General features: G+C 38.1%; 6 protein-coding genes across 9 annotated transcripts; 3 read left to right on the top strand and 3 right to left on the bottom strand.

Moving 5' to 3' along the window:
• Positions 1–7772: 7772 nt before the first annotated feature.
• On the bottom strand, positions 7773–9795 carry hoxc12a (homeobox C12a). The gene is made up of 2 exons (XM_046868991.1): positions 9016–9795; positions 7773–8461 (listed from the first exon to the last, which is right to left on the bottom strand). The coding sequence occupies exons 1-2, from the start codon at positions 9599–9601 to the stop codon at positions 8223–8225; spliced, it is 825 nt and encodes a 274-aa protein (XP_046724947.1). The 5' UTR covers positions 9602–9795; the 3' UTR covers positions 7773–8222.
• Positions 9796–14867: 5072 nt separating this feature from the next.
• Positions 14868–18287, bottom strand: hoxc13a (homeobox C13a). The gene is made up of 2 exons (XM_046869812.1): positions 17570–18287; positions 14868–16082 (listed from the first exon to the last, which is right to left on the bottom strand). Exons 1-2 carry the CDS (start codon positions 18231–18233, stop codon positions 15826–15828), a joined length of 921 nt encoding a protein of 306 aa, XP_046725768.1. The 5' UTR covers positions 18234–18287; the 3' UTR covers positions 14868–15825.
• Positions 18288–60415: 42128 nt separating this feature from the next.
• calcoco1a (calcium binding and coiled-coil domain 1a) lies at positions 60416–70494 on the top strand. 3 transcript variants are annotated; one of them, XM_046869446.1, is made up of 15 exons: positions 60416–60613; positions 62063–62212; positions 62295–62397; positions 63498–63700; positions 63880–64071; positions 64195–64340; positions 64845–64914; positions 65862–66017; positions 66406–66660; positions 67372–67497; positions 67633–67728; positions 68362–68449; positions 68681–68925; positions 69313–69404; positions 70145–70494. In XM_046869446.1, exons 2-15 carry the CDS (start codon positions 62081–62083, stop codon positions 70170–70172), a joined length of 1932 nt encoding a protein of 643 aa, XP_046725402.1. In that variant the 5' UTR covers positions 60416–60613; positions 62063–62080; the 3' UTR covers positions 70173–70494. The 3 variants fall into 3 exon arrangements, with proteins under 3 accessions (XP_046725402.1, XP_046725401.1, XP_046725400.1); XM_046869445.1 differs by having other exon boundaries at positions 60423–60613; positions 62068–62212; positions 64192–64340; XM_046869444.1 differs by having other exon boundaries at positions 60423–60613; positions 64192–64340.
• Positions 70495–79440: 8946 nt separating this feature from the next.
• rarga (retinoic acid receptor gamma a) lies at positions 79441–114598 on the bottom strand. 2 transcript variants are annotated; one of them, XM_046869448.1, is made up of 9 exons: positions 113981–114598; positions 104815–105092; positions 84658–84806; positions 84198–84339; positions 83110–83273; positions 82654–82830; positions 82357–82561; positions 81883–82041; positions 79441–81694 (listed from the first exon to the last, which is right to left on the bottom strand). In XM_046869448.1, exons 2-9 carry the CDS (start codon positions 104969–104971, stop codon positions 81324–81326), a joined length of 1524 nt encoding a protein of 507 aa, XP_046725404.1. In that variant the 5' UTR covers positions 104972–105092; positions 113981–114598; the 3' UTR covers positions 79441–81323. The 2 variants fall into 2 exon arrangements, with proteins under 2 accessions (XP_046725404.1, XP_046725405.1); XM_046869449.1 differs by lacking the exons at positions 104815–105092; positions 113981–114598 and adding an exon at positions 94983–95515.
• A 7177-nt stretch (positions 114599–121775) lies between these two features.
• nr1d4a (nuclear receptor subfamily 1, group D, member 4a) lies at positions 121776–137739 on the top strand. The gene is made up of 8 exons (XM_046869447.1): positions 121776–122652; positions 130876–131181; positions 131292–131380; positions 131481–131625; positions 134329–134906; positions 135284–135469; positions 135643–135853; positions 136355–137739. Exons 1-8 carry the CDS (start codon positions 122637–122639, stop codon positions 136549–136551), a joined length of 1728 nt encoding a protein of 575 aa, XP_046725403.1. The 5' UTR covers positions 121776–122636; the 3' UTR covers positions 136552–137739.
• Positions 137740–140441: 2702 nt separating this feature from the next.
• mfsd5 (major facilitator superfamily domain containing 5) lies at positions 140442–142787 on the top strand. The gene is made up of 2 exons (XM_046869844.1): positions 140442–140571; positions 140966–142787. The coding sequence occupies exon 2, from the start codon at positions 141074–141076 to the stop codon at positions 142517–142519; it is 1446 nt and encodes a 481-aa protein (XP_046725800.1). The 5' UTR covers positions 140442–140571; positions 140966–141073; the 3' UTR covers positions 142520–142787.
• The last annotated feature ends 1392 nt before the right edge of the window (positions 142788–144179 follow it).

Genomic DNA, 144179 nt, shown 5'->3' with positions numbered 1-144179 from the left:
CTTTTGATACATGTGATACATTTTGAAATTAAAGCGAAAAAGATAATAAAAAAATGAGAAAAAAAGATGATTGTGTTTTCTTTTCTTTCTCCTGCACTCCACACTATTGTCTATTAAGAGAAACAATTGTTTTAATTCAGCTCTTTTACAGGTTCTATTACTGGAATTTGGCTGCACGTGTTTTATATTGGTTTTTTCGGTGTCTTAGTTACACAATAAAATCTTTTTTTTTTTTTTTTTGTAGAACATAAGAATCATATTAGGGTAGCATTCAAGTTCTTTACAGATATAACCAATAGACATTTATATGAATAGAAGAACTGCATAAAATCCTTTGAATTGAACATTAAATAATAATAGTAATAGTCCAGATGTCTGGTAAATTATTACTTGTTGAAATTTTGCCTATTCTAAAAATCAGCTAAGGATTTAATTAAAACATTCACATATTAAAAAGCATTATATGGTTCTACCTGGGATTCTTTAATTACAACACGTTATGAAATATTGATCCTCAGCAGAGAGCAAAGTAAGTGCAATTTTTAAGCTATATGGATCATTATACATCAAAAATCTGATGCTTAAAGCCTCGCATATGCTCATGAACATGTAAATAACGATTTTGAATAATGCAAGAAAAAAAGAGAAATATAAAACATGCAAAACACAATACAAATTGAATTATAATGTCTCAAATTGAAGATGCTTGAATTGGTCTCAATATCCTTTACATTTTTTTTTTTGTTTTTTTTGTTTTTTTGTTTCTTAAACTAGGGTAATTAATGTTTGTACATTAATTGTAAATAAGTAATAAAGTAAACTGGTAAATGTGTTTTATGATACACTTTGTATAGTCACGAAGGTAACTAGCAACCTATTAATACCGCACGAGGCTAATATACAGTATATAAGTGCAATCCTTTAATATCACTTTCAGTTTTTAAAACAGCAGTTTGGAAAAATACAAAATGTGTTACTTTGTCAGTCATACGAAGCAAAGCAAAGTAAGTCCAAAATTTCAAGCATCGTCTTGTAGAGTAACCTATAGACAGTTTCAATGTTTTTCTTTTTGAAAGGTATGAGTTTAGTGCCTCTTTTCTAAAAGGCAAAGGGTGGTCTTGCAACACACCCGCATCCAAGTGCAAAGAAGCCAGACAGCTATCCAGACGCAGCACTTGAATTTGACCACTAGAATTCTTTATACTGCTACCATTAAAAACTGCAATATGCAAAAAAAGAAGGCATTTTTAATTATTTAAAAAATACAATAAACTAATACGTCACTAAAGAAGTTTTTAAATGCATCGAAACAAGTATTAGATTTTTTTCCCTCAAATTATGCAAACACGAATAAATAAGTTATTTGCAAAACCTTTGACGTTTCTTCAGTTTTCTTTTCTTCATCACAATTATCTTCTCTCTCTCTCTCTTTTTTTCCAGAAAATGTAACTGTATTGAGTTTGAGAAAAACATAAGGATGACATTATCAGCAAAAAGCTTATAATGGTAGAAGTAAAACAAAAAATTAAGGTAATCAAATAAACAAAGCAAAACTAGTAATTCATAAATAGCTGAAAGCAGATTTTTTGGGTTTTCCGTGTTAAGCAAAAAAAACAGTGTCTTTGTAATCTTAAGATATTTATGTAGGATTGTCACTCATTTTGTTTATAATTTAAAAATAGCAAATAAAACTGAAACTGAACAAAAAATCTTGATATACAACGATTAGTAAAAGCTGATGATATATATATAAAAAAATCAAAAGTAAAGTTTTAAACATGCTGTATCTGTCTGTACTAGAGGAACTTATCCTCGAATTTCTCTTTTATTTTTAGGAAAATAGATAAAAAGATCATATGCGTAAGCCACTCGAATATTGCGTCGTGCATCACTTGTTTGCGCAACTGGCAACACAAGTCTTGCAAAGCAAAAACCAATTATGTACATGTTTAAAATGTTGCTATGCTTTACATTATCTTATATTGTTTCCCTCTCGCAGTAGGACCCAGAAGTTCAAACAAAGACTCAGCTGTTTCCCCACCAAAGCAGTCACCATTTCTTCGCAAATGGTCAGCCCCTGCTGGAGATTTGGCAATTGTGGACACTGTGTACAATTTAAATTGAACAAACTGCGTGCCCATGAAAAGGTCCTTTAAAGTCTTCAGAGCGACCGAGGACAGAGGTGTTGTAAAGGTTTGCCATCCCCTGCTTTAAACCATCGCTATTACGCGCCACAGGTTTTACGGCTGTCTGTGGATTCTAAGCAATGTCACCCTCTTTCCATAATTCCAACGATACAATGTGATGCTAATCTAAATATATAAAAAATTCCTAAAAAATTTCCTGTATACATTACATATATACACACACACAGACCCATGTATACAGCTTTAAATGTGTAAACACTGACCCATGTATACTCCAAGTAATTAAGCACTGCCTTAAGTTTTGAGTTGTTGGAAAACAAAACTAAAATAGGAAGCAGTGTTAGATATTATTGTCCCCTCATGGCCTAGATAAATTTAATTGGATGTAAGTCGGGCTGTTAAACTCTATTGCATGAGCTGTGAACACGATTAAGGTACAGGGAAATTGCTCCTTTTTATTTTTATTTATTTGGTGGGGTTCTTTTAACTGAAGTACCGGAGCGTTCACGGAGCAATATAAAGCACACACACACACACACACACACACACACACACACACACACACGCGCGCGCGCATATGTTTTTGCCAAACCAGGGATAGGTGCTACGCGAAAAACAAGTAAAAAACCTCTGCAAATAATCATATCATCGATGCGTGAAAGTGGGGATTAGCTGACTGACTGAGATTAGTTTTGGTTGAAGCATTTTGAGTTGATTCACTCGATATTATAGCGGTGTGTGTTTTGTTGGAACCGTGAAGGCTGTGTTGTGTATTTAAAAATAAATATAAAAGAAATACAAAAGAAACGTTTTGACGTTTAACAACTAGAAAAAGAAATAAAAAAGAAAGAATGCTGATTTGGCGTATTACTGAGGTTTTCTATAAATTAAAGATTTTGATTACAAATATTTTTGTTCCTTGCTTAAAGTTATTTCTATTTTTTAACGTGATGAAATGGGTTCATTCGCTTAAGTTGTTTTTTTTTTTGCGCGTATGACATTTTGTTGTTGTATGATTTTCTTACATTGTGTAACTCGTTGTTTGACTTTTGAACATTAAATGTTTAATGGTTTCCCGGTTGTACTTTTTTTGGAGGAGGTGGTGTCTCCAAGAGTCTATACAGAACCCTTCAACAGAAATATTTCCTATCAGAAATAAATTCTATAATCCTGTTTTGTAAGCTTTAATTATCCAATGATACTTTAAAGAACCAGTGAAAAAAAAATACTGTAAGATCTCAATAATGTTCACATTTAATTCTGCAATGTTTGCTGGAACATATTGTTTTATATTCTGTTATTATTTATAATAATACAGAGAATATAGTATTATTATTATTTTTATATAATAAATTTTATTATTATTATTATTATTATTATTATTATTATTATTATTATTATTGTTGTTGTTGTTGTTGTTGTTGTTGTTGTTGTTGCTGCTGCTGCTAATTAGCTGTTGCGCTAATATAACGGTTATACACCTCAGATTATATCCTCAGATGTTTTGGAAAAAAATGACTATGAATTTCAATGTTCACTTTTGTTTCCCTTGCATTTTTTTGTGCATTTATCAAAAAAAAAAAAAAAAAAAAAAAAAAAGTATTATGCTGGATATGTTGTTCTCTGCAAGTCGTATTACGGATGGTTAGGTATATGAAAAATAAAATATGCCAGATAAACATAAATACTAAAAAAAATTTTATTTATATTTGACACAGTGTACACCTTTTAGTTTTCTTTTACAGGCCAGTTTTTTGAAATCGCAGATAAAACATCTGCGAAAACAGTGGTGTTGAAATGAGAAACAGTTATTGGTTAATGCACGCTTTATATGGTGAAGTGTGTATACTGGAAAAGTGTCACTGCACATTCTTGTTAGTCTTAGAATGCGAATGTCAGACCAATAAACAGAGTCAGACATTTAAAATATATGAAGAAAAGCTTATGATATGTGTGTAATTATATCAGTGATTATATGCAAATAACATTTTGCATTTTTTTCAGAACATAGCAACTGTGCATGACTACATTTTAACTTGAGTTGTGAACTGTGCTGGGTGCTTGAAATCCATGTAAGGTGCACACTAACTTGACCTTCAATTTGCTCTTTGCTCCCGCCCACCAAAACGGGCCTAAGACAGAGGGGGGTGGTATCGAGACTCATCCTCTTCCTGAATTCTTACCCTGGCTGTTTTGTTTTGCACCACGGACATAAAAGTATACGAAGCTAAAGGCTACAGGAGAAAACGTATATTCATTTTACCATCAATAATTTGCTACTCAATTTAACTAGCATTTAAATCATATTCTTATTACATAACTGCAATTCTACAATCTAAGTGGTTTTGCAATGTTGGATTGTCCGAAAAGTTCTGGGAGCGGAGAAGTGAAAAACGACGTGTAAAGCTCCTGAAGCATCAGATCAAACGCACAGGGACTGAAGAAAAAAAAACACTAATTCATGCAAAATTATTAAATCACACGGTGGTGATAAGGTGAAGAAGTGCAGACGCAAATTGAATTTGTTCACTGATTTATTTACCGATTAGTTCAACGATTCATCCTATGATAAAATCATATGTTTGTTACTAAAAAAAAAAGTGAAATAACTTGTTTGATTTTTTTTAAGGTTTCTGTACAGTTTCTACTTGAGTGCTGACATGCTCCACCTTTTAAATAAAGTAGCTTTACGTCATCTGACGTTGTTTACAGGACTAAAAGTTTTCACACAGATATTATATTCGGTATAATTCTAATGTCTTGAACTTATTAAAAACTGTGAAGTTTAAGAAAAATAATTATTAAGCCAAAAATGAAACAAGAGGACAACAACAACAACAACAATAATAATTATTATTATAACAAAAATAAAATTTGAAATAATAATAATAATAATAATAGTAATAATAACAACAACAACAACAACAACAATAATAATAATAATAATAATAATAATAATAATAATAATAATAATAATAATAATGCTTTTGTTTTCATACTATACTTTACTTGCTAATAGAGAAAAAATATTATCATAAAGAAATAAAAATAGTCCCAAATGTATTGCAAATAGGTTCATAACTTTTTTGTATAAATGTGTCACAATTTCTCTTGAAATAACTTTCTCACGTAACATAGGTTCCTTCCTATCGTCGCCCTTTTTTTTCTTTCAGCAAAGAAGATTTTATTTGATGCAGGGGGTGTGAGGGGGCGATTTGGGATTGCTTAGACCACATGACAACACAAGTTCTGAGTGAAGGGCACGGTCTGAGCCGCTGAGACAAACCCCCATAAACAAACTGAACCAGGCTCAAAGTCAAAAACGCCGCAGCGCATAAAGTGTGGTTGTATAGACTGAAGCATTTGCTTTTAAAAGGAAGCAGCCATGTGTCTGATTGACAGCGACGTCAACAATAATACCTCCAACTTAAGACCACTTTTTGTTTATTACTATGGCTGATTGTTAACAAATATCGTATTCGCGTGATCCAAAAATAATACAATTTTGGTTGACGGTTTAAAAATATGATTTGTAAGAAAATGAAAAAAAAAATCAAATGCCAACGATAGCTGGTATATTTCAGTTCTTCAGGAATTCAAAAGTAGTGGTGGTCCCTATCCGACGCGCCTAAAGTGGCTAAAATTCGGCTCCAGAAATGTAAACGGACTTTGCATAAAACTGGCGGATTCCGCAGTTGGGCCTAAAGTTCAACGAGCGAGTCTCCCCTATAGGTGTAAATATTTACTTGGTGTGACAAAGTACCAAAATTCGAGACCTAGACCTTTTGCACCTACTAACAGAAAGACCATTACTCATGCCACGGACTCTTAGTAAAAAAAGTCTGATTTCGGCATAAATTAGATCAAACACAAAACCGGGTTAATTAAAAATACATTTTAGGTGTCAAATCAGGTGCATGTCAGTTCATTCGATCTAAATATGAACTATATATCTGAAGCACTGAAATAAACTTCACTCTTAGAACTTGCGTGGAATGGTGTTTGACCATACTGTAGAAGAGCAGGAAGATGTTGAAATGGAAATGCATTACAGAGAACTTTATAGACTTTATTTAACAGAAATCTGGAGCTACACATACAATAATACATTCAAGAACTCGCAGCGTTAAATACAGGACAGTTTTAAACTTGAAGATAAACGCGACATGAAAAAATATATAATTGGAAAAAAAATGTAAAGTAGCGGTAAATATGTAATAACAGGTTCCACAGATTCACGAAAAAAAATCAATGAATAAAATGGTCTACAAAAATATGAGTTCCATAACAACCCGAAAAAAGGAAAAGGTAGCACCGATAAAGAAGTGGCTTATTATTATTATTATTATTATTATTATTATTATTATTATTATTATTATTATCTTTTAGGGTTTTTTTTTTTTTTTAGAATGATAAATTCTAAAAAAAAATTTATAATACAAGCGTGGTTTAAGTTGAAATATCATAATACGATTCCAAACCACTTCTTTTTTTTTTCATAAGATTAAGACATTCCTTTTCTCTGTAAATAAAGTGTCTCTAAAATAATGCATGCTCAACACTGAAACGTAAAAGCCGCTAACTTGAACCATAAATAACATGCGATATATATATATATATATATATATATATATATATATATATATATATATATATATATATATATATATATGTTTGCATTCACACACACGGACACACACACACACACACACACACACACACACACACACACACACACACACACACATATATATATATATATATATATATATATATATATATATATATATATATATATATATATATTGCATAATATCAATCTTGATATTAAACAATATCTTCTAATAAAGGGATGCTTTAGCTTATAAGAAATTAGCAATAATTATTTAGCATCGTGGCATACGTTCTTAATACATCAGGTTCTTTAACTTTACCGTTAAAAAAAAAAGGTATCTATAGTAACTGACAGTAAATCATGCACTTCCTTCCCAAAAGCATTTTTTTGAGACTTAATTAATCCGGCCTAATTATTTCTTAACTTGAATCAAGGGACATGCAATTATGAAAGAAATTATTTTCCGTGCCAAGATTGTAACACAACCTTTTTTTTTCATGAAGATTATAAATAATCGTATCGATAGTAACAAGGTGTTACCAATCACACAGACATACCAACACAGTTATACCAGTCTTAACACCAGTCTTGACCATACTTTGATTTCAGGTCGTGACAACAACAAGGCATCGATCACCTGACACAATATATTCCAGCTGCGGTATGGTTTTCCCTCAGAGTCCTTCAGATCTGATGAACAGTTAGATGGCTGAATGTGTGCCCATGACCATGAACGTGCCTTAGAACACGTGGCGAGAGATATGGTTTTCATGATTTTTCCATCCCACGCTGTTTTGAGGCTTCTTTCCCTTCCTGGTTGAAGGTTAGCATTAAAGATTACCCACTGAAATAGTAAAGCTCGTGAAAATATTAAGAATTTATGCAATGCGATGATTATTAAGAACAACAATCGTAAGCATTCTTCATTTAGGACCTCGCTACTTATTTCTTTCTATGAAACAAGTAGATGTTTTATAATTTGACGAATAAATAGCTGACACTATCAAAAGTTCATCTTACAAAGCATGTTTTAATGGTCAGTTAATACATACATATACGTTCGCTTTGCTTGAATATCTCACAGCTTAACTTTAAGTAAATATTTGATATAACTTGCATTATATTGCAGTTCGATGTGGAGAGGGAAAGTGGTCAAGGGCACGTCTTCAAATGACGCAAGTTTATATACATTATTTTCTCTACACAACACCAGAAACACTGCATTCACTTTAATACATATATTACAATAGAAATTGGGATATCAACAGATTTTTTTTTTCTTGCTAACATTTGGTCGCGTGTCCCTGAAATGATTTCTGCTTCCTTATGCATTTTGCTATTGCGTGCAAATGCATAAATGTTGAACCATTCAAATAAAGACTATTGAAAAGAATACTGCGTTGTGTTGTTAATATTACCCACAGTGGTTGATTGGTATGGTGCTACTTTGAAACGACTGCTTAAAAAAAGGTCAAGGCCTGTTCCCTCAGCAAAAGTCTCTTCTTCTTCATTCTTCGATTCTGAAACCAGATTTTAACCTGTTGGTCACTGAGGTTGAGCCGATCTGACAACTCCCTACGCCGTTGTCGAGTGATGAATTCGTTTAGCATGAACTCGCCCTCCAGCTCGGCCAGTTGTAGTTTAGAATAGGGTTTTCGTTTCTTGCGAGTCCGGGTGTGCATCGGATACCACGGGGCACCTAGAGGGGGCAGAACACAAATTGAGAGAATGTAATAAACGCCCACCCCTAAATAAAGTACGAACCCAATGACTAAACACTATCCCAATATTATTCATACAAGCAATTTTTTTTAGACGAATAAAGATTTTCGCTCTCAAAATATTGCTACAAGCGTACCTGTGGGATGAAGCTGAGGCATGCAGATTCTAGTGGCAATGCGTAAAATAAAAGTTATTTTTAAAAGTAAAATGAAATATTTATCTGCTGTACAAACCGTCTTTTGGTTCACAGCTTAGCTTAGTGCCATAGACATTTTATGACGTTGCATTTACTACTGTATATGTAAATAAATGAACGCTATAGTGGTGGTGAACTTGGAGCATTTTAGGGCAACCCCTAGCGGCGCTTATCCACCTCGCAAGTATGCTGCAGAAAAAAAAAAAAAAAAGAAAAAAAAATCAAAGCATTTGACAGCTTATTGACAAGTAGACTCCCCTACAAAAGTTTGTCATGGTAAAAACTTTGCTGAAATGATTTACTTTTACACTTTGCATCCTCATGTGACCACCCACCTCCTCCTGCTGAGATATTGCTCGTGTGATTTGCCGAAGATATCAGGGTCTGTGTATCGTTTATCGAGCTTTTTCCTCCATCGTTGAGCACCGAGGAGCTGGAATCTGATTCGAGAGACTGACAGGACGACGGGTTTGGGGTCAGATGTTCGGTGCCATAGTCATACTTGGTGAAGGTATTACTGTTGCCCATCCCATTGTGCACCCCGTGATCTGATACTGATGTCTCCCTTGTTCTCTCTTCTCGCTTTAAGCTGACTGTGCCCTCCGAGCAAGCCTCTCTGTTTCCGCCGTTGCCGCCATAATAACATTTCTCCTCCTGGCGGGCTGTTTCAGCACAAGATCGGTTGAAAGACGGATTAATGGACAGAGGGCTGCCGAAATAGGATTGAGGATATCCATTGCACGACTCCGATGGATTCCACGGGAGGGAGCACACATTGTCCCTTCTTGGGTACGAGAGAGACGGTAGCCCCGCCAGTTGTCCTCCTGAGGCTCTAAAATTCGGGAAGTAAAACGTATCGCCAGTGTGGATGTTTACCAAAGGTCCCACAAACCCTGGATTAAGAAGATTATGCTCGCCCATTTCCGCGGGCCTGACCAACAGCTTCTAGTTTATTGCAATCTGACATTTAACGTAGTTAAACCTGGAGATGCACCTGATTGGTCATCTCCACGTCACGTGGCAGAGCATACTCGAACTCCAGAAGGTACCACCCACTTGGTCTATTTTAGACAAAACAAAACATTAACTTCTGTGTTACGGGTCTTTATATGCTTTTTAAAAATGTTATAAAATTTCGTATTAAAATGTAAAACCCTTGTTTTTTTTTTTACTCTCTTGGGGCTGCAGGTTTCAAACACTTTCTCTGGTGGTTTTCTCCAGAAAAATAGTACCGTCCCCAACCTCGTTTAATTTCTTTATAAGATAACAAATTTATAATAATTTTTTATACAAAAAGTGTATTTTTTGGGGACGCTGTGAGTGCTGATGACATTTTGTTTCCATGAAAAACCCACGATTGAATTCCGTGTCATATAAAGCTTTGATGATCCACGTTTACAGGCTTGTTTTAGAGAAAGACTGATGCTCAGCGCTTCACTAACACTCGTATTTACTGTAAAAGGGGTCAGCAGGTTGAAACCGTTGGCTTAGTAAAATTGGATGATATTCTATAAGGTTTCTTCAAGAATGGAACCTATATTTCAAAACATATGCCCTCGCACACCTCTTACGAACAACTTGAACAGATTCCCTCTATAAATACTCGCAGCCAAACTGTGGGAAGATTATTACACATCTCGCAATTCTTTTATATGAACTTTACAAGCTAGTCGAGGGTATTTAAACGTTTCAGAAGATCCAAGCACACCACACGACCTTAACTGATCAATTATTTAAAATATTAAATAGGCCGGGATATTGATAATGCTTTGGTCCAACTTATAACAACATGGAAATTTCATAAATATATATATATCCATGCTTCACTTTGTATCAGCAAAATGATCAACTATTGAAATGTTTCAAATGCTATAAATGTGTGTGTGTGTGCACAGTGTATTGGGTGCATAATATGGTAGCTGTGTATTATACTTTTAGACTAGAGAGTCAACTTTTTTTTTTTTTTTTTTTGCATATACTAGTTATAGTCTTGTGTTTGAGCTGCACATGTGATTGTGTGAATGTGGTGCAACTTTTAGTCGCTTGTTAAAATTAGCTAAAATTCCACTAAAATGCGACCCACATTTTATTAGTAGTTTTATGTAGATTTATGTAGGATTTCAGATAACGGGACGTAACTTTTAGGTGATATATTATTTTTATGAGCTGCGATACGCTACGTGATCAGGTACAAACTAAATAATGTAAAACTTTAAACGTTCATTGGCGTTTCACAATTGTAAAGAACATACTACATAGTATAAATGCTCATTTTTTCCTCATATTCTCAGATTTCTAGATGTTTACTGCAATCGTGGAGAAAATAAAACTGCACCCCCACACACACACACACACACACACACACACATTTCTATAATTAATTGTAAATAATGTTGTACAGTTCGAAGTGGAAAACTTACATTTACCCAATTGTTATAAACGTTGAAACGAACGTTACTTGGTTTTAGTTCAAGGTCAGTGTCTAGTGCACTGCCTTCCTCGTATGGAAAGCAGTCTTCGAATGTTTTCCGACCAGACTGGGCAACAGCACGACAAAGACGGTTTATTGTCTCAAAATTTCTAAAGAGACAGATTGTCTCAGTCTTAGTCTTATCAAGTTTACCGTTTTTATCCCGACAAATGCACCTATATGTAAGTTTTTTTAAATACTTACATTTCTGTCTATATTAGTAATTTGTTAAAAAAAAACAAATCTGCATGGAAAATAAAATACATAAATGCCAAACAATGCATTTGCGTATTTATCAAACACCAATGTTTCTTTTTCTAATTCGTATTATTTGTATTGTTGTTATCATTACTTCTGCGCATATATTTGTGTCTGTGAGATTTATTTGTATAGATCAAATTAAATGATGATACAATACATGATATTGTTCAAGATAGAAATCAAATAATGTATATTTATTTCATCTAATGTAAGTATTTGTGTTCATTATGATTGTTTGACTGCCATATTTTTACCAGGAGCTGAAGATCCCTCTCTATATAAAACTACATTAATTGAACCGAACAGAAATATGAATTTGTTTTGTTTTTATCAACTAAAAAAAATAAAAAATAAAAATACCATGGCTATGAAACATTATTTACAAATGTGGTAATGTCCTGTGTTTTTTTTTCTGGCAGTAGATAATATTTCAAAATGTTAGAATCTGGTAGTCGATTATATTTCATTAATACAATTACAAGACAGTTTATTTTTATATTTTAGAACAGGTGTTGTAACTTTAAACATATATTATAAATACATAGCAGCATGTTTCCTTTCTAAATTCAGAGTTCTAAATTACTTCAGGATTAGTTAGAGACTTGTGCATTTAAAACAATGATTATAATATCTACATAAAACTACATATATTTAAACAAATCATTATTTTAAAGTGTGGAGGAAAAACATACGATTGTTTAATTAAGAAAACGAAGTATGTTAAGTACATACAACATCAAATGCAAAAACATGCATAGCTCTAATATCTAATATCATTGATTTTCCAGGTGCTCAAACGTCAGATTAAAAGTCCTTTTTGTTTATTTATTTATTTATTGTGTCTAAAAAGTGAAATGCTAACAGGTATTACAGGCATAAGAGTGCTGTAGCTCAGTGAACAGAAGGAGGCTGGATGTTACTTTCTGCACTTCCTGACATTTGCACCATGTCACCACCAGAGGATCTCAGCCCCCTTTCTCTAAACCCTTCTGCTCTTTACACGCTACATTTTTTTTTTCATTTGGTGCAAGCGCGCGCGCACGTACGCAGGAACGCGCGCGCCCCCCCCACACACACAGCGTGTAAAGTTTTTTTTGTATTTCAAGTTCACTATTTTTATATATACAATACAAGGTAATAATATATACAATAGATAATAAATGTATTATAATAAAGAATGCACAATTAAATATAACAATTCACAATACAGGGTTTAAGAATTGTATTTCGACCAGTTGTTCTTTAATGATTGACTAAAAAATATGTTAATAGTAATAATAATAATAATAATAATAATAATAATAATAATAATAATAGTAATTATTTTTTATTATTATAATTGTTGTTGTTGTTGTCCTTATTCTTCTTCTTCTTCTTCTTATTCTTCTTCTTATTATTATTATTATAAACCGTGCTCTTATGTGTATCTATTTAACAATATGTTCAGGTCCTTGTTGAAACCTTTCCATCAGTCCGACATATTATACAAAAATTCCATGCATGCAAAGATATGAAACTTTTTTTTTTTTTTTACATTAGCTATTACAAGATAGTGTGGAAAGCAAAAATACTAGCCATACCTTTTAACACGACCTTGTGGAAAACACGTTTCTCGACATTACAAACATGTCGGCAACATGTCTTTTTTTTCCTGCGTGGCCGATGGCGGTAAACCGAAGGCCCTTGGCCTCCTAAACCCTTTCGAAACAACAAATCTCTACCTGTTGTCGTGGTGAGCATAACACCAGATCTAGGAGAGAAAATACCGCCGCTGTTTGATGAATTGCACGAGGAGAGAAGCACTGAAGCCACTGAGAGCAAAGAACAGCAATTTTGAAATGTCTGCAATGCTTTGCATGGTCAGAAATGGTAAAGACATGGGATATCGGTGCTTTTTTCCTTTTTATGCATTTATGGCATGTCATTACCTCGAGTCGTCTAGACAGGGAAATAGCACCTTGTTTGCCTGCAAACGAACCAGGAGCATTCGTGTCCAGCCCCTATTTATTATTCACAAGTCTGTGATGTCAAGGTCAAATTTACTGCATAGTCAAGGTCAAGGGTAAAGATCACGTGACGAGAAATCGGCAGAGAACTCTTAGACTCAATTTAATAAAAGTAGCATTATATTGGTAAATATATTGTCAGAAAAAAAAAATGCAAAACATTTCTTTCTGCATTAAATAACAAAACTAACTTACGTGGAAATGTTGCGTGCGATCGTTTGAGTAAATAAAACGTTATTGAACATTTTTACATTCCTGTATGTATATAAACGCAAGGGAAAATATAAACTAGAAATATTTTCAGTTCATTTTTACAAGTCTATGCAAAGACATACCTGATTCCGAAAAACTCCATGTTTGTTGCGGTCCAAAGTCTTACATTATTTTTGTGCAATTTTTCTTATCTTGTAAACTTGTGGAAATGTAGATAATTGTAATGGACATATACTACAAACTTTTTACTAGATCAATTTCTAAAAGACTAAAACAGTAAGAATATACCCTGTCTAAATAAACAAAAAAATTAATATAGCATTATTTTAGGACTATCCATTTGAAATACATTCAGTAGATATTATAACAGTTACAGTGCTGGTTTTTGGGGTTATACCATGCAGGAAAATTCTACTGTCAGAGAAAGCAAAATTTAGGCCCTGGATCTTACTCGGTGCCATTTTTACAGTTTTACGCAGCTATTCGAAATGTATATAATTCAATCAGTGAACATGGAATGCTATCAAAACATTCAGTAAATTCAACTGAGTGTGTGCAGTAACATCTGGTTTCATAATGTTACTAGAGCTTTGTTTACTCAATGCTCCCAGTTAACCTGGTAGAATTAGTGCTAATGTTCCTTCTACTAAAATGTTAGTGCGCCACCTACAAACCCCTTTCGAACACTTAAAGCTAAATAGTAATAAATGTTAAAATTAAAAACCTTTTTTTGTTTAAACCTGATACATTCATGACCAGTTTCAGTTACTAAGCATATTCATAATATAAATGACCAAAAAAATATAATATTTTTTCATGGGGGATGATTGTAAATGCGCCATTTTTCCTTTTCATTTACACTAATAATATAAACACATTCACACACTCATTATATACTTTATAGATACAAGACTTGAATTACAAAGTTAGAAAATGAAACGTAATGCCTGTTGTTGTTTTTTTATGTGACCCAGTGTGGTTAAAACAACTTGTGGTTGAATCATAGATTAAGCATTACAAATATTTAATTTTTGGTTTCATTTGTTTGGTTTCCAAACATACCCCCAAACAAACTGTGTGCATTATTATATAATCAGTAGAAACTCACCGTGGTAGCTGGATGATTACGTTCTAAGTCGGAAATGTTCATTTTTTTTGCGTGGTAGTACACGATTTACAAGATCATTCATATCTAATAATTGTAAAGTACTAGATTTAATCCAATAATTTGCATTGCCATTATTTATTTAAGAAACATGACTCCATTTAGCAGGATTTAAACACCACAATACAGTTGACGTACTTCACAGAAAGAGGTACAGACTGACAGCGTGTGTAAACAGCTTCAAATGCTTTACGATATTAGTTTTTATGCATAAAACAAGAAAGGCTGTGCATTAACATGTAATACCAAATGTTTGCAATTGCGTACAATCATTCCAGTTGCAGAACAGACATAAAACTGGTAAAAAAAGGAAGATGATCTTGACACATTCTATTTTACAGCCCTGTCATTTAGCAGAACATGAATTAAATAATACAAAAAAAATTGCACTGTACAGTTAACATTAGCAGCCTAGTTTACCATCGGCATGAAAAAGTATTCCACAGTGAAACACTTGAAATCTCGAAGACTTTTTTTTGAAAATAAAGATGTGCTCCTTTCCGAAAAATGCTGCATGGTTCTGTTTGAGACATTACACATTCAGTGTTTTTTCTTTTTTTCATCTTCGGTTTGTACTCATTCAAACATCATTTTCATATACGCAATTTTAATATCAATACTTCATGCGAAAAGTCATTGTGTCTTTTTGAACTGTATTTTGCATATCAACAGATGTTCGTGTCTCTTTTTTTTTATCACTTGAACAAAACACATCACCATCAAATGTCTCTTGGAAACCCACATATTTTAAATAGTATATATTTATATATGTACATTCATAAAAAAAAAAAAGAGCAAATGATTTTTAATATGTTCACAGTTTTTAGGGCGTGGCCTATGTCCTTTAAAGCTTACAGATGAGCGATTATTATATCTTCTGCATCACATTTTTTTTGTATTAAATAAAGTAAGGTCAGACTTGGGTGGTGTGACACGGCCTCGTTTTTCTTCGTCAATGGTTTTTGAGAAGTAAATACCAAACTTTCAGAACATAATGGGACCAGCTGGAAAGCAATTCTTTGGGCACCCATTAGGTGTGCAGGTGATTGTTCGCCTTAGATTTGCTGACAAATTTCTTCTCTTTCACTCTGCGGTTCTGAAACCAAATAGTAACCTGGCGCTCCGACAGACTGGTGGTGGCAGAGATGCGTCTTCTTTTGTCTTTAGTGATGAATTTGCTGGCTGCGTACTCTTTCTCCAGTTCCTTCAGCTGGATCTTGGTGTAGGGAACGCGCTTTTTGCGTCCTCGTCGGTAACTACTAACCTCGGGTTGCAAAGGGACGACATCTGAAAAAAAAAAATGCATAAACAAATATATTTATAGGCTACTTAATTCGCACTAAAGATAAAGCTGAAAATAAAACAGCCACGAAAAAACATTTGTTTGTCCCCCTCAAATTGACGTGTTTATTCTGAGGATCTGATAAGAGTAGAAAGGCGAGGCGTGTCTTCATTAATGCAATATGTTAAATATGACATACGTTTATGTAATATAACATTGTGATATCACTGTAAGAATCCATTGGCCTTCCTGATAGTGTGGAAAGCAGTAATATTAAAACTTTAACTTCATTTTAAATATTAAACTTTATATTCAAAGATATGTTGAATTATTATAGCTTCGAATGACTACTGCAAGTCTTTCGTATAAATAAATAAAAATGAATAATGCAGGCACTTGGGAATCAGCCAAAATCTATTTTATTCATCATAGTGTTCAAATCTAGAAAGGCTAAACAGCAACGAGTTCACCTCTAGTTACCAATTCTTGACATAAATGCAATATTTTTTATTAACTACTAAAAACAAAAAAGTTAGATAAATGAATATGCCATTTTTTTATAATTCATTCACAGATATTAAAACTTTGCCCAACGATACATAAGCAAATAATAGTTTTAAAAAAGGGAAATATATTTGTTAATGTAAAAAGTGGACAGGAAAAGTAATCATAATAAATATGCTATATTATATAATATGATATTATATATTATATATTACAGATATGATCTTATTGCTAACTTGTTTTATGGATTGTGTATTTTGGGAACATCCCACAGATATCTCAAAAGCGCTTCAAACTGAAGTACTATGCACGTGCGCGTGCGTGACGCGTGCGCGCGCAATATTGCACTCTATCTTTTTCTATTCTCCTTCTTCTTCTTCTTTCTTTTTGCTTATCCCAGTTATGACTTGCAGGAGAGCTTCAACTCTGTGACAAGTCTTTTGTTTTGCCCTGCTCTCTCTTGAATTGAACAACAACGATTATAGGCTCCCTACACCACCCAGCTGGCCGTGCGTTCCTTGGACAGTCCAATGATCGCTTCGCTTGTTTGCATATCAGTGACGCGCCAATGAAAAACACTGGACCTCACCGGCAACTGTGTTCGACCGTTTCATCAGATTTCCTCTCATGCAAAAAAAGTGAAACAAATACAAGCCACTACACCAACCTAGCAACTGAAGCATGACAATGACGTGCAAATCTGCGGAGTTCCCAAAATAACATACCTCGTGTTACTGCAGGGATTTATGGACAAACTAGTAACAAGACTTTCACCCAGGAAAAAAAGATGTAGTGTAAATGTATTTAGTTCATATATTTCTTAACAACCTAGAATTTATATTATTTGAGATATAACATTTGCATTGAAATGTATTCAAATGCATTATTATGACCATTACCTACATTACTGTTATACTTTCTAATACTACACTTACTATTATTGATGCACAAAAATAAAACATTGCAATAATAAGGAAGTTAATATCACCTGGAAAAGAAGATTTCCAAAGGTGAGACGACTGTGTTTGTTCCTTTGAACAGTACACCTGCCCATCCCAGCCGTTTGACAGAGCCCAGTGCTGATAGCCCTCCATTGGAATGAGCGCGTCGTGTCGGGTCTCTGGATGTGCACTAATGCTGGGGACCACCGATACATCGAGATACCCAGGGACCGCTTGATATGAGCCGGCGAAGCTGGGGTAGAAAGCAAATTCCTTTGCCCGGCTGGAGAGCTCCTCCGTAGGCAATGCTGTTGTGGGCTCGGTGTATTTGTCTGCAGGATGATATGAGCACGGCTTCTGCTGCAAATTAACATTGTGCGAATGAGACAACCTGCATCCGTAGTATGGGTTTCCAAACGGGTAACTGTAGCCTAGAGAGGCGCTGGACGACGTCTGAGGCATGGGAACCTGTCTTCCCGCGTCAGGTGATGATATATCCGAGTACACGGTGCCCTGGTGAGTTGTGATGGTGCCCGAATGTCGCCCCAAAGCTGGGTGAGAGATTAGATCCCTGCAGTGGGTGGCAGGGCAATTCCCGCTCAATCCCTCCATAGCTTGATTTTTATTCTGACCACTTTCATTCGGGCTTTTTTCATAAACGTACATCAAGGTGTCCGGCCAGTGTGGATGCAAGACCAGAGAAGTCGTCATATCATGGGCTGCAGATGCTTTTTAAAAGTCGACTACTCCACGGCGATACCTCATTTCCAAGTACATTTTACGCACGCGCATGCGCACGTCGAACTTTGCGCGTCCGGTTCGTTAACGTGCAGGCACGTGACTCTGATAACTACTCCAAAGAGACTGACTTCGGTGGGCGGGTATAATAATCCCTTTAACATACGCTGGCTCACGTTTCACTGGCTGGTCCTAGGGTTTTCTATGGGCGCACATTGGCTGAGCCAGACCATGAAATCTATCCTTAAAGGGGAAGACTGAATTTGAGATTTAAGGAAGACCAAAACAGCATTCACGTTTTGGCCGACAAGCATGTTGAAAAGTAAGATTTTTAAACTGGAATCCCTGCGCCAACATATTTTACAATCAAGCCAAAAAAAATTTCTGGTAAAAATACTTAATAAATAGCCCGTTTTTGTTTATAATGTATATTAGATAGTATTTTTCTGTTTTAATGTTTTATAGTTTGCAATAAAACAAGAGTTTAAGTCCTTGATTTGTAAGCACTGTAAATTAATAACCGAAATATAATAATACAAAGTTTCTTGGTTATATGTTTCCAGTCGTCAGTATAGACTTGATTATTAAATTCGTGAATAAGGGAATATTTAGGGTTTCAAAAATAGGTTTCTCTTTTGCCAGGATTTTCGATTGACCTCAGAAATTCCAGAAATGTTCAGTAACTACAGATTATGTAGACCTGGTTTGTTTTTATTTGAACTACTGTATTTTTCCCCCATTTTTTAGTTTTATTCTAATTACTGGAAATAGGTTAAATGTATATAATGTATTTAGTGATCGTCATATACATAACAGATAGGCGTAAATCTGACAATATAAAAATAATTGCAAAGAATTTTAGATATATAATTCTGAACATTTGCAGGAAACTATCTCTCTCTCTCTCTCTCTCTCTCTCTCTCTCTCTCTCTCTCTCTCTCTCTCTCTCTCTCTCTCTCTTTGCGGGGATTGATGAATATGAACGGCTCTTCCAAATGGCAGTTATACGGAAGTCCAAGGTTAAGGTAAAAACAGAAGACAAACAGGGTCAATGTCTAGACGGAAGAATGAGCTACACATTCGTTTAAATGAAAACGGAATGGAAGACTGGCAGGGAAGGCAGACGAGGAATTTCCGCTCTTTAAATGCATGAAGAAGTGGTGTACATGAGCACATAACTTTAAAACACTAATATTGTCACGCTGGATTGGTTACACAGATTAACGAATTCATTTAAAATTGAATGGGATTGAATAGTAAATGTTATATCATATTATTTATAGTATATGATAGTCGTTGAATATGATGGCAAATAAAATATCTCGTACCATTCGCAAAAAAACACATGAGAACCAGTGAATCATGGATTAATGCTAAGTTTAATTTTAAATATAATGCTTAGTTATGTACTCACACTACACAACAAAATGCGTTAATATTTTGATTAAAAGAAGTTTTATAAAATCTTATTGAAAATCTAAATCTAAGAGTTTTACTAAGCTAGAGAAGACGACAAACCACCTTTAATTTACTTGCAAATCGCTGTATTAAAATTAAATATAATAAATACATGTATTTTGCTGAAATACAAAATTCACGACCTTTTTCTACTCGATAACACGATGAAATTCAGTTTCATTTAAGAGTGCTTTCTGTTTTGCTTATAGCGAATCAAATCCGTTATTTTGCTGCTAACAGTTAATTTTGTGTTTTGATTAATAATGTGTGTTTTCCTACAGTTGTTGATGTAATAATACATCAAACTATTATGACTAATAGTTTGCCACTGCTATTCCTGTGACTGCATGTCCGATAGAAATTATATTCAGGAAAAACAAAATCTAATTTGAATAAACGTCTAGTATTTAGTTGATATATTTGCATGGCTACATTTCTAACCCTAGCTTTATCTCCTCTCTCTCTCTCTCTCTCTCTCTCTCTCTCTTTCTCTGACTCGATCTTTGCTACTATTTGTGTGTGTTGGTAACAAACAGCTCTTTGTCGTTTCAGATTGTAAAATACATATCGTCCTAAACCATTTTTTATCTGATGATATTTTATTTTACTAGATAAATATTTATAGCACACATATTCTAATATGAAATGCATGAATGCACTATTTAAATCCAAAGATACATAGTTTAGGATTTGTATTTACAGATATTTAATATGTATATATGATTCACATTATTGTCTAAAAGTTGTTGTGAGATTGTGCTATATATTTGTTCAAAAATTATAACAATAGGAGACAAAAAAAACTGTAGTACATTAAAGAAAATGTGTTTATGATCATTTTGTAATTTAGGTTGTTTGTTTGTGTCTAAATTCTGCAATATAGAAAATTTCTTAATAATATGTTTAATAGTATGACACATAATTAAGAAACATGTACATTGGACACCAGTTAAACCATGATTTATTAAATGGTACAAATATAATGTAATGCTTTAAGTATGGAGAAATGGTTGCTCTTATATGGGTGTAAAAGGCTACTATCTTTGTAATTTGGTGATATAGTATTTTGGTGAATACTGGTGTAGAAGGTTAGAAAGCAGGTTAATCATAGTCAGAACAGTTATGGAATATAGAGACACACACATCATCAGTGTCTATTTGCAGTCGTATAGCACGGAATGTGGGGTAAGTTATTTCCTACAGATTTTAACAGGTTTTCGATGGTTCTTTTCATTAGTTAAAGGTTTTGAGCCTGCTAGAAGAGTGTGAAAGTCTGGCAAGGTTCTTCAATCAGCTTTTATAGGGTTCCTACCGAGGGCCATAGAATCACACGTAAGGGATTCTAAATTGTCCTTATTACGCGTAGACATCCTGAATACAAACAGTAAATGAGGAAAGAAAAAACCAAGCATGCAATAGGAAATAAACTAATATGATTTTAAAATGCTACTCTGTTCTCTACGAAATAGTCGACCCAGACACTTGTGATCTCCACATTGTTGAATGCAGGTGCTAGTAACCATGGAGGACTAAAATATCGATATTGGTGTGCAGACTGTGTGTGTATGTGTGTGTGTGTGGGTCGGTGTGTTTGTTCTGCAAGCTAGAAAGCATATTATTGCTACTTCAAACTAATCTTCTATGTGAAAGCGTGACTGCTCAGGCATTATATACATTGCACAGAATTATTTTACTACCTTTTCCACTGTTTTTCACATATTGTGATTCCAGTGTCTTCTAGGATTTGCACTTTACTTACTTACTTATTACAAAACCAGTATGGATAATATATTCTGCATATCTGTATACACAGAAAGCTTTAAACGCTTTCTGAAAAGCTCGAGCCTATAGCACTTCGATGCACAGCTACACCCCCCAAATCAACTTGAACTTGAACTAGAGTGGATAAGAATAGTTCGCTATTGTTTTACATACATATCAGCATACTTAATCTGATTTATTATCATATGTTAGGGCTCAGGGATGTGGGCGCATGATGCACCCTTAATGATGTTATAATGGAAAAATTGCCACATTATGTATATAAAGACTATTTTGATATTTAATTCAGATAATATCCGTTATCATTAGAAATCACTGCAGCAAGTAAAGAAAAAAATTGCCTGTCCACTACTGGAATAGTTTTTATACACTGTGAATTGAGATTTTGTATTATAGATGTGTGCATAATACAATATTTTATTAAAAATATATTTTAAAACAAACAATTTTATAATAGTAATTGAGTTTGTATTCATTTTCAAGTATTCCAGAATTGAATTGAGAGCATACACAGGTTTCCAACCCCGAAAAACATTGATATCCCTTATTTTAAATGTGAATGACTAAAATTTTGTGACATGTTGTACCAACTGGCACAACCTTGGAGCATGAAACAGACCTGTGTAATGCGCTCTGGGCGCACAGCCACCACACCTTTGCCTCTGCACGCACAATCCTGCAGAGGGAGGGAGGTGTGTGTGGTGTGTGGTGTGGTGCAGAGGAGAGGGGAATGGTCTCATATATGTAACTCAGATGCATTTACACCACCCTCCCCCATGTAGACTGGCAATAACGTTTACAAAATATAACGAGATTACATTGAGCACTGCAGTGTTTCCATAGCAAGGACCTGATTATGAAAATTGCAAAATGCAAGATGTTCGATGAATATACACGTGTTCAGAGTGAGAATGTGAAGATTTGGATTTGAGAAATGTGAGCTATTACCTCTCTATTAACTTGTTTATTTTATTTATTTGTTTGTGTGTTTCTTTAGAGGCAGGGGGGTGTTCTTACCTTATGAATAGAAAATAGCCATAAATATTTCATATAGACATGTTATAAGGCACATACGTGTCTACTTTGCCTGCAGTGTGTAGAATGAATTGTATGTTCACCGGAAGTGCACAACCCCCATTCACTTTCAAACGAACACGAAGCATATCGACAATCGATTCTTTATTTCCAAATTCTTTATTTGTATATTTTTACATTCCACGTTGAGCTCAATACAAATTTTGTGTGACATGTCCTGCTTATTATAATCCCTTCTGATGAACAAGTATAACATTAAACAACTAATTAATTCATAATTAGTTTCAAGAATTACCAGCTATTATGACCGACCAGCTAATGCATTTTGTAAAAAAAAAAAAAAAATTACAAACATTTTTCTTATTCTTTTACTGAATTATAATCATTGTTGTGACTGCGCGTGCACGAGCATATCAAGCAGACGAATTGTCTGTCCTACATACCGACTCGTCTAGTCGGAAGTCCAAGTTCAAGTTAAAAGAGGCTGTCAATTATTTGCCCAGACATGTTGATTGCGACGGCAGGCTTCTACTTCAGGAGGCACTTCGTCATGACTCTAGTATCCGTAAAGAGACTTTGCTATTTATGTTTCTGTATTATATATTATTGTTTCAATAATCAAATGTTTTGAAACATTTAGTTGTGATCATTTTAAAATAGTTATGAATATAAAGCTTTGTTTGATGAATCAATGTCCAATTCGATTTAATGAGTGAAATATGACAAACTTAAATGTAGAAAATATTTATATAAGTTGTGTATGAATTGTAATCACGAGTGGGCTTATGTTTATACATGTACCATGTGTAAGATTGAGCAGATTTGGCCTAAAACCTTGCACTAGGTAAACAGTACTGGAATAGAAAGTGTCTCATTAGATATAGCTTTAACTTATTTTTTTAATTATAATTTTCAGTTAAAGTATAAGTTAAAAAGTAAAACTACTTCTCCATTAAAACAGACTCGAATATAAAAAATACTTAGAATTACTTGAAAGTGAAACCAGACCTGTAGTTCATGATTTGTTGTGCTACTGCTGGGAGACACGCAGATTTTCCGAAAATAATATCATTTATTTTCTTTTAACTCTTGTGTCTTAATACGATAAAAAAAAACTATATTAATAATTTTAACCTTCTATAATTTATGATAGTGCATTATATTTCAATTTTGAAGATTAAATGATTTCAATGTTGTAGAATATTTTACCCTAAATCGGTCTACAACTGCAACTCCAAAAGGATTCAGCGAAATCACTCTGCTTGAAGGTTTCAGGATTTTTATTCATCTTTGGAATTTTTTTTTTTCCATTAAAATAAAGGCCACGTTTGTATGTCGAAATGAATTTTACTCCTGAAAAGTTCTTATGGGTGATTGTTGTCGTCGTCATCGTTGCTGAATCTTACGTGTGGATGCACATATCTGGGATATTTTACGTTTTGCTTTAATCAAATCAATATTATACAGGAATATGCTGTTGCTGGTGTTTCTTTTTTTTTTTTACATTTACTCTACACTCTTTGCAGTTTAAAAAATATTAAGATTTTCTCCGTTTTTTTACTGATACATTATCCAATGTCTTCCTTCTCAGGGAAGAAAAAGAAGGGCTGCGTATTTTACTGAACTTCATTTGCTTTTCTGTTTTTATTTCCCATGCAGAGAAAACTCAACACAATCCTGAAAGACAGGTGTCTTAACATTTGCGCGCAGTAAAGCATTGAATTAGAATTCAATATTAAATATGATGTGATTTTAAAATATTGGGCAACTAAATTTTGAACTTTAGAAAGTTACATTTTTGCATTAATGTAATAAATATTTTTGATTAAGAATTGAGAATTGTTTTACTAAATGATTTTTTTTTTCGTACAATCAATTCGAATTCATTGTGCTGCAGGGTGTTTAGACACGCTATGTTTAAGTAAATAAATCCTTAAAAAACAGTTACCAAAATTAAATTATTATTAATTAATATTACAATTAATATAATGGATAACGAATTCAATATTTAAAGCTGATCATTAGAGAGTTCGTAACGATCTATGTTTCCAATAATTGCTTATAAATGGATGCAAAGAAAGCAAGAGTTTTATTAAAACAAAGTAGTGAGTGGTTTCGGCCAGACACAGACGAAAGCTGGAGTTCAAGTTCAAAGTCTTTTCCGACAGACAAGTGGTGCAGACGCCGGAGACCCCTTTAACCCCTTAACCCAGAAAATAAATCACAATCATAATATTCAACGCTAAAAAAAAAAACCAAACAAATTTGGACAAAAATATTATTTAGAGCAGACCATTAATGTTATAAGTGAAACCTTTTGTTAATGTTTGTAATATAAACAAACAGTCAGATCCGTGATTCAGAACATTTTCAGATGCACGTATATGCCGCATTTTTGCGCACACCGACATGCCCTCATTTTAGAAACAATTACAGTAAAACCATCAGTTTTCTCAATCCAATTCTACAATAAATTGGGCGTCGTTTTATTTGATTTTCGCAGCATTATTTACGGATTTGTGATTAAGCGTTCTCATTTGATCGTTTACATCCAGTACTTTTTCCCCTAACAGAAATATGAAGTAATATGAATAAATCTCAGCACCTTCTATCAGATTTCAGGGTCTGTTCAGTAGCTGTAAATAAAATTTTCATTCGGAGATCTAAAGTTTCACGTCTATAAATGGGGTGAATTAAAACAAAAATCTGATACAGAAAGCTTCAGATAAATATAGTTTTTGGTTCATTTCCCATATATCTCAATACATGTAAAATGAAGAACTCTGAAGACTGTGGTTATTTAATATTTAACTGTCTCATGAACTATATTTAAATACATGTGTATCGAGTAAAGGGTTAAGGGTATAATATTACAGAATACCTGTATATTATTAATCCTTACTGTTAACAGATTTGCTATTATACACACGCAGCCATGTTTCATAATTCCAATAATTAACTACTGATAAATAAAGCAAAGGAAATATATATATATATATATATATATATATATATATATATATATATATATATATATATATATATATATATAAAGCTCTTAAAATCCTCATTGTTAGAAATTATTGTTAGCCAACTGCATGCGGATACATAAAACATTGAAACCTTTTCTGTAATATAAAATAAATAAAAACGATCAAACGTGTACCTTATAATTATGAGCCATTAGAATATAATCATACCGACAACTAAAGATTTCTTTACCTGATGTTAGAAATTACACCGATTTAAAAAAAATCTGATTCCACTTTTTTCTTCAATTAAAGAGCATAATATTTGGTGTTGTTTTTATAGTTGTTTTTCTCTTTCTTTTTTTTTTCTTTGATAACCAGCTGAAATATATTGTGCAAGATTGTATACCTGCTTACAAAATTACAGAGCTCTGATTTTAAATTCGCTCTTCGTATCCAAAAAGCATGGTGTGCACTCCTTTAATTAATTGTCTTAATTGCACAATTAACTCATGCGAAGGTTGTAAAGTCACTTGCATGAGCGAGATATTAAATGCATGAGGAGAATTTACATGGTTGTTGATTGAGTAATACAAAGTCTCTGAGCGCTGAATAAAGCAATTGTATTCTGTAGAACGCAAACAGTGCGCTCTGGAGATCATCAATTATTTATTCATTGCTCGCATATTTCTCATTAGAAAAGGAGCAGGGATGATTGTAATTTGGTTACCGTTTTATGTTTACAAAAAACAAACAAACAAACAATCAAACATAGGCTCTAATAAATGTATTAAAAAATGTGTCAGCAATAAAAATGCAATTCACGGCACTTTACACTTTAGCCAACATGCTCAAATTCAATTTGTTTAATTTTATTCAATTTAATGTAATTTGCTCTAACGAATATTGAAAACATTATAAACAACATATTGACCAGAATATTCTGCGATTAAAATCAATTAAATAAAAACAATGTTGACGTTTAAAATATAGTTGACTTTTAAAAATGTAAAAACCTCATGTTTATTTTCATGACGTATACATATATATACATTTTATATATATATATATATATATATATATATATATATATATATATATATATATATATATATATATATATATATATGAAAGAAAATGTAAGGTAACAACATTAAGCTAGAACACATGAACACATGTCACATCACATGTCCATCCTATTATTTTGGTCATGGGCAAATATTGCTATGCACCATTTGTTATATGCAAGGTGTATGTCCAGTTTATTGTTTGTATGTTTTACAATAGTGCAGTCAAATCTTTTGTGGATCATGTGTGGATTTGAGATTGAGAGAATAAATGCATACAAGAAAAAAAACAAGAACCTGATCAATATTCTGAAGATTTGCCAAATTTATCCAATAATTAAAATGCATTCTGTGCCAGCCATCGATTAACTGAAACGATATTAATGTTGTAAATAAGCCAATAAACAATAGTGAGCATAATCTATTATAAAACAAATTGCCATTTTGCCATTTTGGAATGATCCACTGTATCATTTTCTCAACTTTTCAATCATTTACATTATATTTCCAACCTCATTTTCATTTTGGCTGAAAATGTATTGTTTTATAGGTCATTTAGTTCTATGACCAGAGTCCAACAAAGAAAAATGTGTACAATCAAAATACGCAAACTACACAGGATTACCAGGCAAACAGTTTTTTGTTTTGTTTTGTTTTTCAGATATAAAGGTTCTGTGTTGTAATACAAACCAAAGCTGCACTATTCAAGTTTATATTTGCAAATATATAGTTCTGTGATCTTAATGTATATACCAAAACCCAATGTTTCTAATGGGAAACACAATTTAAACTTTGTATTTCAAAAATGTTATATACTCAATAAGAATCACATTTGATATATATTCCGGATAATTTCTAATACCAGCAATGAACCATTCTATAATGCATTTTGTTTTTTTGTTTATGGCTCTAATATATTATTATTGTTTACTTCATCTAATCTTTCTTATATGCTTAAACCCTTTCTATTAGTATACCACATGAACAATAAAAAAGCAATAGAAGTATAGAATTTTCTGAACTGCAGAGAAAGTTTGTTGGAAATACAGTTTCTTCTAGACCCATACCTTTTCAGATGTTAGCATATTGCTACACTGTTATATAGAATCAATCGTGTGACTGAGTTGCTTTATTTTTAGAGATACTTAGGGTGTGCATGAATGACCCATGTTGCAATAACTTCTACACTCCAAATGCAAAGATTTAATAATTCATTTGTATTCGCTGCATCACTGGGCAAGATTGATACTTTTGTTTGGCTCTGGTTCTGTAACCTACAGCACAAGTCCACGTTTGCTCATCTTGAAGGGTGTTAAACGCAGAGCTTCCCTACTGAGGATAACATTGTGAACAGGTAATTCGATTTCTAAATATCACAAGAAAGATTGTGATACTTGGGACAATTATATATTTGGAACCTAAGGGGAACTCAGGATCCAATAGGAATGCACGCTGCAGAAACAACCTGTTCTCACCGAGGTAGATACTAAAGCATGGTCAGAAAGCTTTGGTGTCTTTGCATGCATACAGAAAAGTGCCCTTGGCTTGTACTTGCTCATTCCTGCGTTGACATTTGACCTCGTTCACGCTTTTGCTTATTGTCTTCTAATGATCCGATAATCTAAGGAGTAAACTTGGAATTTACAAATCACAGGACTTAATCTAGAAAAGACTGCAATGATTTTCTACTTATTTCCTTTTCTAGTGCAAAAACTATCTGCGCAGGGCAATATTTTAATGATGATGTTTCTCGGTGTATAATCCAGAAAAAATAATGAATATGTAACAAAATTGGTCACTCCCTGTTTCGTTTTAAAATCCAACGCAACTCCAGCTTCCTGCAGAAATTCAAGGGCATTTGTAAAGTCTATCTGACTTCTAATTTTGCTCGTAAGTATGGAAACTTTGGGGACACCTTATTTTCTTGCTAGATTTCACGCATGCGCGGTGCTATAGCGGCGGTGCAGACTCGTGCGTTAACGACTTAACGCGCGAATGAAATCGCCTTGCGCGAGCCCTGCTATACAACCACGTTCATCATAACTTGTAAAGCATAATGTAAAAAGTTTGTTATTATGAATAAAGCATTTGCTTCCTTTTTGGAAGTTTCCATTTTTAAGATGAACTTATAAAGTTGATTAAAATGGGATATACCCGAATGCAAAAACAGTCTTTACATTTAAAATGACTCTCCAGTCATTTTGGGACGTCATCATTTGGATTGGTACAAATTCCAAAAAATGATCTGTTGTTTCTGTATAGCCTTGTCTCCAAAAGACTCAAGACAGAGGATAGCTAGAAGGCATCTTTTGTAACCACATAATAATTTTGCAAAAACAATTATTTTGCATTGGGAGGGTGTAAAAAATATAAAACAAAAAATACAAAATACTCAAGCTGCTAACAATATACATGTAAATGTACATAAGAGCAACATTTACATCATTATCAGCTTAATTATCTTTATCATCATCAGCAGCAGCAGCAGAAAGTCTTCGATAAGAATAAGAAAAACACGTGTTGGGGTATGGATCCAACAGCAGAATTCTCCTCACCAGCTCTGTTTGGATCTCACAACCCAGTGAGACTCTCTGTCTGCTCTACACAAGGTGTTCTAAGGGGTTGCCTGTACAATATTTAATCTGCATCCCATTTAACCTGTTGACTAAATATTTTACTCTAGATAAAAATATAAATAAATAAATACAGGGTGCATGGATCACGTGGAGCTCGCGATAAAAAAGAAATTATTAACAGTACTATCAGTAATATTAGACTTTGAAATAATTAAGCGCATAATTTGGACACGTTTGATTATATAAAAATGTAAATATTAAAAACACATGTTTAGGCTTTTTTTTTGTTAGGGCATATGCAATCCCTAAGCCGTTCCTTTTGCTTTCCAGACAGCCTTCATGGATAAACAATCCAAAAATGTAAAATGAAATTGAGGTGCAAATGTAGTGAAATGGAACTAATAAGAAAACATCATAGTCATTTATGTAACAAGATAAACATATTTGAGTATTTACTCTTTTTTTTACTTTCAATAGGGTAAATGCTCACTTTCTCCTAAATACTTTCTCACTAGCCTACTTGATTTTTTGTGTTTAATTGTAATTATTTTAAAGGGAGAGAAGATGAATCTTTCTGTCTAATGCACAGTTTGAAACAGTATTTTCATCTACACAAAATGAGGTGACTAAAAATCTTTACATTAAAAAGTCGCTGCTCATTTGTTCTTTCAGTCCACTGTATTTCCAGACTTAGTCTTTAGAAAGTTGTGAAGTGTTTTTGTGGCAAATCGATGTCAGGGACTGCAGGCTGAGGCTGGGAATAAGAGCATAAATGCGAAATTCTCCAATGGTAATCAAATAAGTTGATTATTTCACGACTGGGCAACAACTTTTCTATGTAAACTTACCTTAAGTACTTAAAGACAATCGGTCTAATGATTAATGACAAATCATATCATTAATGAGTTATTTCAAGTTGACTCAAATACAGACAGGTCTAGACTCTGTGATGATACGACAATGTTTAAGAAGAAGAAGATGAAATATATATATATACAATATATATCTATATAAAGAACACCCTGGCTTTAAAAGTCTTTCTGTTCTTAATTATATCTTTATTAGTATCTGTCATATTGATTTAAATAAGTTTTTACTTGAAAACAGAGCGTCACAAATACATTTGGTTCAGAATATTTACAGTCTCTCAGAAATAAACAATATTTAATGAGTTCAATCATCTGTATTGACGAAATTGGAACTACATTAACTTTTTTAACATGTATGAATTTTTAATTTTTTTTTAATAACTGTTTCCTGGTCAGGTTATGAGTAGAAAGGAAGCCACCATGATCACTCACACCATGATATTTGTCTTAGAAAAAAAAGATAAAACCATAGACCCTGTTGGTGTGAGGTGGCAATATTACCCACTCCACTACCATGCTACCAATTCCCATTTATGAATTAATTGTTATTCAAATTAATTTAGATTCATTAGTGGTGTTTGTGATTGGCATGGTAGGTCCTGGAATTCCGATTTCTTCAATTTTTATTTTTATAATTATTTATCATTACAACTTAATTTTTTATCTTTAAACTAAATAAGACATTATTAAATGAGTAAACACAAAACACAAATGTTTGGGGTTTTTGTTAGTTTGGAATTTGGCATAACCCACTCAAAGTTTTATATGAACCCAGTTCAAAGGTCATTTAGCATTTTAACATATATGGTCCAGATAAAATGATATACTTGGGTCATCATTGTACCATTACTCACTTGTTCCCAGGGTATTTTCACCATTTGTACAATGTACTACTTTATGATTTCTAAAATGTCCAAACTTTTATCACAATACAATTAGATTTTTAAAATAAAACAATATTTTAAAAAAGATTTCTGTGTTCCCCCATTTTTTCTGTTTGGTACCTCACTGATTTCATTTTTCACTGATTGTGTCATTTTGTTGCAAGAAGTTAATTTCTTCCTAAACAGACTTGCAATCTTAAAATTAGACCCAAATCATCCACAAAAAGATGTTCTATTAAATGTTCTTAGTTCTTAGTCTCCTTAGTCTTAGGGCTTTGAATCATGCTGCAGCAAAGAAAGATAAGCAAGATGGCCACCTTCCATACTGGCTGGGGGCAATGTAGTGCCATAGAGGGACTGGAGGCATAGTGCTCCAGTTTAATGGGTAGAAAACACCAGATTATGATGATGGTGGTCCATCTAAGACCTACATCTTTCCTACATGTTTGTGAGACTATCACATGTTGCTTTGTTTGGACACAACTTACAGTAAGATAATCAACAAGGCAATATCAGGTCAGATGGTACAATTTGTCTTACAGAATAATTCCTCTAGTGGGCCTACCCACAGTGCACGAGACAGCACGTATGCTTAGGAGATTTGTGTTACACATGTGGGAAACATTTGTCAAGGCAAAGTAGGCCAAATAGACTCACTGTCGACTGTGGTTCTTTCTGGCAGAGGTAAATAGTCCGTTTGTCCACAACTGGCTTCACTGTCTGCTGCATGCTTTTCCACTACTAGTGCTGAGTCTGTTCACATTACACTGAATTCAGGGATCAAACTGAGTTCTGCTTGTGGTCTTGAAGTGCCAACTTTTGCCAGGTTACCTGTGGATGCATGTTTGCGATCAGCATATTACCACTAATGTAGATGTACTAATGTGTACAGGATACAGCACATAAGTGCAAGTGAAATTCTGTATCCACAGAATACCAACAAACTGAGCCTACATGCATATCTACAGTATACATTGTGGTTGGGTGATGGGGGTTTTATTGAGCCAGTTTCCAAAAATAGCATTCGGTATATGTTACAAAAGCCTAAGGTATATGTTTAAGTGCCTGATGTGCTTGACTGTTATATCCGGTTACCAAATAATTCTATTGAATATGTCTGAAAGAATACATTTTATATCTGTAGCTATGTGAAAACAGCAGCAACGCTTTATCAGTATTTATCTGCAACACTTCAGAAGCTCTTAGGATTAGATCAAGACAAGTTGTAAAGGAAAAAGGTTGGGGGGGGCTCCCTGGTTACTTAGCGACTGAGGTCAAGGAATCAGGTAATGAGCTTGTGGGGGACAGGTTTTGGTTAAGCAACAGCTGTGAATAGAGAGAGGATGTGAGAAGTTGAACTGGCAGGTAATACATCATTGTTACAATCTGTATGATATAATTTTCGCCTTTAAATCTGTGTGTTTTCTTTTTAGTAGATACTGAGAGGCAGAAAGAGAGACAGGTGGAAACATCATCCAAGACACAAGACACATGTCTTCGGTTCAAACTTAGTGATTTGTATTTAATTAGATGTATAATACATTGTGGGAAATAATTATTTGATCCCCTGCTGATTTTGTGAGTTTTCCCCATTACAAAGAAATGAACAGTCTAGAATTTTTATGGTAGGTGATCAAGTGAAATAAGTATTTGATCCTTTACCAACCAGCATTCTGACTCCCACAGATCCAAATTAGTCCTGTCCCTTTAGAAAGGTACTCCTAATATCAACTTTTTTTATTGTTATGTTTATAAAAGACACCTGTCACATAATCAACCTCTTTTATTTAAACCTCTCCACCACTATGAGTAAGACCAAAGAGCTGTCAAAAGACACCAGGGACAAGATTGTAGACCCTCAAAAGGATGGAATGGGCTACAAAACCATCAGCAAGAAGCTTGGTGAGAAAGAGACCTTAAGATAATTTTCTTTTCTGGATCGGTTAAATATTCTTTCTCTCTTTCTTTAAAATAAAGCAACCACAAAAATTCTTGACTTTCTTTTTGTATAGGGGTAAATGTACAAAATCAGCAGGGGATCAAATAATTATTCCCCTCACTGTAATTATAAGAAAAACAACACCAAGCTTTTTTCATATTGCAACAGGGGCAACAGCAGCACTTCATGTCATTGCTAAGAGCAGGTCAAGGAACAATGGGTGCTCCAGATCATGCTGCCACTGACTGCTCTTCAAACTGCCACTTCTCTATCTGCAGCTGCTCAAGCTGGTCACATCATGATGCTTACAAAGATGTCATCCACAGAGAACCCAGAGGCCTTTGTGAAGGTCTTTGAATGCTAGTCCAGTATTTTAGAATTAAAGATTTTGTGATAATTGTAAGTCACTATAAATATGGGCATCTGCCATAAATGTAAATGTAAATATCTTTCTGCAGCAACTGTATGGGCAGATCACTTCTTTGCAGCTGTTGTTAAAAAATGCAGCTGGAGTAATAGAGCATAAAAAAAGATGGTGCTAGAGTAGTTCAGCCAGACCTGACACTTCTAGACCTTGGAGTCAATAGAATTCAGCTGAGAGTTAAGCAACGTAAAGACCGCTGTAGCTTTGGACATTACCCAAAGGAGCAGGATGCAAAGAGCATCTTCATTATAGTGATGTTAAACAGTTTCCTGCCAGGAACATCAGAATGGTTCCAGTGCCAATTGCCAGCATCCCTTGAGAAAATCATACAGCTGCCCAAGCAGATGTCCTTTGAAAACCAATGGCAGTTTCCACTCTCATTTATTTTAAATTGTAACCCTTTCATTTGATTTGTTTGGCGCTCCAGATACATTTTAACATCTCACAGACAAAATGCTCCACCCATGCAGCACATATACCTCCGAATTATTTTTAAGAATTATAATGATAGTAATTATGATAAATGTGATGCTAAATACTTAGCATGCCGCATAGCAAAACCTAAATAGACTAATGGAAGTGCAATATCTGAGCTTCTACTGTGGGCATGCACAGGTGTGTCTCCAATTTGCCTAGCAGGATATCCCAAACCCAATGTCGGAAAAGACATCAGCATATTCACAAATCTCACTAAAACAGAGGAAGCCACTCAATGGGTACCAAGCAGGCAAAAGCAGTTTTGGTTAGGAGCCTGTTATTTTAATTTGACTACTTTTTGTGTTATTTAGACTGAGACATTTTGCAGGCAGTGTTGTATGTCGTCCAGAAGCTCTTATGAAGAGAGAGCAAATAAAGCGCATTCTCAAAAATTTGCTTGGGCGGCATTTGTGTGGACACCCTGCAACACTATCTATAAGTAAAATCTTTTTATCTTTTGTTCTTATCAGACCCTGCTCCAGTGACTAAACTGCATAAATGATGCCAGTGTGTGGATCACTTAATTATTTAAAGGAAATCCACACAGGGATGCAGAAGGGTCTGGGTATCAGCTGCAGGCCAGATAACTCCAAAGCCTGGGTTCGGTAGTGTTAAAAATGTGTTGTCAAGCATCAGCTCTAAATGGAGAAATGTGGAGAGCAGAACTACAGGAACCTTCAAACCTTATATGTATAGAGAGAGCAAAAGATTGGCAGAGCTGACAATGACTTGAGCTTGAGCTTTAACATATTGACACAGCTCAGTGATTTGTATTCAACTAGATTTAGTTTGGATTTAATTAAAATGTAAAGAAAAACATGTCTGTACATGTCTTAAATTAACATTTATAACTTTTTTATAACATCTCTTATCCACAGTACCTTACTGAAATGTATTGTGATCTCTAATTATCTATATATTCTGGTTCACTAGGTAGAGAGGGAGGTTTTTAACATATGCACCTAATTCCTCATACCTTATTTTTAGTGTCATTTAAAGACAGCTAATAACTCAGCTGTTTGGACATCTAGGGAAAGTTCATATGCACCATCTAGATGCCAGAATAGAGCCACAAGGCATGAATGTCTTCCTTGTACCAACTGGACCCAATGATGCTGGGCAGTGTTAGAAAATTAGATGATTCATTAAGGAGTGTGTAATGAGCTGTAATAAAAATAGATGCTGGTCCATTTGTGGCTTTGTAGTCAAGCATCAGTGCTTTAAATCTGATCCAGGCAGTTACAAGAAAGCCAGTGGAGGGAGAGTAGCAATGGGGTGATGTGTAAGAAATAGACGGTATAAGCACCAAATGGCCCTTGTGAATAGGAATACTGTACACAAATCTTTGTAAATGAGAAAATTGCAATGAATATGTCAGATTGGCAATATGAGTGAAGAAATCCTTGTCCATGGTCACCCATGTCTGCATGCAGTGCAGATGATGAGCTTGGAGGGTTGTCTATAAAGATTGCATGATCCAGACATGGAAATGTACAGTTTTGCTAGGATTAACTTTCAGTTGATCAGATGTGGATCCTCCTCCATGTCCCCTGATAATCTTGTCCCTGACATCCTTTGACAGCTCTTTGGTCTTGCCCATGGTGGTGGAGAGGTTTGAATGGAAGAGGTTGATTCTGTGACATGTGTTTTTTATTCACAAAACGAGTTGATATTAGGAGTCATTTCCTAAAGGGACAAGACTAATTTGTGTCTGTGGGAGAATTTTTGCTGGTTGGTATGGGATCAAATACTTATTTCACTCAATCAAAGACAAAATAATTGATAATTTTTAGATTCTTTCTCTATCTGTTAAAATAGGCCTACCATTAGAATTCTAGACTGTTCATTTCTTTGTAAGGGGGTAAATTTACAAAATCAGCAGGGGATCAAATAATTATTTCCCCCACTGTACAATCCAGTTTGCCTGAAGATGTTGCTTTAACTAATGGTATTTTGACTTGCTTACTCTGAGGCCCTCTAGAAAGCACATAGGCATTTTCATGTTCTTTGATTGAATGGTCAGAGAGCTCACTACTCAAAGCTAGAACATGTCATCTGTATCAAACTGCACAAGCTCAAATATATTAGTGTGGATTGGAAAGCTGTTTTTCATACCACTATGGCTAACAGAGGGGAAAATTTGGTCGCAGATGTACGTATAAGGATATTTACAACTATGAAACTTTCAAGAAAAGCTGGGCATCGTGAAGAAAGGTCAGCCAAAACAGTTCTTAAGCTTTTTCAATTCAAATCCCCAGGAAAACTGTAATGCATGGAAAAATGCACAGAAAACCTGGGGTAATTTTTTTAAGGTTAATATTGATGCTTATGCTAGAAATGAAGTGTGCAGGTGGCACAGCTATGGCTAGAGTGAAAGGAGACTTGTTGAATTGTGTTTATTGGGTTGAATTGTTAAATTGGGTTCAATTGTTGCTATAGTAATGCTATTTATTCTCACTGCATGAAAGTGAAAATGATGGTATTAAGAGTTAAGAATTCAGAAAGGAACCTACTGAAGGCCAGATGTGAAATTGCATCCCCATAGTGCTCACTTTGTAAAGAAAATATGGTATTTGGTAGGCCTGTGTTTAGAACAACAGTTTTTCACACTTTGTACAAGTCTGCATGCAGTTATATCTAATGTAATATCTATTTCTGACCAAATCAACACAAAAAACACTAAATAAACCGATCTGATAAACGATAGAGGAGTAAATGTTGGTCACAAAAGACTAAATACAATCATATTCATCCAAAATAAAATGACCATCAACTCAAGGGGGCTAGGATTAGGTTTAGCATACAAGCAATTGCAAATATCTCTCAAATTTCTAAGTATAGTAAAGTTAACAGCATATCTGTTTAATCATATGGAGCAATTTGTAAATAGAAAAGAAAAGTTAAACATGAAACTGAACTATGAGCCTACTTCAGAGTAGTCCTCCTGACTTGGAGAATCCTAAGCTGTAGGATACTTAGCCAACCAGGAGATTTCTACATGCAATAATTCATACCTACTTAATGTGGACAAGTTCTGCACTTTAAGACATTAACCTAACAAACAGTATAGACATGTTTTCTTTATATAATTATTACATTTATTAGAATTTATATTTTAAGAAGATAATTCCCATTTACAGAAACCAATGAAATGCTGCTACAATATCATTATTCCTTCGTCTAAATAGCAACACCTGGAATCCATATATTCATGCATGGGAGTTCTCCAACCGCTTTGACTTTATTGTTGTTTATTGACATTTTGCAGTGTATTTAATGAATTGTGTTTAATTGTGCAATCTTAATGTTAAGTTTAATTTCATCTGTTTTATTATGGCATCTGTATTCACCAAACACATAAAGCAACTCATGTTTGCAGTGTTCATTTGGTTTTCATTTTAGCAACCTTAATCATTTTAACCCACACCCTGTCTAGCTAAGTCCTTAATAGTGTTACAACAGTATAGAGAGGTCTCCAAAAATCCATTTGCACACAAACTTACAGAAAATGGCATTGCAAATGAATTAAAGTTCAAAATGAATTCTTGTCATGCAATGTGCACAAATGAGATTTTTTTGCTGAGAGCCATTCTGAGTGGTGTTTTCCAGCACTTTGCCTGGTGTGAAGTTATGACCCAGTTGATGAAAAATGCCTTTTAATTGCCAGATCCACTAGAAGCTGTTTTGTTTTCCCTTTGCAACATCTTAATCCATTGTCTCTTTATCTTCTTTAACACCTGGAAAAGAGGGTATGCTTTTTATGACATCATGCCTACAGTTATTTGGCCTTCATCTGGTTCTAGTTAGTCCAAGGTCATTGATTTCACCGCACCCTCCTTCCCCCATTCCATTTCACTGCCATTTACACTCCACTCATCATCAACATGTAAACCAAGCTAATATCAAGAGAATATTTGTCAGTATCTGTCAGTATCAGAGCTCAGTTGGCTTATACAGTGAAACATTTGTAACAATATCAAATGCAATGGTAATTTTTGCCTTGCCTATACTGGTGCATACTAAAACAGTTTGCAATGATAATTTGTCTTTCACTATAGCAAGCGTAATAATTTTATACCCAGAGAGATCTCTGGACTGTTGGAACAAAAAGAATAGAAACAAAGAAGGTTGGTAGCATATACGGTCATCTTTCATGACCAATAATATCACACCATCCCAGAGAAGTGCTCCTCCTAGCCTCAAGAGGTCACAGCCTCCTGATTACTGAGTACTTCTTCTGTGGTGGACTTTCTGGTTTCTGGGTTTTTTCCAAAGCCTCTCAAAAGTAATCATATCTGATCACACTTTTTCGTTGAGAGTCTTACTCAATAGAGTTGCTATATTGATTGTGTGCATTTGACCACAATATTCAGCTCTATTTAATGATGTCTTTCATATGCATTAACTGAAGCCACAAGAATGACCTCCTTTTCAAATGTACTTGTACTCATTGTCACTGTATTCCAAAATTGGGGTGAATTGCACAGCACTGTTACAAATGCCACAGGGTATACTGTAAAAGTGTTTTAATTGCTTACCTGTATCATGCAATGCTTTTGCATATTTCCTCATGGTAAGATAATCTCAGGTAGTAAAGCCTGGGCATGGACCACGCTAGCTAATAAGTGTGTTCTCCATATGCTACAGTGGTCAAAAGTTTCTGCCATCTGTATGAGAAGTGAGCAGGACATTGTTTTCTTTTTTTCAGTTGGAAAAAGCTTGTCAGATTATTGAAGAAAAAAGAAAGCCATGAAGGAAGGACCTCACTAAGGAAATATGTGTTTCAGATTTACTAATGGACAAATGTTCTTTCTCATCTTTCTGCATAGATCAAGGAAATGATTATATAGGTATTTTTTCTTTTTAGGATAGGGTAAAAATAGAGATTATGGTTTCAATTAAAAATAAAAAGCTTTATCTCATAGACATTCACACTATTGCCACATTAGATAAAAAAAATCTAACTTTGATATGAAGAGTATCTTTATACTTCAAAAAGGTTTTAAATTTGTACAAATTCCTATTCCAAAAAAGTTGGAACACTGAAAATGTCAGTAAAAATAAAATGCAATGATTTGCAAATATCATCATATTTATTCACAATGGAAAATAGAAAACATATCAAATGTTTAAACTGAGGACATGAACTAACTAAAATTGGTCATTATAAATGTAAAGGCTGCAACACATCTCCAAAAAGTTGGGAGGAAACAAAAGCCTGGAAAAATAAGTGTATCAAAATTCTTATTAAAAGTGTTATCAGTTTCAAAGAATCTGGAGAAATCTCTGTACACAAGGAGCAAAAATCAATATTGGATGCCTATGATCTTTAGGGGGCACTGCATTTAAAACGGTCATGATTCTGTAATGAAAATTAGTGCATGGGCTCATTAACACCTCCAGAAATTATTGTCTGTGACAAACTTGTTCCAGCATGACAATGCCCCTGTGCACAAAACCAGCTCCAAGAAGATATGATTTACATAGGTTGGAGTTGAAATTCTTAAGTGGCCTGCAATAGGACTCTGACCTTAAGCTAAGTGAACACCTTTGGGATGAATTTGAATGCTAACTGCACTCCAGGCCTTCATCCTACATAAGATAAGAGAGATAAGATAATCTTATCTTATCTTTACATCAGTACCTGACTTTACAAATGCCCTTGTTTCTGAATGAGTACAAATGTTGACAGCTATACTCCAAGATATATTGACACATCCTGCCAGAAGAGTGGAGGTTATTATAACAGTGAATGGGGACTAAATGTCGAACCTTTGTCCATATTGTGCATTTAAGGTAATAGAAAATCAAAATACCACAAAATCAGAAAACTAAAGTAGACAGCAAATAATGGAGGAACAAAAATGGAGGGAAGGACGATTTGGTGATGAGGCTGTTCTCGTGTGCTGCTGCTTGTTGTGCCCCTATTCCCTTTAACACAAAATGTCATAAAAATGCCTTTTACTTTTTACAATGTTAACTTCAAATACCGCCATCTCACCCCCTCTGCCTCGTTCCTTAACCTCCCTTTCCCCCCCCATTTTATGCTGTTTCCCTTACTGCTGCTGTTTACCACTGTACAAATAAAAAGCGCCCTGCGTGTCCCTGTATCCAGTGCTAGTGATAAAAATGCATATTTACTCGGCGTGCCCTGCTTAAACATGGGCATATTCAAAGGTAGTGTTACAGTTGTAGTGCAAAAGAAATCACTCATATGAACAATTGTAGCTTTTATCAAAGATGTAAGAGGATTTTAATAGAGGGGAGTGGAGTGCACCATGAACAAAAACTAGGATGATAAATCAGTCCATATTAATAAACCTATTCTTACTATAGTACCTTAAACTATTTCCACTTTACACATTAAGACAAGCCTTAAACTAGTGATGTAAGCATAGTGCGGCTACCAATGATCCTGTCCAGCTGCTCCACAGCTAATGACTGTGTGTGTGTGTGTGTGTGTGTGTGTGTGTGTGTGTGTGTGTTTACTGTGGACAGACAGAGGCTAATCACACCATATCTTCAAGAAAGACAGAGGCCCCCTAGACATGCCTTTTAAGATGCATGCCACACAGTTAACACCACCCACAGTCCTCAGAGCCATTACAGAGCCATTCACTGTCAATAGCTGGAGGCCTCCGTGACAGAAAAGTGCAAAAGATGATTTAGTTACTACGTTTGATGTCAAATGTCAAATATCTGTACACCTTTTTCCCGAATGCGGTCAAGCAACTATTCATCTGCACTATGCATGGGCAAACTGAAAAGAAAATGGAAGAGAGAATGAACCTCTCAGCAGATATTTTGTAGCTGAATCAGTTTATTAAGGTGAAGAAAGGGCAGAGTATGTTCAAGTGTGAGGCAGAGACAAGAACAAGGAAGAGAGACAGAAAGAAAATGTCTGAAGGAGTGTGCATAACTGAGCAAGCAAAGTAGAGAAAATGCTAGGGGTTCAGAAGCTCTTTGCAGATGTCCAAATAAGCAGTAAATCACCACAAGAACCTTGGGGCACTCAAATGTTTTTTAAATGAATGTGTCTGCCAGTTCAGGGTCTCTGAATGACTAAAACAGTAGCAGAAGTCCTCAGGGTGGTAACACACTCCCCATCCCTGATCAACCCCAACTGTGCAAACACATACACGAAAGACACAGTCAAAATGGTACCCATTCACACGCTTCAAGAGATGGCCTCTCTCAGGCCAGGGAATGTGAAGGTACACGGAGTTGGTCATGCACACAAAGTGTCTATTTAAGTGTACATCCTCATTCCCAAGAGCCATAAAACTGCCATCAGCATCTGAGCTCAGAGCCTTGAATCGAGTTACAGGTGTTCCTTTTAACACAGATGTGAAAAAGGGCATTTTATGACCCTGCTTGTACATAGGCCTGGGGAATCAGAAGTGACAAAGAGCAACAAAACAAGTTAAAACCGTACACCCAGGATGACAGACATTTACATTTACTCACTTAGCAGAAGCTCTTGTTTAGATCGTCTTGCAAAACTTGCAAACATTTGAAGAGGATGTGCTACAAAGCATATAGTGAGTCTGTAACCATAAGATATTGCAATTAAAGGACAGGACTGAAGTAGAAATCTGATTTTCCCATTGCAGAGCTGAGAGACTAACACGCAAAAACTTACTCTATGATCATTTTGGACCTCAGAAATGGATGTCGTTTGAATTTGATTCTGGATTCCATTGCCATGACCAATGGTCAAATGAGGGTTGTTATAAACAGCAACGTTCTGAAAGTTTTGTTGAGGAGATGTGGCATTTAAAGAGATGAGAGTTGCAGGAGGCACGTCTATAAATAACTAGAGCATGTAAACATATTATGTGGAAGTCTGGTTATCTTCTGAGCAACTTGGGTGGTGGATGCAAAAAAGATAAGACAGGTTGTGTGTCATCAGAATAGCTGAGACATCATTAAACCCAGTGATATGGCGCATCTGCGGAACTGTAGTAGTAACGAAATGATAAAACCGAACAAACGTATAGTTTCATGTTGCATTTTGTGTTATTTTAGTGCTAAAATTTTTATAAGTTAGCTCTATGAAGCATTAGTCAAAAAATAATAATAATAAAAATAAAAATGCAGCCCTTGCATTACTTTGCATTTAAAGCACAACCACTCACGAAAATCTACCTTCTGCTTTTTCAGATGAGCAGAGCTGATTAAATCTTGAATGGGATGTTCATGTGTGAATATTAGGCGCCCACAAAACCTCTATAATGTATCATTAAACTATAGGCTAGACATTTTACTACCATGGCTATACTGAGTATTCATAGCTTCACTTCAGAGCTACTCAATGCTGTTTCTGAACGCCCCCTGGTTGTGGTGTCTGGAACTGCAGAACTGTCTTCCACGCTGTTCTCCCCTCCCCCAGAGTCTCATGCAGCTGTGTCCTGTAAGGTGTTGAGGTGTTAGGTATTTCTTCTGCCTTGATGTGGGTTTCAGTAATCACAATCGTAAGTGATAATAATGTGGAACATTTGAAAGTTGCATGTCAATTAAACACTTGTAAACCCTGACAAGCAGAATGATAACAAAGATTTAATACGTACAGGCCACAGATACAAATCCCCAAACAAATAGTTTTACAGGAGTATTTCCACTGCTGCCAATACACCTGATTCAGTTATTTATCTAATTATTATTACTTCCTGAGTTGAATTGGAACTCAGCAATTAATTATTAAAACAGTGAACTCTGAAATACAGGTGGTCCAGGATGATGGATATGACCTGTGTTAGAGGGTCAAAAGATGTGGCAATTGTTTCAGATATAAAAAAATATACACAGTCCTTAAATGTGTGTTAACAGAATTTCTAGCCCCTCCCCATGTTTGAGTGGACTTGAGATTTTTGGTATGAATGTGCAACTCAGCAAACTGCCTATGGATGGCAGTGCAGCACTTTTTCATGTCTTGTCTTGTGTTGACCAGACACAGTCTTAACACATACAGACTAAGGTTTGTTCAAAAAAAGGGATTTGCTTTTAACCTGCACAAGTCCTAAAATTCTTAAGAGAAGCCATTTAGAAAGATTTCTGTACACACCATCTTGTGGGATTTGTAGTTTTTACTAGACTATAGGTTGGTCTACTTGCCAAACCTGAGGCCTCAAAATAATTTAGCTTCAGTGACATCTGATCTCCGCTTACTTTTGTTTGAGTAACATAACAATAAACAATCATAAGAGACAATGATTGAAGACAATGGTTTAATTTACTTTTTTTTTTTTTTTTTTTTTTACAAAAACGCAATGTTCCTCTAATTATTTAGTTTAAAATTGCATGTTTAATTTCATCATGGCTGTTCATAAGATAAAGATATTGACCTCAACGTAGGTCCTAAATACATAGAAAAACGGTGATTTGAAAGCATACACAAGGTGCAAGGATGTTATAGGATAATACAATGCTGGTGGTTGGGATGTCGACTTTCAGCTCCCTAAAATAACACTCAGAGTACAAGAGCTCTGGAGGAGAAAGAGACAAAGGAAACATTCAAATTAATTAATAAATGACCAGAAATTAAAAATGAGCATACTGCTCTCCTGAAAATATCTCTCTATGCTATCTTCCATGCATAGGGTCCAGAGTCCTGACATTGCAGAGTTCTATTCTTTTCTATAAATTTAGTCTTTTCACTAAATCCGACATATTTTATGTCCAAAGTACAGAGGCAGTAAACACAGCATCACAAGGCAGCATGTTAAAGAGCCGGAGGCAATAAACTAGATGAGGGTTGAATTGAGTGTTCTCTCTATTTAATTTCAGTGTGAGGGATCTTCTGGTTCAGTCTCTATGTCCAACATAAATTATGTGGAAACGATGGACTGTTTTTTGATAATTATGCCTGAATTCTTCAGTCTAATAATTAAGTAAAAGAAATACATTTTTGAAAAGTTACAGTTTGGGACTGGTTAATGGTAACTTTTAAACCATGATTCTTTTTCAACATTTATTAGCCTGCCAATAGGCAAACCAATCCGGCATCCTCTAAGATGGATGGATGGATGGAGGGCGGGAACATGACATGTTATACGTGGCTTAAGCAAAGGGGAGACAAAAACAAGAGAAAGAGGAAAGGAGGAAGGGTGAAAATGAGGAGAGGGCAAGAGGAAGATGCGATCAAGCGAGAGATAGATGGATGATAAAAAGAACGGGAGGGGGGGGGGAAACGTGCCTGGAAGATTGAGAGAGAAAAATAGGAGTGTGGAAGAGATTTATACGAGTTGTATAATGTCTTACACCTCCATCTGCCTCAACCCTCCCCCCATCCTCTACTTCACTGAGTGTACTGGCCCACCCTCGTTGGGGTTTCTGAATATCCCTTGTCTCACCCTACACGCACACACACACACATATACATATACACACATACACACACCCGCCCACACCAGAGTCCACGATTAAGATTCTAGATGGATGCTACTGCAGCACTTTGCAAATGGAAGACTAGACATAATTTCCCTAAAATGCTGTTTTTTATCACCTATTTCCCCTCCATCAGCCTCGCAGCTCACGATTGATAGCTGATGGCACCTCTGACAACTTAACGGGTTTATGGCCAGATTTATGGGCTATCCGCTCGAGGCTTTTTACAGCTAAAACTCTGTAAAAATGCTTATTTCCCTGATAAGGGAAGGGAGGGTGAGAGCTATGTGTGTATGGCGTGAACAGTAGACAGAGCTTCGTGGATTGGAGAAGAGAAAATGTCCCTGCATTGCAGTAGGAGCAGCTTGGTTGTGTTTATTTTACATTGGTCTGAAAATGGACTTGGCGTGGTAGATATAATTTGGCACACTTTTGTTTAGGCTGGAAGCTGTCAGTTCAATCTGGCAATTATATGTATAACAAGCAAACCACTTCCCTAATCTCTTCTACCCTAACTATCTAGAAAGTTCCTTCTATCAACAGCATTTCAATAAAGATGGAAGGAAGGTCTAGCCATGTCAAAAAGGTTCATCTTTAATATTTCATAAATGTATATTCATTTTACTAGTCATGGCTTTAAGTTTTACTTTTAATGAATGAATGGTACCATGGGATCCGGAACACTCTAGTAAAAAATGGCATCCATACAATTTCCTAGTTTCAGAGTTTCATTCTATAACCTTCTTTAGTAATGATCAAGTTGATGTCTAGGAAAATAATTACATTTATGTAATAGCTAAAGCAAGGCTTCACAATTTAAACTGGGCAGCATTGTGGCACAGGGTTAGCAGCATTGCTTCAAAACTTCAGGGTCCCTATTAAAGTCCTAATCTTGGGCTAATATCTAGTTTACTGAATTCACTGAGGAAAGATTTATTGGTAATAAGTTTTGTAGTGTTTCTTTTTGGGCATGCAATAATTTAAGCTTGGTATTAAACATGTTAAACCAACCTAAACCAACACCTGTGAAGCCCTTTAACTTATCAGGCAAATTTGATAAATACCCTTTCATGGTGTAAGTAGATTGTGAGTTACACTCATCAGCCCATGTTTTATTCCATTTGGCTAATCCCAGCTAAGCAATTAAATCTATAATTGCTGTAGGTCAGCCAGACTAATTGTTATAAATCAGCCAGCACTTTTCCTCCTTAAGCTATCTGTCTTGCTCCTTTGTTGTCTTGATTCATGTCCTCATGTACCCATGAGACTGTGAGCTGGTAGCTATGTTGTGTTGTCCTGTAATGCTACAGGCCGTTTTATTAAGGTTATTATTGTTACAAAAATCTAGATTTCTTTTCAGATTGATCTAAACTCTTTGGATGAATCGTATACAATGTACTGTAATGTGGGATTTGTTTATACCTCAAAACGTTTAGCCAGTGCAGAAAGCTAATCAGAACTTGTAGCAGTTAAAGATCAATTGTAAACTTCCTTTTTTAATGGCAAACTAAAACCCAGGCACCTGAACAGTTTTCTAGATACCTAAACAGGTACTTTTACTCTTTACTCAGTGGGGCTTAAATTGCAAAAAAAAATACACAAATTATTGTTAAATAATTAAATATAACTAGGCTAACTAGAGTTGAGTAGTGCAGGAATCACCAAGGAAGAACAGACATGTCCTGGCATAAACCCAGTTGCACTATTTTCCACAGGTTAAGAGAATGATCCTCAGCAGTGATATATATCTAAAATGGACAATTTTCCAGTCAGAATCGGCATGAAGCCTGTACCTGAGCAAATCATGATGTGTGAAAAGTGTCATTCTGTGTGTTTGGGGGGTGCATTCTATTATTATGAGTCTTATTATTTGTTCCTGATGAGCATCAAAAGTCATGGGGTACATCATGCTATGACGAAAATCAGCTTCCATACTGCCTTCTTTGCAGAATCCATTGATCCTGATCCACAACATCTAAAAGAGTGTATTGTAAGAATTTCTATAGTCTTAAATAATGTACTAGAAGACACAAACACACATACACAGGACATTTATGATACATTTTTGTTTATTCATTTATCTTTGCTAGCAGTATAGCCTGAAATGTAATGTAAGCTGGTAATGTAATTTGTGGCATGGAATGGCTGTTAATTGCAGTGAGGTTTTTTAACATAACCAGAAAGTAGTCATGACAATAGAAAAGATGGCTAGTTGACTAGTCATTTACTTTTATTTTTAATTAGTGGTCAGCTAGTAAAAATAAATATCCATGCAAACCTAGCACGACAGGCTATTTCCTTTGTTATATTATGGACTTCAATATTGATAGTGTATTTGTATTTAAACTACACTCTTTTTTATGCTGAAGACATCAATTGTATGTTTGGTTTTTGTCCTGCTACAGAACAAATGTAGGGCCAGTCAGTCATCTCTCTGATGATATTGCATGATAAAGAAGATTATGCCTGTTTTCCTCAGCAATGAGCACACCATAATCCTAACCAATTCTCCAACTCCATTTGCAGAAATGCAGGCCCATGCTTGCAAGGAAACTCTACCATGCTTCACTGTTGCCTGAAGACACTAATTATTGTACCATTCTCCACCCCTTTGGCAATCAACTTGTTTTTTGATAAAGCCAAAAGATTTTGACGTATCAGTCCAGAGCATCTGATGCCATTTTTCTGCACCGCAGTTCCTTTGTTTTTGTGCATAGTTGAGTCGCTTAGTTTTGTTTCAATGTTGGAAGTGTGGCTTTTTTATTTACATGAAGAGTACTTCTGGCCAAAATTCTCCAGACAGTAAATGGATATACCTGAGTCCCACTGTTTTCTGCTAATTTGCTGCTGTTGGCACTGCATCTTCTGATGTCGAAAGGAAGTTAGTATGATGAGTCTTTTACCTCCTGCTTTAAGTTTCCTTTCCTGATCACTGCATCTAAATTTCCTGTTTCTTTGTGCTTTTCCCCCCAAATAGCTTGAAGAGCACATTTTGCCCCCATGTCTGCTTTAAAATCTTTGCCTGGAAGAGACCTTGAGAGCAGTGTAACTACTATGTGTTTTGTTGCTGTGCTCAGTCTTGCCATGGTGAATGGCCTGTTACATGAAACTGACTTCCACAACCTCACCTTAGTAGCAAAGTTTGAGAACCCCTAAACCTAATAACTGGTTATGCCACCCTTGGCGACAACAACTGCAATCAAGCACTTTTGGTAACTGGCACTTTCAGACTTAAAGACTTTGACTAGGCCACTCCACAACCTTAATTTAGTTTTTTTTGGAGCGATTCAGGGGTGGAATTGCTTGTGTGTTTTGGATTATTGTCCTTCTGCATAACCCAATTGCCCTTAAGCTCTTTCCAGATTTTCTGGGAGACTGCAGAATTCATGGCCCAGACTATCACACTACCACCACCATGTTTGACTGTTTGTATGATGTTCTTTTCATGAAATGCTGTGTTTGTTTTACGCCAGATGTAATGAGACAAACACCTTCCAAAACTTTTGTCCACAGCATATTTGCCCAAAAGTCTTAGGGAACTAAGACTGCCTTCATGTTCTTTTTGGTCAGCAGTGGCTTTTGCTTTGAAACTCTCCCATGGATGCCATTTTTTCCCAGTCTGTTTCTTATTGTTGAATCATGAGCACAGACCTTAAGGCATGTAAAGCCTGCAGTTCTTCTTCTGGGTTCTTTTATGAGCTCCTGGATGAGTAGTCGTTGCTCTCTTGGAGTAATACTGGTAGACTGGGAAGGTTCCAAGATTTAACATGCAGTAATCAGGCCTGGGTGTGACAAATTGTGCTCAGTTATAAAAAAATTAAAAAAAGGTTAATCACAGGTCAATCATGAATTAAGGTGTTTGGGTATGTTAATAAATTAAATCTTTAAAAGCATTTTATATATACTTGGATTATCTTTGTGTAATATTACAATTTAAAATGGTAAATGAGGTCTTAATTTCTTAATACATAGTTTCTTACTAGAACACTGTTTTAAGAGGTGTCTAACTGTTTGAATCACCACCACCTTTTCAACTCTAATTCCCTACCCCTCAATTTGATTTGAATTGATTTGCCTGGGTCCTTCAAAAAAAGAATGATGCTTTTGCCAATCACCAATTGCACTCACTGAATTAGACTGCCCATTAAGCCTATGACTTACTCAATATTGCCTCAGTTTTGTAATTGAAATATTAGACAATCTTTTAAAAATGACAGAAAACGACAAAAATGGCTTTTTAGCAGGTTTTAGAGGTTCTTGATAAATAGCAGCATCCTTGTTTTTCCCCTTTTTTCCCTGGCCTATAAATCTCTTGCACTCAATAAGTCATTATTACTACCGTGAATTAATCCTTTCGCTCTGATCATAAATCATAACAAGACTCTACTATGTGTTCTTAACCACAGAAATGTCATCAGCCCATAATACAAATAATTCAAACAGACCTTTTGCTTTATTTATTTCTGAGGCAAATTGTGACAATACCTTTTGTGCATTGGTTGATTTATCTGTAAACATGGCTGTTGTGGAGCCTAGGCAGGGGTTTAATGTGGCTAAAGTTTATGTGTTCAAAGTTTATGTGTTTGTAAAGGGCTGCTAGTTTTATGTGTGTTTGGAACAAACATTTTTTTTTAATTGGCTAAGTTTTGTTTATGTGCCGCCAAAGTATTCCATTCAGGCAACAAATCATGCATATGATGAAGGCAGCGTGTGCTCCCATGGATGCTATTTGTGCTTTATATTTAGTGCTTACTACGGTTTTCTCTATATTTTCTGAGCCTTGTTCCAGTATAGAAATAATGTAGATGTCCAAAATGACTGTGTCTATTGGGCTTTAATTAGTGGTTAGTGGTTCTAATATCTACTGGACATTCCAGATTCTAATTAATGATGGTGTTGTTTAAATGCTGCTTAGTCCACATCAGAGTACATTTACTGAGAGATGTGTGAGGGTAGGCACAGGACTGAAAAAGCCTTTAATTGTTATTTAATTTGAACTTTTAATTATTAATTAGCCAGTTTTTGGAATTGGGCTTTAATCAGGGTTTTGATGGTCTTGTCTCTAAATTCATTCAGTCTATTGGAAGATATAACGTGTTCCTGGACTTGTACTTAAATTTAAACCTCACAGTATTTTGACACTTAGACTTTAAGCTTTGCATGAATCTGAATTTTACAAGCTCAATATATTAATGTATTAAAAGTACATTCCGTTGGTTAATAGGCCATTTAAGAACATTTTTACCAATAATAGTGTAACCCAATGCTACTACAGCCTACTACAACTATGTAATGCATCCAGCATTTCTGGATCTTTCTTAGAACTTTGAGTAGATGCTTAGGGACTTTAACCAGACTTGAATGTGGTAGGGTGAGATCTTGGACTGACTTTTTTAGTCAAAGACAATCGGGTTAGAGCCTATGGCTTTTACTCTGTTCCACCTTAACTATGAATCATAATCTGCATGACACATAATATAACAAAATATTTGTCTTGAGTCAATACATTTCCAGCTATAGTGTACAAGATAGAATATTTTATTGGATAGGTACTGTTAAAATGTATCTAATCCCCTTCTGTGGTGCAGAATTAAGGATAGGACATACCAAGTTAGGTCCTAACCAATATAGCTAATATTTAGCATGTTTTAGTGTTTTTAATCCATCGGCCTGGCAAACATTGTAGAGTTGAATTATTCAGAGAAGTGCGAGATTTTGTGGTCTGCGTTTTTATTCACCCTGAATAATTACCAAACATCTCTCTTTCATGATTTCTTGCCCGAATGCTGTCAACTTTTCCATCGCTCATGTTTTTGCCCTGGTTGTTTGGATAAATAGAGGAAAATTTTACAAGAATCTGAAAGTGGAAAATGTGTGCTTCTTTGTTTAACAAGGCCATGTTTCTAATGCTATAAAACACAGCTTTAATGTCTTCCAGAATAAGGTAAGTATAGACAGATTAAGAAACTTAATTGTGAGCTCCAAATCTTAAAAAAGAGCATGCAGTATGTATCAAATAAAATGCAATATATCAGGTGTATCATGGTATATCACATGCAGTATATAACATACAAAATAATAGTATCTGAGAGGACCTCTCAGATATTATATATATAATGGGGAAAGTTGTAGCACGGAGTTTGAGAGTGGACATTTGACCAGAAAGTCATGAGTTCAAATCCCAGCAAAATCAAGCTGCCGCTCCTGAGCTTTTGACCAATGCCCTTAACCCTCAACTGCCCAGGTGTATAAATGAGATCATTCTAAGTCGCTCTGGATAGGGATGTCCTTCAAATGTCATAAATGTAATGTAATACCGTATGTAAAATGATACCATGCAAACAAAACTGAAGTTTAACGCAATGTCACAAACTATAGTTGTGTTCCAAATATTCCTGTTTTTATCTGTATTTAAATTTAAAGAGTGTGTGTGGTACAGATGCTGGAAGCAGAAATGTCATTGTAAATAAACACAGTAAATGCATTGTGCACCATGGGCTTTGATTTTCCCAATAGCTTTATTTATAAAAACTCTCACCCACCTGAAAGTAAAGCCAAAATTGCGTTTGTGACGGCAACAAAAAGTCACCAACCCGGTAATTAGATTCAGTCATGGTGTTTTTTCCTTCGGATTGGATATTTAATTTCTCTTGGCAGTTGAAAGTAAAGTGACTTATTGTGCTAGAGGGAAAGTTACATGATATCTAGCCATATGCTTTATTGTTTCAGACTGTATGTGATCCATGCATGGCTATAAGACTAGCTAAAAAATGTTCCACTGTGAAATTAGTTTCAGCTGATTGAAAAAGTCACTGAGAAGAAGGGTTTATTTTCTTGTGATGGGTGTTGCACCTACTTGTCCAGGGGGCAACTATAAATAATAAAACTAATAGCCCAGACACAAAATCTGCTTCTCTTGGGTGCCCAGGCTATTGATTTGTCCTTCTTTTGCTTCGTGTACTGTTAGTAAAAGTATATTACCTCATTGGAAAACTGAGTAGGAGAATCTCAGAGTGTCGCTCAGCCTATACGTGTTTTATGTGTACACAGCTTGACACAAAATGGACGTTGTTTAAGTGAAGGTTGTACAGTATGTTAGTATAAAAAATATATTGGTTTGGCTAGTGATGTAAGACTTTTTTCAGTCACAATCAGTGACAGGCAGCTGGAGTCTAAAGGTTGAGTCTGAAGGCTCAGGAGAACAAGACATGAGTTCTATCTGCATGGTTTCTTTACTAACTTTATAGCTTTAATTATCCCTCATAATCAACTTTTCTTTCTCAGTCTTAACTTTATTGCCTAGTAATGAACAGGTATGTCCATTACATTTTCAGGGAGGGTTTTTTTTGTTAACATTTAGTTGTTTCAGTTAGGTCCAGTTTTCCATTTTCCAAAACAAAGTATGCAGAGTATGCAGCACAAGAAGAAAAAGGCTACAGTGTGTGTGCGTGTGTTTGTTTGTTTGTGTGTGTGTGTGTGTGTGTGAGAGAGAGAGAGAGAGAGAGAGAGAGAGAGATGTAGGTGTTGTTAGGCCCAAGTATTCAAATATTAATCTTGTGTGTACACATTAAAGGGTTTCTAAAACCACCTTTTTGTTTCTTTCCTTCCTGCCAATTCAGATCTATTAAAATAAGAAAGAAAATACCAACTGTTTCTGAAAGAGGAAGGCCACTTGGTCCGAATTTCATGGCTAACATGCAATCAGAGTTTTCTGTTTTCCATAAATCATTTGAAACATGTGGCATTTATCTGAGCTCCATCTGTAATCAAAATCGGTTGATGTATGTGTTTGACTGAATGATGGTGTGTGTGTGATTGTATACTTGTGTACTCCCACTGCAGTCTTGCGTTTTCTGAAGTTTGCTGTTAGGGCTCGTTCTCATTAGCATGAATATTAATGCAGCAAGAAGATGGAGGGGGGGTGCGAAAAGGGCATGAGGAGGGAAAAATAGTGGAAAGAATTTGGAATAGCTATTTAAAAGGGCCATTTCATCAGAATCGTTATTTCTTTGCAGTCCCCCAAAGGCTCGTAACCATTGCTCTATGAAGAGACACACACCACAGAGGGGCTTCATTTAAAGCCTAAAGGTCATAGCATAGAGAAAGGTCTCCAACTCAGCCAAATATATAAAATGAGCAAGAAAGGGAGAAAGAGCTGTGGTGGGGAGGGTAAATCATGCTAATGGAAGGCGATGAATAAAATAAGACAAACAAAAAAAATTATATACAGAAACGCAGAGCAAAAAGAGGCTTTAGCAATGCAAATGATTTCAGGGAACACGATGGGACTAATGACTAATGGGTAAAATCTGTTCAAATTTTTCTATTGGCAAAAAACAAAAAAAAGAATTGATCTGCATAGCAATCTGTGCTTGTACTATTCCTTTAATGCAGGTGTCTGGCAGAGCAACGCTAAACACTCGTACCAAATGTTCAATGCCTTAGTCAGATGGAACATAAAATTTTACTCTAATTAGTCTCTCTATGCACTTTTGTGTATAATGGAATTACCCTGCAAACAAATCGAGAACACAAATGAAGCTCTGTTAGTGACAAATCTAACCGTTTAAGAGTTAAAATGGCTGCTTTGTTTTTAAAATCTTGTGACTGTTCCATGTGAGTGAGCCATGACAAATAATCTCACCACCTTAGCTGTAATTTGATTGTTTTCTTGTACCGATCTAGGTGCAGACCTCCTTTAAATCACCATAACAAGTACACAGGAATGTATATAAACATGTTTGGTATGTAATGCTAGGTTAAACTTTCTTTACACTCTCAGATTACAAGTACAGAAACAATGAAATACAATTAGTATCCAACCAGTAGAGCAAATACCAGTGGGACCAAGAGCCTTTCAGTGTGCACATGCCGCCATCTTGTTTTACTTGATCAATGTTCATGTATCATTTGATTGTTATACATTTATTTGGTGTTCAAATTCCATAAACCTGTTAAATTACAGCTTGTTAGGTTTGAAGTATCAGAGCCTGAGTTACATGATATATCGTCCTGTGCAACACTATGGTTTGTTTATCTATAGGTTTGAGTTTAATTGGTCTGTGGCTCTCTGGCACTGCATAGCATTGGTAACCCAGAGGAGCTGTGTGTTCCAGGTGACAGGCCCTGATCTAGAGCCCAGCACTCCACTCTGATAAGACAAGGGTTTCAATTTTACTGTTCCCAGCAGACACACAGCAGGTTTGCTAGTAAAAGGAATGCCCTCACTTGCTAGTAAAAGTGGAGGAGGAATGAGGGGGGATGGGTCAAAGATGACTGTCTGGGGTAGTGCAAGAAGCTAAGGGAGGAGAGGGATGCCACTCAGTCGGAACAAACTGACTCAAGCATTCCATAGCAGATTGATCTGTCCAGCTTGCAATTCTAGATCCGTTCCCTATCTGTTTTAAAACGGACACCCCGTTCCAATCACAGCTGCAGTAAAGCATCGCTTGTAAAAGTACCAAAGCGCAACCTCGGGCTTCACTATACGACATGCCTGTTGCACCGCTTTGATCAGAAATACAGAACAGCTTTAACCGAGGCGCTGTTGAAGGTAACGTTGGTGTGGTTTTTGCCCCTGAGATAGCTTCTGCTGCCATAACAAAGGATTTGTGTGTAGGCGCAGGACTGTGGAAGAGGGAGTGTGTTGGCATGTGCCGCACCACTAGGCTTCATTACAACACACAAAAATTGTTAGTGCCTGGCAACAATTTTGCCTCGAAAACTGTGTTGGGTTTGTTTTTTTGTGTGAAAATTCTATGTTAAGGCTATACCCAAGTATGAGTCACTGCTATGCTTGGTACAGGTAATGGCGGACGATCAGATGGACGATGAAACACTAATCATTCCCTCACGGCCCATCCCAAGTAAAGCTGTCATTAATTTTGCAGAATTACATCAAATCAGAGACATTCTTTATGTGCCTACAGACATTTATACGATGGGTACTGCTGCGCTAAGCAGATGGGGCTGCTTGGCCGTGCATACTAAATACTCCTGTTCCCCCTTTCCATCCCTCTCTCTTCGTCTCTCACTCTGCACCTCTCTCCACCGTGCCCTCTCTTCTTCAATGTTTCATTTATGTCCTCAGCCTTCCTTACCTTACTCCAAGACTTCTACCCTTGCAGTGTCTTTGGCTTTTTATCTACCCCCTACCCTTATCCACTCCACCCCTCATTCTCTTATCAGTACCACCTCATGACTGCTCATGGTACAATACCATTTTTTTTTACCCACTTCAACAGTCAGAGCACTATATTTAACCATGGTCAATTCCAAACATCTGGATTTCCACAATACCCTAAAGCAATCTGATTCAAGACTAGCACAGGTGATTACTCTGGATACTATGTTAAAGCCCATGTGATATGGTACAGCACTAATGCCACAGTCGCTTGCAGCAGCTTTGACAATAGTGCAGGCTGTAATTCAAAAGAGAGCTTCATACATTATTAACATGTTCATTCTGATAAGCTATTGTTTTTATAGTAACGGCTCACTCACAGGTATTTGTGTGGCAGATGCTTCACATAATCCAAGCCTAGTAGTAAACAAACAAAAAATAATAAAGAAAAAACATCTAAATATATAATAATGATATTATGAATGTTTTTTTTTACATTTATAAAAGGAGTCTCTGGTGTCAGCTATTATTACAGAGCACTTGAGTAGCATTGTTTCTCAGTAGCATGACAGTCTGGGTGTTTTTTACTAATTAACTTTGAGACAGAAGATTAGAGGATTAGAGATGTAGAGAGATCGTCTGTTTATTGCTTCTATGTCGTGGTCATATTGTGTCTGGTAACAGGAACTTACTTGTCTTACATGTGTTGCAAAACATCATATGTGCCTATAAAATGATTAGAAAGTATAAAGTGTCATTTATTAATAAATTCAACAAGAAAAATCATAACAGCTGACAAGCTGATATTGCATAATGCATAAATCATTGTGACATTCTGCTATAATTCATCGTTGTTTATTTTTCCATGACAGCACACTTTCTTGGGTTTTAGTCCTTCCATAGCATCCACTGAACCAAAATAAAGATGTAATTTCACCAATCTAAAACCTGTGATGACTCACGGTGAGAACATAACGCTGGTCATGCTACTTACACAAATCACACATTGAGAAGACAATATATTCCATTAAAAGGCTCATACCTTGGTCATGGTTTTAATTACTTTCAAGTACACATTATGGACAAATGTTTGTGGACACCTGACCAAAAATTTGGTGTTTTTTTATTTTTTATTAGATTGGTACATTTATTCCCTGCTCTTATAATGATTTCCAATCTTCTAGGAAAATGTTTTACCAGAGTTTGGTGTGTGCTTGTGGAGATTTTTGCTCATTCAACCACAAGAGTGTCAGTAAACTCAGGTATTGTTGAAGTTTGAGGAGTCCTGGGGTGCCATCAGCATTCCAGTTTATCCCAAAGGTGATCAACAGTGGTAAGGTTCAGGGCTCTATAGCAGGTCACTCAAGATCTTCCATGCCAACCCTTACTGGCATGGAGATCTCTTGCAGATATGAAAATAGGAAGAAGCAGATATGGCTGGAAAAGTCAGGTGTCCCTGTTCTTTTGTCCATATAGTGTATGTGGTATTGTATACACACTGTATATGAACATTTACATTTTATTTGAAAGTATATACTATATATATATATATATATATATATATATATATATATATATATATATATATATATATATATATATATATATATATTTTAGAAGAGAACATGATATTGACCATTATGTCATGTATTGATGTTAAGACCAGTTGATTGTTTGTTGGAATAAAATTCCCCAAAATGTCAGAAACAGATTTGGATCATTTGAAGACATCTTAATCTCTACAGGAAAGAAGACTAGTCATAAGTTAAATTTCTCATATTCATAATTCAGCCCTCCTCAGACTGCCTTTTAATACAGGTAGTAAAGAAGGAGCAAAGTGCTTCTAGGTTCTTGATCAATAAAATAAAAAAAAATAATGATAATTATTTTATTATATATAATAATAATCAGCTACCAGTCACTAATTATTAACATCTACATAACATGAAGCTGCGTTTCTTTTTCTTTATTTTGTTTGATTCGATTTTTCATGTACAAAGTTCCCTAAGAATTCCAGACAAATGAAAGTACAGTCAGTGATGTTGTGGAGCGAGAAGTTCCAGTCTTCTGCTTTTTTGTGATTTATACGCCTATACAATTATGTGTAATTATTATTACGATCAGATGTGATTTATGTGCCTGTAAAGTCATGTACTTGTAGTGTCTGTGAAAAGGTCATGGGGACTCAGTCCTGGCCTCCATCTTGTGCTTTCTTGGAAAATGTGGTAGAAAATGTGTAAAGACATATAGTGTATAAAGTGAGTGACTTTTAAAGAGGGGGCTTAGAAGAAGGCTCTCTTTAAAAGATAGATTTGTATTTATAATTATGAATTAAAAATAAAATTAAATATATAATTATAATAACAATTATAGAAAACTAATAAAAGTGTATAAATACTACTAGTACTACAGCTACTACTAGTATTAATAATAATAATGATAATAATAATAATAATAATAATAATAATAATAATAATAATAATAATAATAATTTAAAAATTCATGACAACAGCTTTGAGTGGCTGTTTAATCTCTGGATTATTTAGCCATTTTGACGTTTTTGTTTTTTTAGATAATGGTCCTGTGCTAACTTTATGATGAGGCTCAATCAGACATTTAAAACGTGATCATTTTACTCATTTTATCATTTTATGATTACAGTCAAAATATTCTTATCAAGGACATCTTAAAATCCAAATCTACATTTGTACTGTACTCAGGAAGTCCAAGGAATACATTTACAACTTATAATTTTATTACAATTTGCCAGCTTCTCTGCACGTGATTAAATTTAGCTTCATAATATAACCTGCCCTAACACCTAGCTGGCTTTAATCAGTGTTAGTGTCAGTAAAGAGTTCCCTTATTTTAATTAAGCAGTCTGATATAAGCAGTTGCATAGTGGCAACATATTTGATCTCATCTTTGCAAAAGCCTGTTAATTAGGTGATGAACGGATTATGCATTGGATTAGCCATCCATTAATTTTGTTAGCAATATATCAATAAGTAAAAAAGGGAAGAATAGAAATAAGGAAAGAAAAGCAGACCCACAACAAGCTCTCTAAGTGTATGGAGATACAAAGTGTGGAACAAGGCAATGTTGAAGCTTGTCATCCAAGAAGGTCAAGAACACCACATCCCTCTTCCATCAATCAGTCCTTGTTCCCATCCCCCAATGGCATTCAACCTTGCAGCACCACCCACTCCATACACTATATGGTTAAAACAACCTCAGCCCCTTTACAGACCCGCCTCATTTACTGCATGCATAGAGACTGGTATACTGGAAGGGCGGCCATCTTGTTCATAATGGCTGCTGTGGATTGCTTTACAGTGTAAAGGCACCAGTGCCATCCCATAGACAGAATATATGGAGGTTTAGCAAGTTTGCAAGCAGTTAAACATGACAGAGACGCGGATCATTAATAGGGAAATTCGTTTTTGAAAAAGATGGTAGAGATTGTTCCAACAAAATGTTGTACTGTAAACTTCAGAATTGTCAGTGTTAAATAACCAGTTGTATTTTAAGTATCCTGCTTTATCAGTTGGACATACTCCCTCCTAAATCCATTATAGCCCAAAATTCAAATATAACCATAACACACTTCATAAGTATACAAAAAGGATGTAAGCATGAGATTTATTTCACTGTTGCTAATAAACACCTCAATTATAGCTTGAAATGTTTTCAAGTTATGATTTTATATACATTTGTATATATGTTTTATGGCTTAAAATAGAAAGCTGCAGAGGCTGGATATAGAGAAGGATAAAGAGAAAAGGTTAAGGACTACATAAATAAAAGGATTATAATAAAATGTTATATATACAATTTTATATATAAAATAAGTGATATACATTAGCATCTACGTTAATAGAATAATATATATAAATATAATAATATAATGTACACTAGCAATATAAAAAAAATCTACAGGAAAAAATAAGAAACTTGATAAGCTTAAAAAAAAAAAAAAGAAGAAGACATTATAATATTATTGAATTTTACGAGTGCTTTGGAATACCATGTCATATAAAATGGAACTGGAGTATTATAGACCGTATTACTGCTTTGTTCACCCTTTTTTGGATTATATATTATATATAAATAATCGCCATCCATGTCTTACTTCCTCATTCCTGTCCTCATTCTCGTTATTTGATGGTTAGGGTTTCGTTAAGGTGCACTGCCATCTAGTGGTCGAGGTTTCCTTTTAATATCTATTCTTTGCACAACCATGTTTCGATCAGTCATGTAGCGTGTGTGTGTGTGTGTGTGTGTGTGTGTGTGTGTGTGTGTGTGTGTGTGTGTGTGTGTGTGTGTGTGGAAAAAACCCCAAAATTCAGTATCTCAGAAAATTAGAATATTGTGAAAAAGTTCAATATTGGAGACTCGTGGTGTCTCACTCTAATCAGCTAATTAAATCCAAACACCTGCAAAGGTTTCCTGAGCCTTTAAATAGTGTCTCAGTCTGGTTCAGGCTACACAATCATAGGGGAAGACCGCTGACTTGACAGTCGTCCAAAAGACAGTCAATGACACCGTGCACATGAAGGGTAAAACACAAAAGGTCATCGCTAAAGAAGCTGCTGTTGACAGAGTGCTGTCTCCAAGCACATTTATGGAAAGTTGAATAGAAGGAAAAAAAGGTGGTAGAAAAAGGTGAAGCGAAGCCCATTCAAAAATTTAGATGAGATTCACAAAGAGTGGACTGTAGCTGGAGTCAGTGCTTCAAGAGCCACCACGCACAGACGTATCTGTGGGCTACAAATGACTCATTCCTTGTGTCAAGCCACTTCTGAACCAGAGACAATGTCTTATTTGAGCAAAGAACAATAAGGATTGGACTGTTGTTCAGTGGGCCAAAGTCGTCTTTTTAGATGAAAGGAAAGAAAATGTTGCATTTCATTTGGAAATCAAGGTTTTAAAGTCTGGAAAAAGACGTGAGAGGCACAGAATCCAAGCTGCTTGAGGTCCAGTGTAAAGTTTGCACTGTAAGTGGTGGTTTGGGGAGTCACGTCATCTGCTGGTGCTGGTCCACTGTGTTTTATCAAGTCCAAGGTCAGCACAACCGTCTACCAGGAAGTTAAAGGGCACTTCATGCTTCCCTCTGCTCACCAGACCTGAACCTCATAGAGAATCTATGGGGCATTGTCAAGAGGAAAATGAGACACAAGAGATCAAAAAAATGCAAATGAGCTGAAGGCCACTGTCAAAGACACCTGGGCTTCCATGCCACCTCAGCAGTGCCACTGACTGATCACCTCCATGCCATGCTGAATTGAGGCTGTAATTAAAGCAAAAGAAGCCCCTACCAAGTATTGGTTACATATACAGTAAATGAACATACTTTCCAGAAGGCCAACAATTCACTAAAATGTTTGTTTGATTGGTTGAAATACATCAGTTTGTGTGTAATTAATCTATATAATGTATGAGTTTCTTTACTCAAAAAAACAGCTTTTTAATGATATTCTAATTTAGTGAGCTGCACCTGTGTGTGTGTGTGTGTGTGTATAACTAGAATAAAAAAAAAGCCTAGTCCAGTCACAGAAACAGCCCCAAACCATTATACTTTTCTTCACACAACTTTGCTGTAGACATTCACCAAACCCAGGTTAGTGAAACAGTTGCCAGACCAGTAGGCCCACAGATAGTGTTTCTTTCTGCAAATTGCATAGCCATGTGTCATGCACCTGTTTGTAATGGGTTTGGCTTGTAGTACTCAATAAAAACCTGAACTAAATAATTATGAGGGAGTGAACATGAGCTGAGATCTGAATGCACCAGAGATTCTCTACATTGCAGGGTACACCAGAACCTCTTTCATCTAAACTTGGCATTGGCATGCAAAATAAAAAGTGTATTTCGTCAAACATATATAAAAATAAACCTAGATGAGAGTATCTCTTAATATGAAAACCATAAGAACACACGTGCCGTGATTTTACTGTGCAGTGAAATACTGTTGTAGTAGATACATTGCGTAAATAAAAAGACGAAACCTCGCGAGAACTTTGCGGGAACGTTGACCAATGAGAAGCGTATCCGCAGTTACGCTTGTGAGTGACGTCACTCGTTGCCGACCCTTCAGGTTTCTTTTTCTTATATGGGATTTGTAGTGTTTCCAAGGCTCGGATGTAGAGCAGCCCCACGATTGAGTACAACATTTCCCATGAATCAAAGGAAGCGTGCAAAAAAAAAAAAAAAAGCCCATGTCTTTGTTGTTGTTGTGGAAAGGCACAGCTCGTGATAACAACTTTTTAGACTAAAACCACTGATGACATTGAAGCTGAAGCTGATCTCGTGCCTGTCTTTTGAAAGAAACCCCAAGCAGTGAGCAGGTGAATGAGCACTGAGGGTGAGTTGTTTCTCATCTATCTGGGTAAAGAAGATGAAACCGTGGCGCATTTGTCGGTATGAAGTGTGAACCCACGGGAGCGCGCAGTGGGAAAAAAACGGGGGAAATGAACGTGGGGTAATAAATGGCGGCAGGGTGGAGGTCTGTCAGTTATTTTATTTCAGAAAGTTGTATTTCTGTTGCTGTCAAACGTCATGACAAGCGTGTTAAAATATGCGGCCGCCAGTCGGACACCGCGTGCACTTATGGAAGAGAATTGTGACGCGATTGTGTAATTACTTGCGTCGCGCGCACGCACTCACGCACCCTCACGCGCGCGCACACGTTGCCCTTGTTCTTTCCTACATAATAACATCAATCCGATATATCGGCTAATTATGACGTAATACTTTGCTGTAATCATCTACGTCAGTGGCCCCTAATTCTTTTTTTCGCACCAGTTTCACGCGAGACAGTTTTACATGGACACGAATACAGTGAAGTACATATATTAATATTATCAATGTACATATATGAATTAATTGTTAATTTAATTATTACATATATACTAAAGTAAACTGAAATACATAGAACAGTTAAGCAGATCATATCTTTAGAAAATAAATATTAAATACACACACATGCACACACACGCACACACTTACATACACATCTGTGTTAATCAAATGTGGTCTAACATGTATATTATGTCTAACATATGTTCTATTTATATAATTTTAAAATTTATATTTATTTATTATATAACTTTTATAAGTTTTTCTAATAAATAATTTAATTACTCAATTAATCAATATTATTAAGTGTATTGCATTCATTTGTTTTATTTTATTTTTAGATATTTAATTTTTTATAAAATATTATTTAACAAAACGGTCATTTTATTTAAAATTGTTTTCAAAATGTCAACTGTTCCAATGTTGATGATCACAAATGTTAATAATAATAAACTGCATTGATAATAAAAATAAAAAAATACTGAAATGCTATTTTATGTTTCGCATTTCTTCCCCCTAACGGTAACGAAATTCAACCGAAACGTGAATTTTGTGTACCGGTACACCCCTAATAAATATGCACCTGGGTTCTTCTGCTTCACCTGTCATGCTGGATCTTCTATACACACCATCTCTCATAGCTGTTACGCAGCTTCAGCATGTGAATTCCTGCCTGTGTTCAGAGACAGCTGATTACAGTTGTTTTTTTCGTTGTGGTTCGAGGTCTTGGTTTTATTATGCAGGTGGTCTGAGTTCGACTCGCAGTATGGGAACTTGTCTTTACTTGCTTTGGGAGTGAGACGCCAGACTGGAAAAAAAAACGTCTGGACGGAGGGAGAGTTTCTGTTCTTATATCATTAACACAACATTGTACAGTGTTGCATTGAATCATTTTAGCTTAAATGTTGGTGTGCGCCTCTTTTAAGTTATAAATATTTCCCCGTTCTATTAAAAGCACAGTTTTCTTCTGGCCATGGAGAAAGAATGGACGGTGGAGTTTCAGAACATGGGCAGCAGCTACTTCCCGCAGAGTCGAGTGGAATGCCACTACAGCATCAGCGCTCAGCACAGCTGGGCTAGCAGCGACTGGATCGGCCTGTTTAAGGTGACACTCAGGAAGTCATCACCTCTTTATTTACATCTAACAGTGTCATATTCATGAATTATTATTTCTCTCTTTTTCCCAGGTTGGCTGGTCATCTTTGAGAAACTACCATACATTTGTGTGGGCTCTGGTTCCAAGCAACTACAAGGAAGGGACTGATGTTAACTGCTGCGTCCACTTCCAAGGTCACCTTTTTTTTCTTCAAGATAACAACTATATGACTCTGAAAATAGGTTATCTTTACTAATTGGGTTATAAATAAATCAATTCTGAGGTTTAAAGGATGTTGATTTAGCCTTTACCAGGATTAATGTGTATTCTGTGCTGTTTAGTCATTTTGTAGTTTTCAGTTCTCTGTGAGCTTTGACTTTTATGGAGTTTGGGGTGGGTAATGTAAATCAGCTAAAAGTGTTTGGTAATATTATATTTGGCAACGTGCCGACACGCGTACGAACAAACTCTTCAGCCAAAAATGTTAGTAATACTGTGTGTAAATAGATTTCATGAACCAAACTGAATACATAAAAAAAAATAATAATAATAATTCTATAGGAGACCCCGTTGATCTAATAATGTTGATGAAGTGTGTTGCAATGTTTCAGTTAAGGGAATAGATTAGTGCTTGATCAGATATGATGTGTTTTAAATATGAAAAAAAGAGTGCGACAGAAATAAGAGTTAGTGGAGCAGCATGTTCTGAGGTAATACCACAAGCCCCTTAACGAACAGCCGAGAATTGATGTGTTGGAAAGTTGGTTTGAGTAATGAAGATGACGGGGGGGGGGGAAGACAATGGAACAAAGACGAGTGAGTGAGTGGGTCCATTGAAGGACACAGTGATACTGCTGCAGTTACTGTCAGGGCTCACTGAGGTCATCAGTGAGGTCATCAGCAACTGATAACTGGACTGGCGCAGAAAATCCCAGTTAAGATGGTGACATAAATCATCAAGCTTTGTGTTTACTCTGATGCAGTCAATTACGTGCGACAGTGTGTTTCTAAATGAGTTCCGGGGATCCTCAAGGTTTTGTAAAACATAGACAAGCGGTTAATTGTTTTTAGTTCAGTTACAGCTGTGAACAAAGCCTCAGTAAGTAAAAAAAAAAAAAAACAAGCAGCCTGTAAATAAGTTTATCTTGGGACCTGATGTGGATATAATGGATCATTTTCAAGCAGATTTTGGGGAAAAGTAGAAAATCTTTCAATTGCTTTATTGTGTCATTATGTTCTGAAAAACATGCCTGAAAGCTTGACGTGTAATCACATCTTTCCCACACTCCCACAGCTTGCTATTTGCCAGGCCCCAGTGCTGAGCAGTACCAATTTGTGTATGTGGATGGGAAAGGCGAAGTGTGTTCCTGCAGCTCCGCTTTCACTTTCTGTGCTCCAAAGCCACTGGAGGAGCTGGTGACCCTAGAGCAAACCCTGGAGGGAGGAGAAGTCAGCGAGGACATGCTGGTTGTCATTCCCAAGGCCGAGCTTCTGCAGGTATGAGAACACTCAAGATTAATCTTGAAATGCAGCTTTAAGATATAATATCACACACTCACTCATGGCTTTGGAAAAAGCTGTTTTCAGGTAATCAAATCAGTGGTGACCCAAAAAAATGTTTCCCTCCATTACCATTACACATCTGAGTGATTTTATAAATTCTTGTCTTTCTCCAGAGCCGGCTGGAGGAGTGTCTAAAAGAGAGGGCTGACTTATTACTGGCTCTAGAAGTAGCAGAGAGAAGCCGTGAACATGAGCGAAAGTGCTTAGAAAGGACCAAAGCGGCATGGGAGCAGAGGAGCAAGGAGCTGGAAGGGGAACTCAGGCACACCAGAGAGCAAATGGAGGACATGAAGAAGAAGCAGGAGGTAGAAGACTAATATTCCCTTTGTAGACAAAGTGCTGTTTTGTAGCATCTGTCAGTTCTTCTCTTGTCTGCTGGTCTACATGTTGTCATTTATCATACTGTAAAAATTGCTCTAATTTAGAAGATGGCAGCTCTGACCGGGGTTCTGCAGGAGGAGAAGCAGGCCCTGCAAGTTAAAGAAGCGGCCAGTGGGCAGAGGATCAGCCAGCTGGAGGACGACATCAGGGTGCTCACCCAGAAAGCCCTGGAGAGAGAGACAGATCTAGAGAGGTAAGACCTCCTGCCTGTAGGTAACCGGACCGCATAAGAAAAGGCCACAATAATGAAGTAGGCTTGACCCCAAGTTACCCTACCAATTGCACACAAAATCTAATTCAGTGACATAATTTAATCAGAAGCTTTCAACATTTTTCTGGACTTTCCCGAAGTAAGATTGTCCCATTTACATATTAATGTTGCACACAGACTTTTCCAAATCCAAGATTTCAGTAAGGATCCATTCACACAGAGGGCAAATCCCAAATGGTTTCCAATTCATTATAAGTGTTCTTATTTCTATAAGTGTCTGCTAATTTGGTCCTAGCATAAGAGCTTCCTCACCTAGTAAAAGCAGTATAAGCCCAATACAACAGCATGTGTCACAGCATCAGCCAAAGATGCAATAAATTACTTGCATATGTGTAATATCATGTTTGCATTTTTCAATTTAATCGGGGAAAAACATAAGGTCTGTCATTGTGAACACTGATTTTTATTTGTATTTCTTTACCTTAGGGTGAAGGAGCGAGCCAAAAAAGCTGCAGCCCAAAAAAAAGAAATAGAAGCTGAACACAAGAATATTAAGGTGGATGTCAAGCCTAAGATGCAATATATTCAAACCTGTATTTAAACATTAGGCATTCTCCTGGTCAAACATAATTACTTCAACAATATGTATGTACTATATAATGTATAATTATTTATTAGATGTGGTGTGACAGCACTTCCACTGCATAGTCGATCTAAGTTTCTATAAGGGTACATCCTAAGCGGATTTATTCCTTGTATGCCCCAGCAGTTTAAGTATGCCAGTGTTTATCAAAGAATGATATTGAGTTTGCTGTTTATAGCTACATTTAATGAAGTGGAAAATTTGCAGTGTTTTCTTATATTACAACAGCTATGAACAGCTGTCCCCTCACAGGCCTCTTTCGTTTGAGAGTAAGACAAAAGAGCAGCTTGTCGTGATACCAAATACCTACAAAGCGCATACTAATGACTTTCCCATATTACAACTATTGTAAGTTTGTTTATGGGCACTTACACAATGCAGTTCATTTAGCTAATAGCTGTTACTATATAAACAACACCATTTTTGTAAGTGTGCATTTATAAACCCATATTTTGTGTGGATGAACACATTCCGACCAACAGAACTGAGAATACAACAGCATTGTGTAACAGTTAAATGCATAGTAATACAGTTAAATGCTATCATAGTGATTGTTGAGAATGGTTTTGAGAGAGTGTTTATGCCTGGAGACCACTAATGAATGCTGGGGCATTTAGAGTTATGGTGAATGTTTTCCATTGTTGTGTTTATGTGGTTGAGGGTGTTGGATTTTAATGTGATTTGAATGTGGGTTTGACTCTATTGTGTTATGTGTAAATATATTTTGCCTAATGCATGCAAACCACCCAACCCGCAGACAGACAGGGAAAACCACAGGGTGGGTTATCTCTATGGTTCAATCAGTCATGGTTAATTTGAAAAGGTAAACGAAGTGTGTGTGTGTGTGTGTCTTCTGTTAGATGAAGCTGGAGCAGACAGAGAAGGAGCTGCATAGCCTATCTACAGAGTTCCAGAGTCTGAGAAGTTCCCTGGCTCAGAGAGACACGCACGCCCTGCAGTTACGAGACGCCATTACCACGCTGACGCACAAACTAAACAGCGCACACAGGAAGGAGGTGTGTCACAAAGACGCTGTTTCTCTTTCGGATGCATGTGTGTTTAAACTAATTATTACCTGCAGAGTGTACATGCAATCAAAACCCACTGACATCACATCTTATTTTATACACTCCTACACCCATAGCCACACTCCTACACCCACGCTCACACTCCTACACCCACGCTCACACTTCGACACACATACAGACTCCTACACAGATACAGACTTCATATTTCAAGCAGAGGTACTTTAAGAATCTGTCATCACCCTCCCACTTTACATTACTTACAGAACAACAGATATTCACACACAGTGTATTATCACGTTCCCACACAAGCTGAAGTAGTAGCTTTGCAGGATTCTACTGTATTGCGATATCTGCTTAACATGGTGTTGTGATGCAGGCAGCCAATGAATTGGCTTTGGCAGACCTACGCGGTGTTCAGGAGCGACTGAGTGCCCGTGAACGCTGTGTTGAGAGTCTGCGGAGTGAGATCAGAGACATGGCCGCACAGAGGGACAGTGGCCAGGCCGACCTTCATCAGGCCAGACTACAAGCGGCACAACTCACCCTGCAGCTGGCAGATGCCAACCTGGCACTGCGGGAGGCTCGTGCCAGCTGGGTGCAGGAGAGAGAGAGTCTACAGTGTAGCACTGAGGTGACTTATGGGATGAGTGATAATGGGGGGAAATAAGCATAAACATTGATAAGTAAAAAAAAATGTTTATCATCAGAATTTTATAAAATGGGACATACTCTATTAAAAAGAAAAATGTATTAAATAGCATTAATTTGGTTGCAGAACCAAAGAACTGAAATGAAAGTTTGTCAGACCAAGTATAATGTGTGTGTGTGTGTGTGTGTGTGTGTGTGTGTGTGTGTGTGTGTGTGTGTGTGTGTGTGTGTGTATATCTAATTTAATTCAGAACTAAATACACAAATGAATGTGTGGCTCTTTAATAGCCTCCCCAATGGCACATTACTACGAGAGCCCTTTTTTCTTTTTTTCCTTTTTTTTTTTTTTTTTAACTCAATTAGACTCTGTCGAATAAATCATTATGAACTACTGGGGCATAAATTTCTACCATTTCTGCTGAGAAAATTACCATTATTTTTTAAATGATGTGTTATTAATCAACAAGAACTAAGAAGTATTTAGGGACTTATTTTTTTTCAAGGACATTGTAGAAATCATTTAAAATAGATTTATAAATGTCTGAAGTCATTATGAATGAGGCCCCCAAACTAAAAAAAAGAAGCCCAAGATTTATTGTTTAAGAATGAAGAATGCCCAGATATGGTTAGACAAAAAAAAAATAAAAACATACTGTATATTGCTTTTCAGAGTGTGTCTGTGTTGTCTCTGTAGATGATCAGGACGCATTTGGACAGGCTAAATGATGAGATCAAGCAGAAGGAAGAGCAGCTGCTGGAGGAAAGGATGGAAAGGAACAAAGCAGAGGTGGAGCTAGGGCGAGAGAAAGACTGCAACCGGGTGAGTGCAAACTCCACCATTACTCGAGTTACAAAATTGCAGGTGATAACTCGTTTCTGACTCGGCGTTATGGTTGCGTGTATGTGTATGAATGTGTGTGTGTGTGTGTGTGTGTGTGTGTGTGTGTGTGTACAGGTTCAGCTGAGTGAAACTCGAAGAGAGCTGCAGGAACTGAAGGCCAGTCTCCGGGTGGCACAGAAGGAAAAGGAGCAACTGCAAACTGAGAAAAAGGCAGACTGCTTTATCACTTAGCTCTCGCTCATAAGCACGATAAATACATGTAGCTGGTAGGAGTTGCTTAACTATAAAAAAAATTAAAAAAAAGTTACAACAGTTTCGTTGACAAAAACACATAAATCAGTGCAATGAATGTGCAAAATAATAAATGTGTCATATGACAATTTAAGGGCGTATTTGTACATTTTTACCGCCCGCACTTCATTTGATATTGTTAAATCTAAATCTGAGAGTGAACAGCATGTGAGCTCATGCTCAGCAACAGATCTTCTACTTATAGCTTAATGAGCAGCTTTCTTTGGAAGGAGGAGATGCTCTGTCCACAGCAGTGTGTTAACAAATTCATTTTGTCATATAGATCATAATTAGATTAAGTGTAGATTCAATATTAGACGATATTAAATAGAGCAATGCTTTAATTTATGGCGTAAATGCATAGTGAAATTATTATTATTTTTTTATTTTATGCTTTACACTTTGATCATTTCGGTCGTCTTTTAAATTCCTGACTGGGTTGCTTTTTGTTTTGATTTGGTCATTGTTACAGTTTAACTTCGAATATTATTGGAAGTGTTTGTGTATTTTTTTAAATTTGTGTGTGTGTGTGTGCTTGTTGCATGTGTGTAGGAGGTGATTGAGTACATCCACCAGCTGGAGCAGAGGCTGGAGACCCTGAGCGGCTCTAAATGGAGCTTGACCGAGTTGTTGCAGAGTAGTGAGTGACTGGATTGATCCTGATCTTATCTTGCTTATGGTCATGCAGCACAACATTGCACACTGCCATTAAAAAAAAATACACAAGCCACTACATTACCGATACAGTAATCCTCTTCTGTGATTTTGCAAAAAAACAAACTCAATCCTACAAAGCAGAGGCTGTAAATTCAATGAAATGATCACGTGGGAAATTGCATCCCATTCAATACTGCTGTGTTTTGATGCATAGATCAAGCAGACAGCTCCCTCTCCGAGTCGGAAGATGAGAATCCTGAGGCACTAAGGCCTCTGAGTCACTACAGCCTCTGTGAGCAGCCCCAGGCTGAACATCTCCTTGTTCTGCCCACTACTCCACCTCCGTCCCCACGAATCCTGCACTCGTCTCAGGCCGTGGTAATAAGTCAACCCGCTCCACTCTGCTCCCCACACCAGGCTAGTGAGGACACACACCCACACGTGCACAGCTCAGAGTCGGTAAGATTTACTGTTGCGCATTTTGATTTATTTCTTGGCAAAAATGTTATTTAGTAAAGCCGGTGGTAATATTTTGAATAATGATACTTTATACTTACAGTAAAACATTTTTATATACGCCATTTCCGTGCTCATTTTTGCTTATGCTTTTTTTCCCCCAGAATTAATCTTTAGCGCCTTCATAACGGCCCAGCATAACTCTGCCTTCTTATTAATATTTTAACAAACATATTAAGAAGAACAAGTGCATCCCAATATATTTTACATGCAATGCAAAAACCTGGCATCTTCCAGCTATAACGCTATCAGATCAAAAGTAATAAAATGCTATAAGTTCTGTTTTTCTTTTATTATTATGTAAATCATACATGCGTTTCTGTGTCACAGGAAGAGGAGTATGAAGTGTTTCAGTCAGGTGGGAATAGCTCTGGAGAAGAGATGGCTCTCCTCCTGCCTAACCACAGAAACATTATGCTCAGGTACACAATTTACACACACATGCACACACACGCACACTCACAGAGAGAGAGAGAGAGAGAGAGAGAGAGAGATCATAAAATCTCTATCATAATGTCATGGTGTGATTTGCTATCACTAGTTCTTATGGCCGTTTCTGTCTGTGTCATGTTTGTGCACACAGGCTACCATGTCACTGACAAGTACACACTGGCCTCATGTCCTTTTTCATATCCCTTTCTCAGAAGCAGTGATTTTGCCACACACACACACACACACACACACACACACACACACACGCATACATACTCCTAACATAAGATTTACTGTGACAAGGCAAATATGGTGTGGAGATGGAAGTTTTGAATACCTCCTCATAAAATTAGTGAGGGAGAGAAGTGAGAGAGATAGACGGCTCGGGAGAAGAAAATAGAGTGCGTGCAAGTGAGGGGAGGAGGCCGAGTGTGAACGGTGGACGTGGGAGCAGCCCGATAGGAGGACAAGAGGACAGATAAGTTGACGGCAAGCTGTAGCAATGATTTACTGCAAGGGTAGTCGGTGCACACTGGCCAATTTTCAGCATCATTAAAACTGTCTCTCCCTCACTTCACTCACTCGCTCAATCACTCGTCCTGTCCTCTCCTCTTCTGTCCCCTCCTCACCTTTAGTGTTCCCCCTCTCATCTCATCTTTTCTCCTTACTTTAGTTTCAAACTACACTAATCCCCAACTAATTATTATTTTTTTTTCCTGCTTCACTTTAGTGATGTGGAAGAGAGCCCCCTGTGGTGAGGAGTGGAATTACGATATCAGCCTGTTACAGGTCTTTGCACAGTCACACGTATTGACATATGCAATTTGCTTTGCGTTTTTATTGTAAGCACTTTCAGTAAGCACAAGCTAAAAAAAAAAAACCACACATGTACCTGTTTAAATACTTAACACTACGAATGCATCAGTACAGATAAGGGTGTCTGTATCTCCTTCACTACGACTCATAAGGAATGCTCCAATACAAGCAGCTGATTCCACGTGATATGTCTGTTTGTGATATAACCGTGGTGTACATGCCTTTTGCTATTAATTAAACCGATGGCCTGAATTAAGAACAATAGATTTTTCTGTATTAATGATCAAAAAATGCAAACCGTGTTCTATGAAATTGTTCAACTGAAGTTTTTTAACAGCATTTATAAAGAGGTGGCCAATTTGAGCATGCAGAGTGTGGTCTTAAAAAATACACACGAGGTCCAGTGAATTGTGTGCATACAAAAATAATTCTGTGGTGACTGAAGTGCCCTATTTCTGTACTTGTAAAAGTACAAATACCCTGTTTAGATTTCCTTTTACACTTCTATTCCGGTTAAAGGGTTCACTTTCAAATGATATTTAAGTCTATTTGAAAGTACAAGAACTATATTTGAATAATTTATGCAGTTCAATGTCCCAGTTTCATCACAGTACTAAGTAACTTCACACAAACTCTCACTTGAACCATTTGTGTTACACTTGTGACAATTACATGGCATTTAGAACATGCCTATGTCCAAAGCGACTTACAATGAATTTATTTATACAGCTGAGCAGGTGAGGGTTAAGGGCCCATGAGCATCATCTTTGCATGCTGGGATTCGAATTCATACCCTTCCGATCGACAATGCAATGTAAAAAGTAAGATATGAAAAAAAAGATATGAAAAAAATGGTGTGCACTACAGTGAAGCAGTGAGCCGAGCTTGCAAAGAACCTGCCATGTGTGAACACTCATCTACAGGGAGTGCAGAATTATTAGGCAAATGAGTATTTTGACCACATCATCCTCGTTATGCATGTTGTCTTACTCCAAGCTGTATAGGCTGGAAAGCCTACTACCAATTAAGCATATTAGGTGATGTGCATCTCTGTAATGAGAAGGGGTGTGGTCTAATGACATCAACACCCTATATCAGGTGTGCATAATTATTAGGCAACTTCCTTTCCTTTGGCAAAATGGGTCAAAAGAAGGACTTGACAGGCTCAGAAAAGTCAAAAATAGTGAGATATATTGCAGAGGGATGCAGCAGTCTTAAAATAGCCAAGCTTCTGAAGCGTGATCATCGAACAATCAAGCGTTTCATTCAAAATAGTCGACAGGGTCGCAAGAAGCGTGTGGAAAACCAAGGCGCAAAATAACTGCCCGTGAACTGAGAAAAGTCAAGCGTGCAGCTGCCAAGATGCCACTTGCCACCAGTTTGGCCATATTTCAGAGCTGCAACATCACTGAGTGCCCAAAAGCACAAGGTGTGCAATACTCAGAGACATGGCCAAGGTAAGAAAGGCAGAAAGTCGACCACCACTGAACAAGACACACAAGCTGAAACGTCAAGACTGGGCCAAGAAATATCTCAAGACTGATTTTTCTAAGGTTTTATGGACTGATGAAATGAGAGTGAGTCTTGATGGGCCAGATGGATGGGCCCGTGGCTGGATTGGTAAAGGGCAGAGAGCTCCAGTCCGACTCAGGCGCCAGCAAGGTGGAGGTGGAGTACTGGTTTGGGCTGGTATCATCAAAGATGAGCTTGTGGGGCCTTTTCGGGTTGAGGATGGAGTCAAGCTGAACTCCCAGTCCTACTGCCAGTTTCTGGAAGACACCTTCTTCAAGCAGTGGTACAGGAAGAAGTCTGCATCCTTCAAGAAAAACATGATTTTCATGCAGGACAATGCTCCATCACACACGTCCAAGTACTCCACAGCGTGGCTGGCAAGAAAGGGTATAAAAGAAGAAAATCTAATGATATGGCCTCCTTGTTCACCTGATCTGAACCCCATTGAGAACCTGTGGTCCATCATCAAATGTGCGATTTACAAGGAGGAAAACAGTACACCTCTCTGAACAGTGTCTGGGAGGCTGTGGTTGCTGCTGCACGCAATGTTGATGGTGAACAGATCAAAACACTGACAGAATCCATGGATGGCAGGCTTTTGAGTGTCCTTGCAAAGAAAGGTGGCTATATTGGTCACTGATTTGTTTTTGTTTGGTTTTGAATGTCAGAAATGTATATTTGTGAATGTTGAGATGTTATATTGGTTTCACTGGTAAAATAAATAATTGAAATGGGTATGAATTTGTTTTTTGTTAAGTTGCCTAATAATTATGCACAGTAATAGTCACCTGCACACACAGATATCCCCCTAAAATAGCTAAAACTAAAAACTACTTCCAAAAATATTCAGCTTTGATATTAATGAGTTTTTTGTGTTCATTGAGAACATGGTTGTTGTTCAAATTAAATCCTCAAATAAAATTAATCCTCAAAAATACAACTTGCCTAATAATTCTGCACTCCCTGTATAAACATCTCATGCGTGTACCGAGCGCTTTACTTTGATCAGAAGTCAAGGTGCAATGACACTTAGAGCTCATTTTTAATGACATCGCTCACACGCTCTGCACACTCATCTGGGCTGCCCTCATGCTCTGTTTAAACACGGTAATATCTTAAACATGAAACACGGCATGAGAAGAACTTAAATGTCACTAATTAAAAAATCACGTCCCCATGAGTAGGTCACTCCCACATCAGTTAGATATTGATGCATCCTTGCTTAGCACTTGGCACATATCAAAAGCATTTTTTTTTTAAGATGTTTTGAAATTGTTTAATGGTTTGGTCTGTTAAAAAAGAGAGTGATTTTGTGTGTTTAGGTGTGTAAGGCTAGTTTTGAATCATGATGAATAGCCTTTTACTTCGTAAAATAATGTGATAATGAAGCTTATAACTGTGTGTGTGTGTGTGTGTGTGTGTGTGTGTGTGTGTGTGTGTGTGTGTGTGTGTGTGTTTATAATTGATAGCACTTGCAACACTGCAATAATGTATGTAAGACACGTTGGACTCCATGTTTAAGAGAACAGGATTTTGTTTGTTGTTTATATTCAAATTATTATTTCGAATTTTATCATTAGCGTATGGGCAAATAAATAAACTGTAGCATATCAAGGATAGCATGAAGTACAGGAAGTAAGAAAATGACACGTGAATGCTTAAGAAAGAGAATAAAATGATGGCGAAGCGATCCCGGAAGCGTTTGTACAGGCAACGAGCGTTTAAATTACGATTGCCGTAATGCTACGAATAATGATAATACTAAGAATTAAGCCTACTTTTACTCACGCAAACATTTATCGATTGCTGTCTCTGCAACACATTATGGTATAGGGTTTTTTCAAGCATTTAACGTTTACTTTTAATTTAACTAGGTTTTACTGTCTTTCCTTCGAGGCATGGGTTCTCGCATGTTTGCACCTCCCTCGCTAACCTTCTTCCACCTCCTCTCATTAACATTTTTTTTGATCATTTGAATATTAGGCTCATTATTTGATGATGTGCAATAATAATCTTACTATTTATTATTACAGCCATACAGCTTCCCACCCACACAACAAGTTAGGTCTTATTATTTTTATTTTTTTCTGGATTCAACTAATGTAATAATGGTGACCAGACTTAAGTCATTAATTATAATGTTATTGATACTGATAGGGCTTGACACTAATGTAACAGAAAAAAGTCCCTCGCTATGTGCCCTAATTTGAGACACTGCTTGAAGGTTTAAACCTTTTGATCTGCAACTTATTTAAATTTTTTTTATACAGTATATTTCATACTCCATGTTCTTTTTGATTCAGGATGTGTACTGTAAAATGCTTGTTTTAATCCTGTACTATGCTACTTTTTTTTCTCTGTTATGTTCTGTTACATTGTGCTAAAGTTATATATATATATATAACATGAATATACAATATTATATTTGTACATTAGCGTGGGAAGTGTCCTTTCGTCATTACATATATTTTAACGCAGAAGTCATTGAACTCGCAGTGTTTACTACCGAGGCACAATTTTTTAAAGTGTATTTTCACCTCTTGGTGGTTTGTAGCATTGAGTGTATAAACTGATTAACATCCATCTGCTGTGCTGTGTTTAAAAATACCACAAGATCCTGAAATCCTGTAAAAAAAAAAAAAAAAAAAATCCTGGGCTTTAATTCTATATAGAACTCATTCCATCTGTATTCATAGCAATAAGATCTGTGCTTTTTCTTTTTAATTATATATTCATTTATTCAGTATGCATTTTCCAGACTGTGTTGTACTGTAAGGGTTTGGGTTGGGTTTCAACAATAAAGCATTGATAATCTAAAACAAATTTGACCTGCCATTTTTTCTATAACATGTATGCATACGTTTTTACTTCTTGAACATGCTTTTAAAGGATAAACATAAGCGGTAGAGTCAGATATCATATAAAGTATGATCTTGTCATTATGTTTCTATACAGAAACATACATCCACATATGACCTGAATTTATTTTTATTTTTTTTTAACATCATGGTTGTCAATGCTGATGATTAATTTATTCTGCCCTAAATTTCAGATTTTGGTTCTCCCGACGCTTGAGTATGCATGACTTACATAACCGCACTCATAATATTTCTTAAGCAGTGTATCACGAGCTAATGATTTATCCCGGGAGCAGAATAATCTTTTCCCTTTTAATCACTTTTGCTGACCTTCATCCCTCTTTTTCCTCACGGCCTTTTTTTTTCTCATTCCTCCTTCTTCTGCATTCTCAGTGTTCTCCTTGTGCAAGGGGCTAATTATAAAATCAATGGAGCCGGGCTGCCTGCTTTATGGCCTCCTCTAAAACCTTAACAGGGAAATCACTGTAGGATTGATGACTCCCTCACTCTTTATCTCTTTTAATTAGAAATGTAAAAGATATGAAGAGCCAGAGGCCAGAGTAGTGCACCCAGGTTTTTTTTTTTTTTTTTTTACGACTTTTCACCCCCTCCCTCTTCTTCTGGGATCTGATCCTTCTTCTTTACCTCCTAAGGCCCTCGTACTACTCCAGTGCCATATTTGATGTTCCTCCATTTTGTGTTTTCCATGGCGTCCTTTCAAGTCTCTTCATGCTTTTTGTTTGTGTGTCACATGGGTAACAGTTAAACTAGCACTTAAATGCTGTTGTCATTTTTTTTTTTTCAGGTTTTTTTCAATACATTTTATTCCCCCTTTCCAAATGCTTCTACTTTGACAAAGTGGTCAATGGTGCAAAAACTTTCTACAGAGCATTCGATTCCTCGGATGTCGTCTAAAAGCTAGACTCTAGACTTTATGTGAGGGGGGAAAAATCAACCTGGTCTTATCTGCAAACATCAAGGCATTATAATGTCCCAATTATATTTATAGCTCTCATTAGTTAAAGATCGAAGAAGACTGTTAGCATCAGTTAGTCTGCCAGGGAACTCCATATTTTGTTCTGTATTTTACAAAGGGACCTTCATTTACTTTCTATTTAAATGGAAACTCTTTGTAGGGTCTTGTTCCAATTTTGAACTTAACCTAATTCCAGTTCTTGGTGAATGAAAATATGGAGTGATCTTCTGCTGTTGTCTTCCATCTGCCTCGGGTTTTGATTCCTTGTGCATTCTGAGATGCTGTTCTTCTCACCACAGAGTGATCATTTGAGTTTAACATTGTTTCTGTTGTCTTGAATTGAATTCTCCTAAGACCTCTATTACGGGATATATTTGCTTCCATTCTCTGTACAAACTACAGTCTGTTGAGTGTAAAAATCCCAGAAGATCAAGCTCTGACATAATCCCACCAGCCTGTGTCGCACCACCATGTCAATGAGACATGATTTTCCCTAAATTCTGATGTTCGTTGTGAACGTTAATTGAAGCTCTTGGCTTGTATCTGCGTGATTATCCGCACAGCACTCTTGCCTCGTGATTGGCTGATTGATTAGGCAATTACACTAATGAGCAGGTGTTCCTGTCATCCATATCTGCAATTTGGATCCATAAACATGGCCTTGTTGCTCGTGTTTGAGCTCAGTGGCTTTATGTTGGGTCTTTTTGGGGGGAAATGAGGTGGCAATAAAGAGGGGTCGAGGCCACACTAATCATGTACAGAACAATGTTTTATTTGAAGATTATCCGTTTCATGAGCGAACAGATACATGTAATGGCTTTACAGATAGTCTGGAGCTCATGGTCGGAATACCCACAATGATTATTTAACTCACCATTACTTAGACCTGCTCATTAACCCGGTACATAAACCGTGTAGTAGTAGACCTTACAGAGATTAGGCTCTGTGGCAGACTTCAAGAAACGACCCACTGTCTTTTTAAATTCGGCAAAAACATCCAGCACCCTTCCCTTGTTCCCATAGCAACACCTTATTGGGCTGAATATACGAGGCCATTTAGAACCTCCTTGTAAAACAGCTATAATGCATGGGCCTTGTTTTAATTTAAACCCCGGTTTATTGATTTCTGTTTAATGAACTTTCATTATAGTGATCATTTAATTAATAGCGCCATATCCGTCTTTATCGCCGGCCTTAATCTCAGGGTAAAAATAACTGTATATTCTTGGTGTCATCGAGTGTATCAAACGCAGCTGTACAACAAACTGGGTTTCATACTGGATGAAAAGAGAAGAGCCCAATCTGATGTTAATTTGAGATTGGAGTCACGGCGACACTACAAGTGTAAACTAATGAGTGTAGTACATTCCTAGCATTGTCTCCTTTCATTTATCTTCTTTTGCAAGTCGCTATCAATGGGCCTTACCATCATAAAACCGCTTTCACAGCCATAATGTTGTTTCCATAGCCCCGAGACAAGTATGAATCAGAAATCAAAATGTGCAGCCAAATGGTTGTAATAAAAAATGTGAAATGTTTAAACATATATGAAGTCGTAACCTTTTTGTCTTTTCATGAAGGCATTTTTTTTTATGCATAATGGAGATGATTATGCATCTGTTTGAGCCTGGATTGTTACTGATTATGAAGATGACCTACAGTATATCTACTACAGTGGCCTTTATAGTCTGCACTCCCTACTGAGGATTAATAAGAGTGACTGAATGAGCCATTGGCTTTTGCTGCCTTCTGCATGAATGCATAATGAAGCCTGAGGTTTTTGTTCCCTGGAATTAGCACACCGAGCAGCTCTCTGAGCTGTAGAACTTGATCGCCCCCAAGTGGATAGATTTATTCTCAGACTTGTCTGTCTTTAAACCTTCCCTTTGAATTATTATGCAGTAAGCTTATAACCATACCCTGTAATTCTTCCCTGCTGAAGAAAAAACTAAATCAGTAGAAAGAATCGCAGTCATTCTAAAGGTTCTCACTAAAATACTGTTACCAGATGATTTACATTATGAATTGTGTTTATCTTTAAATCACAATCATCAAACCAAAGATACCAGTGAGAATCCTATTAGAATCCCTTTTACATAACTAAATGGTCAGTTTTGGTGTCCAAATACCAGCATGTGATGGTTAAGCGTTTTTTCCTGTCTTTAAGGGCATCCACTAGACATAACATGCCAGAAATAGAAGACCATTCCAATTTCTATTAAAACCAATACAACCCCCATTAAAACTATTAAAATCATTACAAATTCACAAAAGATTTCTATTGTTTTTGTAATCTACCATTTACTGTTTTCCTCTAAAAAGAATGTACGTGATGCATTTGGAACTGGAATATTTTAATAGTGAGTAAAGTGTGTGTAGTTAATATTTACACTGTAATATTTACACTGTAATATTTACACGGTAAGTGCTACAGAAAACTAAAGTGAGCTGTGCTTGAATGTAATAATGGTAGGGACAGTTGGATCGATCGTAAATTATTGATACAATAATGGTGTTGTATTGACAGGATTGTTTAGCACATTAAAACATCAGTCCTGTCTGTGTTGTTTTTTTGTTTTTTTTAATAGGTTTAACATGAACAGAAATCATTTTCCTTCTGCTGTGCCTCTGTTCATTGTACAAACAAATCAGTATTCTCTCACTCAGTGATATAAAAGGCTCAAGGCGAAAACATTTCAATATTTTCTTGCCTCTGGACAAAAACCTATAAAGAGGAAGGAATGTAGAAACACGGTGTGACAGTTGTATAGTAAATATGATTTGTGTGACAGATTTGATTATTTGGTATTTGATTATTTGACTATTAGTCAAATTATATGTCAATCACAGTCTATTTAGCATTATTAATCATTCAAGTATTAAAGTACTTGGAATTATTGTCGTATTGTTTGCAGGCAATCAGTTTTAACACTCTACATATTTACGTGCAGAGAAGCTGCGTTACAAAAAAAAATACACCGAAGTTTGGAGATGCCCCTCTTGCTTACCCCTAGTTAAGTTATAAATATTATAATATATAATATATACTGTATAATATTATTGGGCTACCATTTCTGTCCCACTGATCTTATATTTACATGATATTTATCGACTACATTTTATGAATAAATTATATTGGTGCATAAATCTGAATACACGTCCTAACGTTTGTCAAATACCCTTTTTACGCAGGTCATCCATTACAGGTTATGAAGATTATACAAATTAATTATCACATGTTCAACGGGATGTGTCAGTGCTTGAAAATCACGTGAAGAAGAAATAAAATTTTACCAATTCAAAAATTTATGCAATTATACAGGGTTTCCCCCCGAAAGGCTCCACACAAAGAAGAAGCGAACACGTTAAAAAAAATATCTGAAGTGATTCATACTTAGTTAGATTATATTTTTTGAGATAACTTGTAAGCACATGTAAAGGTTATGGTGAACTGGAAAAAGATACAGAACAAAGATCATTTAAAGGAAACTCATCCAAAGTGCAATCACATGCCTAACACCAGACATGCGAACACAAGTTTATCATGAGGGCTGATGAGAGATGATGGGGGGGGGGATGTCTTTTTTTTTTTTTTTGTCGTTATAATGAATACACCGCATTTTGTGGCGTCACACTTTTTTCTGAATCCAGTTTTTATTTACATTGTGTTCCACATCCCCTAGAGCCTTTGATCTCAGCTATACAATCGGCTAATGCATGATACGGATCAAATAATATCTTGAAAAATATTTTTATTTTTACTTTTAACATTTTAAACATTTACTACGAAAATGGAACTATTTGCATTAGGAATCGGGTTTAGAATGTAACACTTGCGAAAGTGTAATAATGACAAATACAGCCTTGCAATCAGTCATTTATTGCCTCTGAATGTTTATATGGCTTTTCTTTATATAACAGAGTTGCTTGAACATGAACAGGGAATCGAGTAACAGCCTCAGACAAACCGAGGACGTGGAAAATGAGCAAATAAACAGACAACGTAATGTCAACATTTGGTTTGCAACATTGCAATGTGTTACAGGAGGTGCTACACTCCACAAGGTGCCAGGAAAGGTGTGTGTGTGTGTGTGTGTGTGTGTGTGTATGTATTTGTGTGAAAGCATATGTTTTTGAACAAACAAGACTGAGATGAGTGTGCACAAAAAACAGGCTTAAAATGGTCGTGTGTGTGTGTGTGTGTGTGTGTGTGTGTGTGTGTGTGTGTGTAAGAAGAGTGGGTGCAAGTTCACATTCTCATGTTTTAGCACCTCACAAATGACATTCATCATTCCAGAACTATGCTCATCAGAACTCACAATCCCAGAGACAAACATACAACTGGTTTCTGTATTGCATAACTGTAAAAAAGTGGCACATTAAACACGGTCACCTAATTGCATGCTGTTTTTTTTTTTTTGGCAGTATATTACAAAAAAAACAAAAAAAAGACCATCATTTCTATAATAAAAGCGCATATAAAAGTTTTACAATGGCTTTACTAAGGTCTGTAGATGTCATCGCTTCTAAGTAGGACATTGAAACTGAGCAAACATATTCAACACTACACACATAAATATTGCTGTTTTGTGCAGCATGCCTGCAGGCAGCTAGCGTTTGGTCCTCACCGAAATGCCCTGAGTTGGAGTTTTCGTTTTATTTTCGATACATAGAAAAGAGTTCTGTCGGCATGCTGGATGTGCTTTCGATATGTGGGGATAACGCGAGTTACATTGGGTGTGAGCATTTTCATGTGTGTATGAAAAAATCACAGAGAAGCGTTCTTCTGGAATCCATGTCACGGAAAGAGGTGAACGTTCTGAACGTGTAGCATATAGAGCCTGGTTTATGTATTAACCAGAGATAAGAGTTTAGAGTTTGGCATTAGAGGGGATCGCTGACAGCTGACAAACTCTTCGCCACATTAGAAACTGCATGCTTTGGCACAAAAACACAATTCAGTTGGCAGGAAGGTACTGCAGCTTAAGCAATCAGAGCTCGTCATCAAATCCCAGTATTTTAAACATTGATCAACTAGCAAGGATGAGATGACCTAGTGAACTGATTAGCATCAGACATCTACAATGAGCCAAGTGCTTGAGAACCCAGCCAGGATTTCTGGGTAGAGACTCGGTAGATGTCTGCCAGTTATAATTCATACATCATCTCAGTCTCTCCTTTGGAAAGCTATCCAAACAAGGTATAACTGATGAAATAGTATACAAAGACAAAAATATAAAAGGTATATAGATATGTATGGGCATATTCATTAAAAGTAAAGAGGCTGGGAAAAAAAGTTAAAACGATATTCAAATGCATCCAAAGAGTTATCTGATATTTTCGTTGATTGGTTTGTTGGTTTCACTTTGCAGTTTTTTTTTTGTTATTGAACCCATTGACTGTTGACTGTTTATGTTGTGTCTTTTAGTATGGCTGCTCCTTTATCTTTAATACAAACATGATAGTATAAAAAAAAGTAACTGTCATTTGTTTTGTCTCGCGTCTTCCCTCTTGCCCTTGTTGCAGAGTTCCTGAGAAGAGCCGTCTATCTCAAAGTGTTCACGCATTGTGCATGTGTGTCTCATTGCTGACCAAGAGGCCTGAGTTAGGGTTGGCTGTATGAATATAAGGCTCTGTGTTCAACCCCTACAAGGGCAGATTGCTTTGAGAGCTGGGTAACCAGGGGGATAGAGGGGTAAAGTTGTCGGTATGAGGTGTGGGTGTGTGTTTACAGAGAAAAAGCCTGCTCATTGGGCTCTTCCGCCATGGCTCTTTCTGGACATGTCTACATTAGCTTCCTGACCAGACCAGGGCTCTCCATCACTGTCCGTTCCCCTGTCCTCTTCGGGGTCTTCGTCTTCATCGTCCTCTTCCTCTGGTGATGGCTCACTTCCGTTCTCGGTGGCCCAGCTCTCCTCCTCATCCTCACGCTCTGTTTTCATAGTGAATGGTGGAACTTTGGGAGGAGGTGGTGGTGGAGGAGGAGGAGTTGCCTCATCTTTGCTCTCGCTGCATTCCGGCTGCTCTTCAAACGCCTCAGGATTCTCCAGCATTTCCCGGATCAGGGGTGGCATGGGGCCTGGGATCTCCATCTTCAGCGTGACCGCCCTTTCTGCTCCTATAACAAACCACAGAAGAATGGTTTAAATGAGCGGTATAAACTTTTGTGTTGCTTGTTGCTTTTTTTTTTTTTTTTACAAAAACTTCGACTGTTTAGATGTGTTTTGTAAATTTTGTAATAAACCTGCCATCATATCAACTTGGAGTATATCAAATGATGTAAAAAAGTTCTGCAGGTGGACTGACCTTTGGTGCTGATTCCACGCAGATCTGTAATTTTCATTAGCATCCGTGGGAACATGTGGGGTTTGTTGGGCCGCCGGCGGCGGGCGTAGATTTTCAGTGCCTCTAGCAAGGGCTCCTGTAGACGATCTACACGCTGTGGCTCTTCTAGGTCCATACGGTCTGGGTAGGCACAGGGACAAAACATATTTTCTTTTCAAATACTAATGATTACAGTTATATGTTGGACACATCCATTCCAACTAAGAGACATTTAGACATTTGGTGAATAAATTCACCAAACAGTCTAATAGTCTGACGTATTTAAATGGCTATTATTAATAAAGCAAGGCAACTAGACTTGCTCTTCATCACTGCTTAATTCTTTAACTAATAGATCTTTAAGATTGAAACAAAAGTTTAGTTGCTTTGATTGAAGATGAGACAATTCTCCGCCAGATGGCAGCAGAGGTACTATAGAAAAACAGGATGCAGTACCTCCACAGATAAGACAGATGGCACTGAGGAGGCCTGTTTCAGTGTCGTCCATCTCCAGCGGTAAAAGTTGCCCAGCAAAAGCAAAGACCAGGTCAGTTAGTGGACCGAAGCCTGCATTGTGCATCTGAGTGCGGTTTAGAGTGAGTCCATCCGAGAACGTCATTGTATCCTGCTCCGGTGTGTATCGTGTGCAGATCCGCAGCATCTACCATAGCAAAAAGAATTGCACACAAAGTGTTACTTTTATAGCCTTATCAGTGCACAAATAATGCTGTCTTTAGCTAACAGTTTAGTTACCAGAATGTCCAGGCAGGCTGATTTGAGCAAGGTGATCTGGTCAGCAATGGTTAGGGATGTGAAACCAGGAAGACGCTTGGCAAACTCCACGATCTTGATAATGCACTTGGTGGAGAGTTCGCTGAACTTATCCCACAATCCAAGATCCAGCTGAACGCGGTGGTCTGAGCTGGAGTTCTGAGAGCAGAAAAGACAAGAACAGAATTAGAATCAGAGGAATAAATCAGTAAAAGAGGCATCACCCATTTTCATACTGCAGCAGTTTGTGTAATTAGGAAAAATTATATATCTTATTGCAATACTAGAGTACATTTTCCTCACACTATGGAAAATTATAACAGATTTTTAAAATGCAGTACCTGATGATGAACCCAGTATTCTCTTTTATAGATTTCAGTATGTGCTTTGTATATTTCTATGTGTGCACATGATTATTTGCTGTGTGGTTCAACTCACTGTGGTGTATTTTCCCAGCTGGCACAATGAAGGGCAGGTCTCTTGGTGTGCTTTGCTAACTTTGTTCACCAATTCTTCCAGTTCACCACTCAGCTCGTAGCTCTCAACTGGCAGGACTTCTTCCTTTACGTCCTTCTTTTTTTTATTTCGGTCATTCCGTACAGCTGAGGATTACAACGAGAGACGAGTCAATACCTCAGCCATGAATCAGGGCCATCAAACTATAGCCAACTATGATCTTGGCAGTGCAGTGCAAGTGCTTTTTGGCAAATCCCTGCCACTACAGACATTTGTCTGGCTCACAGCAATCATCCCTACAACCGAAGGACTATTTCACCAAAATCTGTGACTCGTAAATCAACGGCATAGGGGAAACTGACCTGAGAACAACTTGTTGTAATGTGTGTGACCTGGAGGAGCACATCTCCATGTTGCCAAGCCTAACCTTCTCTCCATAACCCTCTCGCTCACCCTCACCCACCCCTCCCACCTTCCCTCCTCCCATTCTTTCCTTCCTCTCAGGATATCCAGTAATAGCAAAGGCACAATGTGATCCCGGTTTCTACATACATCCCACACATATAAAGACACACATACATGTCCCTGTAGACACATTGAGTGACCAATGTGCCACTCTCCTGGTGAGATCACTGCTGTGAGTCTGGCAAGTGAACAAAAACTTAGCCAGCTTTGCAGTCTTTGAACTTGGTGCTATTGTCTCTTGCATGGCACAAATCTGTTAGTGCCAGGTCATAAAGGCGCCTTTAGGAAAGGCTACTAAAAAAAAAGAGCAAACGCTGATTGATTTATGTATGTGAGAAAAAGACTCATTTATAGGGTGATAATGGTTTGAGTTGACTTTCTCACACAGTCTAATCATTTCTCTGTGTAAATGTAACAGTAACCTGAGGTTGATGTGCCCTGTGCTTCTGTTTTAAAACTATTCTGTTGGAACTTGTCAACTACTGCCTTTATATCTGTTTATATCTGCATTCTAGTCTCCACGGATGTGTGTGCAAGTGTGGAAGTATCAGTATGTCTGTGTGTGGGCACGGCGCCAAGAACTACATGCCCGCCAGCAGCCTCACCTTCCTTGGACATGCCGACCTCAAAGCACTTCTGCAGGCGGCAGTACTGGCAGCGGTTCCGTGTGACCTTGTTGATCTGGCAGTTCTTGTCGCGGTGACAGGTGTACACCATGTTCTTCTGGATGCTGCGCCGAAAGAATCCCTGCAGCCAGGCAAGAGCACGAGAATGTTAACTACTGCTACCCATCGTGTTCGCATGCTCCTATCTGTCCTCTTTTTTCTCTTTTCAATGGACTCTTTATCTTCATGTTTGAACATGCTGAACAGAAACATTGTCTCTACGGTCCCTCGTAACCATTAGACTGTGCTTAGTCTCTGTCTACAATGCATAAAGTGGGGTTTTTTTCTTGTTTCTGATACATTGTGATCTCTCACCTGCAAATATTTCTAGTGGCAGACTGGACTAAAGACTTTCACATCAAGGAACACTGCATCAAAAGAAAGCACACATTTTTCTTACCTTGCATCCCTCACAGGAGCTGACGCCATAGTGGTAGCCCGAAGATTTATCCTGGCAAACGAAGCATGGCTTGTAGACACGAGGTGGTGGGGGTGGAGAGGGTGAACTGGGTACCATCTCCTCGGAACTGGTGCTCTGAGTCTCCACAGCTGTAAAGAGAAGAATGCAGAGATTTAAGTTGCCTGCTGATACATTATGTTTATCTTAAAATGAAGGCAAAGAATTAACATTTGCATGTCAACAATTCCATATCTTTAGAGCAGCAGGTTAACTAAAATAGCCAGACTAGCTACGTGTCTTTATATTTATCTGCAATTAAGCAAAGAACTATAGCTTAGATAAGAGGTGGTTTGTTTACTGCTCTATTTTTCTCAATTGGTGACAGACTGGTGGGGGTGAAGTGGTGATGACGTCTCTAGAATGAATCTCACCTAACCCTCCCTCTGAGCAACACTCTCCTTGGGGGGTGGAATTTCAGGCAGATTAGAGCAGTTTGATTGACAGAAGGAGTGGAAAAAAAAGTTTAACATGGTGACAGATAAGCAGTAGCATCAGAGATGTTCTGATAAGATATGTATCTCATTTGTGCCAGAGGCAGAGAGGTGGAGGTTTTCAGCCCAAGGCTTACACGTTTTCACCCAGCTAGCTGACTGGCTCCAGTGTTTTAATTATATAGAGACAAATACCTTTACCTCCTGAGAAACATACTTCGAATTACACTCACTGACCACGAGCGTCTTTCACAAAACACCACAATGACAAATTACTTAGCTATTGTGTTTTGGGTTTTTTAAACTATGCAATTACCCAGTGTGTCTAAGAGACAGTATACATAACATGTAATATGAAACAGGTACCTTTCTGCACAATGCCTCTTGAACAACACTTCTTTCAACTTTCACCCTGTGGTCACCCCTAAAACTTTGACACCACCCCTTGCCACCTCTTGACACACAAACCCTACTTTTCCTGGCCCTAAATTCCTGAGTATGGCCCTACCAGTTTTTATTAGAGGACGGCCTCATAAGCTTGGCCTATAAAGGTACTCTCAGGGCCATGGTGGAGGCAACAGCCTGGCTTCTGGGGCTTTTACTGGGGTTCAGTCACCTCAGGCAGCCATTCACCCCACCAGCTGTAGCCATGGACTGTTAAAAAGGGCCCAACCATAAAAGAAAAAACAGGGAGGCTCTAACTTTTCGAACTTTTATTGCACTCCATTCCCTAGCTATGGTCAATGGAAAGCACAGAGACTAGCCTGAACTTAACTTACAAACCCCCCTCCTTTTTTCTCGTTCTCACTCACACACACCACAGAAGTCAGCCAAAGCACCGGCTTGGCATTTTACAAGACTTAGGAGACTTCAAAAAGAAGAAAGGAGGGCATAAAAAGAGGAATCTGATAGAAAACAGAAAAAGGGACAAATGAGAAGCTGGGGGCACGGGGTGAAGCAAATGTTCTAGGCTTAGAATCAGTAATGTCCCCATTCATGGCCATGGTTACACAAATACGGTGGAGCTGAAAATTAAATCTACATACCACCTGTACATTTGTACAATATGATGAAATGATTTGTCTCAGTTTACCGAGTCAAAGGGAATGTAATGTTGTGTAAAGTACAGTTTTTGGACATCAAAACCAGTCATTTATAACGTTTTTATTAAAGGAACAAAACTTTTACATGATGGTGTTAAAGGTTATTATACTAAATCCAGTACTGACGTGATACAATCTATTGCCATTGGTTAAATCTAGCATGACTCATTTGTTTATATAGTAATCATAACATAATGCTGAATGGACCTCTTTCACACACTCTTCAAAGGCAGAACCATGGGTGGCGTCAAACCTGGAATACTGACTGGCACCATCTCAGACAATGAGACAGGAGGGGGACAAAAAATCCATCAGCGTCTGTCAACAGCCCAAACTGGTTCCTGTGGTAAATAAGGCTTCTCTTACACCTCTTTCACACATCATTCCGAAGTTCAGTCAACACTTCCGTGGATCATACAATGGGACAGGTCGTCTTTGACAGCTGCTCCCCCACCAGAACCAATAAGTCCTTTACTCTAGTTTCTCTACTCATCTCATCTTTCTATTTGGGAACCAATTCTCTAAAAAAACACCAAGCCTCCTTATCACCCCCCCATTTGCATTACAATCTGCAGTCCTAGTTGCTAGCTGATGGCTGATTGAGGGACAGGTTGGGGGCGGAACAAGGCAAGGTGGGGATGTCGAGGTCATAGTTATCAGTAGCCGCTGCTCATTTCCTGTTGTGTAATTTTACTACTAATCTTCTCACTTAAATCTCTCTGCACACAGGAGCAATATGAACAGGCAGGCAGGCATGAATGCAACTATTTACATGCATTTAAGTCCCTTCTCATCCATACCTAGAGTAGCAGTAAAAAAAAAAAAAAGGAGACAAAATGTGCATAAGCTACATATATTTAACTCCAGAATAACTGGCACATTTCAAAGGAAAAGGGAAAACTGTTGTCCAAAATAATTATAGCACTATGCTTTAAATTCTACAAATAAAAAAATCAAAAGCTTCTTTCCTAAACTTTAACAACAAAAAAATTTCAAAAGTTTGGTTAAAGTAGGATTATTACTTGAAGATATGCAAAATAAATGCAAAAGTGCGATCCTTGAAAATGAAACCTGTATCTTTTTTAAATTGCTTCGTTGTTGCCACCAGTTCTACTGTTGGCTTTGCAAATATATACCTGGTTAAAATTATCGTTTTTTACAATAATAAATTGTACATTATTTGCAGGAGTACATTGTTAAAGGTCTAGAATAGTTTTTAAATCTGTTAGAAATTCGACACATTATCACATAATAGATCCTGGCTGCTTGTTTTATCTCTACTTGCCCAGAAGGCTCTTGTAGTGCTTGACAATGGATTCCACTAAGTACCAGGATATTTTCACCTGATCATCTGGTTACCTCAGACAGGAGCTTACTTGGCTATAGATAAATATTTCCAAAAGATAATGAACCCAGCCCAATGTCTATACCAACAAAGACATTTTCAGCGGAAGTCAGAACGGCAAATTCAATCATCAAGACAAAATAGAACAAGGTTTATGGACATGATTGTGGGGTGCCGGTCCTTCAGATGCAAGTGTTTTGGAGAAAAAAATGCACTATGTAAGAAAAGTGGTGTTAAATTAACAGCATCTCTGCATGTTTACATATACAGGCACATAATCCAGTCTGCTCTCAAGAATTTTCAACTTCAATCGAAGAGACACGTGCAATAAAAACAGTATAAACGTTGCATGCATTTTGTGTTGCAAAACTACGTACACTAGAAGCATATGACACGTTGGCTGAGGAACAAATTTCTTTCACAATAGGACTGCAGATTTTGTGTACGTGACTGTGGGTGTGATTAAACCTTCTGGAAACACTCTTCCCAGATCTAGTCTTGTCCTGTGCTGTGTGTATGTGTGTGTGTGTGTGTGTGTGTGTGTGTGTGTGTGTTTTGTGTAAGTGTGTATGCAGTTTTGTGTGGGTACTCGCATGGCTACCAATGACCCTGTTTCCAAAGCGCCAAAATTTGATTTGCAAATGCAGTCAACTCATCTCAATTCCTCTTTAAATGATTTAGTCTGCATTTTATCTATATGTGTTTGAGACATGAGACCTAACAATGATCACTATCACTGCTTAGCTTAGGATTAGCTTGTTTTAAAAGCATTGGTTTTTGTTTTATGCCCCCCCAGTTCTACATGCCCAGACGCGCTGTGCGGCAGACGGTGCACAGATTGGCCAGGTTGTCCTGAACAGCATGATTGATAAGCTGACTGGCACAGACTGCATGAGCAGGAGGCTTCTCTCTAAGCCTTGCCTGACGAGCAAGGACGTGTAGTCCTCTCCAGAAAACTTGCACCAGCTTCCTAATGGGGGACCAGGTGTGGCTCACTCTCTTTTTCTCTCTTTCACTTGTTTTGCCTTTCTCTTTGTCTCTGCCCACAGCTTCCTGCCATCTCCAGTGCATGGTTGTCATCACAACACTTCACTACAACACAACCACACTTCCTTCCTCCTCTCTGCTTTACTTGCTCTTTTTTTTCCGCTGGATGTTTTCTGATTGCTGACTCTTTAAGTGAGTGGCATTTCCACTATTAGTCACATTTTGCTAAATACGATTATTGAGCTAAAAAAATTCTGCAAGATATTTTCAGTCAGAGACAACCGATTTTAACTAGTCACTGATCACTGAGTACGACTGTCTATGTATAGTCAAATTATGGTCCCAAGACTGACCATACTATTTGCTTTAACCCATAGCAGTTTCATTAAAAAAATTAGTAATGGATGGGTGTTAGTACAAGAGAGATTGTATGCACACTTTTAATAAGGTGCTCAGTAGTAGCAGTTCCTGTCAACAGCTGACTATGACTTCATTATCTGAAACACCCCATCCCACCCACCACCACCACCACCTCTATTTCTATTTCTCTCCTCCCATTGCCTAGGCATGTTGAGAGATATTCTTCCCGTTACAGCAAAACCTTTTACAGAAAAAGCCCAAAGTTGCCAGCCAGTCAACAGCTCAAAAGCGAGAAAAAGGTGAGAACATGTGCCACATTGGACAAGACCAGAGAATCAGACTGAGACTGGAGTCTAGAGGAATTTGCACCCTCATGTCATAAACAGCACAAAGGCACGAATACATACACACACATGAACACTCATGAAATGCCTGGTGTGCACACACACACCTTACAAGATGTGATGTCAGAAAAAAACTAGCTAGGATGCCATCACCTTCCACAGGAGGTATTCAGCAGGTGGGGGCAGCCACTAAGGCTCTAGGGTTTGGGAAATTACCCTTGGAGACAGCATTACACATTCAACACTTTCTGCTTTACAATGCCTCATAAAACCTTTTTAGAACACAGCATTCGAAGTAAGCATTTGGCCATGAAAGCCCTTCCTTACTGCACAACACCATTAAGTTTCATCGAAGAAACATGGTGTGATTACTCCATGTAAAATATGAGTAATGTTGCTTCAGCCCTAGTTCAAAATTTATCAGTGACTTATATTCTGCTTGGACTGTCCCAGCTGCTCCTCGAACAACTATCTGACTAAAGCAATTCCATGGAACTATCATGGTGATCTAATCTTAACAATTCATTGTGAATCGAAATATGAAGATCAGATCCAAAGGAGACAGATCTCTGGCATTGAGCTTGTGACTGACTGCCAAGCCTCGTGCATTCAGAGTTTAGATACTGTCTCCTCTGATTCCTCTTCACTTCAATGGCTGGATCATTCTTGTATGGGCACAGACACTGGGGTGTTGATCTGTCTGAGCAATGGAGCCAAATGACAGACTCAGCCTGGCCTACCATTCAGCTTTGATCCCAGGGCTTCTGCTTGCTCTCACACATTTACTTTCTCCATCTGTCTAACCGTCTGCACTCACCTGCCATGGTGCCACGGCCTCACTTGTCCCTATGCAACAGATTCAAGGAACTCCTTGTATGGGTCTTATTGTTTCCTTCCTTAAATAATAGAAACAACAAATGTAGAAGTAGCAAGCTGGTTGACGCCTTTGTGACGGAAATAAAAGATTTCGTTGTTATTATGTGGAAATATGACTCCAGGATTATACAAATTGGAAGTTGTGTTAATAGCATGATGCGCTCAAAGTGCTGAAGTACTATTTGTTTGGTTAATATTGGCTGTGGACCAGATTATGACCAAATAAAACTGCACAATGTTAAAGCTTATTTTCTGACAGTACTCACAGGTATCAATTCAAAGCTGACTTTACTACTCAATACAACTTAAGGAAATGGTGAGACTGTGGCTTAGTGTTTTATGTGAGAAAGATTTGTGTCCAATGAAAGCTCCATCTGTGAGTACAAGGTGATGTTTAGGAACACAAAATCAGTCAATATCATACATCATCCCAGAGCACAGTATGGTTGTTTTCTAATGCCACTCTAGAGTAAGTGTGAGAAACTTCTGTTATGAATGACAGAAACCGACAACTGATGCTTGATTACATAGATGGAATTTTACCACCCTTGTGGGCCAGCAAACTCTGAAAAGTGATTGCCCAACAATAAAGGGCGTAGAAAAGAATCGTTTTTTCACTGAAAACCTATGTGTGAATCATCAGGTGGAAAGTACTTCCTATGGTTAAGTTACCACAATAATTTTTTAAAACAGGTTTTTTTATTTGTGGCATAGGTCAAATGTCTGGCAGTTACTTTGTCATACCAGCCAAACAGTTTCATTCCTGCTCATCAAATGTCTATATTTATAAATCTTGACTGGCTTAGTCTAGTGAGCCACATGTGTCAAAAATCCGTACTTTTTACACTGGTTACATGTTCTTTAAGGGTTCTGGACAAAAGGCGTGTGTAGTAGGTCATTATTAAAATGTATCTTAAATTACCAGGAGAGACTGTGTATTATTAATACCTTACTATAGACCAACAGAGACAGTTTTTGTATGGCATAAAGTCCTTATCTATCTTTGCACTAAGAGTAAAGATTGAATATTTTGCATTTTTCCTGGGAACTGAAGTTTGAGATAACATTAAACAGTGAAACTTACAGTGGTTTGCTCTCTCTTGGCTTAAGACCACAATCCTCTAAGCCAAGGCCCTTCAGCACATGTTCACATACAAAAGTAAAACAACTCCTTGCCAATGCCTAACCTCCTGCACGCACTGAGCTTCTCAGTAAACAGCTATTGGAGTTAAGGACAGCACAGAGGTGCTGGCCAAAACAGCTAAATCAACAAGCCCGTCCCAAAATTCCCTAAAGCATGACGTTCAGCCCTGTTTGTGTGTCACAGAAATCTGAGACAGGGAAAAAGACAGACGGCTAATTACAGTCCAGATCTGGGACAGAGCATGGGTAGGGCCCATAGCAGACATACAGCTTCAACTTGTATTTGAGATGACATGGAAATCTCCAAAAAGCTATTTTTGTAGCGATGACTTGACACAAGTTTAGTTAATGCAAAATGAAGCTTGAACATATATCTATGAATCCGAAGCTGTGAATAATCTTGTTCTATACAGCCAAGTGAAGATTTGACAGGAAAGATCTCTTATTTACAGTTCCCTGACCCCAGCAAGAGGCTCTACTGCCATTATGGCAGCAACCCGGATTCCAGCGGCCCACTGTGGAATCTCAGCAGCCACGTCAGGCCCATCTTTCTGGGACTGACAGTAGACCAAAGTCCCTTGCCAACACAGATCATATATAGTCATCCACATACAGGTACACCACATCCACATATCATAGCTCCACGCACTTCAATGTATAATGATTTATGCAAAGGTCTGCCAGTCGAATTATTAATTTGAGACAAGAAAGAGAAATCTGTCATAGATGTTAAAAGTTGAGTACACATACAAATTATACAAAAAATACACTCCATACATATATCTGTACATATTTTTGTTAGAGAATTATAAAAAATAAAAAAAATATCCACAATCAACCCAAATAATTCCAAACAGCTAAAACAGAAATCCCTTTGCAGCCTCATAAACACAAAGTACAAAAACATACTCCTATCACTAAAGGGCCACTAAACGGTCAACACCACATATACACACTATTCTGTCTAGCTCTCTCCTCATGTTAACATATATACACATCTTTAAATCACCATTTTATCTACTCCCACACCCACCCCCTGAAGCGCTGTAATCTTTTAATTGAATCTTTTGTAAGGGAAGACCTCCATTAACACAAAATTAATGAAATGAGGTGTGTGTCTGACATCACTGTCCTACAACACGGGGTTATTTATACACACACACACACACGCACACGTACACACACACACACATACTGTGTGTGTGTGTATATATATATATATATATATATATATATATATATATAGAGAGAGAGAGAGAGAGAGAGAGAGAGAGAGAGAGAGAGAGAGAGAAAGAGAGAGAGCTATATGAAATATGTGCATGTTTGTGTATTGTGTAATGTGTATTTACTCCGCATTAATCATCGTAACAACCATGTAATACTCAAATGTCGGTAAATTTCACCTTTAAGAATTTCATAAAGCAATTGGTTAAAGGAAATGTGATGTTATCTCCTTGCTAACTGATGCATTTCCAAATCATTGACACTGATGTCTCAAGTGCACATACCAGACCCTCCTTCCCTCTGCCACTGTTTTAAGTGTTACACTATTTTTTTTAAAGCCTCTGACTTGTCCTTCCTTTTCAGGGTCTTAACAAGTGCAGTGTGCATGGTGTGGAGAGCTGACTCTGCCCAACATGTAACCTCTCAATCACCTTTGACTCTAGTGATGGAAAGAGATGCAGGAAAAAAAAAAAGAAAACAGGAAAGCTGACTATGCATCCCAAAGTGACCAGTACGGCTTTTATTTCTCCACCTACTGCTGACAGTTAGAGCTTTTACTGAATGGCACAAAGACAAAAGCTCTTCATTGTCAAGTGGGACTCTCAGATGGTTCAAGTCTCCCTGGATGAACAAAAGAGACACGGTGAGAACAATTACAAAAGCTCATGAGGTGGTGTTAAGAAGAGAGAGAGAGAGAGAGAGAGAGAGAGAGAGAGAGAGAGAGTCATCCATAGAATATAACTTGCAAAACAGAATATCCGTGTCTCACTGGCAAAGCAGAATTTTTTTATGAGGGAAAGTTCCTTCCTGTAGACTACAAAGACAATGTTGGGTATTGTAAAGTGCTGCGAGAGACAGCCTGCCAGCAGCAGAAGTTAACCATCTGAACCTCCCTGAATCGTCCTGACCATGCTCCGCAGCTGGTTTGGCCCTAATGAGATAGTGGGTTTAAACATCAATTCATCTGCTTCATCAAGAGGGACAATGAGTCGAGTGGCGGCTGGAGGGGGACAAGCTGGCCTTGTTTACTGAGCTTTAGTGGGCATGCAGGACTGAAACAGGACACCGGTCCTTCCCTCAGGCCAGCCCACGCTTTCCCACCACATTTCTTGTTCCCCCATTTCCTGGAACTCAAGTGGGCTACAAATTCGTACAGTCAAGAAGTACAGAGATACTTTTCCTGCTTGCGTGTGTGTGTGTGTGTGTGTGTGTGACTGTACATTTGCTCTTGGCTGGTGAAACCTGATTGATTAAATAAACAGATCTCATCATGCTCTGATCTGGGGAGGCGGTGTGGAGTGCAATGCCTCGGCCAGGCCCCTGACAGGGCATCTGTCTTCATTAAATGGCGGCCCAGTGTGGCTGACAGCCACTGAAACGTTGGTGTCTTCAGGATTAATGAAGACAGATGACTCAACACACAGAGGCCAGCACCAAGGAACAAAAAAACAGAAGGTTGAACAAATAAAAAACGCTAAAGCGGCACAACCGGCTCCCATTTGAGAAGCTGAAGAATGAGAGATGTGTTGCTTGTGCAAATGCTCATTTTTGGATTTGCCTCAAAAAAAAAGGCTGTTTTTTTTCTTGTTCTTAAACACACCCATGCATACACATGCTAACCTCCCTGTGAGACCGTGAAAAAAAGAGCCCAGTTTTGTCCGTGCTAGGACAAGGCCCTTGTGGGAGCCAGAAGACTGTCAAAGGCAAGGGAGGGCCAAAAGAGCGAGAAAGAGAGATACAGGAATGGGGGACAATCCAGACCACAGGAAAACAGTACTGCTGCTTTTGACTCAGTTTGAGCATTGCTTATCCTATTTTTCTACTCTTTATCTTACTTGTTTCCTAAATTATTTATTTGCTCACCCCCTAAGCCAGATGCTTGCAGTCCTTTGGTGGATAAATCCTTTATTTAAAGAGTGGACCGCTTCTAAATCATGTCTTTCCTCCTGCTGTGTTTGTGTGCTGGCTGATGCTGGGAATGATAAATAGGGTCATGGGCAGACTTGCTGGGATGTCACACTTGTCTGCCGTCAGTTGGGATGAGAATAAAAAAAATGCAATCTGCATGACTGAAATGAAACAAAAGAATCTGATTTGCCTCCACCCCACATCTAACTCTCTCCTTCTTTATATTTTGACCCCCACCCCATCCTCGCTGTTTAACTTTTCAACAACTGACAAGGTCAGGAATTAGGTTACCTGCATTGGACACCAGACACTGATATTTTCCTTTCATGTGCAAATGATCACATCAAACAGCATGTTTGATGGACACACGCACACACAGAAGTACATACCCCTTTAGCCACTCACATGTTCTCACAAATAAACACCATACGAATGCTACAGAGTGTGCAGACTCTCAATGCTTAGCTAAATCATAGTTAACAGCTCACTGTGAGAATGAGTGCAAGATGACAGCATAGACAGGAATAAAAAGAACGACACTTACACTGAACGGCTGTAGTTCCCGTCCAGGCGAAGTGATCCAGCCCCGTAAAGAAGGGACTTGCCTTCCTCAGCATACATGCACCTCGGTTAGTGACATCGTAGAGCTGCCGGGGTCCCATCCCCAGAGGCTCCATACAGTCAAACATAATGTGTCCTTTACGCAAAGACTCTTCAAAGTTGCCAATTGCTTCCTAGCTCAAAACGACAAGAATAATAAACCCGTGCTGGACAAACAGCAAAACCGAGGCTGGAATTCCTCTGCTGAGTATCTGCCCTTGTTGTTGCTTTCTTCCTCTATATTCTTAGTACTGCTTGTCTGCCTGATCACTGGGCTGGAATGTGGAGCTGGTTTCTGGCTGGCTGGAACTCACACTCTCTCTCTCTTTCTATCTCGATCTCACTCTCAGTTCACCGGATGCCCTTGGGCAAGCTGCTCTTAGTCTTCTGTAACCGACCTAAATAAGAGCTCCACATAGCACTCACTGTGTCCCAGGCAGAGAAGAGCGAACCAACAGCTTCAGTCCCGCGCCCACGAAGGGGAGGGGAAAAGGGGAGGAGAGAAGAAGAAAGGGGGGGCAGGAGGTGGAGCAGAGGAAGGGCCTGAGTTGGTGTTTTTGTGTGTATGTGTGCTAGCTAGCCCAGATCTGGTTAGAGACTTAACTTTTATTTGAATTTCACTTGAATCTCTCTCTTTTTTTTAAATCTCTTTGGTGATTCATATTTTAGCACAAAAAAACCACCCAAGACACGAATACACACATTCACACACACACTTCTCAGTTCAGCATGTTAGCAACTCTGCACCTCCCCCATTTCCCCTGCAGTAAATATGAGACCCCCATCCCTCCCTCCCTTTTCAACTCCGTCTCTAATCATAACCATATTAAAGTCCAGCATGAGTGAGTGAAAGAGAAAGAGTGAGTGTGTGAGACAGAAAGAAAGAAAGAAAGAGAGAGAGAGAGAGAGAGAGAGAGAGTATTGTGCATGGAACAGATGCCAGAGCGAGAGGAAAAAAAGTCTTCTCTTTTGTCTCCACAAAAGACAGCAAATGACTGATGACCACTTCTGGGAGACCTTCATTAAATATGTGGAGTAGATTCAAATAACTTGCTTTTCACTTGGCCAAACAATATAAGAAATAATCAACGACAGCAACAACATTTGCTCAAGCTGTTAGTTTGCGTAGAAATCGTTTTACAAACAATGTGCTTGCGAACCACCTGAACTCCCATGCTCATTTCACCTGATATCCAAAGCTATTCACACACTGCAACCACTTTTTCATTGCTTCATTAAACTGCTTCATATAACAGACACAGAAGTAGCTAGAAGACACCACATGATGTCATTAGCTGATCTGCATATTAATTGAATTGTCAGGGACATTTGCATTTCAAAAGGTGTTACATGAAGAAGAATGATTTGTCCAAAGACAACAGCAAAAGAATGGACTACAACGGAGTATGATCAGAAGAAGAGATAATATCGTTTCTGTTTTTTTTGTTTGTTTTTTTTAATCTTTTGTGATATGAGCTAGAAAGATTTTTGACCATACCCTCTATTTTTTATTTTTTTAAACACATGAATTTTGGAAAGTGCTTATAGAGATTTGTGCTCATTCAGCTACAAGGGTGTTAGTAAAATCAGGTACTGATGTAGGTCGAGGAGGTCTGGGGTGCAGTCAGCTTTCCAATTGATCCCAAAGGTTTTTAATAGGGTTGAGGTCAGAGCTCTATAGCAGGCCACTCAAGATCTTCTACTTCAAAACTTGTAAACTATATCTTCATAGGGCTGGCTTTGTGCAGGGGGCATTGTCATGCTGGAACAGCTTTTGGTCTCCTAGGTCAAAGGAAATATTAATGCTATTGCATTCAATTATGTCCTATACAATCGTGTGCCAATTTTGTAGTAAAAGTTTGGGAAAGAATGAGATAAATTGATACATAAAGATTTGTAATAATAAACAAATATATAAACAGCATTAAAATATAAACTGAAAGCAATAAAAAAATATATATATTTTTTTAATAAAGTCTCTTATAGGACTCTAAAAAGTTGCAAAAAACTAAAAACAAAGTCACCAATTTAGCAAAAGTGTTCACACAGGGTGCTAGTACAACATTAAGTATATGGGTAGATGGGGGTTGAGACATTAGGAAATAAATAGCAGTGTCAATGCCAATGGCTGTCAATGGCAGAACAGCTGAGGGAAAACCAGACCCTCAGTCCGGTTCAAATCAAACAAACAGCTGAACTCAATGCCAGGAGCAGAAGAGGCGTCTGCCCCAACACAACCATCTCAACCCCTTCAACATAAAAGTGGTACAGCCCAGACTGACTCCAAAAAAAGGCACCATTTCCTGTCAATCTGTGCCGATGGTTAGGTTCACTATATACATGTACAGCCTTTTCACTCACACTCTGCAGTTTCTCACTCGTGCGTGTTTAGTTTTTTACGCAAGGGTTACAAAATAAGCATTTTTCACCCTTGTGCACTGGGACCAGTGCTGATTACACTGTTTATTGATCCTGGGGCCCTTGACTTTGTTATGGTTCTCATCTATTTTCTTTAGGTGGCCCTCACACACAAGCAGAGAGACAGAAAGAGGGGAGAGAGACAGAAAAGGTTAGAGAGGAAAAGGAGGAGGTGGGGTTAATTGCCCTTTTGTTTGAGCTGGTACTAAACATCAATTGAGTTTGCTGTGCTCCTGCTCCTTCGTGTAATTGTTATGTCATAAAGGAAGAGGGCAGTAAAAGAACAGATCAAAAAGTAGCATGGCAGAGAGATGCTGGTTGTTACACTACTAAAATTTGCCTTTTTAAGTTAGTGATAGATACACCGCAGTCGTGTTGAAAGCAGACAGAGGACGTTTGCTGCCATTTCTGTCTCACATTTTTCTTTTAACTATTGTGCGTGTCAATTTCTAAATGATGCTCTGAAGCTGCAGAGATGAAAGATGAAATACCTCAAAGTGATATTTTCTTTTCAGGTTTCTTTTTTTTTATAGAGAGAGGGCCATTTAATTTCCCCTTTACCAGATGGCAGTGATTCCGCACAAAAAAAAACGAGAGCTTGCACCTTTATCATTGCAGTTTAGACTCATTCTTGGCCTGTCTTTGTGTCATTACTAAACAAAGACACACACAAAAAAACGCATTTATACACTTTTTCTTCTATATCCTGTCCATAATCGAAGAGTTTTGTTAGGCTCAGCTCCTGTACCTGGAGGGGGGAAAAAAACGAGCTGGCTCAGACATTTAATCCGCCCCAACATCGTAATGCTGTTGACCCGAGCCCCCGCCTTCCCTTTCCTTCTCTGTCCAGAAGGAGTGAACTCCAGGAGAAACCCCCACAGGGCCACTAACTTTTCCCCCTAACTTATCCTGCTCTCTTTCGCTTTTTTACCTCATGGTTGCTTTTGAAAGAGACACTCTACATATCCAACTCAACATATCCGTCTGCCATTTTTTTTATTATCCCTCGAACGCTAAGTCGTGAACGATCCGAAAAGACATGTCCCAGTTCTTTTCTTTCATCCTTGCCAAAGACCAGACTCTTCGAGTCTGTCTTCACCTTACCCTCAGTCCAGTTTCCCCCCTTCCTTCTTCTTTTCTTTCTGCATCTCGTGTGACAAAACTGCAATGACAAACAGGCCCTGAACTGCAGGAAATCCATCTCACTTAGCTGACTCTGTCACCTACCCTCGACAGGCCAGAGACGTGCTGCAAGCAGACAAGCTGCAGAGCAACATTGCATTCCACTGCTATGCCAGTGAACAGATACATAGAGATGTAGAAAGATATATGGACACATTAAACATTGAAAAACCACTTCATAGAACAAAGTATTTAAAAGAATTAATAGGGAGAAGAAACCTAAAAATCTTCCACACTTCCTTTTTTTTTTTTTTGTTTCCCAACCTGGGGTTCATAAAGCTAGTTAAAAATTTTTTTAAGATTTTAACAAGATCTAATATAAAATCTAGGTGGGGAAATAAATAACGCTGGTAATATTTCTCATAAATGGAAAAGTAGCAAGTTTCGACAATTATTACAAAAGTTACACTGAACACTGACGTATTTCCAGTGTTTTTTACACAACATCCAGTAATTCAGCAAATTGGCTAACAATGAAGAACAGCAAAGAATTAACCAATAGCTTTTTTTTTTCACCTGTGAACGGTTTTACACCAGTATGCCTGATTTCCCAATGATTGTATCCTAGTCAAGAAGGTGCTGCATATTTTTGGAATTATGGTTAATTTTAACTGGTTAACCATCAGTGACCGTGATGGTGACAGAGGTCCAAAGGTTAATCCCAGATATTTGACCTATCTGAATATTAGACTTCTAAGTAATTTTAAATAATAGTATACATGTGTAAGTGGGCAGAAGGGACAGACATGCTAGACAGCGTTTAATTGGATGAACTAATGTATGTACAAGTGCTTAAAAAACATTTGATGTTTTTTCTATAAGTAACAAACTACAAAATGAATATCCATTTCAAACAAAGGTTCTTTCCAGGATATTCTACTGGCCACAATAGTAATAGGCAGGTATAAAAAGAAACATATTTAAGCCAAGTAAGTAAAGTTCAAAGGGGGTGCAGGTGGCAAAAGGGCAAAATTATAATCAAAATATTACACAAATGAGAACATGTGCTGGGATGTACTGTGGGTATACCCAGTGTTACATGTGTGTTGGAATCTATGTATGTGAAACATTGTCAAAAGGCCAACTTTTCTTTAGATAACTCATTATGCTTTACTTCTGCACACATATTTCAAGATGCCACAGTTTCAAAGCTTCACCAGGGCAAGCCCGCACATGTGGAAACACACACACACACACACACACACACACACACACACACACACACACACACACATACACACACACGCACACCACACCACCAATATACAGCACAATTCTCATGGCACAGAGCACACCACACATGTGCCAAGCCGATTCCAGGGAGCTTTGTGGGTTTATTATTTCTTATGGAATGCAGCTTTGTTGATTATACCAAATGAGTGTCTTTCACTTTCCTGTCTCATGACAGCTTTCTTTTAGCGAGTCTCTCTCATCAATCAAGCAATACATGTAGAATGCCGTTAGACACATGTTCAGCTCAGGAAAGGCCACGTAATCTTGTGCTGCCATCTGACTCGGGCTTATTTTAGATGTTGGTTTAGTGAGATGGTCTTGAAACAGCTTCAAGCATTCTGTCTCATGCTCAGTCCCACATGGCTCCATGTAAAAAATGGAAAACCGCTAGCCATTGAACGTTTTTTTTTTTGCCAAAAAAGCTCCCCTCATCCTCTTTAGATGACCCACCCACTGTGCAAGTCCCCTCCCCTGATCGCCACTGTGGGGTCAATGCCCTGCACGTCATACCCGGTTCTGTCTGTTGGAATCTCGAATGCTCCTCCTACTCTTGATACTGGCTTCTTCATCTTCATCTGTCATCATGTGGAAACACCAGTGGACTGTGTTCTAAGTATTCAGCCGCTCGATCCCACCACTTTTCTTTTGCTCCGTCCCACTGGAATGGTGAGATCGAGATTGGATATCCAGCTGAGGATTGGAGATGTGTGGAAATTGGAAAGCAGAAGCTGTGAGAATTGAGAGTAAATTCCATTTGCTATTAATCTTAGAAAAAAAAAAAAAAAGCTGTGCCACTTGTGAGCGCATGTACTTGCAAAATCTGGTTTTATCCCCCTATCATGCTCACCCTATCATAACAACACTTAAATCGGTTGAAAAGTGTCCAGGGCCAAAAGGATCAAGGCCTAGGAAAATGCCTATGGGTCTGAGAGCATAGCAACATAACAAACCAAGTAGGTGTCTCAGACTTACTGTGTAAGAGATGGTAGTTAGATTTAGTCCTCGCTTCATTTCTTCGAAAGAGAGTGACGCAGCGAGGCTTTAGTCCTTTTGTCTCCTTATCTGTACACTCCACTTAGACAGATCTGAAAATCTCGATTTAATTGATAATGCCGCTACAAAAAGCCATCATGTTCATGAATTGCTTACTATCAAAGCTATCAAATCGTGCATACAACTATACGAGTTTGCATAAACATCTTCACTGTGTCAACACTCATTAATATGAAAAGTTAAACTCTCTTACAAATATTCCAGTAAAAACATATTCAATTGCGCTTCACTGTGGAGATTTCCTGTACAACACTGTTTTACTATTGTATTCTACAAAGATCAGCATAGGAGATCAAGTGAATAGAGTTATTAATGTCCTTAAAATAAAGGAAACTTTTTTATCAGTTGCTCCTGGACTCTGGGTTCTTTGTTTTGTTCTGTTTTTCTGCCTTAAGCCCAGATGAGGGTGAACATGAGGGCATTCAGTTCTGGCCACCAACAATGAGGCTGAATCATCTGGAACGTCACGTCTTGATTGCATTGTTTCCTGCTGTAACGATTTATTAGCAAGGACTTCAAAAGGATGGTAAACAGACTGGCGAATACATCAAGGGTCCACGTGCCTGATTCATTCAATATGAAGTTGAACAGAGTTGTTTACAATAAAGGCTTTTAGCAAAAAAAAGTAAGAAAAAAAAACATCAGTTCCTATTGGGGCTAAATGAAGAGAGAATGAAAGCGAAGGTGTAAACAGGAAATAATGGAATCTTAATGCCTATGAGGAAGTGTCCAGACCAAGTATATACTTTACTCTCATTCCATTTCTCTCTCTCTCTCTCTCTCACTCAGATTTTTTTCTCATTCACTCTCTCGTACACACACGCACACACATATGCACACACAGGCATGCACATATTCACAGAGCAGGGGCAGCCAAGAGCTGTGCTGAAACCCAATACTTCAAGTGAACTTTTTTAAAAGAATAAATAATCAGGACCAGTGAGCTGTTTGCACTCAGACCCTTAACCGCCACTCTCCTCTCCATTTTCCTCTCCTCTGATTTTTAAACAGACGTTTCTCAGTGCTCTTTTTCACACAGGCTGGGAACAATTCTTAAAAAGTAACATGTGAGTGTGTATGTGTGTGTGTGTGTGTGTGTGTGTGTGTGTGTGTGTGTGTGTGTGTGTGTGCGAAGGAAAAAACAGATGCAAATTTCCACTAGGTTTTTTTTTTATTCATGTAATTTTCAATTGCAATGCTGAAACATGAGATCTTGGCTAGAGCAAGTTTGGAATCTGCAAGCTGGATTTGTGTGTGTTTGTGTGTGTGTGTGTGTGTGTGTGTGTGTGTGTGTGTGTGTGTGTGTGTGCTTGTTGGGGCTGAAGCATGCAGATTTTTGTGCATAGCTAAACAATTAGACCATTTCTTTCCTGAAGGGGCAGCATTGCACTTTTTTTTTTAGGGGAAGCAACAAGCTGAAACTAGCACATCATTCCTCAAGACACACCACATCGCAAAAGGATTTGCAGGGGGAAAAAAGGAGGAAAAACTGAAAGTAAGCTTCTGTAAATTGTAACGACTAAAGACTTTGGTATTGGTGCTACAGCTGGTCCTGAAGGTGTCTATGGAGATACATTAAATGAGCTTTGCAAAACATGCTTCCATTCTGATTGGCTGAAATTCACTGGAGTGTTTCAAAGCTGAGTGTAAATGTTATCACATGGCAAGTGTTGCTAAGGCCTCTGATGATGACAGGGGATCAGCATAGATTTTGGATGCAGCGGGGTATGGCAGAGCCGGAATGCCACAGACACAAACACTCTCTCTCTCACACACACACACACACACACACACACACACACACACACACACATACACACACACACACACACACACAAAACTGTCTATGAGAGCAGAGCAACAAGCTGAGATTCACATATGACACACTGCTATAAAAAAATATTTTTAATAGGCTACATTTTTTTCTTCTCTTCAAAAGCTTTCCACCTTTTTGTGTTTATTTTATTAGCCTCCCTCATTCCCTGCTCTCTCTTCCAACCTTCTGTCCCCGTCCTATCAAAACAGGCATTACGGAGAGACATGTGCCAACACTTAGGATCATGAGAGATGCTCAAACCTGTCTGCACATCTGCACGCTGAACGTGCAACAAAGCCAAGAGCATGTCTGCACTCTGCAGGCAGATACACACAAGCCTGAGGAAAAATGCACAACACACTCACACACACACACACACACACACACACACACACACACACACACACACACACACACACTTAAATACAAGCTCCTCTTTGCAGTGGGCCTATTATGAGCCGGGGATTTTTGCTGTCTAGCCAACAGACTGCTTTGACAACAATGGGGAAGCCTGTTAAAGCAACTCCTTCAAAAGTAAACCAGCACCACGACAATGGCAGCGTGTCAGTAAAATGACTTATGGCATGTCTGTCTGAAAAGAATGTCAAACTCCATCCAGAAAAAGGGGGCGCCTCTGTGGGGTTTTGACGCTCGCCCAAACCCCAAACCCCAGACCCTGCTGAACTCATACTGTGGGGCAGCCTGGTAGTTCCAACTCTGAAAAAAAATGCGGAACCTGTCTTTTTTTTTAATTATCCTAGAGATCTATGTGAGCCAGGCCTGATTATTTAAATCCACATTTGGCAAGTCAGGACACTATGATGGATCCTCTATGACCGATTTCTCCACATTCATACGAGTGTTTTTCCATGATGGCGACTCAGTCTTGGCCGTCTTTGTACACAAAGGTGTATGTTTTTCATTTGCAGGAGAGGGAGACAGAGAGGCTCTCTGTTGGTGTGTTTTCATAGCAGGGTGTGTTCTTGGATTCCGCCACATTAGGAACGTCACCCCCAGGTGCTCCTCTCTCTCTCTCTCTCTCTCTCTCTCTCTCTCTCTCTCACACACACACACACACACACACACACACACACACACACACACATATCTCCACACCCACTTCTGTCTCTCTTTCTCTTTCTCTCTGTCTCTCCCTCTCTCTCACACACACACACACACACACACACACACACACACACACACACACACACACACACACACACACATATCTCCCCACCCACTTCTGTCTTTCTTTCTCTTTCTCTCTGTCTCTCTTTCTGTGTAAATAAATACCTAGTGGATTAGGTTGGCAGCATGAAGGAGGGGGTATTGATTGACATCTGAAAGGCAAGAGTGCTGTTTGGGCATGCTGAAGACTGAGAGAGACACCACACCAGGAGAATGTGTGCATGTCTGTGTGAGAAGGTGGGGGGACTCATTGTCTTTTACTTACTTGTTGCCACCCATAAACTCCCCCAGCAGCCAGATAAGATTTCAAATCACTGTTTTAACTTTTCACCCTTAACCACTACCTTACTGACAAGAAATCCCCCCCACCCCATCCCATTCACCCACCTCCATTTATTTTTACTTGCCAGAAACACACAGACCGCTAATGACACACTCTGACTCCAAAATAACTTTATAGGTTCACTTCTTTCACATGGCCAAGACAATCAGTTCTAAAGGAACAAAGGTTTTGTACAAAAAAGTAGTTTTTATTTAATGCTTAACTTCTGGTTTGGCCATTTAGTGTTCAACAGCGCCCTCTAGGATCTAACTTAAGTTGCAAAAAAACAATAATTCGATCCTTTTTTTTTTTTTCTTTCTTCATTTATTTTCTTTCTTTTTACACATGGCTGTGTTTATTTCCTCTTTTTCTTTCATTGGTCTTTAATATGAAATTTCAGGCACCCTGTAAAGGCTAATCTAGCTCCTGACAACCTCAAAAAGGTTAATGATCTGGACATACTGTTTTAATCATGCTGTGCTATGTGCAGTTTGACAGAGAGATAGAGAGAGAGAGAGAGAGAGAGAGAGAGAGAGAGAGATAAAGAGACAGAGATGTACTCACACAAGGCCGCCATCTCTTTCGGAAGGTCCGCCCCGAAGCGGCCAAACAGACTGCCATTGGCCATCAGGTCAAAGGGGGAGTGGCTTCGCATGGAGTTGAAGGCAAATGGGTAGACAGCGGGTGGGAAGCCGGGCATGTGACTACGATTGGTGGCCATGGCGACACGGCAGGCCGAGGCTCTGATTGGCTGGCCCTGTGATCCCGGCCAAGCTGCCAGGGTGATGGAGGGTTACTTCACCTGGCGTACTCAGTGCTGCAGTTACTCAAACTCGGAGGATCTACACAAGAGAAAACAAAACAAAACAAAAAAAAAAAACCATAAGCTTTTGATTAGAAGAACACCACGAAGTCGAGCGTGAGACTCAATAAAATTGCACAATAAATCAAAAGCGGTGAATGACAGCTGCTTAGATACCTGCCAAAAGCGTGTTCAGATGACTGTGGGTGTATGCATGCATGGAGAGGGTTTGAAGTACAAAAAGTACCAGAGAAAGCAGAGAGCAATAAAAATGAAAAGGCAAAGCAAAAAAAAAGGGGGTAGAGGGAGGGGAAAGGAAAATAAGAAAGTGGTTAGGAAAAAGAAGGAGCGAGAGAGAGAGAGAGAGAGAGAGAGAGAGAGCTCTTGTTCCTGCACTTTTGAAAAGCGTCCAGACTTTTGCAGTTCTTCCAGGCATTGCCATATGATTTAAATCACCAGAACTCCACAAGAAAGAACCTCTCTGTTTGTGCTGCCAGGCCAGCTCAGCCCCAGCCAGGCTCCGGGCCCTGAACTGCCCCACTCACCCCAATGGAGAGAAAGAGAGAGAGAGACAGAGAGAGAGAGAAGCAGGAAAGTTGAAGGGCAAAAAAAGGAGATAAATTTGCATGTGCTACACTGAACTTTGTTGAACTTGTAATTTTTTTAGCTCTACAGCTCTCTAGCTCTACTATTCTCTCACAAACTTTGTGCCGTCTTATCCACTTTTCGCTTGCCACAGTGATTTTATGAGTGGGTGGGGGCCAGCGGCCTATTCTTTACAGGTGACTTTCATCCCCCTGTGAACACACCGAGCCAAGCTTTTGGAAGTGCTGTGGCTTATGCAGCAGTGGAGGGAAAGCAAAAAAAACAACAACAAATAACTGGAAATAAACAAGTCTAAAGGGGGATAGGCAACTGAAAATACGGATTGTCTGGAAACAAGCAGCTCAACCTCTGGGCACTGGAGGGCACCAGTGGAGACCGAATAATGCTCCATAAAGCACTTCCATGACACAGAATACTGCTGTCCTTTCTTTCAAATCACAAGCACATAGAAAATCAGTCGCATGAATTTAAAAGTGGTACGTCGTTCACTCAAACAAAATGATGTAAGGTGCACTATCTGCTGAAATGTGTGCCATCCTAAAACTTAAAAGCATCAGGCTTCAAACTTTTCTCACTGAGTGCTTTCTTCTCATGGTCTCTAAATATACGTCTCCTGAAAGCACGCACGCACGCCCTCACGCACACACACACACACACACACACACACACACACACACACACACACACACACACCCTCCCTACATGTCTTTCTGGCTCTTTCTCTTTCAACAGAGCCAGTTAATTACAGCCTACTGCTGCAGGCAGCTTGAAACCGCCACTAATTTAGAGTTCCATTACCGTAAACTGTTCCACATGTGCATCCGCGGCTCAGGCGGCCTCGAGTGGCCACGTCTCAGGAAGGAGCAAGGCGGAGAGGCACCCGCCCCCAGCCAGCCAGCCAGCCAGCCAGCCAGCCAGCTACCGCCACAGGGCCTTGCCATCCCTCTCTCTCCCTTCACCCTGTCTCCCTTTTTTCTCCTAAGCCCCCCTCTTCTTTCTTTTTCTGTCTTTCTGAGTCTGTTTTTCATCCTCTCGTCTCCTAAGGGCTCCCCAATTTTTTTTTTTTTTTAAGTTCTGTGGCCTCACCCCCTATTTTTTTCAACCTATGCTCCCCCCACCCCACCCCACCCTCATCCCCGACTGCTTATACAACGCCTCGCATGACCCCACAGAACTTTTCCATATGTAACAGATATCATTTGGAAGTCGCCGCTCGATGAAAGTGCACATGGCCTGAAGTTCCACGCAGGTGCCTGAGAGACTCCACTCAGCTGCTGTGACAGAACAAATGCGTTTTTCTGGACGGTTCTCAAATACGTGGAGAAGAAAGCCAGTCCCAAGGTCCCATCCACAGCCATTACACAATCATTACGAACAGACAATAAGAGATGTGTTTTCTTCACGTTTTTAATCAAAGCCAGGAAATGCCTGCTTCAGATTGAATACAGACCTTTTTTTTCTTCTTTTTTTTTCTGACTTCTGCTAAATGTTTGTCTGCCTTAGAAGTTCAAAGCGATGTGAAAAAGTAACTCAAAACTTTTATATTTCACTATTAGAGCTTTTTTTTCCAGCTAATCAGAATCAAATGTGAATTGAAAAAAACAAAGACGGTGCAAAGCAAAAAGTTAAAAAAAGCTGAATTAAAAAACTTGCTATTACTTGAACGTGACGCCTCTACAAAGGCTGAGAGTGTCACCACTCATAAATCAAAACAGCTCAGGAAATGAATCGATGACTCTTGCAGGAAATCGTTGAGTAAAAAAACATTTACATTTATGTCCAATATTTGTTTCATATTCCAGTCTTTTTTTATATACTTTTAACAACAACAAAAAAAGTTTTTCAATGAGCACAATTCTGGTGTGTCCCTGAGTAAAGGTTTCAACCAGGCATCTTAAAAAGGGTATTAAAAAGGGAGCCATGTTCCTAGAATTTTCCCCAAAACACAGTAATGAATTAATAAAAACAAGCTGGCGCCAGCGTGTTTTAATGAGTCACATTGGCTTTTTTACGCGGACTGCGCTGGGTTTATGGAGCACAGACAGCATGGAGTGAGCTCATTCCCCCAACACCCTCAGCCCAGTATCTGGCACAGCCCCCAAAGCCCTGAGGACACACACATATACATATATATATATATATATATATATATATATATATATATATATATATATATATATACCACAAGCACACATAAGTACATACACATATGGTCTCTTATTACGGCTATATTCTGGCAGACTCACTCACACACACACACACACACACACACACACACACACAAAGTCGTTCACCGTGTCTGGCAACTCTAGTGGACTCGGGGGGCACGCAGCAGGCCCACAGTGTTTGCAGGGATTAAAAGCCCAAGCTGGGACTTTCCACCAACCTCTGCTTTCACTGCTGACTCGGGCTTTGACCAAACTTTTTTCGACACATCATTAGCTGAGCATGCAGAGGCTTATTAGTCCCAGAGAGACAGAAAAAGACAGGGAAACAGACAGAAGCTCTGAGCATGGTTGATGATGCATTTTGGGTCTATAGTAATGTCACAGGCACATGATTGATGGTCAGGGTTGGCCCTTGCCGGAGGTGCTGAAAACACTGTGAAAGAGGGTTCTGGAGGGTCGAGTTTTCCAGAGTCGAGTGTCCCCTTTGCTCTCGGGGATCGGGTGTCGCTCATGCACCGTCATTCTCACACTCTTTATTCGATAAAACAACCACTCGAGACTTAAGCACCAAAGTGACCATAGGGTCCACCGCCAGGAGCAAAGAGAGAGAAAAGGAGAGAAAAATAAGACGACACAATATGTCGTTACAAAAAGATTCAGGTGAATAGGGCTTTTCTCCATATGAACCCTTCTTGCCCTGGTGATAGGACTCATGGTTTTTGGGGGTCACTTCCTGCCTCCTCTAGTTCTCTCTAAATATTTCCACTCTATAGTCTTAAATATATGGATCATATACTCGGCTTTAAATTTCCACATTTGCTTTTCATCAAAGGGACATTCTTGTGAGAAGGTCTAACCACAGCCTGGAGTCTTGGATTCGTCTGGGTTAATAAGAAGCGGGAAAAACAGGAGAGGGTGTATACTGGGGAAGTTTGGAGCTTTAAAGCTTTTTTATGACAAGAAATCAAATGGGAAAGAACTTTCTACTCAGCACTAAAGAAATAAAATGTACTTCTTTGTAATGTGGTCAAATTGCTTTCGGTGACTGGCACACTTCACGTTCTTCTCTGACGCTTCAAAGAAAGACTTGCCCACTCCTGTTCTTTGTGTGCTAACACATGCCTCGAATACATATTGCACAAGATCCAAACTAATTCCCCCAAAACAAAACGTGTTGAGCAGAAATTATTTGCAAAACAAACTTGTTGTTGAGGAATTGTAATATTTTTGGAGAGATTTATATCCTGTGTATGAAATGGCGAACATATGCACGCAAGTCAACGCTCAACCTGGAGCATTTCTTGGGGAAACTATCTGTCTCTGTGTTTTGCCGGGGAGATGTTTGCAGGAAATCCGTGGTGAAATCATGCCGGCCTTGTGTGCCATGGCTGCCTATAAAAAAGTGCATGTGGATCCAATTGAATAAAGATGTCTGAATGTGAAGTGTGTTGTGCAAAACATTTGGGCTGCTGCTGAGATGCCCCCAGGCGAAGAAGGGTTCGAGTGGTCACGAGCTTGGGCAACGAGTGCACATCACAACAAAGTATGAAGGAGGAGCAGGAGCCAGACAAGATGCACACACACACACACACAAACACACTAAGTTTGTGTTTTCTTTTCTTCTTTCCTTCTAAAAGCATTTATTTTCCTTTTCTCCTAGTAATTTCTGCCTTTCTTTTTTTCCTTTTTCCAACTTTTCCCCCTCAATGTATATTTCTGGGCTGCTTAAAATTGAACGTTGTTATTCCACAAAGGACTAAGCCATCACAACTCACTAACATATACAATAAACAGTAAACCAGCATGCTCTTAGATTGGCATGTCTCAGAAGATAAAAGCAGACTGAACCAGTCTCTCTTGGCACCCGGGACATATCTTTAACACCTAGGAAAAAAAATAAACAAACAAAAAAAAAAACTTTGACCAAGCAGTAACCCAGAACCTGCCATGCAGAACCCGTCACTTGAGAATCACTCGTCCTGAAGCGAAGTATCTAAAGAATCAAACTAATTGTCCTGTAATCACACCCCTTCGTGGGAGATTCTGTTTCTGTCTGCCTCTTCTGAATGGCAATAGGTGTCACAACAAGCAATTTGCACACTGTATCCGCTTTCACCCACGTAGGAAGGGAGTGGCCCGCCACTTACGAATGATTTTTGCGCCAATGAAAACCATTTCTCAATCACAGAAAACAGAAATAGATGAAAACGCTGGCTGGAAGTGTCAGTGTTGCGTTTTCAACTCAGCCACCCAGATTATATGTGTGTCACGCTGTGGCAGCTAGAACAGAAAAGACGAATGGAGTGTGATGTGACGAGAGAGAAAGAGAGAGAGAGAGAGAGAGAGAGAGAGAGAGAGAGAGAGAGAGAGAGAGAGAGAGAGAGAGAGGACTGAAGCCACTGACATTAGTGTTCCATGATGTGATGGTGAACCTCAGGAGGGAAAAAAAGAGCAGTGGACAGAGGACGGGGAAACAGGGGAGGATTAAAAGAGTCTTCAAACCAAAAACAAGGGAGAAGCTCGAAAACATTATTAGGACAAATTACTTACGGTTTAAATGCATTATTTTGCTATGTGCAATTGGACAGTGAGTAACAGCTACCAAGTCAAAAGACATCATCCAATTGGCTATTCACTTTTTTTTTTAAGTTATTAAATATTTATAACTATATATTACATAAAGGGTCACATTAAAATAACAGGCTTATATAATTGGTAAATAACTAGTTTTCTATAGTGATGTTAACACATTCCACATAAGGATTTCGGTAAAATTCTAGCCGTTCAGGCTATACTAATGCTAGCTTGCTAGAAAACTTGATAGCTAAAGAAATCGAGCTATTTCGGTTTTTAGATGCACTTAATGGTTCATATCCTTATCCCTAATTATTAGAGTCGGATTTGCTAACACGTCTGTAAGATTTTATCAACAGTGGTTGAGATGCAGGAGGTAAAATATGATTATAGGTGTAAAACACAAACAAAGTGGATAACTTTCCGGGTCATTTGTTTTTTTATGCCTTTGGAAAAGAAACTAGGAGTAAATTGATTACATATGCATTTTCTAATCAAAGTGCAAATGAAACGAGACAAAGTAAAAAATTAAAGTTTTGCGTTGATTGGTATTAAGTAAACATAGTTTTTTAATAAAAAAAAAAAAACTCAAACTAGCGTAAATGGATTTGCAATTAGATTGAGTGAAGCATTTTGATGCTTATGATGAGACCCTGTACTATATATAGTCGTTTTGAGTATACTGATAGCTAATAGCATATTTTTCCCCTCTTGTTCAAGATCTGCGTTGCTTGGTTTTCAATTCAAAATAGTTTTCCAATTTAAAAAGATCAAGCTAGCGTAAATGGATTTTCAATTAGTGTGTGTGTGAAACATTTTGATGCTCGTGATGAGACCCTGTACTATATATAGTCATTTCGAGCTACTGATAGCTAATAGCATATTTTTTTCCTTTCTCATTCAAGATTGTGAGCAAAAATCATGTACTAAATCCACTCTGATTGCAGCTGTGGCTTGAAAACACAGAAAAGGGGAACAAAAAAGCCATAATTGAGCTGCTCTTGGTGCTCGCTGTTTCACACAAGCTCCGTTTATTTTGTCAGACAATTAGGCGTCTCTCGTTACAGTAGCTCAGGAGTATAAACACACACACTCGCCACATACTCCACACACACCTACACACAAACACACACACACACACACACACACACACACACACACACACAATATGCACATTAATATAAGTCCTAGCATGCACGCAAGCACACTCAGGCAGGAAAAAAAAGAACTTCAAACAGCAGATGTTCATCTTTCACACAAACACATACAGACATGAGCACACGCTGCCCGACACACAAAGCGTTACATACACACATCTTTACACACCTGCAAAAATATACAGGGGGGAAATAGTGATCTGACGGCTTCCTACGTAATTATAGGGTATAGGAAGCCTTGTTCCCTAGCTGCCTTCCCCATCTCTCATTTTGCCCATCAACCACCTGTCTGGCTCCACCCTGACGTTTGCACTTCATTCGCTTGAGAAAGAATTCTTGACAGTGGAAGAAAAAAAAGAAGAGACACGAGACCCTGACACAGTGGGGTGGTCCCGCCATAAAACACTGACACTTAAAAACCCCCTTTTTTTAAATCTCTGCACACTATGTTATCCTTGATCCCAATTTCTTTCAAGCAGTGGCACGCTACCAAGGCCAAAATAGTCTTTTCTCAAAAAATAAAGTAAAATTACGGTGGAAATTATTTACTTGAATATTTATATGGCACAATTCTCGTGTTTAAAAGATCCTCCTAAGACCCAGCTGTCTAAGAGTAAAAGTAGAACATATGGTTTTCAAAATCGATTGTCCTATATGCACACACGTATTACTAACCTAAAATTGGTAACCAAAAAGTTTATTTAATTATTTTACTTTATATAAAAAAACGCTGCCATTTTTTTTGTTAAAATATGATAAGATGAAGTTTTAGTTCTATACTTGTATTAGAAAAACTATCACTGTCGCATGTAACTTGCGTAGCCAGACCTGTAAAAGTGAATTACTGACAGAGAGGCTGACTGTGAAGGTACCAAACACACATTGTGTGTGTGTGTGTGTGTGTGTGTGTGTGTGTGTGTGTGTGTATATATATATATATATATATATATATATATATATATATATATATATATATAACACACACACACACACACATCACACAGAATACAATAATCATCCTATCATCTTAGTCATTGTTTCTTTGACGCCAGCGGAAATGAATGGATGCAATTGACAAGGCTATATTTAATCTGTTTATTCACAATCAGCTGAGGAATGTCTGCTGTTCCATTAAGCAGGAGTGAGAAGGCACATTACTGCTCAGGCCTGAAACATGGTGGAACGTGAATATCTGGTTTGACAATCGTTTGCTTTGCTGTGTGACGGCCCCTTTTGTCTCCGCTCGTGTAAACTCGTGGTTAATCTGAGAGATGTAAACAGCTCGGAACAGAGAAAGGCCGGGGCTTTCTAGCTAGAAAAAGTTATGATCCTGTGTGTGTGTGTGTGTGTGTGTGTGTGTGTGTGTGTGTGTGTGTGTGTGTGTATGTGTCCAAATTGATGTCTGCCTTCTTTGCAATTTGTTCGTGTCTCAGGCTCCTCCTCTGCACAGATTGTTCCTATCATTTTGTCACACATTACAAATAAATATGGAGTAGGCCTGTGCTAAATACCAGCAAAATGCCAAACACTCAACAACATAAACTTACCAAATATACCTTTTTTGAATTTCCTACTGAAATAAAAACACTCCTTTAATATAGTCAGACCAATTTAAAGTATCCACCTCGTACCATTTTCAATAACTCTTAAAAAACAATATTTTATAGATTTGCATTACTAGTTATACCTGTAGAAGTCCGGCTTATCGGGTATCAAAATCCCTTTGGCGCCACATGGTCATGCACTAACGCTGCCAAGTATCTGTCTTTGCGGTTTTCCAGCTCTCGGAAGTTGTGCAATTTGACTCAGGTGCTGAGGAACCTGCTCACCTGGCTGCTGTGTGTGCAAGTCTGTTCGCCAGCGAGACTGACAGGACGACAATAGTGAGAATTACAGACATTCTGCGATCGCAGGATTGCAGACACAATGCTTTATAGACGCAAACAGACGCAATGCGAAGGCTGTTAAAAAAAAAAAAAAACCTTTAGAATGCTGCCTTCACAGCCAGTACAACCATGCAAATGCTGAGAGTAGCTCTTTACAAACATTTCAGGACCCTGTGAGTGCTGCTCTCACCTTTTCCTGGTTAAAAGGAGGTAAAAATCTTCAGATAAATGACAGAGATAAAAAATTTAAAACACAGTTCTTGTGCTACAAACACATGGAATGAAGTCAAAGAGTGGAAAGCTGTATTTGTCCCGGGAGCTGGCCCTAGAGAATGGAAACTGTGATTGGTTTTCTCCTCTTTCCCCTAATCTGTCTTCAATTAGAGCTGACAGCACTATCAGCTCAGACTGCAGTCAAAAATGCTTTTCTTGCCTTTTCGCAGCAGAATGGAGAGAGGAAGTCCCAGGAGAAAAAGAAGAAAAAAAAAAAACAAACAAAGACATTGTTTAGAAAGTGTTCCTGAGAGCCAAACTCACCCACTTGTGCGCAGCTCCAGCCGTTGTAGAAACTTTCCCAGCTTCTCCCAGGATGAAGGAGGAGACAAGAGTGCGTGAGGAGAGGAAGCGAGTGCGCTCCTTCGTCTGTCCGAGTCTCTTTAGCTTGCAGAAGCAGAGCACAAACCGACTCACCAACTCAATTCTGTCTCTCTCATGCTTTCTTTCTCTCTTTCTTTCTTTCCTTCCCTCTCCCTCCCTCCTTCCCTTTCGTTTCTTCCTCCCTCTCTTTCCACAGGCACACACTCCCTGTGGCTCTCGGTGAGAAATAATTAGGCTCTGTGAATCATAAATGCAGCCTGGGTCATGTGATTTTAAAATAAACAGCAAATTTTTTTTGACAAGACACAAAATGTCTAGACGGAAGAAAATGAGACGTACGTTTCTTACTCTGTCTCAGAAGTCCTTTTCTTTTTCTTTTCCCCCTCCCTCTGTCTCTCTCTCTCTCTCTCTCTTTCTCTTGTTTTCCTCACCTCAATCTCCCTCTGTCGGAGAAACTGACAAACACTGAACAATGGCTGATTTTCGGATGGCAATAAGGAACTCATTTAGAAGTGCTGCATAGAGTCAGAGCTGACTGAAGCCTCGGGGTGTTCCTCCCCCTCCGTCATACGATTCCAACATAGTATTCCTACAACACCAGCTAGAAACTCCATATCCTGTAGAGGAAACCAGGGGCTTAAATGCAGGGTGTCCGTAGTGTACTATTGAACAATATGGACAACAACTATATTTGCACTGACATGCAAAGACATAAAGTGTAAGAGGGTTATACAGAGGAAACAGATGACACAAAACAAACAACTGATATGATTCAACCAAATATTCTTTCGACAGATATTGAACAGATTGTGATGATTGTTTCTTGACAGTTGTCTAAAATGACCCATTTTGGATACACGTCACAACTCAGGAATTTCAAAAAGGGTAAAAGTGGACTTCATTTCTATAATTTATTATGTTACTACACGTTTATTTTTATTATTATAACTAAACACTCTTCCTGGGTTGGTTCCTCCATCTAATTAGAAAAGAACTTTGAGCTACATCTCACTAATCTGCTAATGTTTACTGGCTACATTTAACTCAATAAGCCTGTTTTCTTTACTAATGCCAAGTTAAATTAGTATCGATTCCAGCAGATAATGTAATCGGTTAGTGCAATATTCCGAATAGTAAAAAATGGTTATTTATAGAAACTTTTTGCTTTCATCATGTGTACAATGCGTGACCAGCTCATAAAAGGGACAGCACCATTCTTTAGTCACCAGCAAACTGACTGTTGTTTGTGGCCCCAAAAGTAATAAAAGTTGCATCTTTTGTCAAAAGAATCACATATCTAAAAAAAAAGGTAGCTTTATATAAAGACTATGGGAAATTCTCTTATTTAAAAAATATATACTAGCATGCAGGTCCACCATCTTTTCAAATTTCGCAGAGAAGATAAAAGGGACCTGAAAGTACAGGAAGTCCCCTCTGGTATGGTAGCTAGGGTGTGTCTGCATATATGCCATTCTCTGTATGAGCTCATATGGGTTTATTCTGTACTGGGTGTAGATTGTGCTCGATGGGCTGTTTGTGGTTCTGGGTGTATGCCCTTGGTTGTTCCTGAATCTGATGTACTGAAATTAATTTTGGTATAAACCCCAAAACCTCATTGCAGAGACACACCTTAACTATTTCCCCTTTCATAGTGCCACCCCTTTAGTGCCCATCTCATGAACAAAAAAGTGGTTACCTGCCATCCATTGCCCAGACTTCTACAAAAACACATATTGTTGGACATATTGAGACACATATGCAAGTGAGGAAGAGATGTCCAAAATGGTTCTCATTGGAAATGTTTGAACTTCAGATTTGACATCAAAATGATAAATCCAGATTGGATTTTAAAGAATGCTCACTCCTCCTGTCCTACAGAAGAATGGTCCCAGATTATATGCAGTAACTTCAATGTCAATGTTCGTCATAACCTCTACCATCGCACAGAGCAAAAATAACCATGATCTAAGGTTTAAATGGAATGTATGGCTCCTCTGGTGGAACGGAAATGCATTCATCAATTGTCAGGAAGTTGCAGGTTTGAATTTGGAAATTGCCAAAAGGAGCAAAACTGGATGGCATTACATAGTCCCCTATCAATCAGAGTGGCACTAGACAAATGTGGGCATTTGTATGTTCCTTTAGGAACATAAAGGAAGGTGGCTAGTGCCATTTTTCAATTGTGTTCAGCTGCCCACTGATGCAACAGGAACCGTAGTTCAAAAGGTTGTGTTTGGCTGGTTTCAAACGTCTCAGAGGAAGCACATACCTTCCCACTTGGTAGCTCTCATGTGACAAGAAGATATAGCTAGTGGGAATGGAACACATTGGAGTATAAATGGGGTGGAATGCCAAACAACGAAGACTGAATCACAACTGGTTACATATATGATATTCTGGGTTGTTGGATAGAGATTTTAATTTAAATAATACAATTATTTTATTATTGAAGTATAAATCTTCATAATCAGTCCATATTTTCCCATACGACATTTAAATTTCATCTTCAGTCATGAACGCAACATTAGCAAACAGACTACATGCAAATCTGAACATGAGTAAAGGTTTCCATGATGTGTCTTTAGGTACTCTGAAATCTAAAACCTTCTACTTGAGAGAGAGAACATTTGTAGTTATGTGGACCATATCAACCACAAGTCATGTACCTGCTAGTCCATAATCTGCTTCATAATCAGAAACATTGGCTGCCCTGACAGTGGTAATGATGATTTGTTCAAGGAGAAGATGATTATGGTGGTGGTGGAGAGACCAATTATGTGATTGCATGATGTGAATTATAAACAGTACCAGTATACATCTGTTATACATGAGAAAGGCAAAGTCAGTGATATCAAGATGGGTTTGTGTATTTGTTTTTCCTGAGTTGTGGCCTGGTAGCGATCTGCAGGTTTTTAGTAGGAAAACTCTGGTCATGAACATGGCAAGCAGAGAGATGCTGCACATCATGCTCAATGGCATCTAAAATAGAATTAAGGGTAAATGGTAAAACTTTTGGTAGACCTGTTGTTATAACGTACTATTCAGTTATCCTTAATACATATTACATAACATGATTTATAAAAATGAATTATAAATAAAAAGATGTGCGGACGAATACATTGAAAAATAAAAGTTCTGGCATTTGTCTATTAAGAAATTTGATCTCCAATCTACAATACTGGGTCACATTTCACTAGATTATCCTTAATCAAAACAAAGTTAAACAAGAACAAATATTACGTTTTGATTAAAAAGCCTTTAAATCAGCTTGCCTTGGAGTAATCATATGTCTTGATGGTTCCATAAAAATCTATGTCACTGAAACTCTTTCACAAGTAGTCATTTTAAGTTTTCATGCTAAACTAGTTTAGCATGAAAACTTAAAATGACTACTTGTGAAACTTATTAAACAAATCAAAGAAGTATTGTGCGGTAAAGAACCGTAAGTCATAATCTAAAATGCATTACCTGTCTATTTTTTTCTTCTTCCATAACAATCTGTTTATCTGACTTGAATTCACAGGCAGTGACAGGCTAACCACAGTGATGTTGGCATCAGAAAGTAGTCAACAGGAAATGTTTGACGTAGCCACACTTCATGGGGAGTTCACCACTTTCTAAACTCTACTTTTGGGTAAGGTGCTTTTTCAACATTTCGTTCTGACGCGATGTGTACGAACAAGAAATCTTCACACGATTAATCTTGCGAATTACAAATCAGCAAACTCTTACTGTTTGGTTGTAAAATGAAGCCTCTAATAACTTAAACTTCGTATCTAATTCCTTAATCTTATTGTATATGTTGTATTTAATGCTTAATGTGTATGAGCAAGTGTCTACATCGGTGTGTGTGAGCGAGTGTCAGTAGCAGCCAAGTAGTAGAAAGGTCAGAGGTTAGCAGTGTTTGTGTTTCGGAGTCAGCGGAGTGTGCTGGAGGCTGAGATTTATGATCCATGTGTCGGGGAGACTGCCGAGTGCAGGATAATGAAGACAGATCAGACTACTATCTCCAAACCACCCCCTCCATTCTCTTTCTCCCTTTGTCTCTACCTCCACTTCTATGTAATATAGCATGCTTTAGTGTGCTTCCTGCCCAATTGTTAACGCTCTCTGTGTTACTGTTCTTATCCCGTTCTTTTTAATCACCTCCATGTTCCTGTCATCTTCCTGTCAGGCAATCCATCGCTTTCTGTTCTTTTCTAATTGCCTCTGACCCTGTAGACTGACATTTTTTTTTAATTATGTTATTAAGTGCAAACTACTTTGCTAGGGCTGTAATTTGTATTCCCTTGTGTAGACTTTACAATTTGACTAAGCCTTAAAGTGTGAAATATGGTTTCACACATGGGGTCATTATAAAACATATAGCTACCTTTGTGGTAGACCAGAGCTTCTTGTGTGCTCTCTCCTTTTTGTCTTCCTGTCTCACCCTCTCCTACTAATGACTTCTTCATTACATTGGGGGCAGGTCCCACTCTTGTGAATTGACATCAACCCATGGCGATGCCCTCTAACACTGTTCATTTCGCGGATGCATTCATATCGCCTTATTCACACTTTTACCCCCCTTTGGATAATTAGCATGAGTGCATGTCCTTGGAGAAAGAAAACTGTCCCTATGAAGACAGATGAGTATCTATTTGAAGCTAAGACAACAACAGCCTATGAATGCAAAAAGGAAAAAAAGCCAAAGAACAGGCTGCGGATAAGAACAGGATGGAGACTGTGACAAATTTCTAATCAGGAACACTGTGCCTGTAATGAGCTCACTGTTTTCTCGCGTTCTGATTGATTTCATGTGAAGTCCATGCCACACCAAAACGCGCAGAGGACACAAAGCAGGCGCGCATGGCCAATCTCAACATACACATAAGCAAGAAAAAAAAAAACACATACAAATAAATTAAACCCACCCATCGGTCTCACTTCATCTCTCTCACACACACACACACACAGATTCAAAGTTAGACATTCATTCCGAGAAGTCAAGGGGCTCATTCATACCGTCCTGGCAAAATGTACACTTTCGGAATCCAACTGTCATGAAGTGAAAACATACACACCAGAAAGTAACAGAGGAGGCATTTGAAAATGGAAAAATAGACATGGAAAGTGGGGGCTATTTATACCCCCTCCCATACACAGGTTAATGTCAAAACTAATTCCACAAAAATCACCTCATTTTGCATTGGTGCCAAAACCGTATGGTCTTTCTATACAGACTCCCATATGATGAGTGTGTATTTAGACTGAAAAGAAATGGTTGGAGGAACTGAAGTGGGTAACTAAAGAATGGCCCTCCTGTCTTTATATACAGCCATGATGTCACAATGAACCTTTTTTGAACTGTTAAAAATATTTTTTTCATTCGCTTTTCTCCTTTTCCTCTCGGCCTCCAAGTTTTTTTCCACCTCTCCCTCTCGCCCTCATTAGGATACCTCACTCTTGCCTGAACTCTTTCTCCAAAAACCGCACTTCTCTCCCCCTGCTATTTTTCACTCTGAGTGAGCTTGGTGAGCATAACACACCCACTCTCGTGCGCATGGGCAGTTGCCATCTCCCTCTCTCTCTGCTCCTAATTGAATCACCGCACGTGAAGCTCGCTGCCAAAAGTACCAGGATGTTCCCATTAAACCTGGACTTTGTTGAAGCAGCAGCACGAAGGCAAAGTGAGGGCGGGTAAGGGGGGAGGTGGGGGGCATTTAAACGGCTAAGAAAGAGGGGGAGGGTTAAAAGAGAGAGAAAGAAGAAAGGAGTGTTTGAGAGAGAGAGAGAGAGAGAGAGAGAGAGAGAGAGCTATTTAGTTTGGGAGGGGGGGATTGTTGAACATGTGGAAGTGATTCTGTAATTACGGCAAATCTGCGTGCGCCAGAGGAAAGGTCGTCTTTTCCATGCCTTCTCCACAAATAAAACTCCCTCTTGTGTAGCGAAAATGGCACGCTCTCAAGACACTTACTATTCAAAGCTGCAGATATAGATATAGATATAGATATATATATATATGTGCACAGCAGGCTGCCGTGAAATGACCTGGTATCAGAGCGACTAGTTGTTGGGGCCAATGATGATTTCAGCCAGTAAGGCAATTCAACAAGAACGCACTGATTGTAGCCTTAAAAGGCCGTAAATCAAAAAGAATCCAAATCCTTTCCACTAATTAAAAACACTGCTTTTTTTTCAGTTTCACAGCTTGCCATTACTCACTCATCCCACTCACTGAACGCATCCAAATCTCTGGACCAAAAACGTCAATAAACCCTGGCATCTGTTTCATCTCAGGGCACGTTGTATAGATTTGAAAATATGAAAAAAATGTCAAGAAACAGATGGCAGACGTGATTGACACTGATGGGTGACTACCTAGCCGGAGGCCCAAGGTGATTTTGTGTGTGTGTGTGTGTGTGTGTGTGTGTGTGTGTGTGTGTGTGTGTGTTGGCAGCATCTCCTATTCACTTCCCAAACACTCTATAATTACCGGCCCGTTCTGCCATAACATGCTCTCCTCGCTGCATATGTATTTCGCCCACAGTAATCCAGGCTCCTAACTGCTGACTGTAGCACAATTTTTTTTCATCACGCCCAATTAATCCTGCCAACGCTCCAAACACTACATAAACAGACTTTGAAGTCAACTGTGTGCGACTTCACTCATCATGTCTTCATAAACTACTAAGGTTAATCATATTTGCAATGACGAAAGATTTCACATGTAAAACATCGGCCTCAAAGTGCCAAGACATTGCATGTATACTTAAAATGGTTGGCACTAAACATTCATCACGCATTCTCTCTGTGATGTAAAGAAAGTATGGGGGACTGGATCGCCTGATTATCTCCATGGTGAATCACTTGCTTGTAAAGTTTCTTATAATACTATCCTCCCCAACCCTAACCCCAAGGAAGATTAACGACTTCATCTTAGTTGTAGGGAAATCAATTCCCTGCATTATAGGGACACCTAGCGGCTGATGCTTGATTTGTGACAAATGATACCTGACCTATAATGGATGGATGGATGGATGGATGGATGGATGGATGGATGGATGGATGGATGGATGGATGGATATGCAGTTTAGCATCTGCCAGAACAAAATAATTGCAGTGTGCAAACTGATTTATATATATATAGGTTTTGCCCCAAAATGGTGAATATTTATAATATAAATATTTATTTGTTTGTTTTTCTACATTTCTTACATTTTAAACGCTGACAAGAACCTTCGAGTACCTAGAAATTAAGGTACCATTCGATAGACTACTTTACTAGTTCTATGTAACGTTAACCTGTGAACTCCATTTGGTGTATCTTTAATGTACTGCAAATTAAATATAAAATCCATTTTATCCAAAACAAAATTCATAGGGAAGTTGTAAAAAATGCTGCATGATAGTGAAAAGCAAAGTAGATATTTCTTTAAATTGCAGTGTTTACCTTTATTTCTGATTTGTATAAATCTATAGTGTTTAGATTTTTATTCTCAATCACACAAAAGCCAAGGAAACAACGTGCGTTGTGATTTACAGCCACTAGATGGCGAAGTTACTCTTTAGTTTTTTTCCCCCTTTGTCTCTAGCCCATTTTTATTTAATTTTTTTTTAAATGGAGTCTTGACCAGAAATTCCGGTAAATCTACAGTCTAAATTATAAATAAATTGTCTTCGTTGCCAATATAGATGCATGTTTTCAAAATTACCTATATTTCCATACCAAAGCTGATAATACATTCGTCTAGGATTAGGATGCAGCCGTGCCACGTGACCCACGCAATGGACATCTCCAAGGATTCCCAGCGGTTGTGGATTTTAATAGTCAATGCAGCCTTCAAGTCGTGGCGTGACACTCCACGGGGCGTGTTCTGACAAGCAACGGAATGCCTTTTGAAAGCATCGCGGCGGTCACGGTGAGCTCCGCCTACGTTCCACGTGCTCGCCTTCGCCTCTCCCTGGTCTCCGAGCCGCGCGCTCGAACATTTTTGCATAAAATGTGTGTCAGTAGGGCAGCGATCTCTCCGGCACATGCAGAGCGCACATGCACTCGGCGGCTGTTTATTGCGCACGAATAAGCGCATCTAATACCCCATTCTCAAATGAAAGTGCGCGGTGTTTCACTAAAGAGGGGCCACGCGAGACCAAAAGAATCCCACGCCTTCTCACTAGGGTCCCTCAGTGGCACTACCCGAGTCACCTGAGCGGGACGGATGTGGGTGTGAGAGGTGTGTGCTGTGTTATCGGTAGGGTGGGGTGCTCAAGTTCTGACAGTCCGTCCCTGTACACACTAGTGGCAAGCTTTACTCTTCACTGTGGGCTCCAACGCAGCGCGCGTGCCAGACCGAAGACGTTATTACACCGGGAAAGATCTAGATAGATAGTAGGAACTGCAGAAAGATCTGCGCACCTGCCAGAGCACGGGCTTTAATTCTACACTCATCTCCTCTTTTGTATGCATTACTCGTTTTTTTTCCCTGTGCATTGGTATTTATGACTTTCTCACCGGTTTCCACTCATCTTTCACCTGATTCTACATTTTGCACTTATTGAGAATCTGAGGGGAAATTAAAGACTGTGATCCACAAAAAAGATTGAAGACATATCAAGGATGGACAGCAACCCTGGTGAGTAATAATAATAACAATAACAGCAATAATAATGATCATAATAATAGCAATACTATTACTACTACTTATAATAATAAGAAGAATTGTTTTATTATTATTGCAATATAATTACCATTTACACACACTAAGGAATTTTATGCAAGTTTTATTTCCCCCAGAAAACACTATAAAGCGTTTTTTGCATTTTATTGGTATTTTTTTTTACTTGTCAAGTTTGCTTTGATGTTTATTATAAAGTTCTTGGTGTCTTCGTTTCCCATACTCTACAATATTATACATTAATGTGAGTTCTGATGCAAAATCGTGTGCATTTATATGTATAGGAAGTAAAACTGCGTTGTGCAATGCTGCATTGTTACCTAGAAGGGCGCGACGACGCATTATTACCTTTGAATTTGCATACACACACATTTCCAACGTTTATCAGGTCTGACACGAACAGCAGCCTGGAACACTGTAAGAGCTATGAGTGGTGCGCGCAAGCCCAGCGCGCGTGCGCACTTGCAACTTCCTGTTCTGGAGCATGAAAACAAACTCACGTGGCGCAGTCCACGCGCCTCCGCTCCAGAAGCCCAAGTGTTTTCGTTCAGCTTGGCGAGACGCCTACAATGAGATTCTGTAGCCATGCAACTATAACTAGGGTTGATGTACACAAAAAAAAGTTGTTGCAGCCATATCTATCCTAGCAGCTGAATGGGATACAGTGTTGTTACACACATTCATGTTGTTTGTGTGTGTTTTAGGTTATGGTTAGATTTGGGTCTTGACAGAATTCATTTCTATTTGATAGTCAATAAATGGTCCTTACAATGATAGTAAAGCAAATATTTGTGTGTGTGTGTGTGTGTGTGTGTGTGTGTGTGTTTTGCAACACCTCCCACTGATTTCCACAATTTTCAGAAATGCATCTGATTTCAAAATTGATTCTTTAGCTTTCCAGCAAAAGTGCTTAGCATCAACCATGGAGTTTTCCCCCTACATGAAACTTGTTTATCTTATTACTTAAAACATGCACCATAGGATCTTGGCTATAGCTAAGCTTATTTGCACAGGGCTTTCTTCCGGAAGGTTATCCAGGGGCCACCAAGCTCTGCTGGATCTGCTTACCTAGTGCACTGGTCTATTAACTGATGGATATTTTTATTGGTTCAAAGGTTACAGTCATTTTCTTGGACCCGTGATAGAAACATTACACGTCCTTTTTAACCCTTATGGATTGGAGGACATCCAGGCTTGGCCACGTGCAACAAATATTTGATGTGAAAATATGCCACACCTTGCTTTATGGCCAGCAAAACATAATTAGCGATAGAGTACCCAGAAAGGAAACATTGCCTACATCGTGGCACGTGCATTTTGAATTGGATCGCTGTTGAGTAAATGTACTGAAACAGATTGACAAATATTGACACAAGCCACTTGCAAGTGATCTGCTGATCCACCACACAGCTTGGCAGAGGAGTAATATGAAACACTGCCAGGAATATGGTTATATCGGCTAGATGATATTTGATTTCATTTGAAGTGTGGGTGAAGTTTTTGTACACACACCTCTAACTGCTCTAAATGACTAAAATAAACTCTCTGAGAAGATTTATACTTGATAGTACCAAACTGGATTTTTTTGTGGAACTGGGATGGGATAACCAAAGGTAACCTTTTACCTGGAAATGTCAAATAATTCCAAAACATTTTTTTTAGTGCATAATTGGACTTTTAAGGCATATTGTAAATAATGACACCACATTTATTATGCCAGGTGCCCAATGTAATTATACTGAAGGTACAAAAAAAGTGTATGGTTCATGGTACCACTTTAGTGAAATACAATATAGTGTGAAGTGTGCTTTGTATCTCTGTATGCTGAAGGAATCCAATACCTAGGGTAGTATGAGACCCTTTTCGGATGAGGTTGCACTATTCTAGGCTCCATAGGAAGTTAAAGGGTTTCCTCGAAGGGACGACCACAAAACCCTTAAAGGGGTCTAGATTTATCTAGCTCTGTTTGTCTCATTTTTACTTTCAGGTCTCTTTCCATTCCTGTAGAGAGAACTACAGTTGTATGTAATGTTGCTCTACAAACTACAAACCGCATCCCAAAATGTCAGCTATGGTCAGAAACCAGATATGCTGTAAGCAAACCGAAATAAAGGTCACATGAGTCAATGTATAGATCAGGGTGTTGAATTTCGCTTATGCAGAATCATAAGACAAAACTCCCATCTCTCTTTTCCTCTCTCTACCTCATCCCACCATCGCTATCTCAGTCTAATTTCACGGGGTTTTTTTTAAATAACAAAACAGACAAAACTCCGCCCACGTGCGTGCGCGCGCGATATCCTCTCCCCGTCCCCTCGCGCGCCTCCGTTCGCCTTCACGTGGATGCGCTCGCTCGGCCGCGTGCGGCGCGTGATTCCCAGCAAACCCTCCATAACAGCCTCCCACCCTCACCCTCCTTCTCTTCTTTCGACTCGGTTGTATATTTCGGTGCCCGTTTGCAGAGAGACGAAAACAGGGAGGTTGGTCAGTGGGTCAGAGATTTCACCGAGGAAATCACGCAGCGCGTCGTCACGTTTTCCGCCTCATGCAGTTCCCTTTTCCCCCACCACTTAAAGGGGCTGTGTATAATACCACGTGAGCCATGTCCTGATGTGATTCCTGTTAGAGCAAGAACATCTTGATAAGGATCTGTTCAAATCATTCCATGTAGCTTTTATTGCTTTTCTGATCCTGTTTACATGAAAGCAGCTATAAACTGTTAGACCTTCCTCCCCTAAACCAAATCTCACAGAACATGTTACAAAAAAACCTTCTTGGTTAACAATGTTTTATTGTATTGTCGATCCCTCCTGCCAAAGAGGTGCTATAAAAATGATAATGTATCAGTAGAGATTTAATATAAACTTGTGAAAACCGGTGATTACAACTTAAGATTACAGATAAGGATCTGTGAAAATAATAAAGTGTTGCTTTTTATTGCTTCTTTGATGCAGCTATAACCAGTTGGTCCCTCCTCGCCAGCCTTACTAAGAAGAAATCTGACAAAACATCACTAACTTATGTTAAAAGGAAAAGCACAAAAGTCCTGTAGACTTTTCCCATGTCAGAATTGTCTTTTACAAACCACTCGTACTGGAGACTCCTTGCATACATCTACAACAAACATCTGTGTTCACAAAATGTAATAAAAAAATGATTATTTCATTGTAAATCCTCCTGCTAAGGAGTTGTTGCTATAAAAACGATATAAGGAGTTAATATAAGCCGACGAAACCTGTGATTGCATCCTTTCAAAGCTGCTGTTATTAAAAATAACCTTCCGAACAAATGAACAATCAGATTTGCGTATTTAACTGCTGTGAAAGTTTTTTTTAGATGCATCCCTTATAAAGAACTGGATTCAAACAGTCCACTGTGACTTTGACCTACTTTGAGAAGTGATCTCTTTTATGAACAAATGCTGAATGTTGATGGAGCTGCATGCGGTGTACCTCTAGTCTAAATCTTGAGCGTTTTTATATTCCACCCAGGCTTCACGTGTGATGTTTAATTCTCTATAAAAACGCTACAATAGAGTGACAGTATGATCCAAATTCCCTTACACTTTCAGACACATGAAGATTAGATTGAGATCATGCTCGACAGCAACCCTGCAAGCAGAGGGATTTTACAGGGATGGTAAAGGGGGAGAAAGAGAGATCACATAGTGAGCTCACGTTGCTGTGTCTGACTTTACTCACAGGCACATTTAAGTTTGCATCAGTAGTCTAAGCTCATGATGAGTGTTAGGGTCCTGCTGATTCTGTAATTACCATGAGTATTTCCACTTACCCTAATTTAGCATCCTCTTCCTTTTATCCAGCAGAGAAGACATCTAAGATCTGTCTTTGACACTCATTAATGCAGGACAGATGTTGTAACTAACAAAATGATGATGCAATACCCTTTTTGGCTCAAGACATATATTTTCAAAGAAGTGTAGAAGTGAATTTACCAGAAGCTTGCTCTTTATCTATATTTCCATGAAATACTCCGTGTTCACATGTTGTCTAGGTGGCGCTACTGAGCTAAACTGAGGTAAAGTCTTGAGTCACAAACACATGGAAGGTCAGGCATGGCAGTGTGTCAAATCTTAATCCCACGCACACATGCTCACTACAGGATTATGAAAAAACCCTGTGTTAGGTAGTAGCAGTGCTGAAGTTGGGCTGGGTTCAGCTGGGGGAAGCAGCTGTTTACATTTTCCTCACTCACAGAGCAGAGGTTATTTGCAATTTGCAGCTTGTAGCATCAAACCCTTTCCTGTTGTTTACTTGGGAGGCAGCAACGACCAGAGTTCAAGGAACGGGCTACTGTAAAATGTGTGTTAAGGCTGTGGGGTTGAATAGAGATCATAACAGGCCAACAGTTTTTTTTTCTTTTGAAGGATATGTGCACTTATAGTAATGCAGGTCCATGAGCATCCTCATAAAGAAGCTTGTAAATAATAAATATAGGCCTGCAGATATGCATTTTTTTTTCTTTTAGAAAATGTGATCCTGCAAACTCAAAGTTAACTATAAGTATATAAAAAAATCATATAAAGCAGGATATAAATAAGATATTATAGGGTTATAAAACTAAAGTAGATAACAATTCACAAATGGACAGAAAGACTAAGTAAAAAAAAAATAGTATATCATTTTCTTTCACGGCACATTTGGTGTCATGTTTTATGTTTATTATTATACTGCAGTATTATGAATATTCAAACCATTTATGACTGGTATTTACACTGCACACAGTATATTTTAAGATAAGTGGTAGCTCACCTTAACTTGTCCACTACAATGGCTTAGTCACTACAGTCTAAACTAAAGAAGCACACTTTGGACACATGCACAAACATGTCTGGCAAAAGGTGGAAATCAGGCAGCAGTGTGTTGCAGCACCTCGGCTTCACATCTCCATGGATCCTAGTCGATCCCGAGCTAAGGGTTTCCTCCATGTTCCTCCACGACCTCTCTATTAGCTACCCCTGATCTAAATCAGTGGGTGAATGTGTGTGTGTGTGTGTGTGTGTGTGTGTGCGGGCGCATTTTCACATGTATGATGCACTGTCATGTATTGCCTCCTCATTTGGGAGGACCCACCGTGTTCCTGGAGAAGAATGTAAATGAATTTTGATAAAGAGAATAGAAATATATAAGATTATAGATCATCATAAATTACAGCCTAAGGTTATAGCAGCATCCATGGTTTATAGATGCTGTGTACAGAAACAAGCAGTTTGTTTTCCCTACAGTAACACACCGAATTAGCTCATTGGAGTTTGACAAGAGGAATTGATAAAAATCTGCTCTGAGCAGCTCTGAGACTGTTGTAATGTGAACACAAGATTTTGGAAAATAAAAGCTACATGTCACTTCTCTGATTTGGGTCACATTAAAGGACTAACAGTCATAGCTTATGATAAGCTTAAGATTCAGACTCAGCTGTGGGAAAACAGCTGCGAAAAGCCGCAGAGCACATTCTCACCAAACGTGACACACGTCCCCGTCTCCCCAGGCGATCAACCGCGCGCAGCGTTAAGACGTCCTTGAGCGCGCGCGCGCGCACACACACGGAACCGCCGCCGAAATCACGGAACCTATTTGTGACGTCGCGCACGAGACCGCGGATTTCGCAGCTCCATGTGAGGAGCCGGTCAGGTGCGGCCTTGGCTGCTGGCTCCGTGCCACAGAAGCGAGAGAAGCCGCTATTGGCGTGAAGGCAAAGAGGCGTCAGAGCGCGCGGCCACGTGACACCAACACGAAGCCAGATCATCCGCGTCGCATGACCGGAGATGCGAAGGATGAAGTGCAGGAGAGCACCAAGGAGAGAAAAAAGACAGATAGATAGAAACGGAGGGAGGATGCATCACAGAAGCTAATGACGTGTCAAAATAAAAATGAAACACATTTAGGACACTATATACTAAGTGAACGATAAAAAAAGTCTGCAAAGAAACTGAAAATATACTATTATCATAAAAAGAGCCATTGCATTCTTTAGTGGGCGTTTGGATAAATTCATATGCATAAAAAATTGTAAAGATGTTTCCTAGTATGTCAATTGAAAAACCCTAAATCTCGTTGATGATGACAATGATGATGATGATGATGATGATGATGATGATTTCCTTCAAAGATATGAATAAATTGCTGAGTAATGGAAACTCTTAAAATAACAATTACTATACTTCCAATACTTAACTATGTATTATAAAACAACTTTATGATACATTTTGAAATAATGTGTTCGTTCATTCATCCACCCCAAAACTTTCAGAAAATCGCTTTTTATTTTTCTCGTTATTATTACTGAAGATATGCGGCATTTTCCAGCTTTGCAGCATATTTTGCAGTGAAATAATTTGCTATGGATATTTATTTTATGAACATAATCCAACTCCTGATAATATTAGGTACTTAATCATGCACGTTTTTGAGTTTATCAAGTTGACTGTAACAAGTAGACATCATTTCTAGGCCTTTATGTTGTACTCAAGTTATTGTTTGGACTAAACCCAAACTTTAGTGATTGGTAATTTAAACCACTTACTGTAAGAGCTCAATTCTAAATATAATAGCTAAAATGGTGGGTGGTGTAACAAAATTAAAACAGATTGTAGGCCCCATGTCTACGCTACAAAGATCCCACTGTGAGAGCCTCGGCTCTACAGGACATCTCATAATATATTGTCACGATTTAAATTTAATATGGTCTTAACATGGGAATATGGCTATGTAAAGCTACATACATAAAAAATTATATCCAATAAAGTTCCCCAAAATATAAAAACAAAATCTCTACTGCAATCACATGGTTGGTGAATGTATGCGTCAGTGATACTGTTTTAGCACTTTTTTATTTATCCTGTCTGAAGCTGTTGTTATTAGGAATGCACAATATATTGCTTATTAATCATTAATGCGATACTGGCCCTTGCAGTACTTATATTGTAGGAATGCAATACAGAGCGCTAACCGAGATTCAAAACTTTTATTGTGTGCTCTGAACATCCAGAACAACCTCAGGCTTCACAGATAAGTGTTTTTACAACGTATTCAACATATCGCACCATGTGACACCAAGAACTCAGCATTAATTAATTATAATATGTGGCACACTTTTAACACCATTATGCCTGTATTGTACAATATATCTGGAACATGGTGTACTTCATATAGCTTGCAATATAATTTACTTCATATTATCCAGCCACTCCAGTGAAGAGATTACTGCATCATTTTATGATTTAATATTATGTTATTATTACAGAATATTGCATCACTTTACTCTGAATTTGATGACAGATAAAGTGTGCAACAAAATCTTCTCTAACTTGCTGGGTTAGTTGGTTTCTTTGTGTAGCTCATACTGTGTACCAGCTGAAAGTAAATGACATGAATTTCATTAATGCGCTTATTCTACACTTTCTAAATGTATGGCAGATACACAACTATTAAAAATATAGATGAAAATGTACATGTTTATGATATCATGAGGTTTCTTGGGGAGATGATTATTTGATATTTACGTAGGAAAGTCTTCAGGGTTGAGGAATTAGCGTTTTTTGGATTAACATGGCAAGAGATCATAGTAAGTGACTGGCTAATTAGAGATGTTATTACCTAATTGCTGACACGAACTTGTCCCAATGGTGGTTCACAATATTTAATGTCATTATATAAAGATACTATAAATGTCGTTAACTTTGTGGAGGAAACATCATGCCATTTTTTGCTCAGTAAAAACATGCCCTATCAGGTCATCTACTGTACATAATAATATACATAAAGCCACATCCTGTTTCTGACATTTTTAATTTCGTTTGTTTTGTTGTTAATGTTTACATTCCGCAATATATCCTCGCATTAGCTAACAAATATTCGTTTGAGAGTAAACGAATTGGGCTCATAAATATGTCGCAACCAGTCATTGCAGTACTTTTTTGCGTTGTGTAGGTGAGCTTGTCTTTTGCGTAATATGAGTCCCTAGTGTATCACATTCCTAAATCGCACCTTATCAGCATATTCAATGTCCCAGTTTTAAACACAACTGGGTGGGTGAGATGTATTATACTTTGCACAAAAGGTTATGAGTTATATTATAAGGTACTTTTATTTATAAAAGTTTGTGGTAAATTGCGACAAATCAACAAAATACATCTTATTGGGTTTTTTTCTGTTTTACCAGGAGGTGTTATATTATATGCTGGCTCCAGTGGCAGTGCTAGCCCAAGCCCAAGCCCAGGAAGCCCATCCAGTGGCTACCAGACCCAGTCACCCTCCACACATTCACAACCATCATCCCCAGAGGAGGTCACCTTCACTGAGATTGGTGCTCTGAAACAACATGGCAGCAGTGGGACTCCATCCTCTCCCAAACTGGTCTTTCAGTTCCCAGAGATCTACAGCAGCTCAACAGCATCCTCCAACCAGAATACTTACTCTCACCCTATCGCAGGAAAAAGGCCATGTGGCTTTACTGGCACCTTTACCAGTAAGCACTGGATTTCATTGTCCTTAAAGATAAGATGCATAGTCATAACACTGATAAATCAAATTCTTTTTTCCCCTCCTAATCTCTTGCCTTCTGTCCTGTTCTATCAGAAGCAGGAGGTATGGTCCTACTCTGTAAAGTCTGCGGTGACATCGCATCAGGCTTCCATTATGGAGTTCATGCCTGTGAGGGCTGCAAGGTAAAACCCAGACCAAAGTTTTTGATATACATTGTAATGAAGTCCCTCCCGATGGAGCCCAGAACCTCATTTTGTGTCTCCTGATTTTTACTCCTGCCAGGGTTTCTTTCGACGCAGCATTCAGCAGAACATTAACTACAAGATGTGCATGAAGAACGAGAATTGCCTGATCATGCGCATGAACCGAAACCGTTGCCAGCACTGCCGCTTCAAGAAGTGTCTGGCCGTGGGCATGTCCCGTGATGGTGAGTGTCATCACTGCCTGTGTGTGTGTTGCCACCACGGCGTTGCAAACACAGCTCCACAACAGGTTCCCAAAAGCAGGGAAAAATTAAGGCTTCACATTTCTCAACCTACATTCTCCATTTAGCTTTTGCACAGTTAGGAAGTTTTTAGGAGAGCACATCTTTTTTGGCTAAAGTGCAGCCTTGCTTTGGTCTTTCTACACTTTGCAGTATGCTATGCATCTTTCTCTCTCTCTCTGTCTCTCTCTGTCTCTCTCTGTCTCTCTCTGTCTCTCTCTCTCTCTCTCTCTCTCTCTCTCTCTCTCTCTCTCTCTCTCTCTCTTTCTCTCTCTGAGCCATTTTAGGCCTTCTTCTGCACACTCCCTAAGCTCTCCTTCCTGCACCCATTCCACAGACAATGATTTATGAGGGCTGGAGTCATGCAGTCCCTGAAGCTATCCGTCATCTGGAAAACTGCAGCAAGCACAAGAATTATTTTGGGAAACTGGAACACAGGCAACTAGATTACCCCACATGTGCCCTTATGATAGCTCCTGCAATGAATGGCCTGCCGCTGCAACAATTAAAGCAAGAGTTGCAAAAAAAAAAAAAACAACCAAACAACCAAACAAAAAACAAACGAGGTGGCTCTGTTGACCTCCTGGTCAAACAACGAACCATTCATTTCATGTTTCTGTAGTTTTCTCAACAGAAAAACACATTATAAAGAAAAATCAACACATAATAAAATGACTAAGTAGGAAATATTTGCCTGGCTTAGAAAACAAAACAAGACAGCCACACACATTGTGACCTAGTTAGTGGGTTTGGTTTTGGCTTTGCATCTTCTCATCAGTGTCGGCGCTACCAGCCGTGGGACAATATCAGATCTATGTAAACATGTGGGATGAATGCACAAGTAGGTTATATGGTTGATGGTATGATGATGCACTGGTGGAGGGGGGGTATTTGAGTAGATACTCAGTAGAGTAGGCAAGCATTCCTGTTGACCCTTAGGAGGGTGTCAAAAACCACAACCTAAAAACCCCTTTTCATTTGTTGCACCTATTGCACAAACAGGAAAACCTCATTTAACTGCCTCTTCGCCACATTAAAGTGGCCGCCCTGATTTCAGCTCAGGCCGTTGTGTGATTTTAGCTTTATGATAGAAGCAGATGTTAAGTTTGACACGATGGCACAGTTTCACTTCCGCTGTTATCTTACATTTCAAAAACCAAACCTCGATATAAAGCTCGTTTGAAATAAATCCGTTACATTGTTTTGTCTCAGTTGAACATAAATAACAGTGGCTCTTACACTTTTTTAACGTCTCCGTTTCAACATCTGTGTAGCATTCCATAATGCAAAGATGGTCATTATGGAAGAGGAGCTTGATATGGTTGGAGGGTTCTTTCTGCTTTTCAAATTCTTGACTTCCTAAACCAGGATTTGAGATTAGTAGAGCATTACTTAGGCCAGTTTTACACAGTGCAATTTCTGTATGTGATTATTACTTGTCACACAATAATCATAGTGGAATTCTGCATATCACTTTATATGATGACTCTTGGAGAAAATTGCATTCTTAAATGAAACAACGGGATCCAGCTTGCATAAACAGAAACATTTGTCTAAATGAGCTTGAAGTATTCAGGGTTTTTTTTGCTGTCATCCCATGCCATTTTCTTGTTGGTTGCTGCGACCACTACGATTAAAAACATGTAATTTATGGCTGTTTTTTTTAATACTTAACTCTGAATAAAGATGGGAGGTAAAATTTCCCATGTCATCCATTTCAATTTGTTGGCAAGAGCAACATCATGCCAAAAAATTGTCCAATGTAATGTAATGTGCAATGTAATTTATTGTTTCATCTATTATCCCAGACACCCTCTAAAAGCCTGATCTGGTGCTGAGCTTTCCTTTCTTCAACTCACTCCACTTGTGCATTATTCTCTTTTACTTTTTACTCTGCAGAATTTTCTTTTCTTCACTCATGTTGCTTACCTACTGTATATCCTAGGCTTTCACTCTGCCACTATGTATTCTATCTTTTACCCTTTTCTCTACTATTTTTTACTCACAGTTTTATTCCTCTATTCCATTCTTTACACTATCTGTTACATTATTTCTTTCCTCTCTTTATTCTTTACTTCTTTTCTCTCTTTCTGCTCTCACTCTTATCCAGCCCAATGAAACCTGCCTCTAATAGGCATCAGTCTTTTTTACCCACTCACTATGGCATTAACATCATGTTCTGCCTGCCCCACTGCCCTATTTACTGGTCGAATGAGAGGGGAAGACAGATGACGAGAGTAAAGGAAAAGAGGAGGGACACAGAGAAGGAGAATGAGTTGGGGCAGTATATGGTGACATGGGTCCTATTTTTAGATTAACTGGCTGATGGATATTTTAAGAGTTGAAGAGAGGTCCAAATAAGAGGTGATTTTTTAGATGAGGATCTGCTCTGTTTTTTTGTTGTTGGGTTGTTGTTGTTTTTTTTTTTTATGAGATTAAAACATCTTAATGGGACCAGTCTGAGAAAAAAAAAAGATCACAATCTGACATGGATTGCACTTTTCCTACTTCTCCTAATGTAACTTTTTTATATTATTCTCAAAAATCCCATTTACAAACGACCACTTCATTGTATGTAGTAGTTTGGCAGTTTTATGCAACTATTAAACATAAAATAAATCTGTTGTTTCTTTGTACCTTTCTTAGCTGTACGCTTTGGCCGCATCCCTAAACGTGAAAAACAGAGGCTTCTGGATGAAATGCAGAGCTACATGAACAGCCTGAATGAATCAGCCAGCTTAAACATGACCTCCTCCTCTCCTTGTGAACCCCCAACCAGCCCTATGGAGATCCAGCCTAAAGAAACGATTGGCTCAATGGCAAAAGCCTATCAGGACATCTTCCCAAGTGCTCCCGAATGCCTTACCAAGAGGGCAGCTGGAATCAGCAGCGGCAGCAGTGTGCCAACTCCCTTTCAGAGCATCACCCCTCAGGAAAACAGTTTTTCCCATTTCAGTACTTCTGCAACATATCACTCTGGAGTAACAGTGGGTTACACAGTAGCAGGTCTCTGCCCTGGACAACAAATGCCCAGTGACAACAAATGCCCAATATCCTCAGTGGATAACGGTCACTATCAAAACCATGCTCCGTCTAATCAAATCTCATGCCAATCACCAGTTAACCCATCTCCACAGGCCAATTATGCCAGTAGTTATGCAGCTGGGGAGATGCAGGCTCAGACCTCATGCCCATGGAAGATGGTCACAGGCTCCAAAGTTCTGGTGAGAAGTGCCTTTTTTTGTAGTAATGTGATAAACTCTGTGATTAAGGTGTCTTCTGAGAAAAGGGAAAAATAACAACGTTTAGCATATCATAATGAAGAACATGGAATGGTTGTTAAGGCCACGTTTCTCCTGTATTTCTCATTGTCTTAATGCATATACACCATTTTTCTACTTGTTACTTTTCTGTCATTCTTTTTTGTAAAGGGTTTATTCTGCTGACATAGAATTCTTGGCAGCCAGCCTTATTCAGTTCATTTAGAAGCTTTTAAAATTGATTATTTACTCAATAATGAGTTATTTGAAACCAAACCTTTTACCTTGTAAGTATGGGAAGAATTAAAAATTTTACTTTCTACCCAAATTTGTCTCTCTAGGCCTGCCCTCTGAATGCATGCCCAGTTTCAGCGCCAGGCGTCTCAAGCCAGCAGGTGTGGGAGTCTTTCTCTCAGTGTTTCACCCCTGCAGTGCGGGAGGTGGTGGAGTTTGCCAAGGGCATCCCAGGGTTTCAGGACCTCTGCCAGCATGACCAGATCATGTTGCTCAAAGCGGGCACTTTTCAGGTACAGATGACTAATTCTGCTGGCCATGTCTCATTAATTCCAATCTCTAGCCATATTTATTCCTGATGTCTGTGTCTGACATCTATTTACATATTAATAATTAGTCTATGTCTACTTAGCATGGCCACATTATCATATTTCTCAGTTTTTTTTATTTGTTTTTTTAATCAAAGGTGCTGATGGTGAGGTTCTGCTCACTGTTTAATCCAAAGGACAGAACAGTGACATTTTTAAATGGGCATGCCTACCCTCTGCCCACTCTGAGGACGCTAGGTATGGGCTCGCTGCTGGATGCCATGTTTGACTTCTCTGAGAAACTGGCCTCCCTCAGTCTGGAATCTGATGAGATGGCACTTTTTATGGCAGTGGTCCTAGTCTCTGCAGGTAATCTACAGACAAACACAGATTTTGTGTGTGTGTGTGTGTGTGTGTGTGTGTGTGTGTGTGTGTGTGTGTGTGTGTGTGTGTGTGTGTGTGTGTAGAAAACTAATATAGACTATTTCCCCTTCAAAGATTCAGTCTGTTTTTATTAGAGACTTTGTCAAGTCAATAGTAAAACAATCATATAGAAACAATGGCATAAGATTCTCATGGGTAAATATTAAATACAACCCAAAGTGATGTAACGTTGCTGTTTTAAATGTCGCACTAACAAGTATGCTACATCCCTCTATTACCCAATATCTTTTTACATTTATTATTATTAAAAATATCAAATGGATTTATGTAAAATGGACACGACTGCAAATAAGAGATGCATTGATTAATGGTGATCTTATTTACTATAAAACAAAACTTTAAATTAGAGAAACAGAGCAACACACATAAAGACCAAAGGTTAAGAATTTTGATCTGAAGATTCTGTTTATGCTGGTCTTTCCCTAGACCGAACAGGTGTTTCAGACACGGCAGCTGTGGAGCAGTTACAGGAGAGTCTGATTCGGGCACTGCGAGCTTTGGTTTACCGTCGCCATCCTGAAGACAGTGCACTTTTCCCTAAGCTGTTGCTACGCCTGCCGGACCTGCGAACCCTCAACACCTTGCATTCTGACAAGCTACTGAATTTCCACATCGACCCATGAGCGACTAGCAAACCATCAGCTGCCTGGTGCATGACTGGGCATTAAGAGGATGAATTCCCAATTAGCAGAGGAAAACAAAAGTGGATTCATGCAAGGAACATTTCACCATTTTTGTTATCAACTCACTCAAACAGTAAGAACAATTGGGTGAACATGGATTTGGAATAATAGTCTTGATCAGAGACAAGATTTACTCTTCTTTCTATTTATTCACACAATTCCCAAGACTCTCAGCATACCTGAAAGCACCTCGGAAACATTTCCAACTAACATGACTTTTAAAAAGGCAGTTTCCTATTCATATCATGACTATCAGCTATTGTATTAAACAAGGAACCTAAATAATGTTGGTGTCCTCTTTGGAAAATGTATCATGTTTTTTTTTTCTAGTGCAACCTGCAACCAAGACCACAAATAAGAATAAGGAATAAAGCAGCATAGGGACTATTTAAACATGTACATCAACATGTAAATGAATTGCCATGTACAGAACATAAATAATACAGTAATTAATTCACATCATATAGGTTTTTCCAGTTGTTTAACATGTATGTACCATCAGTGTTAATGTAATATTAAATAGCAAGATGAATTTCAATTGTATCAATAAGCACAAGAACTCTGGTTAGTTATATCAAATTTTAAAAGAAATATTATAATATTATTCTTTCATCCAGGCAAATTGTAACCAAGTTGATCATTTCTGTTCTTAGTCCATTGTCTTGCACTCTACTCCACTGTTTTATCTCAAGAGACACAACCAGCAGCCACAGTAACCCAAGCATGTGTTGTAGTTGCTTGTTTTTTTTTCTGTTTCATTGCTGTAAATATTGTATGGCTGCAGGTATGCGTGACCGAGACAAATTAATATACATCAAAGGAATATATATATATGAGAGAATAAGATGTTGAAAGAGACGTTGGGTGCCTTCTGAAGAAACGTTGTGGCTAACGTGTGGTTGTAGAAAAGAACCCTCACCAGGTGTGCCGAGGATGTAATGAGCGATCAGATTACACCAGCAGAGTTCTCCAATAGCCCTTTAATGAGAGTTAGAGGTCTTATCACGACATGTTAACTGGAGCGCACAAGATGCTTGAAAATAACATGTGATGTAATCATGCTAATGTATATTTTGTAAATGATATCCTTCCATACAGATCAAGATAAATATGAGATTATGTACAGTATATGGTGGTGTGGTGTTTTTTTTTCTATTGTATGATATTCTCCTCACTTCAGATGTTGGTGTTTTTGCAGGGCTGCAATGTGAAAGAGAATACCTTCTTTTCCATCTCATGAAGGATAACAAGTATCTCTGGGAATAAGGACTCAGTGATGTATAGAAAAGATTTTCATTTCAAATGTATATATCAGGAATAGAAGCTCAGAGAGGAAAGATTGTAATCTCAGAAGGGACTTCACTTTCCTTTTTGAGTTGTTACTTGACCCCCAAAATATATTATAGCATAAAAAAGCAAGGGCCTGAAAAGGAACTTAAAAAAAGTTATAAATGAGGTGAGGTAAAAGGTAGAGTCTAAATGTCCAGACCCAGATAACATAAAATTTTTTTTTACACATTTACTGACTGTATCTATCAAATACAGATTAAGGAATTTAGTTAACTTTCAAGACAAAAGTGACCAGCATCTGGGGAAATATAATTTGAATGACTATGATGTGTTTGTGCCAGATGAGCAGAATTTCTTATTTTAGAAACGTTTTTATCTCCTAGGCTAATGCTTAGAACAATGTCAAAAATATCTAACAATAAATAAATACATCCAGTGATCTGATAAAACAGATATAGAAAGAATTGTCAGGTCAAAAACAGATAGCAATTGTTCTCTAAGAGTCCAAGCTCAGCATTCTTTTGTGTTTTCATTGCAACACATAAATGTACCCAATTTTAATATCTGCAATATAACTTTGCTACAGTCCAAATATTATAATACACTTGTTCAATGATTATGCGAAACTATACAAACCTTTACATCGGTTATCTTCCTACTTTATACCAATTTTATTTTTCCCTAAATCAAATAAACTTAGTTTGTTTTAAAGTCAAGACACATTTATAGCCTGCTTAATACATGTTTTGCATGTCTCATTGAGCCTCTATAAGCATTTCTGGCAACGTCTGTTTTCATGTGCTACTGGCCTAAAAACAATGACATGAAAGCAGATTAGTAGGCTAGTTCATATGTAACTGAACATAAAAGCTTGGTATTCACTGTGGGCTATGATAGCAATCTGCAAACCACTTCAACCTTTTTTGATCAGACAGTTTCACTTGCATTGTGTTATGGTGACATTATGATGCATCCTAGACTTCACACTTTAGTGAGCTCTCTACTCTAACATGTCTGATGCATCGCATTAGCTAATTATTATCCCCTAAAATATTAACAAGATAGAAAATACACAAAGGCAGGGTTACTTGGATTGGAAAATACACAAAAAAAAAACAACACACACATACACACAAAATAATAACATTGAAAAAGCAACTGGCTATAGCTAATTAACATGCATGGTGAAACTCAGATGTCTGGCCATCTGCGACTGCCGCTTTAAGTCTACACTGTGTAAGAGTTAGAATAGCACCCCTATTAGCAATAAGCTGAAAATAACACTCTCCACTGAACTGTCTCCCACCCTGTGTGCTTGGACCAGTTGTATCTTCTGAGTTTCACAGAAAACGTGGATGCTCTCTAAGGCATTAATATACACTGGCCTAAATGTAGGAGCAAATTTATGCCAGACAGATTAGGGTCACTTGGTTATTGAATCAGAAGATAAAAAAAAAAAGAGTGCAGATAAATGGTAACTACCATTTACTGCTGGGCATCAAAGTATTATTTAATGCACTGCAGGTATTAGAACACACAAACACATTCTAGTTTTTAATTTTGCAGTAATAAAGCAATTTATGACCACCTCATTCTTGTCCCTAACATATGGACATTTGGGCTCTAGATTAATTTGGACATTTTGTACAGGACCACAACAGTAATCTGTACTTTCTCGTTTGTGCTTACTAGGTTACACCTGAATATATGTGGTAAGTATGCATAAAGGCAAGGACAAGTAAAATGAGAAATTAATGCAAGAAGACTGTGTAAACTGTGTTATACTGCCACCATGCGACCGTGTGTTGTGTTGTGTCTAATTATACAGCTAAAATAAAACCAGTCTCTCTGGTATTTTGCAGGCCTTATTTTAATCCCTTAAAGCACAGATTCCCAGGCCTGGAGTATTTCTTGTCCTACATGTTTTAGTGATATCCCTGTCTCTAATACAAATGATTAAAGTAATTAGCTGATTTAAAGCCCTTTGGTGAGTAGATTAATAAATAGTGGATGTGATATAAGAAAAGAAGCACAAACTTACAACAAATGTATCCATCGTTTACTGAACATAAACAAAAAGTTAACCTGTCTGATCATGTTTACCCTGTAATCAAATCTCTCTCCTGATTAGCATGGTCTCACCCTAAAGGGTCACTGGTTCAATGCTGAGCTTCAATTTCTATGTCAGCATGGGTTTCTTCTAGATTCTAAGGTTTCCTCCAACCTCCTAAAACATAATGGTAAAATAGCTTTTCCATTTCAATTGCGCGTATGTGTAAATATTCTTTGTTTGTTAAGAGTCCCGTTTTGGAGAAAACTGTTAAAAATTAGTAGTCCATTTAATTTAATGATTCATTAAAGTGCTTTACTGATTTTACTGGCAGGAATCATAATGTCATTTATTTGAATAAGTAGCAATAACATCTATCTATCTATCTGTCTATCTGTCTGTCTGTCTGTCTGTCGTCTGTCTGTCTTCTTCCGGGGGAGCGCTTTTTTTTTTTTTTTTACACGACTACGTCGCCTAGTGACGTCACAACCCGGAACTAGGAAGCATTCCCGGAAACGGCTGTGAAAACGAAAGGTGATTGCAAGACTCACAAATAAGCCTGTAATATGAGAGCCTGGAAGAACTTTTTATAGATGAAGGAGCATGTCAAGGCTGGTCAGGTATTGCAAAAACTTTTCTTTTAATTTTATTCCACCATATAGCCACAATTACATCAATCCAAAGGCGTGAAGCTAACTTGCAACGGTGCTAAACTAGTTCATTAACTTCACATGGTGATTTAACTGATGAACCAACATCAGGCTAAATATTAGACATGTTTTTGGTGCACTTATATAGAAGTAGAGTTATATTAATCTAGTGCTTGTTATTTTATTTCAAATTGGGTTTGAATGTACTAGAGGAAGCTTTCAGTTCTGGTAAGGTACTGATCATGTTCCTACAGATGCCCACTTTGGATCCATGTATCAGTATTAACTTACTGATGTCATATTTCACTGTTTTCACTGTTTCATTGCAATCCATTTATATCCTGTTGCACCCTACTTTTTATAGCTTCTTCAAAAACATCAAAATGAAGTGAAATAGTGAAGAAGAAAAAGAAGAAGAACTGTGAATCCAGAGCTCTGCGGACCTGCTACGTGAAAGCTGATTCGATCTGCCATGTTTGTGACTGCATATCTAGCGTTTGTGGCCCTGGTGGTCCTGTGTGTGTGTCTGGAACTCGCAGCCCGGCGCATTGCTTCTCCGCAGTCCATTCAAGCAGCTGTTGCCAACCCGGCTTTCCTCTCCTTCCAGAAGATCTTCTTAAAAACATACCTTCTAGCTCTGTGGGCAGACTGGCTGCAGGGGCCATACCTTTACAAACTCTACCAACATTACAGCTTCCTGGAGTCCCAAATCGCCATCTTATATGTCTGTGGTCTGGCCTCGTGTGTGCTGTTTGCCCCTGTGGCCGGCTGGCTTACGCAGATCCTGGGTCGAAGGCAGACGTGCCTCCTTTTCTGCGTGTCATACTCTGTGTGCTGTCTCACCAAACTGTCTCAGGATTACTTTGTGCTCATCATGGGTCGTGTGTTGGGTGGACTCTCCACTTCCCTGCTCACTACATCCTTTGAGGCCTGGTATGTGCACTGCCATGTCGATGTGCATGATTTCCCCAAAGAATGGATCCCTGTGACATTCAGCAAAGCTGCAGACTGGAATCATGGGCTTGCTGTCGCCGCTGGACTTGTGGCAAACCTTTTTGCAGAATGGTTGGAGCTGGGACCTGTAGCTCCTTTCCTGCTCGCTATTCCAAGCCTGGCTGCATGCGCTTGGATGGTACTTTCTGGCTGGGAAAAGGAGGAAAAGCTGGAAAGAGGAGGCCAAAAGGACAGAAGCAGTGTTCATCTCGGGCCTCAAAGTGCCCCTCAGACTCGATTCCGACGAGCCTGTCTCGAAGGCGTACGATTTTTGTTCTCTGAACGTCGTGTAGTGCTTCTGGGTAGTGTGCAAGCCCTTTTTGAGAGCGTTCTCTATGTCTTCATATTTCTGTGGACACCTGTGCTGGAGCCACAGGGCCCACCCCTTGGCATTGTCTTCTCCTGCCTAATGGCGGCCAGCATGGCAGGATCGTCACTCTTTCGATTGGCTACATCAGCCCGTTACCGGCTTCAACCGGCCCACCTGCTGGGCCTGGCCACACTGCTCGCCTTCTTCTCTTTCTTTATGCTGACGTTTTCAACGGCACCAGGCCAGCCAAAGCCCAGGGAATCGTTCCTGGCCTTCCTGCTGCTGGAGTTGGCCTGCGGTTTTTACTTTCCTGCCGTGAGCTTCCTTCAGGGCCGTGTGATCCCAGTGGAGCGCAGGGCTGCAGTTTTGGCCTGCTTCCGTCTGCCGCTCAATTTGCTGGCATGCTTGGGCTTGCTGGCGCTACATGGTGAGGTGTCAGGTGCTGGTGCAGGAGAGACCGGAAGTGGCACCAGGCACATGTTCGCTGGCTGTGCTGGAATGATGCTAGCCGCCCTTTTGGCTGCTGTGAGCTTCTTTACACTGGGGAGGAATGATGCAGACCTGCGGCTTGACGGGACCAAAGGAGAGGGTGAGATGAATCAGGATTTCCAGTGAGTTCATAAAGATGGGAACTACTTTTTCATGACAACCAGACATGCAGCTGTCTGGAACAATTCTTACAATAAAAGCTATAAGTACTTTAAGTACTTTTGTGACATGAGTACATGAATGACAAAGTGGTCAATGATGTTGAACACCAAAGATGTTACTTTTTCATGGTTGCTCCTTTCAGTGTTGTTATATATTATATTATATTATATATATATATAATCATGTATAGCTAAATTACAATTTTTAAGTGAATAAATCATATTGGTGAGAATTTATTGTTTACTTTGTGGTATATTATGACTCAGAGGGTAGTGGTTAATCCTTAGTAGTAATTCTTATTCAATGGGTAAGTGGTTAAAACATTAAGTACCTGTGTTAAACATTTCAAAGATCCAGACTAGCTCTTCTCACCATGTTAATTTGTTATTATATGAAATTAACATTCACTTGCAAAATATTAAGCCAACCCAGAATTTTTTTTTTTTTTTTTTTTTTTAAATGGACCAGTTGTCCGCTGCTTTTATTTTTTTTATACATTTGCTTACTGCACAGATAGCAGATACTCCAAGCTTTCCAAAGTTGGGGGTGGGGTGTGAGGTTGCAGGAAGAGAAATAAAGCATTCTGTTAAGCATTTTCATTTATTGTAATCCATGGCAATTAAACAAATTATGGCTTATGAACAAACATCGTAAAAAGCACCATAAATGCATATCTTATCAGTATTTAAAAAAAATAAATAAATAATTACATAAATAAAGAAAATAAAAACATTGTGAAATGTAATGGCCACAGTAAAAACACGATTTATTTTTACAGATTCTGTTTGAGGGAGGTGTATTGTTTTATTTGGACTTTATTTTTTCTTTCTTAGTGAACAGTGGCAGAAATTAATTATTATTTTACTTTATTTCTTATATTTTCCTCAGTGTGGTTATGTGTGCTTAAGCAATTATTATTATTATTATTATTATTATTACTTGTAAGCCAGTGTATATCATTACACTCTGTATAGTGTACAGTGTCAGCTGTACGCTCATCTTTCCCTATTTGAGTAATTGCTTAAATAGATTAGTCAAAACAAAATTCCAATTAAAGAACTTGTAGAGAATTTTAAGAATTTATATATATTATTAGATAACATTCCCCCTGCTTAAGGTTTAGTGTCAATCATCAATGCATTTCTTTTTTATTTTAAAAAGTAAGTTTTAGTTTTTATTTATATTTAAAAAAATTTTAGCCCAGTATAAACATCACATCACTTTTCTGTCATTTCTGGTTTTTTTTCTAAATGTGTTTGCTTTTTCCTGTAATCATATGAAGGGGGAAAAAAATGCACAAACAACAAAAAAAAAAAGAAAAGAACACAATGAAGCACTTCACCTACTGTATTCTTGATAGTGTGTTATTGTTTAATATAAGATGATGAGTGACCGAGTGCTGTATGAGTAATTGTAGTATTATAAGTGATTTTATGATTTAGAATTTCCTCTAAATAGAATTGCGAGGCAGATGAGTCGAACACAAACCCGATTTTACCCATGAATTCAAGTAGAAAAAAAACCCACTAGAGCTGTGACTTGAACTGACCCAGATACTACCATACCTGGGAAGTCCAACACACTGTAATCAATCTCTTACTATCCCATTTATTATAATGACCCC

This window comes from Silurus meridionalis, chromosome 16, assembly GCF_014805685.1.
Source record: "Silurus meridionalis isolate SWU-2019-XX chromosome 16, ASM1480568v1, whole genome shotgun sequence".
Lineage (NCBI taxonomy): Eukaryota > Metazoa > Chordata > Actinopteri > Siluriformes > Siluridae > Silurus > Silurus meridionalis.
This window is presented reverse-complemented; position numbering and strand designations above follow the sequence as displayed.

What these genes read in the sequence shown, in the direction of transcription:
- hoxc12a (XM_046868991.1), bottom strand. Translation starts at nt 9,601, where the DNA reads ATGGGCGAGCATAATCTTCTTAATCCAGGGTTTGTGGGACCTTTGGTA. An exon ending in CAATATCTCAGCAGGAGGAG is followed by an intron (nt 8,462 to 9,015) that starts GTGGGTGGTCAC and finishes TGCCCCCTCTAG; the next exon opens with GTGCCCCGTGGTATCCGATG.
- hoxc13a (XM_046869812.1), bottom strand. Translation starts at nt 18,233, where the DNA reads ATGACGACTTCTCTGGTCTTGCATCCACACTGGCCGGACACCTTGATG. An exon ending in TTGGAAATCTTCTTTTCCAG is followed by an intron (nt 16,083 to 17,569) that starts GTGATATTAACT and finishes TTTTTTTTTCAG; the next exon opens with ATGTCGTCCCTTTGCAACCC.
- calcoco1a (XM_046869445.1), top strand. Translation starts at nt 62,081, where the DNA reads ATGGAGAAAGAATGGACGGTGGAGTTTCAGAACATGGGCAGCAGCTAC. An exon ending in ACTGGATCGGCCTGTTTAAG is followed by an intron (nt 62,213 to 62,294) that starts GTGACACTCAGG and finishes TCTTTTTCCCAG; the next exon opens with GTTGGCTGGTCATCTTTGAG. An exon ending in AGAGAGACAGATCTAGAGAG is followed by an intron (nt 64,341 to 64,844) that starts GTAAGACCTCCT and finishes TCTTTACCTTAG; the next exon opens with GGTGAAGGAGCGAGCCAAAA.
- rarga (XM_046869448.1), bottom strand. Translation starts at nt 104,971, where the DNA reads ATGGCCACCAATCGTAGTCACATGCCCGGCTTCCCACCCGCTGTCTAC. An exon ending in CATCTGTCTTATCTGTGGAG is followed by an intron (nt 82,042 to 82,356) that starts GTACTGCATCCT and finishes GTGCCTACCCAG; the next exon opens with ACCGTATGGACCTAGAAGAG. An exon ending in GCGTGGAATCAGCACCAAAG is followed by an intron (nt 81,695 to 81,882) that starts GTCAGTCCACCT and finishes GGTTTGTTATAG; the next exon opens with GAGCAGAAAGGGCGGTCACG.
- nr1d4a (XM_046869447.1), top strand. An exon ending in CTTTACTGGCACCTTTACCA is followed by an intron (nt 131,182 to 131,291) that starts GTAAGCACTGGA and finishes CTGTTCTATCAG; the next exon opens with AAGCAGGAGGTATGGTCCTA. An exon ending in CGTGGGCATGTCCCGTGATG is followed by an intron (nt 131,626 to 134,328) that starts GTGAGTGTCATC and finishes TACCTTTCTTAG; the next exon opens with CTGTACGCTTTGGCCGCATC.
- mfsd5 (XM_046869844.1), top strand. Translation starts at nt 141,074, where the DNA reads ATGTTTGTGACTGCATATCTAGCGTTTGTGGCCCTGGTGGTCCTGTGT.